Source organism: Lissotriton helveticus, chromosome 5_1 (assembly GCF_964261635.1).
Source record: "Lissotriton helveticus chromosome 5_1, aLisHel1.1, whole genome shotgun sequence".
In the NCBI taxonomy this organism is placed as follows: Eukaryota; Metazoa; Chordata; class Amphibia; order Caudata; family Salamandridae; genus Lissotriton; species Lissotriton helveticus.
This window is the reverse complement of record NC_136065.1, coordinates 1,918,390,571-1,918,534,749: the sequence shown is the minus strand read 5'-3', so window position 1 is coordinate 1,918,534,749 and position 144,179 is coordinate 1,918,390,571.

Sequence of the window (144,179 nt, the reverse complement as noted above, 5' to 3'; positions counted from 1 at the left end):
AAAAACTCTGGCGCGCTGGTGTCGTTTGCCTCATCTCTGGAATCAGGCCCTGCCAAAACAACCGAATCAGAGTCCATTAGTGCCGCTGTGATTGTTGTATGTCCAGGTGCTTCTGCAGCCGTCATATCGAACTCCCCCAATACTTCTCCTGCTGTCCGAATATCACTGCTGCAGAAGGCGTGGGGGCGGCGATAGGAGAGCTTATCCTCTTACTATGTACAGTTTGTCTGACCACTGGATCCTGCGATTCTTGAGCTATGTTCAGGACTTGGGGCAGGACCTTAAAATAAGACCTTAGAGAGGGGGTTATTTGGGCAGCCCTTTTAACTGTATTTTTAGATTTGGCTTTCTTTAATGACTGCTTTGAGAGCTGCTCACTTGGGGTGATGTTATGCCCGGACCCCGCAACTCCTGGGTTGACATATAGATTTTACTGATTCCCCTGCCTCACCTAAGATATCCTCTCCTGGTGTCAACACTGTATCCAGCTCAGGTTCGGGCACCGGCACAGACTCAGGCTCTTCCCCCGGCTCGCGCTCAGTTTCACTGACAGAGTCCTTAATAGAGTCAGTCAACAGGCTTTTCCCCTGCTTCCTGCTCTTCCCCCTTCGCTTCCCAGAGCTCCGCTGGAGACCTCTCTTTTCCCTCGGGGTTCCCCCCCCCCCTTCTCTAGGACCTTCCCGCTCCTCTGAGCCAGTACAGTGGTCTTAATTATGTGTATCTTACTCCTGATTTCCCTCAACATTAGGGCAGACTCAGGACAGGGACTGGGTTTTACTGGTACGTCTTGGGCAGAGCTTACTGCAGTGTCTGGCTCTGTACCATTATCGTTATTTTTATCCAGCCCAGCCCCACGACAACCTGGTACTACTGATCCCCTTGCAACCCCCTTACCGCACCCCTTGAACGCTCCTCCGCAGCTCCACGGCTGTCTCCAGCAAACGGAACGGCACGGGGGGGCGGGACAAGTGCCAAACACATGGGCTGCTCCTGCAATGATGCGCCGTGGTCCGGGCACCAGAAACGCCGAACGCTGACTCAGCCGCAACTTAATCCGGAAAACCGGGGGGCCCAGAGAGCACCTCCACCTGCTGACTTCGCCCGTAGGCTACTGCACCTCACCGCCTCTGCTCCGCGAGCTGACCAGGTATCAGTTCAAAGCATTAAGGGCGCCGGGTCGGGAGTAATGTCGGGACGTGCGTACCGCTCTAACTGGCGGTCGCCACGTTATCCCCACCCATTCAAGGCTGCTCAGGACCATAGATGTGTAGCTCAGTACCTTAGATGTGATGCTCAGTACCGTAGATTTGATGCTCAGCACCGTAGATTTGATACTTGATGCTCAGTACCATTGATTTGATGCTCAGTACCATAGATTTGATGCTCAGTACCATAGATGTGTAGCCTAGTACCTTAGATTTGATGTGCTATACCATAGATTTGATGCTTGAGGCTCATAACCATAGATTCGATGCTCATTGCCATAGATTTGATACTTGATGCTCACTACCATAGATGTGTTGCTCAGTGCCATAGATTTGATACTAAGTACCATAGATTCGATGCTCAGTACCACAGATTTGATGCTCAGTACCATGGATATGATGCTCAGTACCATAGATGTGATGCTCAGTACCATAGATTTGATGCTCAGCACCGTAGATGTGATACTTGATGCTCAGTACCATATATTTGATGCTCAGTACCTTAGATCTGGTGCTCAGTACCATGGATTTGACGCTCAACACTATAGATTTGATGCTCAGTACCATAGATGTGTAGCCTAGTACCTTAGATTTGATGTGCTATACCATAGATTTGATGCTTGAGGCTCATAACCATAGATTCGATGCTCAGTGCCATAGATTAGATACTTGATGCTCATTACCATACATGTGTAGCTCACTACCATAGATGTGATGCCCAGTGCCATAGATTCGATGCTCATTGCCATAGATTTGATACTTGATGCTCACTACCATAGATGTGTTGCTTAGTGCCATAGATTTGATACTAAGTACCATTGATTCGATGCTCAGTACCACAGATTTGATGCTCAGTACCATAGATGTGATGCTCAGTACCATGGATATTATGCTCAGTACCATAGATGTGATGCTCAGTACCATAGATTTGATGCTCATCACCGTAGATTTGATACTTGATGCTCAGTACCATAGATTTGATGCTCAGTACCTTAGATCTGGTGCTCAGTACCATGGATTTCATGCTCAGCACCATATATTTGATGCTCAGTACCATAGATGTGTAGCCTAGTACCTTAGATTTTATGTGCTATACCATAGATTTGATGCTTGAGGCTCATAACCATAGATTCGATGCTCAGTGCCATAGATTAGATACTTGGGGCTAGATGTAGGTAATTCTATTTGACCACTTCTTAAATACCGAATTTTACCGATTTGGTATTTAAGAAGTGGTAAAATAGAGGGGGGGGAGGGGATGTAGGTATTTCTGAATCGGTAAATACCGAATCGTTAAGATTCGGTATTTACCGATTCTGTAAATACCGATTCGGTAATGCCCATTGATTCCTATGGGCATTGAAGCCCATAGGAATCAATGGGCAATACCGAATCGGTATTTACCGATTCGGTAAATACCGATTCCAGCAAGGGTGCAGGGGGTGTCACTTTGACACCCTCTAGCACCCCAAATACAGGCATGTGCGCCATGTGGCACACAGACATGCCCTAAGGGCATGTCTGTCTGTCACATGGCATAGGTGTGCATGCACAGATGTGCATGCACACCTGAATTCGGTATTTTACCACACAATAGGATTGTGTGGTAAAATACCGAATTCTGAAGGCCTGTAGCACTGTAAACAGTGCTACCTACATCTTGGATTTACCGAATCGCTAAAATTACCGATTCGGTATTTTACAGATTCGGTAAATTTTCCGATTCGGTAAATTTACCGAATCTGTAAAATGATGCCCCTACATCACAAATACCCATTTACCGGTCGGTAACGGCCGAAATCGGCCGTTACCGGTCAGTAAATGGCCTCCTACATCTGGCCCTTGATGCTCATTACCATACATGTGTAGCTCACTACCATAGATTTGATGCCCAGTGCCAGATTCGATGCTCATTGCCATAGATTTGATACTTGATGCTCACTACCATAGATTTGTTGCTCAGTGCCATAGATTTGATACTAAGTATCATAGATTCGGTGCTCATTACCACAGATTTGATGCTCAGTACCATAGATTTGATGCTCAGTACCATGGATATGATGCTCAGTACCATAGATTTGATGCTTGATGCTCAGTACCATAGATTTGATGCTCAGTACCGTCAATTTCATATCATAGATTTGATGCTCAGTACCATAAATGTGATGCTCAGTGTCATAGATTTGATACTAGGTTCCATAGATTTGATGCTCAGTGTCATAGATTTGATGCTAAATGCCATAGATTTGATGGTCAGTACCACGGATTTGATGCTCAGTACCCTAGATTACCATAGATTTGATGCTCAGTACCACGGATACGATGCTCAGTACCATAGATGTGATGCTTGATGTTCAGTACCATAGATTTGTAGCTCAGTGCCTTAGATTAAGTGGCCAGGAGTTATCATTCAATGTATAATATTGCCCATTCATGTGTGCATTACCTGTGATGGAATTCATGGTCCCATGTGAATAATAAACTATGCCCTGACCACATTTCAAAATAGGCCAAGCAGTACTGGTTTGGACGGCAAACAAGAGGGTATAAATTGAGACTTGCCCCAGTGCATGATAGCGTAGGACTCTAGACAATAGACACCCAAACCTGTCTGTTTATGATTCAAGATTAATATTTTGGATATACTTTATTGTTTTGTTTGATGTGATATATTGTATTTCGGTTTGTATACGTCTTGTTTCTAAATTAAGAGGCAATACGTATAACCTTTTGTGGAAGTATGTAAAATAGCAAATGTAAAGTGTTCATACCGTTTACATAAAAATTACCAAAAAATGAATGAAACATGATACATTGCATATTCCCACCTATCTAATTATTGAAGATCACTGTTTTGATTATTTCTATTGGTGCGATCAGATTATGTGTACATCTTTGAAGTATTTTTCAAATTAGAACAAGTCAAGTTATTGACGTCTGGAAATTTTTTTTTCGTTTTTTTCGAGTTACATATTATTTGATTGATGTTCTTGAGGGTAATCTCTCAATGAGAAGTATGAATTGATCCCAGCTGCCACTGTCCTCAACTGATAACTCTCCTTACTGACACATATCAGATGTGTTGCTCAGCACCAAAGATTTCATACCATACGTATGATGCTCAGTACCATAGATTCGATGCTCAGTACAATAGATTTGATGCTAGGTACCATAGATTTCATACCATAGGTATGATGCTCAGTACCACAGATTCGATGCTCAGTACAACAAATTTGATGCTATGTACCATAGATTTCATACCAGGTATGATGCTCAGTAACATAGATTCGATGCTCAGTACAATAGATTTGATGCTAGGTACCATAGATTTCATACCATAGGTATGATGCTCAGTACCACAGATTCGATGCTCAGTACAATTGATTTGATGCTAGGTACCATAGATTTGATGCTCAGTACCATAGATTCGATTCTCAGAACCACAGATGTGATACTCAGTACCTTAGATTTGATGCTCAATACCACAGATTTGATGCTCAGTACAATAAATGTGATGCTAGGTACCATAGATTTGATGCTCAGTGCCATAGATTTGATGCTCAGTACCATAAATTCGATTCTCAGTACCACAAATTTTATGCTCAGTACCTTAGATTTGATGCTCAGCACCATAGATTTTATACCATAGGCATGATCCTCAGTACCACGGATTGGATGCTCAGTACAATAGATTTGATGGCAGGTACCATAGATTTAATGCTCAGTACCTTAGATTTGATGCTTAGTACCATAGATTCGATGCTCAGTACAATGGAGCTAATACTCAGTACCATAGATGTAATGCTCTCCATAGTCCACAGACATGGCTGGACATCGCTTAGGGGTCAGGCAGGGAATCTAAGCCTTCAATCATTTTCTCAGAGGGTGGCAGGCTAGTTGATCTGTGGTTTTCCGGACATCTTGATCACATTGGTACATTTTCTGGGCAGTGACCTTTGACATTAGGGAAGCATTGGCAACCCTTGTGATGATCAGCCTGATGACAGACTCAGAATGCTTCGCATGGGACAGCCCCGGCACTTCTCAGAAGCGCTGCTGCGCTCTAATGGAACAGTGCCTGCACTTCTCAGAAGGAAGTCTGCAACTCTGCACAGAGAGGCGGCCAGGCCCTGCTCTTCTGTTTTTCCGTTCCAGAGACTGCCCTTTTATCTCTTAAGTACAACCACAGAGACAGTACAAGTACGAGCAAAATGGTCACGGAGAGGGGGGTTTCCACGAAATCCTTCGATTTGTGTATTATTCTCGGTCTCTCAAGGGAGGCGAGGGAGTGCTCACAATCAGAGATTGATGCCGAAAGTCGTCCAGCTTTCTAAGGGGCACCGTGGAAGCGGTAAAATGGGCACAGGCGGTATTTGCACCTGTTTTAGAACTAATGTCAAGTTAGAGCTGACTGCATAATTTGCCCATGTTCTGTGCGTCCTCTTATCACACATTGAGGCATATTTACAAGCCCCTTTAGCCACCGGAGAGTCACTTTTTTAATGCTCCGGTGGCGTTACGCCATTCTCCGTATTTACATGATTGCGCTAGGCCACCTAAAATGGCTTAACGCCACCTTGTAAATATACCCCTTACCGCCGCAGTCTGCTACGGCAAAGGGGCGTGCAATCGGTGTTGCTGTGGGCGTTTCACGGCAGCGCCCATTGCTTTTTGATTATCCCCGGATTTACAAGGCTGGGGCAGCGCCAAAAACTAAGGCCAGGTAGTACCTGATCTTAGAATGGCGTTTTTTGCTCTTTCTAGGTGTTCTGCGGAATGCAGCTCACTAAGAAAGAGCAAATCCCCATGAATGATTGTTTATATGCAGGAAGGTGTCCCTTCCTGCCCATAAACAATCCCCCGTGCAGCGCGCGCACCATTGAAACATGGCATCAGGGTGCCTGCACCGCTAAGCAGTTTTTTTGTGCTAGGGGAAACACAGGAGGTGCAATATTTTTCCGTTTTAAATATGTCAGAGCACGGCGTTGCTAAAATTGGCACAGCATAGCACTGTACAGGGAAATTTTTTTGTCAATATGCCCCATATTATGATGGTTACTGTGAGTGGAAGCTGGGTAAAATGCTCAAACAAGGGGGGATATTTACAAGAAAATGCTGCAGCACGGTTTTATGCCAAATTTGGCAACGCAGCACTCCGCAATTTTCAAAATGCAGGAATGCACCGTATTTACAAAAATACGGCACGCCCCTGCAATTCCCCTAGTGCTGGCGCTAAAAAAGCTGCCTAGCGCCATCGCAGGCACCATGCTGCCATGTTTCAAAGGTGCCAGTGCTTCAGGGATGATTGTTTATGTGCAGGAAGGAACACAATCACGTACATAAACGATCAATAATGGCATTTGCTCTTTCCATGTGTGCTGCAGAATCCAGCACAAATGGAAAGAGCAAAACATGAGGAGAAATTAATAATTTCTCATTGTATCGCCATTCTAAGACCAGGTATTACCGGGCCTCAGTTTTTGGCGCTGCCCTAGCCATGTAAATCTGGGGCAGTGTCAAAAAGTAAAGGGTGTTGCATTGGAACACACACTGCAACACCCATAGCATGCACCTTTGCCGCTGCAGACTGCAGCGGAAAGATGACTATTTACAAGGTGGCTTTAAGCCACTTAAGTGGCTTAGCGCCACCATGTAAATATGGGGAATGGTGAAATGCCAATGGAGAGTCAGAAAAAGTGATGCTCCAGTGACGTTAGTTGCTTGGAAATATTCCCCACGGAGTGCAAAAGAAACTGAAATGTCAGTGCTATGATTTAATCCCAGTTGTTTGTCCTAATATAAATACCGCGCACACTACACAGAAGCACTTGGGCTTCCATTCTCCGGGTTAAATTCCTCAGCAGTATATACATCTAAACTAAAGTCATAAACAGGACAGCAAAAGCTACATTTCATTATGCAGCACTGCGTCGTCCTCTGCCACGCCAGGCGGATCTCACAGTCAGGCATTAAATTAACAACTCCACATTAATTTAGATCTCAACTGTATCACATAGAGGAGCGCACCACTAGACCTATGTGATATTTTTATTACGCTGGTGAAATCTGCAAAATTCCTGACTTCCTTGAAATTTTCCATTATGCAATTTAGTGTAATTTATTGTGCCCAAGGGCACATCTTGCATTAAAAAAAGTCTCATGAGGTAGGGAGTGGAAAGATGTCTCATCCACAGATGTTTTCTGCTTGAGAAAGTCTGTTGGTATCTCTCAAGACATTTTTAGGGCTCGCGCAGCAGGAGCCTTTTTGAGTGGGGTTCCAAATCGGAACCTGGAATCGCACACGCTCGTGCTTGTGCTTTTCCTTTTGTGCCCCCCTATTGGCCTTTGCGTGCGTGTGTTTTAGCAATAGAGCATGCAAAAGGCCAAAGTCGGGCAGATTGCTCTGCCCACGGTCTATTGGTGTCTATTACACGCACCAAAGGACATGTGGTTTCAATTATTGCGGCCAGACACGGGCATGATAATTGAAAGCACGTCTCGCTGTGGCACGTGCACCACTCGCGAGCTTCTTCTGTTTTGGGATCCATTTCATAGGGAAGCAACTAAATGAAAGAACCGCTGATGCTGAGGTCTTGTGTGCTTCTTGTTTCAAAAATGCTTTGTAAACAAGTCTGCGCTGTTTAATGTCACTTTCAGGCTCATATGCCCTAATCTGTAACTGTAAAAAACATTTAGTGCATTTTTGCCTTAGTGCAGAAACCTCTGTGTGCTTTGGACTTGCTCCATTGCCTAGTTCTGCGTCAGTTTCACGTGTCTACTTACTGAACGTGTTCTAATTTCAGCCCGACCCCGCGCAATGTGTTTAAAGCGCCTCGTCTTCCTTGGCGCTAGATCTGCGCTATACACAAATACTGAGTCAAATGAGTATATTAAATAGGCCTGAAAGTACGTGTGGTAGATTCATGCTGTCAGGTCATGCTGCTCTCCCCCCCCTTGTTTATGTGTTTTAAATGGTTTAACACAAGCACCTACAAGCTGTTTCTTTCGTATGAAGAGGTAACCTGCATTTTTTTTTTTACTCGTTCTCTCCCGTTGGCCCACTGACGGTGAATCCTGGACATTCGGTACGATTTCGGTCGAAGCTTGCGAGGTTTAGTTTTTAATTTGTTAATTTGCGCCACCTACAGTTGGTCTTTGGTAAATACGTTGTTCAGAGCCTTCTAGCTAGCAGCTCATGCTACTACCCCAAAACTTCATCCCAGTACTTATATTTTTTCGGGAAGTCAGCTCTTCACCGCTTCTAGGCCAATTCTCGGTCGAATCTTAACCAGCCACCAGCCCTTCCTGCCTTTCGCTTTTCCACGTTTCTACAAACTGTCATAAGATTGCTTCGGAATTGGATTGGCCCTTTTCACGATGGCAAATGTTCACTCCTCTGTTGTGTAGAATTTGGCCCAAAAGTGCAGCGAGTTTCACTGTCTGCCTCAGTCATGGGGAAGATGGTTGGATTCAAAGGTCTGTAGATTTACACCGACATTTGGCGTATTTTCTTTTTACTTCTCCCCAAAAGTCTACACATAGTCCTGGAAAGCTGAAATACTCCCAGATTTGTAGAACCACTCACTTTGGTAATTATTTAGGCATGCGTAAATGTGAAGGGTTTACATGTATGCAGTGTAAGGAGTAGTTTCTGTCCTGTAACTCCAGTTCTGTAGTAGGGGTATCTCTGTTATAGTCATAATCTAGTGAATAGTCCCGCCCATGTGCGTGGACCACGGCAATCAAAAATAATCTCTTAAATTGTCAGAAAATTGCAGAACTGCAAAGACACTTAAGAGAGAATTTAAAGACAGATAATGCAGCCTATATCCACAGGCTACACTGTCCAGTACTTCAACTAGAAATTCCACCAAAAGAACACACAAATAGCACAGCCTGCCCAGTTTCTTCCATAGAGAAACTTGCCTCTACCAGTAAAAGCCTCTGGAATGATAGAGAGGAAGGCATGGACAGACAAGCCCCATAGGCTGCCATTATGTGGCTTAAATAGGATACTGTGCCTTTAAGAGAACTTTCCAGAACTTCTCCCAGTATCCCAGAATGCACCGCAGGTCCCTCTTACTTTCAGTTCTTTTTGAAGGCGTAACACGCCAGACCTGTAGCATTCCTTACATGAATATCTTTCTCCACCTGGGAGGCGGGAGGGCGCTTATGACTATAACAGAGATACCCCTACTACAGAACTGGAGTTACAGGACAGAAACTACTCCTTCTGTAGTAGGGGATCTCTGTGTATAGTCATAATCTAGTGAATAGAATGGCAAACCCATCCCCACACCAAAGCGGCGGTGGAGAAAAGAGAAATAACACCACTACTGTGCGAACAGATTTCGCAGCGAAGCCTGCCCAACCTGAGCGTCTGCCCTGGCATCCGTGTCCAGGCAGTAATGCTTAGCAAAGGTATGGACCGACTTCCAAGTGGCCGCCTTGCAGATTTCTGCAATAGGAACATTACGGAGCAAAGCAGTCGTGGCAGCTTTGCCCCTGGTGGAATGAGCCTTAGGTTTACCTCCTAAGGTCTTATTAGCTTTTTGGTAACATAGCTGTATGCAGGACACAATCCACCTAGAGATAGACTGCTTAGAGGTCGCAAGACCCGTCCTGACCGATCCATAATTGATAAACAATTGGTCTGACCTACGAATATCTTTGGTTTTATCCAGATAAAATGTCAACACCCTCCTAACATCCAGGGAATACAGGGACCTTTCCGCTGGAGAGGAAGGATTCTGAAAAAACGTAGGCAAAGTTATCGTCTGGTTGACATGAAAATCAGAAATAACCTTGGGAAGAAATTTAGGGTGAGTACGCATAACAACCTTAGCAGCATGAAATAGAGTATAAGGTTCGTCTTGGCAACACAACGCGTGAATTTCACTCACCCTGCGGGCCGATGTAATGGTCACGAGGAACGCCGCCTTCGAGGACAGGTGCTGCAACGAAGCCTTATGAATAGGTTCAAGAGGCTCCTTCATCAATCTGGACAGCACCACATTCAATTCCCATGAAGGCGAAGGAAGCCTGACAGGAGGGAATACTTTCTTCAAGCCTTCCAGAAAATCTGTGATCACAGGGATCTAGAAGAAGGAAGTCTGTGAAGGGTATTTCCTGTAGGCAGTCAAAGCAGCAAGATGAACCTTAATGGAATGAACATTAAGTCCAGACTGCGCCAAATGTAGAAGATGAGGAAGAATGACATCCTCCTTGCACGTCGTAGGGTCATAGTTCTTGGACTGGCACCAGATACAGAACCTCTTCCACTTGTAAGCATAGGAAGTCCGAGTGGAAGGTCGTTTAGACTCCTTCAGTATGTCCATGCTATCTTCTGGCAGATTCAAATGACCATATTGCACTATCTCAGGAGCCATGCCGCCAAACTCAAAGACGAGAGGTTGGGGTGCAACATCTGTCCCCCGAACTTCGTGAGAAGGTCCGGCCTGCACGGCAGCCGTATGTGAGGAAGGAGAGACCAGTGAAGCAGGTCCGTGAACCACCACTGCCTGGGCCATTCCGGAGCAATAAGTATCATCCGCGCCCTGGACCGGGCCAGCTTGATGAGTATTGCCGGAATCAGGGGAATGGGTGGAAAAGCGTACAGAAAGCTGTTCGACCAGTTGATCCATAACGCATTCCCCAGCGTCCCCCGCTGGTAGTACCTGGAGGCGAAGTCTCGGCATTTGCTATTTTCGGCGGTGGCAAACAGATCTACGTCTGGCGTCCCACACCTTGCGAAAATTTCTCCTAGCACTTCGTCGTTTATGACCCATTCGTGGTTTTCCTGGAGCAGTCTGCTCAGTGCGTCCGCCTGAACATTTTGCACACCTGGCAGATGGGTAGCCGTTATCGTCAGTCCTCGGGCCAGAAGCCAATGCCAGATCGTCTGCGCCTCCTGCGACAGGGTGCGCGATCTCGAGCCCCCCTGCTTGTTGAGGTAATACATCGTGGTCGTATTGTCCGTCTGTACAAGCAGAGAGTTGGTCTGAAAGGACAGATAAAAGGCCTTCAGTGCCAAGTGAACAGCTCTGAGTTCCAGGAAATTGATGTGATACGTGGCCTCCATCGGGGACCACGTTCCTTGAATCTGTAGGTCTCCGGAAGTGCGCTCCCCAGCCTTGGAGAGAAGCATCCGTCACGACAGTCTGAGTGGGAATGTCCTTGTGGAAGGGGACCCCTCTGAGGAGATTCTCAGCTGAACACCACCACTTCAGAGACTGAAGAGCATGCAGAGACAGTCGTATCCTGTCGTCCCAAGATCCTTTCCTCTGATCCCACTGGTCCTCCAAGCACTCTTGCAACGGTCTCATGTGCAGTCGTGCGTGTGGCGTTAGGAAGATACAAGAGGCCATCGATCCCAGTAGAGAAGACACCGACCTCACTGTAGTAGATGGAGTGATCATAAAAGCCTGAGCCTTCCGAAGGAGTGATAATCGTCTCTCCTCCGAAGGAGACACGCTTGCTGACAGCGTATTGATGGAGGCTCCCAAGTACTGTATGCACTGGACCGGAGTCGGGACAGACTTGGACATGTTGATGTGCAACCCCAGCTTGTTCAAGAGAACGCACGTCTTCTGGAAGTGTGCTTGAGCTTCCGAGAAGGAGGAGGCCTTGATCAACCAATCGTCCAGGTACGGGTAGACGAACTACTTGTTCTTTCTCAGGTGCGCGGCTACCACCGCCATGCACTTCGAGAATGTTCTCGGCGCAGACTTCAGCCCGAATGGCAGTACTGTGCATTGATAATGATTGGCGCCGACTTGGAATCGCAGGAACTTCCTGTGTTTGTGTGCAATGGGCACATGGAAGTATGCATCTTGTAGGTCTATAGCACATAGCCAGTCTCCCTGTTGCAACTGAGGATAAATCTGATGCAACGACCGCATGCAAAACTTTTCTCTGCGAATCCACTTGTTTGCCTGTGGCAAGTCCAGAATGGGCCTGAACTCGTTCTTGTCCTTCTTGCGAACCAGAAAGAACCGGGAGTACAGACCTCTTCCTCTTTGAGACCGAGGTACGTCTTCTATCGCCCTTTTCCTTAACCGAAGACTGTATCCATTGCAAACAATATTCAGCACCCACTTGTCCTGAGTAATTTTTCTCCACTCTGCCAGAAAAAATTGAACGCTTCCCCCCACCGGAGTGGGTATCGGATGTAGGGGAAGTAAGCGCTCAGGGCCTAGACCCGGCCGGGCCTTTAGTCGCCGTTGCCGACTGCTGGCCACCTCTGCCTCTCTGGCGCTTCTGGAACGGCCTTCGGAACTGCTGCTGTTGTTGCTGCTGCTGCTGTCCCGAAGCCTGGCCACGCCCTCTGCCCTGTCCACTGAACCGTCTCTGGAACGGGCGGTACGATTTCTTGGTATCCTTGGGCTTTTCCAGACCCACCGCCGTGAGCGTTTCGGCCTCCGCCTTCATGCGGGCCATTTCATCATCAGCATGTTTTCCAAACAGGGTTTCGCCAGAGAATGGTAGATTGGCAACCCTTTGTTGTGCGTCAGGTTTTAGTGACATGAGGCAGAGCCAGGCGTGTCTTCGCTGGTTAATCCCATGGCAGAAGCCATGCGCCGCCAGTAAGGAAGAATCGGCTGCAGCACTGATGACCTGATTCGCCACCAGCATCCCCTCATTCAACACCTCCTGGAAATCTTCTCTCTTGTCACGAGGCAGGTGTTCCACAAACTGCTGGAGGGATTCCCAGAGGGCTCGGTCATACCGCCCCAACAAGGCCGTGGCACTCGCAGCCTTCATGGAAGTCGCCGACGTCCCACCGAATCCAGCCATCTAGATTCCTTATCTGGTGGGACTGTGGATGACGGAGTGGTGGCATGCTATTTCCGAGCTGCCGTCACTATCACAGAGTCTGGAGGGGGTTCCACCCTTAGAAAAGCCGGATCCGAGTCAGGAGCCCGGTTTTTTTCTGCAGTCTTGAGGGGAACGCCTTAGTCACTGCCGGGGTGAGGAAAAGGTTCAGGGCAGGCTCCTCCAGCCCCGGCACCAGTGGTAGTAATGGACGAGACAGATGTTTCTGGTGAAGTGTCTCGAAGATCACCGATGTCTTGGGCGTGGGCACCGTCAACGAGATGCCCAATTTCGCTGCACATCTTAGAGGGACATCCTGAAAGGACACCAGATCGTCAACCGGAGACACCCTTGTTTCCGGTGACTCCGACAAAGTCGGAGAATAGTCCCTGGTCCCCGAGGACCTCGTCTGGGAACAAGACCTGCGCCTCCTGTGGCGTCGTCTCGACCTCGTGGACGACCTGTTACGCGATTGTTCCCTCCTCCTGGAGCGAGAGCGCGATCTCCCAGCTCGTGGACGCTCCACAGGCCTCTGCGGAGGCATCTTCCTTGGCCTATCCTGGGGTAGAGGTTTTGGAGTCCCCTTAGGCAGTGTAGGGAGCGGAGGCAGTGACACCGAGCTCGGTGGAGGAACGGGTATCTCCCCGACCGAGGAGCAGGCCCACGTGGCGGAATCGGCGGTGGTGGTTGTCCTGCGGGAGGAAGTGGTGGAAGAGGAGGATTGATGGGAGGATCCTCTCTAGGTAAAGGAGGCGGGGGCGTCTTAGGCCGAGGTGGTGTATAAACCACCGAGTACACCAAGCCCGGTGACTTCTTCGGGGGAGGTGACTGCGAACCAGCCCCTCCAGTTGGTGATCGCCGTCTCCGACGTCCTCCACCAGACCCAGCGTGACTTCTGGCATCAGAAATCCTTCTGCGCCGCTTAGGAGAGCTGGAAAGGCTCAGAGACGCCGACCTCTTTCTTCTTGACGTCGAGCGTCGCTTCTCCGGCGTCGAACGTCGCCTCCGCGACTCCAGCGTCGAACGTCGCCTCCGCAGCGTCGAGTGCTTCTTCCTCGTCGTCGAGCGCCCCTTACGCGACGTCGAACGTGTAGTCCTCGACGATGAGCGTCGACTCCTTCTCGGCGCCGACCGCTTGTCCTAGGTCCTCGACATTGAGGAGCCCCTCGACGTCGACCGGCTGTGTCGCTTTGACGGCGAGCGCCGATGCCTTCTTCTTCGACGTCGATGGGTCGACGCTGACGTCGACGAAGACGCCGTCGACGGTGATCTCGACGGCGGCCTACCCAGGCCTTTCGACGTCGACTTCTCATGCCGTCTCGCCCCGGGGAGATGGGGTCATCCCTCTCGACATCGTCGTCGAAGCAATCGACGTCGACGGAGACCGGGACCGTTTGTTGGGTTTCCTGCCTCTTGGGAGCCCCCCAGAGACCTCAGCAGAGGCAGAGGGAGCCTTCCCAGTCTGCCCAGACCCACCTGCAGCCTGCAGCTGTCTCTCTTCTATGCCTTGAAGCCTAATCTTCAGCCTGTCCCTCAGGGTCCTTGTTGAAAAGGTCTGACAGATGTCACATTCTTCAGGGACATGTGCTTCAGAAAGACAGAGTATGCAGACGTCGTGTGGATCAGTCTTGGCCTTCTTCCTTCCACATGCTGGGCACTTGTCGAATAGAGCAGGCATTTTAGAGCCCTAAAAAGCCTGAACAAATACACAGGAGAGAAGGGAAACACCAAGTATATCAACTGAAAACACTTTTAAAGCCAAAAGTGCACAATATTCCAATAAACCCTTGAAAAAAGGGAGAGCTCAATGCACCAGGGTCCTGTTAGCAGGAGCCGGAAAAAAGAACTAAAAGTAAGAGGGACCTGCTGTGCATTCTGGGATACTGGGAGAAGTTCTGGAAAGTTCTCTTAAAGGCACAGTATCCTATTTAAGCCACATAATGGCAACCTATGGGGCTTGTCTGTCCATGCCTTCCTCTCTATCATTCCAGAGGCTTTTACTGGTAGAGGCAAGTTTCTCTATGGAAGAAACTGGGCAGGCTGTGCTATTTGTGTGTTCTTTTGGTGGAATTTCTAGTTGAAGTTCTGGACAGTGTAGCCTGTGGATATAGGCTGCATTATCTGTCTTTAAATTCTCTCTTAAGTGTCTTTGCAGTTGTGCAATTTTCTGACAATTTAAGAGATTATTTTTGATTGCCGGGGTCCACGCACATGGGCGGGACTATTCACTAGATTATGACTATACACAGAGATCCCCTACTACAGAACCGTTCATCAAAAGGATGTTTGTACTGGGTCTTTACCGCAAAATAGGACGAAAAAAATAAATTTCAAACCCATGTACACTCTCACCCATTAAAAAAATATACATGAATCTGGTCATTCACACAGTTTTTCCTTAAATCGTTTAAAAAACGAAAGTTACATGATAAATATATGGAAGAACTAATTAAATGAATTGGTAGAAAACTGTTGGGCAGTGGCTTAAAGAAACCACAACATGTCAACCCCTGTGACAACAGTTTTTTAATAAAAGATGGCACGTGTATAAACTACTGTAGAAGACCCTTGATAAACTCAGGGTATTTGTTTGAATAACTTAACGTGTATATTTAAGGAGCAGCGTTCACCTTCGAGGATATTTTGACGTTGACATACAGGTGTTCATTGATACCCAACGGTACTCATTTTATCAACCTCGAAAAAGTTAAAGGCTGAGTGGACCCACGGGGATTTGAACCTGTGTCCAGGAGGTCAAACACACATTCCTGCCGTGGATACATTAGTCTACTGAGCCATCGATCCAGCATCAATGTAGCATTTTACTATTCTAACGTCTTAAGTGTTCGTAATTTCCAGTGTTCTTCATGTTTGTGTTGTTGCCAGTACTCTTTCATGATGTTTTTTCTTCAGTTGCTTAAAAATAGATATGGTGAGGGTGCTAAGGTTGAAGGAGGAAAATACAGCAATTGTGACCATTTAGGACAAGTTTAGAGGAGAGCCCCAAGACTAGAGACACTTTATGACACTTGAAAGGAAGGGGTAAGGGTGATGTGAAGTTAAGGACACCCTTCCAAATGTGTGATTAGTGTCCATTCACTTTGGCTACGATTCCAAATTTCCTTTGGGCCATCCGATTCCTTTAAACCTCGTTCCTCTGTGCTGCGTTGTTTTCTTCTCCATAGATAAACATGCTCCATGAAAAGGCCAGAGTGTGATATGGTTTCCAGTTTTCTTATGCTGCAGGCATGCCACTTGCAGTGTTGGTTATGTTCTAGCTTGACAGCCAGGAGAGGGGCTTTGGCTCCGCCCACATGTTGGGAGCCAGGAGTACATGTTTTGATTGGGCAGAAGTTGTGTGGTTCCTTAAACAAGCATTTGCAATGCAATCGGTCTCGTTAATTGAGATGTGTGCTCAGGTAAAACAATAATGCACAATACCAGTTTTTTCCCTTCAAAAGACATAATTTGGCGAATTGTTGATACACTTTTCATGGCATTTCACAAGAAACAAAATATGGGAGTACTCACACCACTAATCAAGACTCCTGTGCAAGTACAGGACCATTTTGAGTCATGTACTTGTACGTTAAAAACCAAACACAAAGAGATGATGGACGGAGCGCTGAAACTTTTCAGACAGTCACCCCAGTCACTATTAGATCTGAGTTGAATCCATCATCATTCATTAGGTCACTTTGTTACCCCAGTTCAGACCCGGCCATATGCAAATCAGTCTTGGCCCTGTTCCTCGTGAGGAAAGTCCAGCCTGAACTGCCAAGCCAGGTCTTCCCTGGACTGAAAACAAGTATCCTGGGACTGGTTTCGGGGTACCTCCCCTCATCAGCCAGGCCAGCTTGAATCCAGTGGCAAAGTGAGCAAGGGGGCCATATCTCGGCAGACCCTGCCAACTTAGGGCAAGCAAAGCAAACACAAGGAGATGATGGACAGAGCGCTGAAACTTTAAATACACTCACCCTCAGTCACTGTTAGATCTGGGTTGAATCTATCATCGTTCTTTAGCTCAATTCACCACCCAAGTTCAGACCCAGCCATATGAAAATCAGTCTTGACCCTGTTCCTCATGGGAACCGTTTAGCCCGAACTGCCAAGCAAGGTCTTCCCTGGACCGGAATCAAGCATCCTGGGGCCAGTTTCGAGGTAACTCCCCTTATCAGCCAGGATAACTTGAATCCAGTGGCAAAGTGAGCAAGGGACCCTCATCTTTATATACCCTGCCAACTTAGGGAAATCAAAGCAAACACAAGGAGATGATGGAAGGAGCAGTTAAACGTTTCAGGCACTCACCCCAGTCACCATTAGATCTGGATTGAATCCATCATGGTTCTTTAGGTCACTTCACCACCCCAGACAGGAATGGCTGTAAAGAAGTGTTGTTTGTTTTAAATACTTTTTTAACGATTATGGACAGCTGGGCAGCTGCTGTGCAAGATAAAAAATAAAATCCAGAGCAGTGGCGGATGTTATGGACAGCTGGGCAGCTGCTGTGCAAGATAAAAAATAAAATCCAGAGCAGTGGCGGATGTTAATTTTACCAGGGACGGGGATGGGTGGGGGCACACATGGACCAAATACACCTCACTCACACCCAGAAACCACTAGAAAAAGCAGTAATGGCAGAAAAACAGCTGCACAGGTGTTATTGTACGTAGTCTACAAGTACAGCACTTAATCTCTATGTCTTACTGCTCCGAGACCATACCTAATAAACAAATCCTGCGCTTATTAATTAATTATATTACCGGTGAAGTCCATTATGGAGTGTGATATATAACAGTGGTGTCTTTAACATACTACAAGATAACATGCCTTTTGTAACAATAAACTAGAAATGTGTGCTCTGGGTCTCTTTTAAAGTGTAACTAATACTATGTTTAAAATATTTGCAATTAATGTGATGGTACTCAATGCTTTATATGCTTAAAGTATGAACTTGATACATATTGTCTGCTATGAGAAACAATTAACTAATACAAAAATAATTTCACCAGAAATTTATAATCTGTAGGAGATGTAATATGTCAGGCAAAATGCATTGGAGGATGCTATATGTTTGTGTATCTGTTTTTGTTACGTGTAGGGGGCCATGATCTGTTTAATGTAACTTTGTAATGTTAATGGGATGTATTTCATGTCATGTCTTATTTATGTGTGTGTTCTTTTTAGTCATTTAAATATATATGTCTATTTTATTGTGCTTTCCGCCCTACAGAAGTCCCATTTTTGGGGATGAAACATGTTGGCTTGGCTAATGTTGAAGTATTACTAAATGATTCAATAAAAGAAAACTTTGGGTGGAAACATAATTTCATGGCTCCTACTTTATTGGATGTTTGAAGGACTGTATTTTACAAGGGACAAGGTTTCTCAAGAAAATGCTTCAATATCAACTTCTTGAACATTCTACAAAAACATTTTGACACTTCTTGAGCACTCCCTTTTTGTACTGGATTTACCTCACCCACACCCATGCAGTCACACACAAACCCTTTAAAAACACTCACTAACACATACACATACATTCATACATACATGCACACACACATGCACCAAACATAAAAACACATACAACTTACCTTAACTGCAGCTCTTCGAGAGGAAAGCCTCGGAGGTCCCAAAGGGATTAGAACTGCTGCCTTCCCTCATGTGCAGCCATGCCAACCTCATCACAGAGTGGAATGGGGTCAGCAGTCTCACGAGGTGTTGCTGATTGACACTCTGGCCTGGGCACTTCAGGGCTTAAAAATGAAGCACCCAGGTCCAAGGCGATCAGTGACGCTCCCCCTCGTCATGAGGGGGAGGGCCTCAAGGCACTTTTGCCAGGCTAAGGAGGTGGCAAAGTTCAGCTCAAACCTCTATGAGCCTGTGCATTTAGTGTATGTCTAGCTCCTGCATGCCTGACCTGAACAAGAAGAGTGTCTGTCAGGCTGACCTTTGTTCTCTACACATGCAAAGAAATATGACAACAACATAATTCCTCTAAGGTCGGCCCCTCATAGTTGTCAGGCAAATCCCTGTTCCACCTTCCTTCGTGTAACATGTGTGGGATTATACCCCATTCAATGGTGGCAACGTCCAGGGAATGCTCACTATTAGCCCGTACTCAAGAGTTACCCTTTGATTCCTAGTCAAAAATGTCTATGGTGCTGCAGCACTGTTAGCAGCGAGTCCCCTGGGACCTAACCTTCACAGTTCATGTCTTACCCACTCTTGCAGAACGGAAGAGTTCAGTGGTGCAGCAGGTGCCCTCAGCATGTGCACCTGCAAGTCCTGCTCTGCTTGGAGAAGACGAGCTGCCTAGAGCCCACGTAGCAGCACCCGGCAGTGCAGGTTCTCTCTCCAAAGTAGGGCTCCAGGAGTTCTCTTAGTTGTTGGAGCGGCTCCCAGCTCACAAAGACACAGTAAGTTGGCTTTACCCAGCAGGGGTCCCAACTGGAGCCAACAACGGTTCGACGTCAGTGGCTGCCCAAATCCTTCAGAAACATTTGTGCCAGCAGCCTCTCCTGGCATATGGGGTTGCCTTGGTACAGAATATTAAGGTGCAGGCTCCTCTGGCACAGGTGCCCCTGCCAAGAAGATTACAATTCGCACCACTTCTCACAGTAGCAATTTTACCAGTTGCCTCCTCTGGCATTCAGGGCTACCCAAGCACGGCAGTATGGGCTGCGCAAGACCCACATGGCTCTCAACACACGCCTCAGATGGGCAACAACCCAATCAGTGCACAGTCGAATCCTCACACCTCGCACAGCGGGGCCTCACAGTAGGGCTCCCCACTTGACGGCGCTCCCTCCAACACTCACATCTTCCTCACAGGACACACTGGTCTTGAGAAGCAGGCAGGCACTGGTGCTCTAGGCTCCAAGGCAGGTGGTCTTGGTTGTCCTGGATGATGTCCCCTCACCCAGCTTGGACCCAGTCCTGGTCACAGGCAGAAGTCTTGCAGAAATTCTTATCGTCACACAGTCTGTCTGGTTGCTTGGCAGATGACCAACTTTTCGGGTCTCAACCTCCCCTTCTTATAGTCCATTTCCAGACACAAAAATGTAATTTAGGTTCAAAGTCTTTGAAGTTTTATGTTGAAGTTCTGCTTCTATTGAAGTGTCCACTTTTCTTTTTCTTCTTTACCCTTGAAAGGATGACGGTCACAGAAGGCATGGCTCCGTAGCTGATTGACCCACAACACAATTCATGGTAGGGACCAGAGTTCAGGAGCTCCGTGAACCCTCAGCATTAGCAGCTACAGCGGGAGTGGAGTTTTTGATGGGCTTCTTCTGTGTGCAACTCAGCAGACAAAAGTTTATAAACAACGTGAAAGGGTGGATGCATGAGTGAGTGAAAGTATGGAGGGATGATGGGTATGTGAGTGAAAGGGTCGATGGGTGAATGAAAGAGTAGATGGGTAAATGGGTGAATGAATGACAAGATGGATGTTAGGATGGATGAATGAGGGAAGGAATGGATGGATGAGTGAAAGAGAGGGTGAATAGCTGGATACAAGGATGGATGGATAAGTGAAAGAATGGATGGATGAGTGAAAGGGGGTGGATGAATGAAAGGGTGGATGGATGGGTGAGTAAAAGGTTGAATGGGTGTATGGATGGGTGGAGTAAGGGTGGATAGATGGGCAAATTTAAAGGGTGGATAGATGGATGAGCAAAATGATTGAGTGAAAGGATTGGTGCTGGTGTGTCACAAACTTCCAATTTTAGCAGCTACAGTGGGCGAAGTTCTTGATGGATGAATGGATGAAAGGGTGGATCGAATGGATGGATGGACGGATTGAAAGGGTGGGTAGATGGATAAGCAAAAGGATGGATGGATAAGTAAAAGGATTGGTACTGGTTTGTCACGAATCCCAGTTTTAGCATCTACAGCAGGATGAAGTCCTCTTCTGTCTGTAACTTGGCAGACAAACGTGAGTGATAGGATGGATGTGGGTGAAAAGGTGGATGAATGGGTGAGTGAAGGTTGGATGGGTAGATGTTAATGTTAATGTTACTGTGATTTATAAAGTGCACAAATACCCCAAGGTGTCTTGGCGCTGAGGACAATAGTGGACCTGCTCTGGCGTCTAGTTCTGGAACAGCCAGGTTTCAATCCTTTTCTGAAGGAGGCGAGGGAGCTCGCACTTCTGAGCTCACTCGGAAGAGAGTTCCAGAGTTTGAAGGTGCCAAAGCAAAAGCTGCGGCCAACCCAAAATGATGTTCAGATTGTGTGCACCCACAGGAGTTTGGCTGCTGAAGAGCGAAGATATCTGGTCGGTTCATACCAGACGGGAAGGTTTTGCAAAAAGATAGGACCTGTGTGGTTTAGTGCTATGTAAGCCAGGCACAGTGCCTTGAATTGTATCCGTTGTGCAACCGGGAGCCAATGCAGACTACGAATCTCTTTGGAAACAGATTTGTACCTGGGGATGTTAGACAGAAACCGTGCAGCTGAATTTTGTACACTCTGAAGCTTTTTTAGGCACTGCTTCTGCATGTTTACAAACAGCTCGTTATAATAATCCAATTTAGATTGAATCAATGATGTAACTATGGTTTTCCTGATGTCTGCAGGAATGAAAGGAAGAATCTTCCTCATTTTCTTGATGAGGAAGTGGGCGGAGGAGACGGTTGCGTTTGTGTGCTGGGTGAGTGAAAGTTTATTGTCAAGCCACACTCCCAGGTTCTTGGCCTTAAACGCTGGTTTTGGTGGCTCTCCCATCTCTGCTGGCCACCACAGATTACCCCAGTTTGGTTGCATGTTGCCAAAGATCAGAATCTCTGTTTTATCAGAGTTAAGTTTAAGACAGTGTGTGCTCATCCATCGATTAATGGCGCACATACAATCTTGTGATTCCCATGCTTATCCCAGCATGCGAGCTTTTTGACACTCTGACGACTTGATTCAAGTGCATGGGGAAGCACATCGTATGGTTCTAGTAGTCACTATACTTATGGTTCCTTCACTTCGGTTACCTTTTGAGTCACATATTCGTGTCACAGTCACCTTTATTTTTCTTGACCTCTGTTATTTTTCTTGACCTCTATTTTTTTGTTGTAGTTCTTTTTTCGGCGTTTTAAACACTGAGGGCAGTCTTACTGAGCACATGCATGATTTTAGGTCGGGTTCTGGTGTACACCCCTCGTTATTCATTTTTTGACCCATTCACTTTCGAGTTGACTTGACTTAGTTGTTTTAATCATGCACATTCAGTTGTATTGTACCGCCTCCTGGAAATATACCAGTGTACCTATTCTTGTCATTTCTATCTAATTACAGACCCCCTGAGGAAGCGCACTTTTGTGCGAAATGCATTGGGGCATTTAATAACTTGTGGATCATTAACACGTCGTTTGAGATTCAATAATGAAAATGAATTAGAAGACGAGAATATTTAATCATATGAATGGAATATGATGATCAACAAATAAATGATTTAAACAAACTCAAACTGGAATGTTCTAAAATTCTCAAATTATATTGGATTAACTATACAGCACTGTTGTGAGTCAAGTGTACTTCAGGTCACTCCTACTCGCCGTAGGATTTCCCGCAGCTATTGTTCTAAGCACCTCACGACCCAGGAGGTGAACACCTGGAGTACCTATAAGATTTGAACATTACGAAAAGTTGACTACCACACACACTTTGGAGTGCAGCGGTTCATATTCGTTTATGTTATAGTTCCCTCTGGTTCATACCGCTTTTGCACCCACGAACCATGTCTTATGCAGATATTGCTGGCCTCACCAGCAATAAGGCTGATACTTTTGAATTTGACTCTAATGACACAGATAGAATATACTCATTAATCCAGGAGCCGGATTATATCGCTTCGAGTACAGGATCTACGCAAGCTAATGTACGCCAACTATTGTTCACAGCTAAACGTGAGATCAATCAACGCCTTCACGCTTCGACACTCATTCGATACCATCGTGTACAGCGCATCCCCAGAGGTTTGCGAATCCCTCTCAAGTCAACCTTGTGCAAGAACAACCCTAGGTTCACTGAGAAATGGTATGGCATACTTAATAAATGCTCACTTGACTTAATTCTTCTGATTGTCGAAGAACTCTCTAAACTTCTAGAGGAACTAGAAAAAGAAGTAAAGCAACTTAAACACGAACTCAGTCAAAAAATCACTCCAGAAGAATTTAGTGCTACTTTGGAAGACATCAATAGTAAGCTAGACACATATATCAAAGAAATTAATGAAAGAAAATTAAGAAAGTTCAAACGTGACACGGTTGACTACAAGCTAGGGGAGGTCTATAATTGGGCCGAAATATACGCGGCCAGGAGACAAAATCGTAATCAACCAAACAGATCGACGGATGGTGAGACATCATCCTCAGAGGATTCCACACGTAGAATGCCTCCACGAGGCAGACCTCGACAAGAAGCTCCATCTGAGAAGACAAGAACTGAACAACCAACTACCTCCAAAACCACCACAGAATCAACTACCACCACTACCGCAGATTCTTTTTTAGATGTTGGTCCCGAACCAACCGACGATCGAGGAGGTTCAAACGTCAGAGACAGCTTACTACCACCAGCGAAGTCGACCAGGAGTCACAGAATTTAGTTGTCAACATTTCTAAATGTCCTTTGAATCAAGTACAAGTACAAGTTTTACAAAAAGGTTTGAATTTTGTTCTCACATACCAAACTAATGAACTGGACATTTCTATCTCATTCTATAAATTTATGAGAACATTACGACTCAGGCACTTTTTTGAAAACATTTGTGTACCTTCCACCACCCCAGATAAAGACACTCTTCTGGGTCTACGCCCTTCCAGTAATTTTATGGCTCCCATCAGCCACAAGGTTCTTGACGTTTTTGAGAAAGCAGTACAACAAGACTTACATTCGTTGTTCGTCACTCCTACTAACAATCGAAGTAATCTAATGTTGAAAGAAAGACAAGCTATCAAACAACTAGCCAGCAATCAATCATTGACTATAAGTAAAGCTGACAAGGGCGGCGCCATTGTCGTTCTGGATTCTACTTATTACCAACAAGGTCTGCATGAACATCTTCACAATTCTGATTTATATATGCCGTTGAGATCAGACCCTACGCAGGCTTTCAAGGATGTACTGACAAAGATTATTGATAAGGCTGTTTCAGCCAATACCATCACTGACAGAGACAAAAGATACCTCATTAAGGATTACCCTCAGGTACCATACATTTATTTAGTACCTAAAATCCATAAGAATTCCAGTCAACCACCATTCAGACCAATTGTGAGCACTACCAACTCTATACATGCCCCAACGGGCACTTACATCGACAAACACTTACAAGCGAGTGTTAAAGGTATGAGTACATTTATCCAGGATACGACTGATTTCTTAAACAAACTACAACAGATTGTAATACCTAATGATCAACCAATTGTCCTATGTACGATTGATGTCAACGCATTATATACCTCAATCCCCCATAATTTGGGTTTGGAAGCTCTTGAGACTGCTCTAGTACAAACTGATAAACCATTGGATCTTCAAGTATTCCTAATGGAATTGATGCAATTTACTTTACATCACAGCTATTTCAAAACACGTGACAATCAATACTATTTGCAACTATCTGGAGTAGCAATGGGTAACTGTGCTGCACCAGCATATGCTAACCTTTTTATGTATTCATTTGAACAACAACACATATTACACAATGCACTCTGGCAACCATACATGTGTGCATACTACAGATATATTGACGATATCTTTCTTGTTTGGCAAGGCTCAGAGACCCAATTTCTTGCTGCAATTAATCACCTCAACACTGTTAATGACAGGATTCAATTTACCCATACTCTAAATAATACTGAAATTGCTTTTCTGGATGTACTAGTAAAATTGTGTGGCAACCAATTTATCACTTCCATTTTTACCAAAGCCACAGACCGCAACAATTACTTGCACCATAAAAGTTTTCACCAACCAAGTTTGAAAAAGCACCTTCCGTATTCTCAACTATTAAGAGCCAAGCGCATCGCTTCTACTGATGATCTATACAACATTAACAGCTCAAGAATTGTTCAAAAATTCCACCAACGTGGATATCCAGAGCATATCACAGCGGCTGCTGAAGATAGAGTAAAGCTCAAGAACCGAGATGAGTTACTGAAACCGAAATTGAAAGTCCAACAGCAAGTGACCCGTAATGTCTTTGTATCCAAATATTCTACAAAATCAAGACAAATAAAAGAGGTTATTCGCAAACACTGGCCTTTACTACAATCAGAAACTGAATTTAATCATATTTTTGAAACACCTCCCATCTTTGCCTACCAACGCACCAAGACCATTCAACAACTTATCAAACAACCTACAGTGACAAAACAAACTACTTTTAAAGGAACTATCCCATGCCACAATTGCAGCCATTGCAACAGTGTAATTCTTGGATCTACCATGATGCACCCTACCCAAGGTACTGTCATCAATCTTCGAGTGAATGCTACATGTGACACGACCAATGTTATCTACATGATAAAATGCCCATGTGGTCTCCCATATGTGGGCAAAACTGAACGAAAAATAAAAATCAGGCTAAATGAACACCGGAGTAACATCCGCACAAAAAATACAAAATCTAATATTGCGGCACACTTCATTCAACAATCCCACAACCCGAGTCAAATACGCTTCCTGATTTTGGAAACAGTAGAGAAACAACCACATATCGACAACAATAAAAAATTACTACAGCGAGAACTACACTGGATATATAGACTGCAGGCAATTCAGCCTAAAGGACTTAATGAGCGTCTTGAATTTGGATGCCATCTATGATTAAGTACTCAATTCTATTATCTGAATGTACTGTATATATTGACCTCCATTTGGCTGTGAAATGAAGATAATTTGTAAATAGTTGCATTCTAGTAGCATGCCCAATTAGGGATGTACCCATAGGTTTGCGTATTTATTGTACTTATCCTTTTATTCTTTTCAGTGTTACATTGTCTTACTCTCATGTTTTGTTCAGACTGATTTTCGTAAATAGCACTTTTTGACCTCACTTTTGACTGTACTGTTAATTTAGTATTCTTTCCACCGTTTTTCATGTCTACCTCTTTATTTTACATTTTTTATTTTTACACATTTCACCTTTCCCATTGCATTACGGGATGTTTACATTCTAGTTAAGATCGATGCATGCTACTTTCTCTTCACAAGCACACCGGGCTATCTTTATACACCTGCACGCCGTTTCGGTCTTTTTTCCATGTTTACCGTCCGACACTCTTTTTCAATGCGCTACTGCGCATGCGTGGCGTCTTCCGGGTTCCTGCTTCGCATGGAGCCGGATCCTCGCCTACACCTCGTTACCTGATGCGGTTCTTTTGAACGTTACATTAACCGGGTAAGCGACCGTTGATCTTGTGATTCCCATGCTTATCCCAGCATGCGAGCTTTTTGACACTCTGACGACTTGATTCAAGTGCATGGGGAAGCACATCGTATGGTTCTAGTAGTCACTATACTTATGGTTCCTTCACTTCGGTTACCTTTTGAGTCACATATTCGTGTCACAGTCACCTTTATTTTTCTTGACCTCTGTTATTTTTCTTGACCTCTATTTTTTTGTTGTAGTTCTTTTTTCGGCGTTTTAAACACTGAGGGCAGTCTTACTGAGCACATGCATGATTTTAGGTCGGGTTCTGGTGTACACCCCTCGTTATTCATTTTTTGACCCATTCACTTTCGAGTTGACTTGACTTAGTTGTTTTAATCATGCACATTCAGTTGTATTGTACCGCCTCCTGGAAATATACCAGTGTACCTATTCTTGTCATTTCTATCTAATTACAGACCCCCTGAGGAAGCGCACTTTTGTGCGAAATGCATTGGGGCATTTAATAACTTGTGGATCATTAACACGTCGTTTGAGATTCAATAATGAAAATGAATTAGAAGACGAGAATATTTAATCATATGAATGGAATATGATGATCAACAAATAAATGATTTAAACAAACTCAAACTGGAATGTTCTAAAATTCTCAAATTATATTGGATTAACTATACAGCACTGTTGTGAGTCAAGTGTACTTCAGGTCACTCCTACTCGCCGTAGGATTTCCCGCAGCACATACAATTCTGAAATTGCTGAGTAGGGGGGACCTGATTTTTATATGCTGCCACCACAATCTGGGTGTCGTCAGCGTAAGACGTGAGATTGAAACCAAAGTTCCGGATTTAGGGGGCCAGTTCAGATACATATACATTAAATAACGACGGGCTCAGGGAGGAGCACTGTGGCACTCCGCAAGGGAGGGTATTAGGCTCACAATGATACTCATCGACCAAAACTGTTAACCTCCTATCCTTGAGAAAGGAGGACAGTAGGGCAAGTGCAGTGCCCCTGACCCCCTAGACTCTCGAGCCGCTGATGCAAGAGAGGATGATCAACGGTATCAAAGGCGGCTGACAGATCGCGGAGTATTAGAGCAGCCGTACCTCCTCGATCAATCACCGCTCTGATCTCCTCTGTAGCCTTAATGAGTGCCGTTTCAGTACTATGTTCTTGGCGGAAGCCAAACTGTGATTGATCCAGCAAGTTGTTTTCGCAAATGAATTGAGTGAGTTGGATATTCATAAGTTTGTCGATTATTTTAGCAGGCAATGGTAATCGGGCTATAGGACGGTAGTTATTTGGGTCGGAAGTGTCCAGAGTGGGTTTTCTTAACAGTGAAAGGATGGAAATGTCTTTCCACATGGATGGAAAGTTGCCAGAAATAAACATTGAATTGAAAATTTCTGTTAGCCCAGGACTCACCAGGTCTGCGATTTCTTTCAGAAATGCTGGCGGGCAAGGGTCGAAAGGAGACCCTGACTTTGCTTCGTAAATGTATTTTGCCACAGTTTCCGAAGAGATAGGCGAGAAACTAAGCAAAGTATTATACCCTGGTCATGGGTAGGCGGTTTGGTGGTCGGGGAGTGAGCTGGTGTGTCCTCAAATTTTTTAAAAATGTTCAGCACTTTGGTTTTAAAAGCAGCTGCAATGTCATCACAAGCCTTTTGATTGCCCTTAACCCCTGTGGTCTTGGGAGTGGCGAGTTTGTTCACTACTGTAAAGAGTGCTTTAGAGGAGTGTTTAGCTTCCTCAATCTGTTTGGTAAAATGGTCCCTCTTTTCTGATATCAGTAGGTTTTTTTACTGTAACAAGGCTGTTTTGTAAATTCTCTTCTCAGTTGAATGATAATTTGCACGCCAACACCTTTCCAATTGACGATATTTTTGTTTTTCTTTCCGTAAAGTGTCGAAAAACCAGGGGGCTGAAGGGGTCACCCTATTCCCTGTGTTTTTTTTATAGGTACTGAGGCCTTGAAAGCATCATTTAGCCAATCTGTATATTTGGTGACTGTTAAGTCCGGGTGACCGTGTAACTGTGGGCGGGAGATCTCAAAATAGGTGCGAGGATCTTTTTATCCATTTTACCCCATTCTCTTCTGGTCGCGGCTGGGGTCTTGGAGGTCCGACCAGGTCCAAAGGTGGTGATCGGGAGGTCAAATTTAATGAGTGAGTGATCTGACCATGTCAGAGGCAGGGTTTCTGTGCAGGTGAGACCTTGAGATGATGTAAAGATACCATCTAGTGTATGTCCCGCCTCGTGAGTAGAGGTCTGTACCAATTGCGTAAGACTGATTGCCCCCAGGGTATCTATCAGTGCCTCTGTCTCCCTATTGCCCCTATCTTCGAGATAGAAATTGAAATCTCCAAGGATAGTACAGTCATTATTTTGGAGGGTGGGTTCTAGAACGCTGTCTAGGTTTGAGGTGAATGTACTGGAGCTAGGAGGCCGATACAGTAGGATGCCTCTGAATGTCTGCCTTGGGCTAAGCTCAATGGCAAAGTGAAGAGCCTTGTAGAAAGGCATGGAGGTGGAGTGAAATCTAGCTGGGAGATGTTCCCTCAGAATGATTGCAACTCCGCCTCCTCATTTTAGTGGTCTATCGACCCTGAATACCCGATATCCGGACGGAGTAGCGGTAACAAAGTCAGGGTCGGAGGCAACGTCTGCCCAGGTTTCTGTCATACAAAGTATATCTAGATTGCAGTCTGAGATTGAATGTGCTATCTTGTATTTGTGTTTTTCCAAAGATCTGACATTTACAAGGCCCCCATGAAGTATAGCATTCTCTGTGTTTATGGGAGAATTGCCACTCTCAGATCTTTGGACAGACTGGAGTTGATGAATGAAATGAATGAATGAAAGGATGAATGAGTGAGTGTATAAACGGATCGATGAATGAAAGGGAGGGTGGGTGGATGGGTGGGTGCATGGATGGATAGATGGATGGATAAAATGGTGGATGGATGGATAAAAGAAAGAATGTATGGGTGAAAGGGAGGGTGGATGGATGGGTGGATTGATGGATGAAAGGATGGATGTTTGAGTGAGTGAAAGGATGGGTGAAAAGGTGGATGGATGGGTGAGTGAAGGATGGATGGATGGGAATATGAATGAATGCATGAAAGGATGAATTAGTGAATGGATAGATGGATGAGTGAAAGGGAGGGTTGATAGATGGATGAAAGGATGGATGGATGGTTGAAAGGAAGGATGGATGATAGATGGATAAAATGGTGGATGGATGGAAGACAGAAAGAATGGATGAATGGGTGAAAGGGAGGATGGGTGCGTGAAAGGGCGAGTGAAAAGATAGATGAGATGAGTGAAAGAGAGGATGGACAGATGGATGGGGTAGGGGTGGATGGATGAGAGAAAGGATGGCTGGATGAGTGAAAGGATGTATTGAAGAGAGAAAGGACGGATGAGTAAAAAATGGATAGATTAATGAAAAGGTGAATGGATAGCAGGATGGATAAAAGGGTGGATAGATGGATGAGTGAAAGAATGGATGGCTGAGTGAAAGGGAGGGTGGATGGGTGGATGAAAAGATGAGTGAAAGCCTGTATGGATGAGTGAAAGTCAGGGTGAATTCATGCACAGATGAGTGAAAGCGTGAATGAATGAGTGACCGGGTTAAAGGATGGATGGATGAGAAGATGTATGGGTGGAAGGGTGGATGGATTAGTGAAAGGGTGGATGGCTGCGTGAAATGGTGGATGAATGAGTAAAAGGGAAGATGGATGGAGTGACAGGGTGGACAGATGGATGAATGAGCAAAAGGATAGATGGATGAATTACTGAAAGGATGAGTTAAAGGGAGAATGGATAGATGGATAGATGAAAGGGTGGATGGATAGATAGGTATGATTCATAGATTTGGAGATTGATGGATCGGTTTGGCTATGGATGGGCGAACGGGCAGAATGGTGAAAGACTGAATGATGGATGAAAGAATTAATGGATGACAGAATGCAAAGGTGAAATGGTAGATATCAGCAGGAGGATGAATGGATGGATATTTGGATGAAAGTGGTGGTATTTTACTTTTCTGACTACTCCCTTGCCAGAGTTCACAAATGGATGTCAGCCACAGTTATATGTGCATCAAAAGGTTACTCTTTATGATTCTCTTACCAGCCCCCATCTCCTTTACTGAGATGTGTTCAGGCCCCTTCCTTGTGATCTATCACTGAATCAAAGATGAATCTTTTGAACTGTATAGGGCGGGTTTCTTCCATTTTTCCTCCTGTGTGTATCATCCAACTCATAGGAATGCAGCAATACACAAATCTGTCTAGGGTATTCTGATACTCCTCCTTTCTTCACGAGGCAGGTGGGGCTTCCCAAAATGGAGCTCTGGGTCCTCCATGTAATGTACCAATGCAGGCACACTTACTCGGTGTGCATTTACAGCACACTTACTGTCCAGCAGTGTTACCTCCATGGATTGGACTATTACAAGTAACCAAAGTGTAATTACATACATTCAACTGCATGCTCTGTTCAGCACTGAAGCTGATCTATACTGTCTCAGTGTGTGCTATTTGCAAACACATACTGCGAGCACACATACCCACTATGTGCCAGCTTCACAACACTTCACCCTTCATGTATAGTACTTCATGCAAGCACACATACACCCAGCACATGCTTCCATCGTGCATGCACTACACAGCACTACATCTTTCATGTCATGTATTCCTCACATATAGTTAAACAATAAAGAGAGTAAGGGATACATTCACAAAGGTGAACGGAGAGTACTCCTAGTCCCCTGGGTTCCAATATCAAAAAAAACATAAGAGGAGTACCATCAGAAACTGCTTGGTGAAAACAGTCTGAGTGGGATGACTACAAAAAGAAAAGAGTCCTTCTTTTATAAAAAACCCTCACTCACCAACCTGGTTGGTGACATGCTTCATCATCGGGGTCCACCCTGATAGCCGAATGCCATCAGGGTGTGCTGCGACACCTGGATTACAGTGGAGCTCCAGGTGTCGCAGCACACCCTGATGGCATTCGGCTATCAGGGTGGACCCCGATGATGAAGCATGTCACCAACCAGGTTGGTGAGTGAGGGGTTTTTATAAAAGAAGGACTCTTTTCTTTTTGTAGTCATCCCACTCAGACTGTTTTCACCAAGCAGTTTCTGATGGTACTCCTCTTATGTTTTTTTGATGTATTCCTCGCAGGCATACATACACTCAGCACATTAACTAATCCCTCATGTACTACACAGTACTGCTCTATCTCTATACTGTACCCTTCTCAGGTACACATACATCCAGTCACTACTCTGCACTATGCAGCACTCCACATCTACCTGATTTAGTCCCAGTGTTAGTTAAACCCACAGCAGTGGAACTTTTAAAAAGGCGAGAGCCTGTAGGCCTCACTCTAGTGACACAGGATAAAAAGGTCCTGGTCTCCACTACTGATCATTAAAGGTATGTTGCCACCACCACGCTTGCACTGCTTAACTCTTGGTGAATGTTACACTACAATGGGGAAACCCAAAACTCCACTGGATCTGGGTCAATAGCGGTACAGTACAAGGTGGTCACAGTGGATGAACCATCAAATCAATCACAGCATTCATAAAGAACTATGCAGACATTTTTTGAAAATTCAAGTATATTTATATCAGCATTTAAGTCTTGCGAATGAACTATCAATGTGTAAATAGGTGCTCCAAAGGGGGGGGACGGGAAGTGCTCTTGTGAGGGTTTAATGATGTGAAACAGGGGTGTTTGTACAATATTAACAATGCGCTTTAAAAGTAGTCCTGTCCAGTTGCCTAATTGACTTAGAAACTTTGAAAATACAGTCAGAAAGTAGACACTGTAAAACAATTGCTGTTATCTATGCCGTAAATGAGAAACCAGTACAGGTACAAAATGACAGTTGACGTTTCGACCCCATAGACAAACGGAGGTGCATTGGGTCCTTAAAAAGGGGTCTTCATCAGGACAAGGGGAGCCACCTTAAATCCACTTCAAAAGTAGGTGGAAGAAAGACACATCAATGAGCCTGTGGCTCCTATGGCAGAAAGATTCAAGCATCAGCACCGTCCCTTTAAAGGTATTCGTGGGTATACACGGATGAATCCAACCATGTGTGAGGCATCGATATATGTGACTGTAAGCATCAGTGGCGGAGTAAATCCAAAGACCTCTGAAAACGTGGACCAATCCAGATGTGTGGCCTGACGCAAGACTTAAATGCTGATATAAATATAACTTTATGGGTGCTGTGATTAATTTCATGGTTCATCCACTGTGACTACCTTGTTCTAACTCTTGGTAAAGGCGGTAGTCTTCTACCACTATGAGGGTAGCACTTTGGGCACCCCTCATGATCCCACAAAACCAAAATTCATGAGAGAGGACCTCATCATTGCCCACATCCATGATCCGTGTTTGCATATGACAAAAAATCAGTGTTGGAGATCCAGACAACAGTACAGGTAGGCCACAAGGCAGGGGTACTCCTCTCTATGCAGAGGACTTTTCCATCCCAATACGCTGCAAAAGTGTGAAAGTTATTAGAGGAAATCAAATTTTAAAAGTGCACTACAGTGTGCAAATGTTCACACACACTTAAAGCATTACAATAATAAGATTGATTAATAAGGCAAGACGTCCCTCAGCACTGTTTCTACAGATGCCTTTAAGTTTCCAGAATTCTGCCATCCATTTACACTCCCACTATTGTTTTCAGAATATTTTTTGACACTTTTATTTGCTTTGAATTTTTTATAGTTTTAAATCTCCTTATATAAATTTTCATTGTACATTTTACATGTCCATTCTTTAAATCTGGCGTTAACCAAGACCTTTACATTTTACTAAAATTATATATATAATAAGCTTACTCATAGGGTTTTTCAGACAGTCCTTTACATACATTGGTATGTTGAGTCATTCACATTTTTCATCTGCTCACTTAAGTATACTACATGAGCTAACATTACTGTGAGTGAGGCATTCTGCTCTTTTGCAAGTAGTACATCCACACACCAAGTAGCTCACTTCAGTGTCTGGCACTATGGTGCAATAAGTCCTCTTTATAGCCAAAACAATATTTAGATCCCAACACCAGAACTACTGGGTTTGTCAAATTATTGTGTCACCATTAACGGATGCAAAACTGGTTAGGCTCTGAAGCAATATACGCTGGTCCATGTGAGGCACATTTTGAGCCATCAGCTTAGTGCTATTCATGCTAAAGGGCGCCCGTGCAGCTGACCAGGCTGCAAGAGCTGCAATGCAGATTGTCTGAGTAACAGTCTTAATTAGATCTCAAACGAAGATTGACACAGATATATTAACAGCCATAAATGCAACCAAGCGCCTTGTCCCCTTATCATAAAATAGACCTCATTGATCCTGATATTGGGCCGTTCTTGCCGCTTATCCCATTTCTAGCAATGTTTAATTATGTTTGCTTGCCTGCCGACTGGTCTTGTGTCGCTTATTTTGTTTTTTGATCGTCTTTGACTTGTGGCCGGCCGGATTGGTTGTAGGCCTGCATATGTTTATCCTAATGATGCAAATAAAGGTCTTCAAAAAAAAAAAAATAAATAAAATAAATGCAACCAAGCAAGCTAGGAAACCTCTGGCAGGGGTTTCCTTCAAATACTCCTACACCCTTGACTCAGATAACATTCCAGTAGTCAACTAACTAGGAGCGTGAGGCAGAGTAATACCTAATAATCTGTCTAGATTAGAATTAATAAAAGAAGAACTTGAAGGGCTAGGCTCTGCACATGCAGGAATAAATGCAACCCCAGCAATGCTAATGGTGGCCTAATCTATATAAACATCCTAGGGACTATGTTAGACAATGTGATATTTGTCAGCAAATTAAACCCTCAACTGTAAAAAGACCCCTGTCAACCCCATCATGATTTCAAATATTCCCTCCCAGTTGATTTATTTGGTCCACATCGGTCCCTAAAATTCAGCTAATCAATATAAATACATATTGGTTGCTATTGATTCATACTCTCAATTCCGATGGATTTGGCCACAGAGAAATGCAAACGCTTCAGCAGTCATTAAAGGTTTGCGGTGCCTGATGTCAATGGGGGCAGCTCATTCATTTCACTCGGATAATGGTACTGTGTTTTCCTACACGGCTTACAGGGATTTAATGTCTGCTCTGGTAGTTTTTCGGAAATTTAGCAACTCGTTTAAAGAGGAATTGAATTGTGTTTTAGAGAGGGCCAATGGCATATGTACATAAGCTTTGACTGCTGGTGTGTTAAGTTCAGGTCTTAGTTGGTATCATAATCTGTATTAAGTTCAGAGAGCACTGAATAACGAGCCTAGATGAGTATTGGGACGAGGCACTCCATACGAGTTTCTCTTTGGAGTTCCTATGTGTGTGCCTGGCTTAGATAATTCTGGGACAGTGGCTGATGATGATAAATTTGACAAGAGGTAACGTTTAATGTTTTACAGAGTATCCAAAAGGTCAGAGACATGCTGTCAAACGCAAAACACTCTGATGCCGTCACTTACGAAGAGAAGATCATTACTGCTGCTGGCGGGAGGGTTCCCAAAGTTGGGCACTTAGAGCCAGGTGTAGGTAAATCTCATTTACCGATTCTTAAATACCGAATTTTACCGATTCGGTATTCATGAATCGGTAAATGAGATGTAGATAAAAAAATCGGTATTTTTTACCGAATCGGTAAAATTTGGAATCAGACTTTCGGAATTTACCGAATCGGTATTTACCGAATCAGTATTTCCCATTCATTCCTATGGGCCAAAAGGCCCATAGGAATGAATGGGAAATACCGAATCGGTAAATACCGATTCGGTAAATTCCGAATCGGAAAGCAAGCAAAAGTGAAACTTAAGAAAACAGCCAATCAGGTGCTATCACCCTCCTCCTCCCTACCAGGAAGAGGCTACACAGGCAGCTGCAACTAATTAGAAGGTTCTGGAGAGGCAGTTGGAGCAGAGAGACTGGGAGCAGCAGCAGAAAGAGTTTGTGCAGTTTAAAACCTGTAAAATGGCAACCTGCAAAGACACAGAGCAGACAGAGAGGAAGAGAACGCTGAAATTCAGCAGCATGGAGCTACAGGTCCTTGTGGAGGAGGTGGGAAAGGTGCACCACAAACTGTTTAGCAGGCAGTCCCTCACTGTGGCTGAATCTGCCAAAAGGAAGATTTGGCATGAAATACTTAACAAAGTGAATGCTGTGGGAGTGACCACCAGAGTCACAGAGGATTTGAAAAAGAGGTTCTATGACCTGAGGAGCCTCACAAAAAAAAATGGCAGACCACCACAAGCAGGCATCGCAAACTGGTGGAGGAAAGAACACAGCACCCCCCCTCACTGACCTGGAGGAGATGGTGGCCTCAACCTTAGAGCCAGAAAGCGTCTGCGGACTGGGAGAAGTGGACAGCTCAGCCAAAGCTGCAAGTACAAAAGGTAAGATGCATGCACAGCAATCCCCCTCACACCCTCATCCTTCCCTCACCCCTTGAAGCTAAGTGACCCCAGTCCCGGTGTGCCAGCACCAAACAGTAGCAATGCATCATGGTACATGTAGTCAGTTAATGAAAGACCATGTCATACAGCACAGCAACCACCAAGTTAGGCAAATGATTGCAGACATAATGAAGGGCAGGCAACATGTACATTGTGCAATTTGAAAAGATTTAATTGTAGTGGCTGTGAGACATTTGCGCTTAGCTGATATACGCTCATATGTCCACAGGTCACACATCCAGAAGGCAGTCACAGGAGACTGAAGGCACGGCACCCGAGAGGGATGAAAGTCAGGAGCCAGGTCCCAGTGCATCACAGGACACAGGTGTACCGAGTAGCCAGCCACCTTCCCAAGACCCCGAAATCACTCAAGATTTGCAGGCATCCCCACGACGTTCACGGTCCCCTCTGTTAATGTCTTCACGAGATATGCCAGCATCACTGGATGTAGAAACACCTGCAGCACAACCAAGCAGGAGGCATGTCGTTCCCCCACTGATAGAAATGGAGACAGCTGCCGGTGAAATGGAGGTGGAAGACACACACACCTTGCCTGGAGATGATATCTCTGCCACACTGCAGTCCAGCGCAGAGGTTGTCCGTAGTAGCACAAGACGCCGCAGAGTACAAGGAAGGAGTGTAGGTGCACGTGGGGAGGGGTCCAGTGTGTTCCAAGGCCTGGAGGGGAGCATGGTTAAGATCCAGAGGATGCAGGGAAAGGCCATCATGTCCTGTCAACGCCAAATGCGCAACCTGAATAGCAATATGGAAGAAATTGGAAAGGGCATCAGGGAACTGATGTAAGTGAACAAGAGCATGGCTACAGGGATACATGAAATGACACAATCGGTGCAGCTAATGTGCACCAAACTGGACACAGAAATAGCATCAAGGCGCAGGGAGAAGCAGCGTGCACAGCAACACAACAAAGCAATTCACCGCCTGGCCACAGCCACATCCCTGCTATACAGGCGAAGCATAAACAGTCAGGAGGTCTTGATGCAAAACAGCAATGAGGTGACAAGGGGCATAGCCGGAATGACCGGTGCTCTTGAGGCGCTAATAAATGCTCAAACAGCACAAACTGCTGCTATTGATGTGCCAGAGAGTGAAGGGAGCACAAGTAGGAGCAGCATGGCAAGCCCCCTTGTTGTAGAGACAAGGAGGAGCAGCAGGCGACAAGGTGAAGCTACAGCCCAAACGCCCAGCGAACACAGTGAGCCACATACATCTGGCAGTGCTAAGCGTGGATGCAAATGAACAGTTAATATTATGGGGTAGTGACCCTGGACATACAATTTTGAAAGTTCAAAGTTTGTGTTGCACATTTGTGCCTTGGATACCTGCGTAGTGAGAACATTAAACTACGTTGGGTGCATACTCCACATGTCTGTGTCTGTTTACTTACTGTGAGCATTGCAGTTAAATGCTTTCTGGTGCACTTTTGTTCTTTAAAATACCAATGTCATTACAAAATTATACTAGTGTTCTAGCATTCTACATATGTCTTTGTCTCATTACTTACTCAGAAATAGTTGCGTGTAATATCCTCACGTCTGTATCTGCCATCGCTTGGTGTTGACACTCCAGCAGGTTGTGGTTCAGGCACAGCAACCTCGTCGTCATGATCCTCAAAGTCTGACAACTCCACCTCTGTGCCCTTCTTCACAGCAAGGTTGTGCAACATGGCACAGGCAGCAATGATTTTACAGCAGGTGATGGGGGTATCCTGCCGGGCACCTCCACTCTTATGCAGGCACCTGAACCTGCTCTTCCATATACCAAAGGTACGCTCCACAATATTTCTTGTGCTCTTGTGGGCCCTGTTATATCTCCTTTGGCTGGGTGTTGAGGGGTTGAGGTAGGGGGTGAGGATGAAGGAGCGGAGTGCATATGCACTGTCTCCTAAAAGGAAATGGGAATACATTACTCACATGCATACATGTACTTCTTTCTGCAATAGGTATTAATGGGGTCACACACTGTGTCTTACCTAGCAGGTATCCTTCACCAAATTCCCCTGCTGTCAGCCGTGCATAGATACCGCTGTTTTGAAATATGAAGGAGTCGTGGGTACTCCCAGGAAATTTTGCCACAAGGTCAGTGATGGCGCTCTTGGCATTGCAGATCACCTGCACATTGATGGTGTGGGTGGACTTTCTATTCCTATATATGTATTCGGTGGCAGCAGGGGGACAAATGGGAATGTGGGTGCCATCAATGCAGCCAATGATATTGGGGAAACGCGCCATCAGATAAAAGTCAGATTTTGTTTGGAGCAGTTCAGCATGGTATGCAGGGAAAGATATATAATGGTCCATCCTCCTTAACATGGCGTCAAGGAATTTGTGGAAAAAGCGTGACAGGCTGCTCTGGGTCACCCCACCTACAGCAGCAACCACACTCTGGTAGCTCCCAGACGTAAGCAGGTGTATGCTGCACAGCACCTGCACGTGGGGTGGAATGGCGTGTGCCCTTGGGGTAGTGTGCTCCAACAGTGGTTGGAGGTCCCTGATGAGGTCCAAGATGGTGTCTGGGTCCAACCTGTACCTCTGGAGTATCTCTGCCTCTGTGAGCATGAACAAGGTGATCCTCTGTCTGTAGACCTGCTCCTGTCTCTGCCATTCCCTCTCTCCTTCCTCCTGTAGCCGTAGCCGTCTCGCAATGACATAGAATGCCGCCATTGTGAAAAAAGTATTGCATTTTGGGTCCTTTTTTATAGGCTGCACCTGGTTACCACCTGATTTCAATCCATGGTAAATACAGACTCTTAAATACCGAATTTCAAGCAAATTCGGTATTTAAGAGCTTACCTACATCTCAATATTCAATTTTACCACTTCTTATTTACCGATTCGGTATATTTACCGATTCGGTAAATTTACCGATTCGCAAACCGTTGCGATTCGGTAAAATTACAGATTCGGTAAATTTTCCGATTCGGAATGTTTACCGATTCGGTAACTTTACCGATTCGGACGGTTTTCTGTCCCCTACATCCCAAATGCTCAATACCGGTCGGTATTGGGCTACCTACATCTGGCCCTTAGTGCAGGAGACAATCTACGACAAACAAGCTTTAGAACCATCCTACTGACCACCCGTGAATGTTATTGGGGTAAAAGGCAACAGAACTGTTATCCTGCCGCCTCTGCCTGGATTAAGAAGAAACAGACAGGTGGCTGTCGACCACATTAAAAACCACTATGTGGCCAGTCATCTACAGCCGGCCATAGCTGACACCAGGAAGGATTCAGAGTAGTGCCTCCCAGCCTCTCCCTGCTCTGAATACCATACCCCCTCAACTAACCATTAAGATTTCTAGCTTTACTTCCTGGCCCTTGATATTTTAGCTTAATACTCTATGCAGAACACTGAGTGCGACAAACACAGCTGATGCTGCTGAAATGATGTCATTGCATGGTATACTATAAAATACCACCTGATGCCACGCCATTTGAAGTGGTACCTTTTCAAGAGTTCAGAGAGACCAACCATGCCGAAAATGTCTCTGGATATTTCTCAGAAGACTTTTCAACAGGGGTGGGCAGTAAACTCCGCTCCACCAGTAGAGTTTCCAGAGTTTTGCTACTCTACACTCTGCTTGGAACACAGAGTTTGGTAAAAACTCTGTCTACCACTGCGAGCAGAGTATACTGTCATGCAGTGCCCACCCCTAGCTGTGACGTTAAACCCAGTGGTTTAGTCAATTCGGAAGCCAAGCTTGTCTGCCTAGTTTCAACTGGAAGGGCCACAAGAGCGGAGGGGCTGTGCTACGCATGTGCGTTGCATTGGCTAATGTTGAAACGAGAAGTGGTTCTTAGCGTGAGGTTTTGAGAGGAAGGTAATACAGCTGTCTATGGACCTAAGGAGCAAGATGTCGGGTGTTGTTCTGCTGGCCACTTTAATGGCTGGTCTTTCCTCAGGGTCCTGCAGGAAGCCAACCTTGCACTGTGTCCTGGCATGAGCAAGGATGACCCAAAGGGACACCGTGGTGCATCTCTATGCTGTACGGTAAGAGGGAAGTCTTGTGTGTCTGGGCTTGCCCCGAAGCGGTCGCTCACCCACGCTCCCACGCTTGCTGCCTGATTGTGTGCCTCATTGCTACCTGCTACCCTGCTGGACCCGTGATCGAGCGTACTCGCACAGCGCCTGGTATCGTAGCCGCAAAGCGCTATTAGTGCCCTTCCTGCGCCGCATTGCCAATTTAATAATAACATAGCCTGCTTGTTGGGAATTCGAAATTGTACAAGCTGATTGCTTTCTGTGCAATTTGGCGCTGCATTGTTTGATCTAATTGCCGTAGCCTGATATTGTTTTGATTGCCGGTCCTCGGCTGTGCCCCGTTTCGCTTTCTGTTTCGGAAGCCATTTTGTTGTTGTTGTCCACTCCTGGCCCGTGTCTCCTCCCCGCTCCCGCCTCCCAGCTGACCCTCCCTCGCCCCGCCCCCTCCACTATCCATATATGACAGATGCTTTTGCGCGCAGCGTTCACGCGCAGCGGGCGCGCCCTATGCGCGCCGAAGGTGCGCCAAAGGTAAGCCCGTCTGCGCCTGGACCGCGCCCAGCGCCAGACCCCCTGTCCCCCGCAAACCGCACTCCTCCCGCATAACGTATGACGCCGCCACCCTCTTAGCCCTTAACCCCGGACGCACACCACAATGCTACGAAGCTGCCCCAGGACGCAGCCACGGTCCCTTCGCCTGCCACTCCTGCAAGTTCGCATGCATCAAGACCCACACCAAATGCACGACCTCCAAACACAGCTCCGACTCTAACCACCTGAAATGCATCCTGCTAAACACCCGCTCGGTCCACAGACACGCCACAGAACTCTGGGACCTACTCGACACTCCGTCACCGGACATCGCCTTCCTTACAGAAACCTGGATGAACGCATCATCAGCACCCGACATCGCCATAGCCATCCCGGACGCGTACAAGATCATCCGAAAAGACCGTACCAACCAAACAGGAGGAGGCATTGCCATCGTTCATAAGAACACCATCAAAATCACGACCAGCTTCGACGACTACCTTGCAACCGCCGAACACCTCCACTTCCAGATCCACACCGACCCCAGGACCACACTTAGAGGCACCCTCGTCTACAGACCACCAGGAACTCGTAAACAATTCTGCGAAGACATCACTGACTTCATCAGCCCACATGCCCTCCCCTCCGAGAACTACATTCTACTGGGAGACTTCAACTTCCACCTGGAAAAGAAAAACGACTGCAACGCCACCACCCTTCTGGACAACCTGGCCAATCTCGGACTCAAACAACTTGTTGACACCCCCACCCACTTAGCCGGACACACGCTCAACCCTATCTTCACCTCCAGCAAACACATCTCCTTCAATCATACCACAGCTCTCCATTGGACGGACCACAGCTGTGTTCACTTCAGCTACAAAACTACCACGACTCACAACCCCCCACAACCTATTCTTCGAAGAAACTGGAACAAAATCACCACCGACCAACTCATCACATCGCTCAACCAAAACCCTCCAGCCCTCTCATCAGACCCAAACGAAGCTGCCACCAAACTCAAACAATGGATCACTCACAGCGCTGACGAATTAGCACCCCTAAAAAACCACCAGATCAAACAAGGTAGCAAAAAGGCCCCCTGGTTCAACGATGACCTAAAGAATTCCAAGAAACTATGCCGTACTCTCGAAAAAACATGGAGAAAAAACCCAACCACTGACAACCTGACCACCTTCAAGAACGCCACCCGCAAACACCACCAATTGATCCGATCCACCAAGAAATCAGCTTTCAAGGATCGACTCGACAATAACGCCCACAACAGCAAGGAACCATTCAACATCGTCAAAGAATTTACCAATCCCACCGCAGCCTCAAACGACATTACTCCCTCCCAAGACCTCTGCGACTCGTTATCCTCTTTCTTCTACAACAAAATCGCCGACATACATAACAGCTTTAAGAACATTTCGAAAGAACAGCCCACCTCACCCACCTCCAAAACCAAACCGCTCTCCAACAACCTTAACGCCTGGAACCCAATCACCACTGAAGACACCATCCGCCTAATGAACTCCATCCGTTCAGGCTCGCCAACCGACCCCTGTCCCCACCACATCTTCAACAAAGCAGACTCCATCATCGCACCCCATCTCCGTGACGTCATCAACTGCTCCTTCAACTCTGCTACCTTCCCAGAAAGCTGGAAACACGCCGATCTCACTGCCCTCCTGAAGAAGCCCACAGCTGACCCCTCTGAACTTAAGAACTACCGCCCCATTTCCCTCCTCCCTTTCCCTGCCAAAGTCATTGAGAAAACCGTCAATAGCCAGCTCGCCGCCTTCCTTGAATCCAACAACTCCCTCGACCCCTCACAGTCCGGCTTTCGAGCCAAACACAGCACCGAAACCGCCCTCATTGCAGCGACAGATGACATTCGAACGCTACTGGACAACGGAGAAACAGCTGCCCACATCCTACTCGACCTCTCTGCCGCCTTCGACACAGTCTGTCACAGCACCCTCATACAATGCCTCAGCAACGTCGGAATACAAGGAAAAGCCTTGGACTGGATCATCTCGTTCCTCGCCGGGAGAACCCAGAGAGTCCGTCTCCCCCCATTCAAATCAGAGGCCACTGAAATCATCTGCGGAGTCCCACAAGGATCATCACTCAGTCCCACCCTCTTCAACGTTTACATGAGTCCCCTCGCATCCATCGTGCGACAACACAACCTCAACATCATCTCCTACGCTGACGACACCCAGCTGATCCTTTCCCTCACCAAAGACCCTAACACCGCCAAAACAAATCTTCATGAAGGCATAAAAGAAGTAGCCGAATGGATGAAAAACAGCCGCCTAAAACTTAACTCAGACAAAACGGAAGTTCTCATCCTAGGATCTTCACCCTCTGCCTGGGACGACTCATGGTGGCCATCGGCCCTGGGCACGGCACCCACACCCACAGACCACGCACGCAACCTGGGCTTCATCCTAGACTCCTCCCTCTCGATGACCAGACAAGTTAACGCCGTCTCATCCTCTTGCTTCAACGTACTCCGTATGCTCAAAAAAATCTTCCGTTGGATCCCCACCGAAACAAGAAAGACGATCACCCACGCACTGGTCACTAGCCGACTGGACTATGGAAACACCCTCTACGCCGGAACCACAGCCAAATTACAGAAAAAACTGCAACGCATCCAAAATGCATCGGCCAGACTCATATTGGACATCCCTCGCCAAGCTCACATTACCGGCCACCTGAAAGACCTCCACTGGCTTCCCGTCAACAAGAGAATAACGTTCCGTCTCCTCACCCACGCTCACAAGGCCCTCTACAAACTAGGACCCGAATGCCTCAACACACAACTGTCCTTCTACACACCCTCCCGCCAACTAAGATCCTCCAACCAAGCGCTTGCCGCAATTCCGCGCATCCACAGATCCACCATGGGAGGAAGATCTTTCTCCTACCTGGCGGCCAAGACCTGGAACTCTCTCCCCACTCACCTCCGCCTCACACAGAACCACATTTCCTTCAGAAAGGGACTTAAAACCTGGCTATTCGATAAATAATGCACCCCCTCCCTCAAGCGCCTTGAGACCCTATGGGTGAGTAGTGCGCTATACAAATTTCCGAACTTGAACGTGTAGAGAGGCAATTAGCTCTTTGTAGACTTAATATTACAACCACAACAATAAATTCTAGCATGCCCAAGAAAATATGTCCCCATCAGCCCGTCCACAGACACCGTAACAGAGCAGCAGATGTGAGCTTCATCTCTGCTGACTCTGGACATCCCATTCACTGCAAGGAAGTGTCAGAGAAGACCGGAAGTCACATATTGGAAGCTGATTAAATGTGGCAACTCTGCCCTGAGACAGCAAATAGTGAGCCAGAGAACCCCTGAACCCAAGGCTCCTTCCTACCAGCAAAGCCTTTGGATGGAATGTATTGACAAGCCTTCAGCCATGGGTATTTACTGTGTACTATAATATATATGTTATTCTGACATACATACTCTTATATATACTCCAGTGAAGCATAGGGAGCACTGTGGGGATTACACATGTGTGCACTGTTTTAAAGCATCTTATTAGAGACAATGATATACATTTTATTTGATGACCCGACTGTTGCATTACTTCCCCAAAATAACCTTACAAGAATCAAATTCAAAATGCAGAGTTGCTTTAAACAAGCACATGCATTGAGGTAAAGTATGTATCACCTAGCCATTAAACATCTATTCAAGTATAAGTGTCACCTTTCACCTTTCACTGGTGCCACCCCCCAACACACAAAAAAGCCTGTTTTATTCACTGTTCGTATTCAAAGAGTAATTATGGTACCTTATTACTAAAGTACTATTTCGCATACTTGATGCCACTCTAACTATACAATACAATACATGCTTCCACCCCGTTTTGTAACACATGCTATGAAGCAAAGGGCCGGAAGTCCCTTTTGAGGATTTTTCTCGGTTCCACATAAGAAGACGTAAAAAATGTCATGCACCACTCTCCTTGAACTGAGGGAAGGTCTTAGCAGTGTTGTGTGGAGGTTACCTGAAAAGAGCCATTACATGTCTGAGTCACACTGCTTTTATAAGACTGTATTATTATTTACGAGCCTAGGAGCTCAAGCACCATCCAGTTTAGGTCTGAAAGTAACCTAATCTATTATCACTATGGCCAAAACAATACAATTGTATGTAATGCTGCCATCTTGCGGCTAAGGTGGGGCGTGCACTAGAGATTTCAGCAGTTCACTGCATCATTTAACAAGCATTTGCAATGCAATAGGGCTCGCATTAGTAAAGTTAGAGGTATTAGTATTGTAAATGCCAATTTTTTTTATTTATGTTTTTGTTTTGAAAATAGCGAAATTAATAACTTTGTCATTTACAATGCCAATAGTGTTAACTTTTGCAAACGTGACACCTATTGCATTTGTAATGCAATATGTGTTGTATTTACATGACTTAGATGTATTAATATTAAAAATAACAATGGGTTGTATTTTTTTCAATATTTAATACTTAAATAAAAGTTATTGTAATTTATAATCGCAATAGCTTAAACTTTTGCAAATAACTTTTTGGAAGATTATGTTTAGTGTATTTTATTGTGATGAAAATACAAGAACAGAAGTGAAATATTGACTTTTTTTGTGACATTTGTAATGAAGTTTGAAACATTGAGAGAACATATTTGAATCCGTTGTTGTTGAATGGTTGCACAGATTGATGCTGTGGTGGCTCTGAATGATGTTATGGCGGCGACGAGTGATGCTGTGGTGTTCAGTGATGCTCTGGTAGCGCATAGTGATGTTGTGGTGCCCCTGAGTGATGCTGTGGGGATGCGATGGATAGTGAGGGCAATAGATAGATAGAGGGAGGGCGAATGATAGATAGAGGGAGGGCGAGAGATAGAGGCCGGGTGAGAGATAGAGGCAGGGCAAGAGGGCGAGGGATGGAGTGTGGGCGAGGGATGGAGTGTGGGCGAGGGATGGAGTGTGGGCGAGGGATGGAATGTGGGCTGGGGGAGGGATGGAGTGTGGGGCAGGGGAGGGATGGAGTGTGGGGCGAGGGAGGGATGGAGTGTGGGGCGGGGAGGGATGGAGTGTGGGGAGGGATGGAGTGTGGGGCGGGGAGGGATGGAGTGTGGGGCGGGGAGGGATGGATGGAGTCGGGTGAATGGATGGATGGAGTGCGGGGATGGATGGATGGAGTGCGGGGATGGATGGATGGAGTGCGGGGATGGATGGATGGAGTGGGGGGGGGATGGATGGATGGATGGATGGATGGAGTGGGGGGATGGATGGATGGATGGAGTGGGGGATGGATGGATGGAGTGGGGGGATGGATGGATGGAGTGGGGGGATGGATGGATGGAGTGGGGGGATGGATGGATGGAGTGGGGGGATGGATAGATGGAGTGGGGGGACGGATGGATGGATGGAGTGGGGGGATGGATGGATGGATGGAGTGGGATGGATGGATGTATGGAGTGGGGGGATGGATGGATGGAGTGGGGGGATGGATGGATGGAGTGGGGGGATGGATGGAGTGGGATGGATGGAGATGGATGGACGGAAAGGGTGGAAGGATGGATGGAGTGGGGGGATGGATGGATGGAGTGGGGGGATGGATGGATGGGTGGATGGATGGAGTGGGGGGATGGATGGAGTGGGGGGATGGATGGATGGATGGATGGAGTGGGGGGATGGATGGATGGAGTGGGGGGATGGATGGATGGAGTGGGGGGATGGATGGATGGATGGATGGAGTGGGGGGATGGATGGAGTGGGGGGATGGATGGAGTGGGGGGTGGATGGAGTGGGATGGATGGATGGAGTGGGATGGATGGATGGATGGATGGAGTGGGATGGATGGATGGATGGATGGATGGAGTGGGGGGATAGATGGATGGGGGGACGCATGGAGATGGATGGATGGAGATGGATGGATGGATGGAGTGGGGGGATGGATGGATGGGGATGGATGGATGGAGTGGGACGGATGGATGGTTGGAGTGGGATGGATGGATGGAGTGGGGGGATGGATGGATGGAGTGGGGGGAATGGATGGATGGAGTGGGGGATGGATGGATGGAGGGGATGGAGGGATGGAGGGGATGGATGGATGGAGTGGGGGGATGGATGGAGTGGGGGGATGGATGGATGGAGTGGGGGATGGATGGATGGATGGATGGAGTGGGGGTATGGATGGATGGATGGAGTGGGATGGATGGATGGAGGGGATGGATGGATGGATGGATGGATGGATGGATGGATGGAGGGGATGGATGGATGGATGGAGGGGAGGGATGGATGGATGGATGGATGGATGGAGGGGATGGATGGATGGATGGGATGGATGGATGGATGGATGGATGGAGAGGGATGGATGGATGGAGTGGGATGGATTGATGGATGGAGTGGGGGGATGGATGGATAGATGGAGTGGGGGGATGTATGGATGGAGTGGGATGGATGGATGGATGGAGTGGGGGGATGGATGGAGTGGGGGGATGGATGGATGGAAGGAGTGGGGGGACGGATGGATGGATGGAGTGGGGGGTGGATGGATGGAGTGGGGGGATGGATGGATAAGGTGGGGAGATGGATGGATGGATGGAGTGGGGGGATGGATGGATGGATGGAGTGGGGGGATGGATGGATGGATGGAGTGGGGGAGCCGAAGGCAAGAAAAAAAGTACAATCAGGGAAGCAGAAGGCAAGAAAACGAGGTCAATCAGGGGAGCAGAAGGCAAGACAAGAAAAAACAAGATGTTGAGCCTACCCCGAGATACCGACCTTGTTCCCAGCACTAAATCAGCAGCTTTGGCTTTTACACAACAGCCCCTCCTTTAATTGATTTCCACAACAGCAAATTGTAAACATATTTTAAAAATAAATAAATACATTTATTAAATGCACCTTTGCGAGTTTAAAAATACCCATACAGCAGCACCATTTTGTCGAAAGTAATGTTTTATTATCACAAAGGGTAACATTGTTTTTAAGCTTATTGTAATGTATTCATACTTAATTTATCAGAAAAAGAAGGGGGGGGGGTTGAGCCAATCAGTCTGGACTAGCATGATAGGTTTGAATCGTTTCTCGAAGTGTTGGGAAAGGAGACAGTGATGGGATAATAAAGTGCAAATTAGGCTCCTAGCAAAGATCGTTGTCTTTACTGCAGTGGCAGACGTGGAACACATAGGGCCCGATGTAGGTAAATTAGATTTACAGATTCATAAATACCGAATTTTACCGATTCGGTATTCATAAATCGGTAAATCTAATGTAGGTAATTATTCTGTAACAAATACCGAATCGGTAAAATTACCGATTTGACAAGGGGGACAGGGTGTCACTTTGACACCCTGTTGCACCCCTGTTTCTGGCTTGTGTGCCATGTGACACACATACATGCCCTTAGGGCATGTATGTGTGTCACATGGCACAGGTGTACATTCACAGATGTGCATGTACACTAGAATTCGTTATTTACCATGCAATAGTATTACATGGTAAATAACTAATCGGTAATGGCCTGTGGCACTGTTTTCAGTGCCACCTACATCTGTATTTACCGATTCGGTATTTTACAGAATCGGTAAATTTACCGAATCGCACCTTTGCGAGTTTAAAAATACCCATACAGCAGCACCATTTTGTCGAAAGTAATGTTTTATTATCACAAAGGGTAACATTGTTTTTAAGCTTATTGTAATGTATTCATACTTAATTTATCAGAAAAAGAAGGGGGGGGGGGTTGAGCCAATCAGTCTGGACTAGCATGATAGGTTTGAATCGTTTCTCGAAGTGTTGGGAAAGGAGACAGTGATGGGATAATAAAGTGCAAATTAGGCTCCTAGCAAAGATCGTTGTCTTTACTGCAGTGGCAGACGTGGAAAACATAGGGCCCGATGTAGGTAAATTAGATTTACAGATTCATAAATACCGAATTTTACCGATTCGGTATTCATGAATCGGTAAATCTAATGTAGGTAATTATTCTGTAACAAATACCGAATCGGTAAAATTACCGATTTGACAAGGGGGACAGGGTGTCACTTTGACACCCTGTTGCACCCCTGTTTCTGGCTTGTGTGCCATGTGACACACATACATGCCCTTAGGGCATGTATGTGTGTCACATGGCACAGGTGTACATTCACAGATGTGCATGTACACTAGAATTCGTTATTTACCATGCAATAGTATTACATGGTAAATAACTAATCGGTAATGGCCTGTGGCACTGTTTTCAGTGCCACCTACATCTGTATTTACCGATTCGGTATTTTATAGAATCGGTAAATTTACCGAATCGGTAAATATACCGATTCTGTATATTTTAAGGCCCCTACATCTCCATCAGCAAATACCGGTCGGTAACGGCCGAAATCGGCCGTTACCGACCGGTATTTGCCGACCTACCTCTGGCCCATAGTGAATTAAGTTGCCTTTAATAGCAGGATCTCAAATTTCCCACAAAGTCTAAACTGCCAAGCTGTGTAGAGAGCACAGTGCGTAATAGAGCCAGGGGAAACAAATAAACGAGTAGTCTGTCTATTCAAGCCCACAGGAGTACAGGATGAAGAAAAGCTTGTGAAGCCATTTAGCAGCCGAGGCACAAGGTGAGTGATGCCCATCTGGAGCTGCTTCCGCCTCCATGATGTGCTGTGATTTTACAAGCAGCAGAAATGAGACACAATTAGAGGACCTAAAAAAGCGATAGACTCAGTAGAAGCATCCTGTGCACATTGCACTAAAGAAAATAATATTAAAAACATGTTTATGTGGTGGTGTTAAACATAAGACACAGTTACGAAAAGCAGCAAAGAAAAGGGATCGAGGCTTAAGATGCCTGCACTGGTATCAACAAGAACATCGCCGAACGAAGCTTTTAGGGGCGGGGGAGCGGATCCGTTTGAAGCTCGGCCTCGCGGTCGTGAAAGAAGTGTGAAACAGCAGGGATTAATTAAATGTAATTAGCGCGCGCTGGGGTGAATGCCTGAGGCCGAGCTGCCTGATGCAAGGCGGCTGGGAAGCAAATGGCAAGCTCGTGCATGAGCACATGCACTCCTGGAAATCCGCCCAATAGTTTGTCGGCTTATTTTGCCTCCTATACTCTCGTCCTATTATCCCTTGCGGGATTAAAAGGACGAGCCCTAAAAATTTGCGTGGCATTTTCGGGGCTTGAGTCGTTAGTTACTTAAGATGTGAAACTCCACGGAATCTCACTGAGTTTTTTTGTTACTCCGCCGAATTCTGTAGAGTAGAACTCTGTGAGATCGATCCACCCCACGCATCTGTCGATCCTTGCACCATGGTGCGCCGTATTGTAAATATGGCACATCCATGCTGGCGCAAGGGTTTCTCATGGTGTCGCAGGGAAAGTGACGTATCTCTACAGATGCGTCACTTTCTTGTAGATCTGCCCCTATGAGTTTTGGTGATTTGAACAAACTACTGTTTGTTCTCTTCCAAAAAGTTTATCATCTGCAGATAGCCCGGGCTACTTCAGAGTTTCAGTGGCTGTTAGACTCCCAATACCCGGCCCATTTTGCATATGTCATTCAAATGATATTTAATTCATCTGGTGGTGTGCATCTTTTTAAGAACATTGGCTCTGGTCTAGTGACTGGATCTAAACAGTGGCGACTGCCAGCAATGGGGAGTGGTGGGGTGGGCAAACCACCGCTGCTCAGGACGTGACTCTGCCCTCGTCTGCCATCCTTGCACTGCAGAGCTTGCCCACCCTCCACGGGGGCACTGAAACTCTGTTAGTCATCAGCCATGCTGAGGAGCCCTGGCAGCTCCTTCGGTGCACCGCTCCATTGCTCCTCAATACTAGCAACCTGTAGACTTCTCCTGCTGTACAGTAAACTGTCAGCGAGAACCTCACTTGAATAACTGCCACTGTACCCTTTTCATGAGCTACTCCTGACTGTGCATTGCACCCCTGCCTCATGCTATGTCCACACTTCATATGCACTGCACAGACTTATACACTCTATGCCAGACTCTCAACCTGTCAGAGGAGCAGCCACTAATAATTGAACTTCAGTTCTAAATGCATTGAAGCTTTGTATAATATCCTGAAAACATATTAGCAGCAACTTTCAGGCCCTCGTTCACCGAGCTGCGGGAACTCCTATACCATGCACAATTTCCTAATCCCAAATGCATTGCACTCTTTCGGTGCGAAGTCTAGTTTGCCCATTACCTTTAAAACGACCTCAAAATGTCAAGTGTGATTCAAGGGGCTAATTCGAGAACCATTATCATATAGTAAGCGCACATACTCATTGTGCTTCCGCATCTATGTAATGCTCTCTCCCCACTAATCTATGAAATGGTCCAAGCCTCGTGTTATGTTATGTTACGGAGATTTATATAGCGCATAGCTGCCCCAGCAAAGGGGTATCCCAGCGCTAACTGGCAGGAATTGGGAGGCTACAGAATGAAGGCAGATCTAAGTCAAAGGGTGAGTATTAATGGCCTTGCGAACATCTAGGTAGTTGTCCATGCTGTGGATGTGCACAGGGAGAGAATTCCAAAGTTTAGCAGCCAAGGTGAGGAAGGAACGTCCTCCTGTGCGCACCTTCCTCACCTGATGAACAAATGACAGTCAGAAACAAAATACATTTATTTGCATGCAGGGCAGTTTACATACATACACAAACAAAATGCATCAACACAAAAAGAAAATAATTCACATACCTGCCTCCACGTCCTCGCTCTGGTCCTGATTATCTTCTCTCCTCCAGCAGGGACCCAGCCAACTCCCTTAACGAATCCAGGCACTGTTTTCATGCAATGAGAGCAGCACCAGGATTGGATGGAGCAGGCTGGCTGGATGCTCCTGCAGGCCCTGTAGGTCTGAGCTTGGTCTCCAACCAGCTGTCTAAGATCACTGAGTGGAGAGCTTCAAAGACTGCATGCCACTTTGGCTGGTGCAAAACAGCCGGCCAAAATAACTTGCGCACTTTGGAGCATACAGCCAGTCACCGCTTCTGTGCTCTTATGGCAATCGGCAGCAGAGGGCACTCCCCTCATGTCTCTGGGCCTGGGTCCAGGCTGGCTGCTGAAGTGCACACGTCAGAAAAATTAAATGGCAATGAATTAAATCTTTTCATTGCCATTTTATTTTTTCTCTGCGGTTCGCAGTGAGGGGGGGGCGCTGCTTTCCTGCCCTCGAGAAGAAACTGCCGCTGAATTTAAAGCAGTATTTTGACTGATACCGCCATTGTAATTTCTTCAGTCTTCTTGGAGGATTTCTCATCATAAGACTGCTAATCATCTTTCTCCTGTTCTGCCAAGGAAATCAACAACATGGAGTACCCATATCTAACTGAATAAAGTATCAGAGAGACTCTAGCACGTCACATTGGACATATGCTTGACTATCCCAACTCAGTGAGCATTGGATGTTCTCTTTTTGCAAAAGTGAATGCCATGCAACTAAAACCTGTTTTTCTGGTGAATAAGCTGTCCGACAATCATTTCCTTGGACTTACATCTGGAGAAGCCTCCAGTGTTTTACCTTGATATGGAAAGAATCATTCAACCACTCAATGAGCACCAGAGACAATGCCAAGTGATGCACCTGTCCCCTATCCAGGCCGCTACCTATGACAGCAGTATCACCAGTGGCATTTTTCGATGCACCTCCTGACGAATGCCTTGACTCTGTTATTCTTCTAGCCCCCTGGAGAAGAGCCAAAACAGTCAGTTGCTGATCCTTCTAACACACAGACTATTGACCAAGGAAATGCTCTGTATGGTTTTCGTAGTGATCACACGTATGCTACATGTGCACCTGACAATGTTAACATGTCCTCTGATGAGGAATGAACTCCACAGGTAAGTCGACCAACGAATCCCGACATGCTTTTCCCATATGTACCACAATGCCTGTACAAACTATGGACTGAAAAGAAAACCTTTTTTCTTTCTTAATAGACTCTTTTTTTAATTTTTATTTTTTTTAATTTATGTTTTCACAGCAAATAGCATATTAAAAAAACAAAATTCATATACATTTACAACTACTTTGTTACTGCAGAAACAAATCAATAATGAGCAGTTCAATAATAATACTTTCTTAATAGACTCACCTAATGTTAGCTTTTATTACTGCACATTTTTAGTCTGGCCTACTTTTCATGATCACTGGTTTGTTTATTTGCCAACATGCATAAAACTCTTTAGAGAGAATGCATTCATTAACCATCTGTAACTATACAAGGCTAATAAATATTCCTGCTTTGCTGTGTGAACCAAACACTGTCACATATATGTTATCCTATCTTCTATATCTACAATGTATTAATGATTTTTATTTTATGCTACAATTTCACGGTAAACATTATCTATATATGTATTTTAAGTCAAAATGTTTTAGATAATAATAATTTGACAGCATGGATGTTTCTACATTTTAGTTGAATCCCTATTGGCCAGACACGTCCTTATGATGTCACATTCGAACGTATAAGCTGGGGATGACATAAAGTCTCTAAGGTCCGACTCCATCCTTTGTACGCCCCGGCCCCATCTTGGTCCATGGAGGTCACCATCTTTCACAGGTACACAATGGACACTACCATATTCCCTGATTAATGCAGAAACGTTGTCATATCTGCCTTTCAACACCCTGTGCTCACTCCTTAAAACATGGTAATATTTCCATATCCCCAAGTACCATATTTAATTTGGCTATAAGCCCTGAGTACAGTGGCACCACATGAACCCAGCGCCTGCAAGTTAAATGCTACTAGTGGGACTGCAGCACTGCCACCCAATTAAATATCCCTATAAAAACGTCTAAGGCCTGCCATTGCTGAGCCTCTCTGTGCCGTTTTAAACTGCCATGTCAGCCTGGCAAAATAAACCCTTTGCCAGGCTCAGACCTTCCTTTTTATTATATATGTCACCCTTATGGTAGACCCTGGACAGCCCAGTGGGCAGGGTGCAGTGTATTTAGAATGCGGGACATGAACATTTATGTTTTACATGCCCTGGTAGCGAAAAATAACTTACATTATTTGTTCTTCACTACTGCAAGGTCAATCTCTACCACAGGATAACATTGGCATTGCCATATTACATTTTATAAGTGTAATTTACAAATGAATGTAAGGAGATAGCCAGTCCATAGCTGGGGTCTCTGGAGAGGTAATTTAAAATGCTAATTGATGGTGAAGTCAGATTTTAAATTATAATCCTGAAAATGCAATAAATCAGAAAGTTGTTAAACAAGGGAAAAGAGCCTGGACCTTACTTTATTTGTGAATGTGATTTGGATTCACATTATGGTCAAACACATTGCTTTTTGTTTGAACCGGTATTTTATTTATACCTTTTTATTTAAGAGAATTTTGTTTTTTGCTGTTTATTCAAACATGAAAAAGACAAGGGTCTAATTATATCCAAATTCCATACTAGAAGCTTCTCCCACTTTCCAGACCCAGGGCACCAGTGCATAAAATGAGGACCTCAGACACCATCACTTCAGTACACTTCTGGACCTATGGATACTCTGCCGGGAAGAAGGACCACTGTGCTGCTACAAGAGCTACCACTATGATGGACAGCTGCTCTACAAAAAATTGCTGTCTTGCTGTGCAGACCTGTTGCTTGCTGTCCTCTTGCCTTGGGACAACTCCACCTTGAGACCTGGACTACAGAGTGACTCAGAGGGCTAGTCTGCTGGCCTCCTGATCTAAGCCTTGAGGGCATAACAGGCTCCCCAACAACTCCTGGGCCTGTATTCACTGAGTTCCTGGCCCACAAGAGGTGCCTCTCAGGTCCTGGACCCTTGGTGTGGCTCTTGAACTCTTAAATTCAAGTTGTTGTGCTCTTCGTGACTGCGAATGAGCCCGTTTGCACCAGGACTACGTCGCTCGCACCGAAATCGGCGCGACCTGCCTCAAGTCTGTTTCTACGCGAAGCAACATCATCAGCCCACGTGGAACTGCCAACGTGAAGCTCTAGCCCACCCATCCTCGATGCCCGGCCTGCTCTTCCTCCTGGAGACCCTCTCCAACACGAACAGGACTCATAGCACAAACGTTGAGAAGGTACACTCTTAGCTGGACTAATCTGGGACTGTATGCGATCTACGCTCTATCGCAGTCGGCCTGAACCTTTACTTTGAACTGGTCCAGCATGAACAGACATCCCTGGTTGGTGCTTTATGCTTTTTGGTGCTAAATTGCAGTGTATTCTTTTAAAATTAATAATTCCGGATCTACTGACTGGATTTTTGTCATGTTGCTCTTGTTTTCTTTATTAAATTAAGTTCAATTTTTCTAACATGGTGTGGGATCTTTTCGGGTGGTGTTTTCACTGTTTGGTGTGTTTCACAAATACTTTACACATTGCCACTAAGTTAAGCCTGACTGAGGGGGTGGAGGGTGAGAACAGGTTAATTTGGGGTTTGCTTGTGCCTTACCCTGACTAGGACTATGGTTGCTGCTTGGCCAGGGCTCACATCCCAGTCAACCAGTAACCCTAATTTTAACAATTTGTATTCGCCATGCACACATTTACACACAGCATACAGAAAAATATGCAAATGTGCTTAGTCTATGCAGGCATCGCAACAGTAATAGACTTCCATGCACTCATTTATTAAAATTGATCAACACATTCAGGTACCTAGGCACACATTCATCACACAAGTAGGGAACTATGCAAATAAAACTACATGTTAATTCATCCATGTATATGCAAAAATGAAAGAGGCGACCATAGAGGCATTTAGCGCTGCGAGGCCTCAGGGTAGTTACGCGCTATACAAACGCAATTTTTCATTTCATTTCATTTACTACTCACTTAGGGACACGCACGAGCCCTCACACAGCTGCCAAGTGGCCACACTTTCGCCAGTTCTGGGTTTTTGCTCAAAAATATTTCTAAAGCTACCATTTTGTTTATACACACTTAAAGTAGTGCAAGTAAAACGGAAAGTCACAGAATTCACGCTTTTTTTTTTTTTTTAGCAAAAAGACAAAGCCAGCTGAAAGGTGTCACGAAGTGTATGGGGCATTTTTGAGCTATCCAGATATGTTTTAATGCTGTGAAACGTGTATTCAAGGTGAGTGTTAGAGTGATGGTTCCTCACGTGATGAAAGGGGGTTTGTACTGTGCCCTTGACAGGGAACTCTGCGTCCGGAAGGGGTTCCAAGGTAGCAAATCCCCCAAAGTCGATATGGACAAAGTGCAGACTAAAAATCCAGAGAAAGTGAATCGCGCCTGCCTGGGTGAATCAAACTCTCGGTGTGGGCGTCGGCGGGCCGCTGCATCCGAGATTTGTGGTCTAGACTAGCTATAGTGAAAGTGCACGTGGGCTGCGCGAGCGGATGAACAGTGCACCTCCCATGCGTCGGTGCTGCCTCGGGGAGGCCGCTTCTCACGGCAAAAGGCCTCAAACGCATGAGACTTTCTTGCAGAAGGCATCTTCATAGGGCTGACAGCAGGCTGGCGATGTCCCTTCCGCACGCGATACTCTTTGGGATTTCAGTCTTCGGCCTGCATATTTTTGTGGTGAAGAAGTAAGTCTGCGGCAAGTCAAGTCAAGGCAGCTAAATCTATTAGTTGCATTGGTACAAAACTCTGCAGGACTAGGACAATGTTGTAAAAACCAATGCAGGGACATCTTGAGGATTTTGGAAGCCAAACATGCTTGAAGACACATGGTGCGTGTTACTTTTTCTTACAAACCAATGCAAATACCAACTTGCCTTGGTTTGTAAATCCAAGAAAGGATTTTGTGGTGGGTTTGCAAAAATAATGCACACAGCACACGGCAAAAAAAACGACCCCGCCTGCTGCAAATGTAAATCTGTGTGCCAAATCATGATAGAATTATTTGTGGCGAATATTTTGACCGCTGTAGTCCTTGGTCTCACACTGGTAGCACTTCAATTTGGTCAGAATTAACACCAAACCAGATCTGCTTCATGTTTTGAACTTCAATAAGCGAGCCTGTCCCAGATATTCATCATTCCTCTCATAGTCATCGCTGAAAGGTAGAAGCAGTCATGTGTCATCACACTTCTGCGCCTCAAGAAGCCAGCACGTCACATGTATGTGCACACTCCCCGTTTCTCATAACCTAGGAGGATCTGTTGGAGAGAAAGCCCTCAAACCATTTGGGAGAAGCTGAGGTGACCCCTGCTGCCTGCTGGAGAGGAGGCAGAAAGGCTTGTGTGATTTATCACGTCAAAAGGCGCAGAGAGGCCCAAAAGTGTTACTAAACATCTATTGTATCCCTCCCTTTACTCCTACCTGTGCAAAGCCGAGCCTCCAGGTCATGTATCACATTATGCTGCTCTAGATTTGAAGAAACCTGCTGAAATATAACTTTGTGAAAAATCTTCACAAAAAGGGGGTTTCAGCAATTAGCCTCAGGGGGCCTTATTTATGAGGCCTGGCGACACCCCTGCGCCGCCATTGTGTAACTTTTTGTTACGCACCGGGGGCGTAAAAAATATGCCATATTGCGCCCTATTTACAAAGTGACTCGTCTAAGCAGACGCGTCACTTTGTAAAGCACTACGCTACATTATCCCTGCATCAGGTACAATGTATGAGGAGTGGGCGTTCACACTTAAAAAGCCTTATAGAAGTGGTGCTGTGAAATCTATCAGTTTTCACTGCGTCACTTCTAGGGCGCCACTGTGTCAAAATCTCATGCCTGCCTCACAGCAGGCATAAGACTGACGCAGGCCCTTTCACATGGGTCTTCCCCCATGTGAAAGGCCACATTGCTGGAGTTGCGACACACTCCAGTGCCTACAGATACGTCAGAAATACTAACGTATCTGTAACTCCTTGCAACATGATGCGTCATACAGTAAATATGACGCATCCATCATGTCGCAAGGAGAATGCAGTGAAAACTGCTGCATCACTGTTTTCACGCAGCGATGCAACAGTTTTCATAAATAAGGCCTTAAGTGTCCAGGCCCTTGGAGTGTGTCTCTAAACATACCAGGCCCATGGAGTGTGGGCCAAACATATTTTAGGGGCCAATATTCAGAACAGTTTTGAATTTGTGATCCAATTTGTGCTTTTTTGTACCCTCTTTGTCCAGGTTACTCACAGTGCACAGGGCACACAGGGCCAAATTTCTAAATGTGTTTACATCTAATATTTACGGAACGTGACGTGCATTTTCAATATTGTAACATAGCAGCAAATCAATACTATTATTTCAAATGATCTAGGTCACCCCTTCCCATTTCTTCTATGTAAAGTCCTGATTTGCTCTAAAAATCTTTAAATTTTTTTATGGCTGTTGTATGAAACATCAACTTAGCATTTCTCTGCAAAATGTCTTTAGTAGACTTCCACAGATCACCCACATTGAAAATAAATTGAAGGACAATAGTATTTAAAACAATTTGTTGAAGAATTATTCAAGGTCATCAGGGTAAAACTGTATACAAAACAGAGGTGGCTCTATCGGGGTCCTTTGAAGGGCTGGGGCCCTGGGCCAGAGCCCACTTTGTCCATGCCTTAAAACTTCTCTGACTTAATCTAGTCTCTTTGAATTTTTGAGAGGCCAGCAGAGCCTGATCATAGGACCAAGAAAGTCTGGCTGAGGCATACAATGTGATCTGAGAGATCATTGAGATGGACCAACTTGATACGTTGCATTCCATATTATGACCAAAACATGATATTTTACTCTGTCCACAATTGGGAGCCTCTGAGAACTATGGAGTGTCGGGCTATGTTATGCCAAAGTTTATCCCCTGAGACTGCCCTTAGAGAGGTGTTTTTTTAATGTTTTGGAGCCTGGTAAGGGGTAATGGGGGCAGCAGCGGTCTAGTCTAGCTCGAGTAATCACCAGTGTGATTAGTATGCCAACTTTCTGATATGTAGCATTTTCAGAATTGTAATCGCTAGTGTCGCTCTGGTGTTCTCAGATACGAATGGCTGTAGTGGTAAGTGCAAGTATTAGCACTTCAAGCTTCCTCTGCCACGCCATCGCACTGAGGTTATGGTGGGCAGGGAGGGAGTGAGTCTGAGAATAGGCCTCACTGGGGGGCAGGTGTTGCTCTGGCTGTTGGGCCATCTTCACTTTACATGGGCCAGGCTTGTGGACATTCTCATCTCGCCCCCCTCCCCTGTGGTGCCTGGCCTAGGTCCATCACATTCAGGCCATGTTGGGCAGGTGAGGGTCAGAGTATGAATGAGTCTTGCTGGGGGGGGGCAGGTGGTTATGTGGCCTGGAGCAGCAGCAGCTCTGTGCTTTTCTTGACACCTCCCCTGCCAGGCCATCAACAGGACGTTATGGGGTACTGGGGAAAGGCTAAGTAAGAGAAACTGTCTCAGCCTCGCTGGGGCCAGGTGCAACTTCTGTCACCTTGGCCCTCAACTCTTCAGGCCTTCGGGGAGGGGGTTGTGTGTATTCGCAGAGGCCTTGCTTTGAGGCAACTTGCCCAGAGAAAAAAATAGAGAGGATGTGGCTTTTGGCCCAAAACTTTCAACTTTTGAACTTGGGAAATAGATTTGGGTCCCAGCCCCAGCTTAACATCCTTTGATTCTGGGCATATCATTTAGTCTCCCAGGGCCTCTGGTAAAAATGTATTTGATTTTGTGTAGTGTAACTGGTGCTCATGTAACTTGCTCTAATGCAGTGATACTCAAAGTACGGCCAGTCCCCTGGTCAAGAGCAGCACTGGGATAATATTTAGGTGACTCAGCTCTAACATAAAAAATATGTTAAATAAACCGCCAAGCATTTATTTAAAGATTAATTGAAATTAAAGAAAGGAAGTAACTAGGGTGTCCTAAACCACTACGCTTTAGGAACACCTTAATTTGTAAAAACATCTGATGGGGGAGGAGCTTGCCAGCAACCAAGATGGTCGCTTGAGGCCCAAGCTCCGTCATGCACAGCTAAATATCCTGCAATATCCTTAAACAGAGCAAGTATACACGTACCCCACTCCTTCTCTGGACGGCAAAAATAGCTGGGGCGCCGGCGACCCCAAAATTGCAGAGGTTTGACGTCCCGGGGTCAGGACGCGAGGCGGTGAAGTTCCGCGCGCTGGCAGGCCGAAAAGCCGCAGTCCCCAGTAGAACATAGACCCGAGCGACGTGAGCAGACGTGCGGTCACAGAGAGTGCGGTCGCCTCGGAGGTCCGAGAGAAAAAACGAAGCCCTGATCGGGACCTCCCTGACGAAGTCGGAAGGTGAGGAGAGGGCGCCGCGACTCGGAGGGGGAGAATCCCGTCTCCGCCCGCGCCCTTGAGGTCCCGCGTGACTGGAAGAGGAACACGCCGCTTTCGTGGGGCCATTTGCAGGGGCAGGGCCCAGCGCAGTGGCAGAGCTGATGCCGGCGCGATATGATGCCAGGAGCCTGGAGGGGAGGCACGACTAGAGGCCCACAGAAAAAGAGCCACAGGGACACTGGGCGCGCCCCTCGCCGAGGTGGATACAGCGATATGGCCTGAGAACCATCGGCGGAGACCGCGAGTGTTCGGCAGCATTGGAGGGCAGACGAGGAGGCCATAGATCCCTGACGCAGCCACCTGGCTGCGGGACCTGGCCACACTAACGGGAGCAGAACTATAGTGGTCCTAGTCTGGCATATGGATACATACTGAGTACACCCCAACGCAGGAGCGCAACGGTAGCCCCGCACAGACCAGCAGAGAGCGAGGAGTGCAGGACGGCGATAACGCTGGGTGACCGGACATACCCGCTACAGCGTGGCCCCGGTGGGGTACAGAGACCATTTTCCTGAGTGGGATATATCGAGCCGGACTGGGCTGGAACACAAAAGCAACGCTAGGAGCAGTAAGGCAACTGGAAGGCGCTCTAAGCCAGGTTAGCGGTGACATTTGCGGGCCTCCGCTTAAGATCGGTGGAGTGGCCGAGACTGAGGTGGGTCGCCCGGACACTGGAGAAACATCCCCGGTGAGACAATACGCGTGCATCCGCCGCCGGGTGGCGGGCAAGCCCTTGCGATGGGCAAAGGGGACAAAACCCAAAGTAAACTTCCCTTCACGCAGAGAAGATTGCAGCTGCAAAGCCCACCCTCGGAGCACAGGGAAATCACGCGGCCGGAAGAGGACCAGGCGGCTGGTTCAGATATCAAGAGCATGCTGCTTTCCATGGAACAAAGTCTTCAGTCCAGCATCTCTGCGCTAGGCACCAAGATGGACGCTATGACGTACAGGATGGACCGCATGGCTGAACGCCTGGACAAACATGCTGAGAAACACGACATGGATGAGAGGAGGATGATGGAAGTGGAAGAGGCGCAGACAGAGTTAGATGCGGCGCACAAGAAGATGGAGAGGCTGATGCAGAACCTACAAGACAAGACGGAGGATTTAGGAGCACGCTTGCGACGTAGTGACCTTCGCATAACGGGCCTGCCGGAGATCATGCAAACTGGCACAATGGAGCTCTTCGTGGAGAAGCTTCTCACCACCCTCCCAGGGGAGGGAGTGTTCTCGGCGATGTTTGTTGTGGAACGGGCACACAGAACCCTGGGCCCACGCCCGCACCCGGGAGCGCCTCCCCGCCCAATTATTGCTAAACTACTCAACTACCGGGACAGGGACACCGCCCTCAGGCTGGCTAGAGCCAAAACAACACTTCAATAGGAAGGGTCGGCAATATCACTATACCCGGACTTCACTGCGAAAGTGCAAGAGGCGCGCAAACACTTCATCCCACATAAGAAGCGCCTCAGAGAACTGGGCCTGGATTATGCGATGCTGTACCCTGCCAAACTGCGTGTCAATAGGCAGGGGCACTCGCATATATTCACAGACCCAAAAGAACTGCAGCAAGCAATGAAGCGATGGACGAGGGAGCAGAGAAATGGCAACGCGGAAGCGCCGGAAGATGGAGAAAACAGCCATCTAGACGACCAGGAATGACCGAGCAACCTGAACTTTATAGAAGGCCGGACTGAGGGGGAGAGAGCTCCGGCTGCTAGAATATCATGCCCAGCTGAGAGGATATAGTCGGCTGCTTGGACCACTCTACGGACAGAAGACGTCTGGCAGATAAGTAGAGGAAGGAGTAGAGGGAGGTGGCGATAGATCAGATATCTGACTGGCATCTGCGAATAAACTGAAGCTGACCACGCTGTCCCATATCGAACTGAGTGGGCATGAGGGGGAGTACAGAGACAGCGGAGGAGGGAGGGGGGAGGTGAAGATCTTATTGGGTAAGAATGCGGAAATGTTATGAAGATCTGATCATACTTAAGACTGTGCATGGCGGAGGGAGGAAAGGGGCCTGACAAAGTGATTTGAGAACATTGAGGGTAATAGGCTGCTAGGCGACCTTGGTCCCTGCGCGCAATGCACTGTTGAAGTTTTAGTTATCGAGTTGGGGGTTTGGATTTGGGGTGGGGCGGGTGGGATGGGAATCTGCAAGGCCAGGTTGTGGGGGGTCTGCTGTCGGAGGGGGGTGGAGGGACTGGGGAGGCTATGGGAACAATGTTGTACGTTCTGTCTGCTCTTGCTGCCTACGCTAGCCTTGAAATATCTGCTGACATTCACCGAACTACCCTACTGCTAAGATGACTAGTACAAACAGAGTAACTGCAGAGGGGGAGGCCGTGACACTCAGAGCATTAACATGGAATGTAAGAGGTCTGAATGATCATCGTAAACTCAGAAAGGTTTTGAATTATTTGCAGCGACACAACGTGGATTTGGCACTCATACAGGAAACGCACCTCCCGCTCACAAGTAAAATGCTTCTTAGTAGGGGGCTGGTGGGCAACATCATGGTAGCAGGTTTCACGACACATTCCAGGGGAGTATTGACATGGGTAAATCCCAAATCGAAATTAACATTGTCTTTACTGAGAGCGGACCCGGAAGGCCGATATCTAATATCGAGATGCACGGGGAAGGGATATGAACTCATAGTGGTTAACGTTTACGGTCCTAATTACGACTACCCGGACTTTTATGATATCCTTGCTCAGTACTGCTGAGCATATACCACTGCACAAATGCTTTGGGGGGGAGACTTAAACCTGGTGATAGACCCCGGAGCTAGACAGGTCTTCAGGCCCTCCGCGTAGACCCTCTGCAGCTGCATTGAAAATTCAGACGGAGCTCATAACACTAGCCCTAGTGGATGTGTGGAGAAGCAGGCACACAACGAGGGGGGGGTACACACATTATTCGGCCTACCACGACATACACACCAGAATTGACTACTGGTTGGCATCATCCTCAGTTACGAGATACATCAAGGCCTGCGCTGTGCTAACGCGCACCCTCTCTGACCACTCACCGCTTCTTTTGGTACTGGAGACACCAGTGAAAAGAATTCCGCCTTTCACGTGGCGCTTTCCCCCGTACTCCTTACTAGACGAACACTTTAGGGGTGAGCTAGCCGAAGAGATTGATAAGTTTTTCGAAACTAACATAGGGTCGGTTGATAGCTTCCAAACCGTATGGGAAGCGTTTAAAGTGTACATCCGGGTCATAGCTATGTCCAAACACTCGAGTGTACTCAAGTCTATACGCCAGAGGTTGCTGCACTTAGAGAAGCAGCTCACCGAGTTGGAGAGGCGACAGCTCGGTGGCTCAGATACCAACGTGACAGAGGAAATCAAGACCCTCATTGTAGAATACAATGAAGAAGCAGATAGGGAAGTTCAGCACATGGGGAAGTACGCGACCGCCCGGACGTACGGTGAGGGAGAGCGTCCTGGCTCCCTCCTAGCCAGGATACTGAAAAATAACAGACGCACTCAGGGTATATCGGAGCTGGAGACGGCAGCCGGTATACTACTCACGGAGGAGGCTGAGATAGTAGATGAGTTCAGGAGTTACTATTCAGGACTTTACACTTCTAGGACTGAGAATATCGAGGATGACATAGACGACTATCTGGGCCAAAAACAGTTGCCTTTTCTAACGAATACCTACCGGGAATTCTTGATGCAGCCCATACATAAGGATGAGATATCGGAGGCGTTGGCGAGTATGCGTACGGACAGTGCCCCCGGGGAGGATGGGCTCACTGTGAGCTTTTCTAAAGCGTTTAAAGACAAGCTGATTCCACACTTATCCACACTATTTGACGATGTCTGTGTTGAGGGCAGTATGCCACGATCTATGAGGGAAGCGTTGATTGTGACCATTCTTAAACCAGGCAAACCCCCGAATGCATGTGGCTCCTACAGGCCGTTGTCCTTACTGAATGTCGATGCCAAGCTGTACGCCAAGGTATTGGCGACACGATTGGCGTTACTGGCATCAGAGTTGGTGGCACCGGAACAAGCGGGGTTTATTCCCAACAGGAACCTCACCTTTTTAATATTAGAACCGTATTGGGAACTATGCAGCATGTCAGACAAGACACGAAGGCCATAGCTATCTTCCTTGACATGGAAAAGGCCTTCGACTCAGTGGAGTGGCCCTTTATGTTGCGTGTTCTACGAAGGCTGGGACTGGGCGAACCGTTCTTGCAAATGATAGGGGCGCTATATCACCGCCCTACGGCTAGACTTCGCATAGGCGACCGGGTCTCGGACTCCTTCAAGATTAGCAAGGGCACTAGACAGGGCTGCCCGCTTTCGCCACTACTCTATGCGCTGGTGGCTGAGCCGCTGGCATGCGCCCTCAGGGAGTATCATAGTAACAAAGGTATAAACTTCCCAACGTACAAAATTGTCATATCGACATACGCGGATGACACATCGCTGTATGTCCGCGACCCAGAGACGAGCCTATCCTCGGTACTGAGGGAGGTAGTACGCTATGGTGCACTTTCCGGCCTCAGGATAAATTGGTCTAAATCGGTGGGATTTCCGTTGACCCCAATGACAGAACAATTTGACATGGAATACCTGCTGCAATGGTCGACGGAACCGGTTAGGTACCTGGGGGTTATGCTCCATACTGACCCGGAAATTCTCGTACGCGAAAACTATGGTGTTGCGTATAGCAAGCTAGAAGACGACGTGGAGGCGTGGTGCAAACTGCCGCTGTCCTTGATGGGACGTATAGCCATTATGAAAATGGTGGTTCTACCCAGATTCTTATTCCTATTTAACAACATACCGATAGTGCTGTTGAAGACCTTCTTCAAAAACATGACGCAGCTACTGATTAGACTCGCCTGGGGGGGCAAACAGCCTAGGGTGAAATGGACAATACTTACGCTCCCGTACAAGTTGGGGGGACTGAGCGCTCCAGACATGGAACGGTACTACAGAGTGGCACAAGCGGCCCATTTGCACACGTGGATTCACTGAAATGCGAAAATACCACATGTGCGCAGGGAACGACTTTTTGCGGATCCGACTCCGCTTCCTGCCACGGTATTTAAACCGGTGGGCCGCAGAATTGGCATATTGGACTCGATTACGACCACTAACCGTGCATGGCACGCGCTGCTGCAAGCGCAGGACAGCGTATTACTGTACTCTCCTCTTATGCCTATTGAATGGACATTATGGCTGGCACCTATGGCGGAGAAGGGAGTAGTTCGAGCGTTGCGTACGGTGGGCATCATCACTGCGGGAGACTTGTTCTCAAATGGCACAGCGAAAACATGGGAGCAGACCGTGCCGGTACCCGGTGAGGCCCCGCTACTCATTCGATTTCAATATCATAGGATTCGCAGCGCATTACTGGACCTCTTGGGCCCGGACTTGGCGTAACCGCCGGAGGTGCCGGAACTCACCTATGTTATCAAAACTTCCTCCGACTATAAATTAGTCACAAATCTATATAGAAAGAACAGTGCGCACAGGGAACAGCAGTACTCGAAATCTAGGATAGCCTGGCAGAGAGACCTACAGATTACAATAGATGACGGCATGTGGAAATACTGCTGTGGAGTACCAGGAAACTGTCATTAAATGGCAGACACAGACTAATTCATTTCAAATATCTCCAACGAGTGTATTACACTCTGGAGAGGCAGCATAGATACGGCCTTAGACAAACGGCTGAATGGGAACGATGCCATGAACCGATTGCAGACTTCATGCACCTGTCGTGGTGGTGCCCGGGAATCCGCAAATTCTGGGACGGTATATTCACTGAAATGAGCTCGATTTTGGAAATGGAGCTGCCCGCCGATCCCGCTCTAGCACTTCTAGGTCACTCCAGGGGCCTGCCTGTCGCGGTGAGACAACTAGCAGATATGGGCATGCTGATGGCCAGACGTGTTGTTGCAATGTGTTGGATGAGAGGGCCACTGCCAACCACGAAAAGATGGGCACATGACATGCTGTACTGCTGCACGCAGTCAGAATGCTACAGCGAGCTACGCCCTCCCACGAGTCGCCCAAAGAATTTCTGGGGCCTATATCAGGATCATCTGAGAGCAACGAACACAGAGGAAGATGTACATGCAGACGAAGTCGGGGGACGGGAACTCCTACACGAGGACGACTCGGTAGGCAGAATGTAACGGACACGCAGTCCAGACGCACATAGAGAGAACGGAAGGGAGCCTGGACGAAGGGTGGCACAGTGGACCTGGTTAGATGGTGACACAACCTGGCATAGCACAGGAAGGGGAACTCAGGACCTCATAACGGTGGGAGAACGGATCTGTGGTAGTCCAACTGCATACGCAATGGGTCGGGATCAACACTGAGTAAAGGACCACTTTAGGTAGGCTGGAGCAAATGGCAGAGCGTAGATTAGAGTAAGAGTTGATTCAGGGTGGGGGGGATGGCAATGAGGTAGGGGAGGGGGGCAGTTTGGGGTTTGTTTAGATAGGAGTCTTCTCAGGAAACACAGGACTGTACACACTGGCTGAGTAGCCCTAGAAGCTCGCATAGTGAGGAGAAGGTAATCTTACTACATTCGGGGTTGGGCGAACAGGGTGAAATAGTGATGCCAGACACTCCTGATTGTGCATACATGACCTCTGTTGAATGTGCCGCCAGACCTCCGGGGTGTCGGCTATTTGGCTGTGTATAATAAGACTGAAAGAGCAGCTCCGCTGCTAAGTTCGCTGCCGGCCCCCGGGTTGTAGGCTGCAAGCTGTGTATGACATTATAAAGAATAATAAAGGTTTTCAAAAAATAAAAATAAATAAAAATGTATAAAAACATCTTGCAATACAAGTATGATAAAGACTGTTAATAATTCATTAACATGCAGAACCAGTTCACCTTAGTACATCATATTATCAATGCATTGAGAAGTATTTTTTTTTAAGTGATAGTTTTCATGCATGGATTGAGAAACATTCATTCTTCCCTAGATTCTGATAACAAAACCAATAGTTAACGAAGAGGCAAGTCAGTTGTCATGTGCACCTTTAGGGGGCTGGGGTTTTTATTATACATGAACAACATACAGTTTGTCATATCAAACATTGGAGAAGGCTTTGTACAGCACACATCCTGAAGTCATGTATTTTGAAGTCCTTATTTGCTAATGAACAAAAAGGAGGGAAAGTGAAATAAAATAATTACCTAGGCTCACACAGTGTGGTTAAGCAGAGAATCGGGGATTAATTCCAAGTTTTTGGCTGCACATTGTGCAATTCAGACATTAGATTTATCCGCCTAGCTTCCCTTACAGCCATCTTACCACAAACCTCTCCCCAAACTCCGAATGACACCTAGCTGGTATCAATGCGGCCCTCGGTCCCATTACAGACCAAATTTGTGGCCCCTGGGAAAATGTTTGTGAGTACCCGTTCTCTAATGCCATTGGGCCAAGTTCATCCTATATTAAACTATATAGGCATGACCATTCATTGTACAAGGGTAGGGGGGGCCAGATAGCCTGTCAACTATGCTGGCCTGTGGTGGCAAGGTCGTGATTGGTGAGCAGTAAATTTAAGGTCCTTAGAGGGCGGCGCCATTCTTGAACGGGGTCGCCCAAGGGGAGGGACAAGAGGTCTCTACTAGACCTCCAAGGGCAGTTACAGCCTGTTGGCTACATGGGTGCGGGGGAGAGGGGGGAGTCACGCTTCCTCTAGGCTGGTTGGCCACCCCGCACGTGCACAATGATACCAGCAAACGGCGCAGAGATGCAAGGGCCCCCTTTAATGGAGTTAATAGAGCTTATGGGGGTAACCGGGGGGGAGAAGTACCCTCACGGTAAACGGGCCCTTGCGCATGCGCATTTCGACGAAAGGGCATGGGTAATAGGGCGTACGGGGGTAACCGGGGGGGGAGAAGTACCCTCACGGTAAACGGGCCCTCTGCGCATGCGCACTCTGACAGGAGGGTGTGGTTTAAGTGATAAGGATCTGACACCAGTTAGTGACCTTGCCGTAGGCCCAAATAGGATACGCAGAAAAGTAATTATTGTATAATTATGATTGATACGTTAGGTTCGGATAGGAAATACCTTGTACTAGAATTATGTTAAGGTTAGCCATCTGATATCTGTATATATCAATTGTAATCAAATGTCATGGAACGTTTTCTGCGTAATTGTGTAAATATTGTTTATTTCAATTTTTTGATTTATTTTTATGTTTTAATAAATACGGCTGGGGGTTGTACGACCCCGCCTCCAAAGAAATCCCTCTCATGTCCTTTTAATAATGTTTGTTAACAGAAGGGAGGGGGTCCTCCGGCAGTCCCTGGCCATTAAGAAAGGCGGGCCGGCATCGGCCCCGCCGCAAGTATGGCGGGCGCAACGGCCCCCACCCGTTCTCTGTGGTGGGGCACGCCACTTCGCGTCACCATGAGGCAGCGGGCGCGCCTCAACATTGAGGGTAACCCGGGTCCCCTAAAGACCCGGAAGGGATCGAATCACTTCCGGGTCACTGTGTGACAAAGACCAGGCCGGTTAGGTGTGTCGTACAAATATGTTTTGTTCCTTAGAACTTTATCCCATTTACAGGTCATTAATCGTCGTATTTATTGCTATTCCTTGGTCAGGCGGTAAGGTCATGATTGGTGAGCAGTAAATTTAAGGTCCTTAGAGGGCGGGGCCATTCTTGAATGGGGTTGCCCAAGGGGAGGGACAATTGATCTCTCCTAGAACTCCAGGGGTAGTTACAGCCTGTTGGCTACATGAGTGCGGGGGAGAGGGGAGTCACGCTTCCTCTAGGCTGGCTTGTCACCCCACACACGCACAATGACGCCAGTAAACGGAGAAGAGATGCAAGGGCCCCCTTTCATGGAGTTAATAGAGTGTACGGGGGGTAACGGGGGGAGGGGGGTACCCTCACGGTAAACGGGCCCTCTGTGCATGCGCACTATGACAAAAGGGCGTGGTTAATAGAGCCCACGGGGTAACCGGGGGGGGATGTACCCTCACGGTAAACGGGCCCTCTGCGCATGCGCACTCCGACAGCAGGGCGGGGTTTAAGTGATAAGGATCTGACACCAGTTAGTGACCTTGCCGTAGGCCCAAATAGGATACGTAGAAAATTGATTATTATATAATTATGATTGATACTTTAGATTCGGATAAGAAATACCTTGTACTAGAATTATGTTAAGGTTAGCCATCTGGTATCTGTATATATCAATTGTAATCAAATGTCATGGAACGTTTTCTGCGTAATTGTGTAAATATTGTTTATTTCAAATTTATTTTTTATTTTTATGTTTTATTAAATACGGCCGGGGGTTGTACAACCCCCGTCTCCAAAGAAATCCCTCTCATGTCCTTTTAATAATGTTTGTTAACGGAAGGGAGGGGGGTCCTTCGGCAGTCCCTGGCCATATGGCGAATCCCATTACAAACACTCATCCATGGAGTATTCCCATTAGAAACTCACTTCCAGCAAACTCCCACATGCACCCATGTGTATGCATTCATCAGAAGGGTGGAGAGATGCAGGGCGAGAGTAGAGAAGGCTGAAGACATACAGTGAAATATAACGTTTGGGGGATGGACGGTAAGTGGAGAGATATAAAAAATAAAAGGATACAGAAGTACACTCTTGAGAAATTAAGAAGGAAGAGGTAATGAACAAATACGACAAAGAGCTGTGGTGAGGAGAAAGCAGCAGATGACAGAGGGAAGAGCATTGGACGAGATGAGGATAAACAAGGGAGAGTTTGGGAGTCTGCGAGACAGACACAGAAGACAGTCTAAAGACAGTGATGCGTCTTTGCTATTGGCCACACGCCCAGGCCACCATCCCAACCAGGCCAGTGAGGCCAGACGGAGGAAATGTCTCGCCTCAGGAGGCACCTGCGGGTACGGGGCCGTTTTCGCTGCTGGTACAGTTGTTACCTCAACTTCCTCAATCGAAAACTAGGTTAAAGGACTCCAGCAGGCTTCTTTTGTTTTATCTCTTTCCATCTCTCGCCTCGGTCTCATTTTTTCTTCACATTTGCAGCCCCCACACACACACACACACACACACACACACACATCCGGCCGCTGCCCACTGTCGTTGTAGTTATGTATCTCGAACCTGTCATTACTCCCACTTAACCGGCTTTCTCTTACAGAGCTCGACAGGCGCGTGCCAAACAAAAAAAACACCCTAATGAGCGATTACGACAAAAATCGAATAACTGGCACTATTAAAGACATACGTAAATTGTCAATATATCAGTATATTTCTCATTTCTGCTTTGATTTGTCTCTCTTATCAACAGAAATCGGTGGTATATTTCGCTCATGATAAGGTCACAAGTGAACTGTCCTCTTCATCTCTGCAGCAAGTACATGATTTTGAGCTCTTTCTTTAACTCCCACTTGTCTGAGATACGTCTCTGCCTTAAGATGCTTTAAGAACATCCACACTCGCATATGCATTTATTTGTTTTGTATATTGCCTACATGTATGGAATTGCCTGTAATCTACACTTTGTATTTTATCACTCATGTCTTATAACTACTCTGTGTTGAATTTTTTTTAAAATTGTTGATACTGCACATGTACTTTTATGGTTTGAATCAAAACCGAATAAAGTCTCTTTACTTACTTACTACTATTGCCTACATGTTGCTATGGTAACCTATATTGTTAGTAAGAGTAAGAAGGAATAGAGGAAGAAAACGGCAGGTGCACTGGAGTATGCCATGATAAGTGGTACGAATATGTATTTATTTATTCATGGCAGCATTATATCGAACAAATTTAACCAAAATGGGTACCATAGAGCTGTACATAAAATAGTTTCAATACGTAAGCACTTTTAGGTTGGTAAAATTATAGTTTCTAAGTTTATGGCAGATAATCAAGCAAGAAAGGAAGTTTGTTAAACAAGATTCTACAGCTGAACGAGTCTTATGTGGGTGCCTTAGATGTGAACGGTAGGTTAACTTTAAGCCGCTTCCATGTCTAGTCACACACTAGTCTTAATTGTTGGTTAGGGCATTGTAAGGAGTCGGGGCTAGAAACTGGAAAGTCAATGATGACCTGAGGCGAGGAAGGTGAATACCTGGAGTAAGAGAGCTCAAGTCAATAGCAGTTGAGAGTGAGCTCATGAGAGGTGGCCATATTTCCTTTCAACATGGCCGCCGCCCATTAATAGTTCTATTTCTATATACGCTCTATTTCTATTCTATAGTTTATCAGTCTAGTTGAAGTGAACCAGAGTAGGATATGAAACACAAGACACCAAGTAGCTTCAGCCGCTTTTTGAAATAGCGCCAGCTTTCTCCAGGGCAGAGATACATTTTTACAGCCCATGAGACTCAGGGTTGACCCAGAGAGAGGCTCCCTTCCAACAGCATCTCTGGCTCCCTGAACTGATCCCTTCCTTTGCTTCATAGCACTCCATGGAAATGGTGGAGTGCTCCTCCAGAGATTCACATGAGTTGTCGGTAATAGAAGGACAACCTGTACTGTCGGAAAGGGTACAGAAGCACGGCATCCAGGCCGTACATCTGAGGGCTCCACTGAGCGGAGCACATGACCCCCTACTCCAACCTTTGTTCCTTTTGTGAAGCGCTCTGACGCCTTCGGGTAAAGTCCGCGCTATATAAAAACGCATAAATAAAATAAAATAAAAAAACCTGGACTGCACCACAACATCTTCGGAACCCCTGCAGACCGTTAGCAGCAGGCGGGAGCGGGGCAGACGAGCATCAGATCAGAGGCATTCAGATTCCCATGTACCTCCTAAGCTATCTATAACACCACCACCACCATTTAGGTAGGAATAGTAAATCTATATTCCCCTATATGCACTTACCTTTTGATATTTTGTCACCCATACTCTCACCACGATATTGTTATTCCACAACATTATAGGGGTGGGGGTGATATACAGACGTACAATCCTTCTGCTAATGGAAATCTCATAAGAAGAGAATGACATCTCCAGCCCCTACCCTTGGAAACTCTGCAGCAATGATTGTAGGTGACCAAATTATTGTAAACAGTGGTGCCTTGGTTATCATATTGCCTTCGTCTTGGGGTACAATAACCTCTCTGGAACATTGCTTTTGAGACCACAACATTAATATTATATTGCTGGAAAAGTATGTTTATAGATGAGAATCTGCTTAGGTGTGGGTAAAGCCGTGTAGTTTATTTCGGAAAAATACATGAACATGATGCTTTCAAAATGAAATGTGGTTTATGGGTATATCGCAAGCCATTTTTTAAGTGAGCACGTACCTCGTGTGAAAAAATCTTGTTGAATAATGGCAGGAGACTGGATCTAGGAGAAAATGTCTCCTTGCACAACGTTTGGTCATACAGGTCTCCCTGATGGTGTGGTGGCCCTATAAACACAGGTAAACCATACTTACTGTACTACCTGTTTTTTTAATCGTTTTCCAGATTGAATTTTCATTTAACTTGGTGTCCCTAAGGGACCATTGGGCTGGGGTGTAGCTTCGGAGGGTGTTTGAGGTGTGAGACCCTCCTAAAAGATATATTTCGTAGTAAATAGTTGGGAACAGGTGCTTCCAGTCGGTGTGATGAGGGTCTGTAGGATTTCACCTAGGATTTTCTTTTTCATATATATATATAGAGATATATAGATATTACCTACTGGCGGTCGCCAGTAGGTATATATAGTTAGGATTTTTTCTCTATGGGATTTTTGAAAATTCTATGTCAAATAACTTTGGCGTTTGTGGACGGAATTGGCTGAAATTTTCAGGAAAATGGCACATTTTGTTTCTGAGCAGCCCCTGAAAATTGGGGGGGGTTCGTCCAGGGGGGGTCGAGAAAAAAGGGGGGTCCCAAAACGTGTTTTTAACATTGAGTTTGCCATAGGGCGGTTGGCCTCACTTTTAGCCCGAACGGCTGAATGGATTTGCACGAAACTTGGCAAAATTGTAGGGACTGGTAGCCCGATGTGCCTTTTGTAGGTCTCAATATATGTGCTACAGTGGATTTTGAGAAATTAACGTTTAAAAAAAGATATATATCTGTAACAGCGGACCGGGCAGCGCTCCAGTACGCGTACTTTTCGCGCAACGGAGCTTTGTGAAGCGAAGCTGATTGGTTCTCCGGCGTCTGTAAACATTCCAAACAGTCCGTAGCGGCCGCCATCTTGTCTCTCGGTAGGATCGAGAGACAAGAGGAGGCCAAAGCGAAGGGGCAAATGACCATAAGGGGGCATAGTAGATCCTCGCTGACCCCCTAGGTTTGATGTGGAGGTTTTAAAAGGGCCCCGCGGGGCAAAAAAAAAATAAAATAATAATAATCGAACGGCTGAATGGATTTGCACGAAACTTGGTAAAATATTAGGGACTGGTAGCCCGATGTGCCTTTGCTAGGTCTCAATATGTGTGCTCCAGTGGATTTTGAGAAATTAACGTTCAAAAAAAGATATATATCTGTAACAGCGCTCCGCTTCGCGTACTTTTCGCGTTACGGAGCTTTGCGAAGCTGATTGGTTCTCCGGCGTCTGTCAACATTCCAAACAGTCCGTAGCGGCCGCCATCTTGTCTCTCGGTAGGATTGAGAGACAAGAGGAGGCCAAAGCGAAGGGGGAAATGACCATAAGGGGGCATAGTAGATCCTTCCTGACCTCTTAGGTTTGATGTACCATTTTGCCAAGTTTGGTGTAATTCCGTTCAGCCATTCAGGCTGTAGACGTATGTAAATGTCCTATGGAAAATTGCATGGGGAAAACACATTTGAAAGTGTTGAAATTTAGAACCAATTAAAATGTTACTTTGGTTTTGTATTTGTGTGTGATGAAAGTTAATTGGTTATGTATATATGTCAAATGAGAGGAAACCACAGCCATTTTGTGATACTACTGTCTGAGGTACATTTATGAGGAATTTTTGGTGGTGAATTTCTGGTGTTTGATTTACACAGTACTAACACTTCTCCTACTTTTAAAAAGGTGAGTTGTTAATTTGTAAGGGGAACTATGTTGTACACTTGAAGATAATTTGAAAAATGTTTTCTGTTATTTATTTGCAGTCCTTCTGTTATACTAAATACTTGATAAAGTTAGTTTTATATTATGTATTACTAAAAACGATAAATGAAAGTGATTATTTTTTTCTGCAATTTACAGCAAGCAATTTCAAAATAAAATGGCTCACAATGAAGAGACCGTGGAAATTTCTTTTGAATTGTCCACTACATTGATTGAAATTGAGAGCACCAATAATGAAATATTGTCACAAGGAGGAGATGACTTGTATGATTCCATTAGATTGATTGAAATGGACAGCACCAATAATGAAATATTGTCACAAGGAGATGACTTGAATGATTCCACTACATTGATTGAAATTGAGAGCACCAATAATGAAATATTGTCACAAGGAGGAGATGGCTTGTATGATTCCATTAGATTGATTGAAATGGACAGCACCAATAATGAAATATTGTCACAAGGAGGAGATGACTTGAATGATTCCACTACATTGATTGAAATTGACAGCACCAATAATGAAATATTGTCACAAGGAGGAGATGACTTGAATGATTTTTTTGATCAATCTGTTGATGGCGAATTTATCGAATGTTTGGAGACCATAGAGTTACAAGAATCATCATTGCAGACTTTTCATGAGGAAATTGCTGATGAGGACATGTTACTAGTTCTTTCAAATTTAGAAAATTCTGAAGAATAAATTTATATTTAGAAATCAAAAATTGTTTGAGACATTATTCATTTTTATTTTTAATTTATGAGGTTGTAGCGAAGTGATTGTAGTATAAAATGAGACTTATAGTATAGAGTGCAACATTTTTATGTTACATGGTAAGTTTACTCATATTTACTTCCCTTCTGCCACTATATTATCTCCAATGTGTATTTGACATCTCTTCTTCATCTCCGGCCTCCTTTCTCTCACTGTGTGTCTCCGATGCATCTTATCGCTGCTATTTTGTGTAATTACAGAAGAGAGTAAAATAAAATAGTTCGGAACGTGAAAAGGGGGCAAAGTAGAGTACCCCTCACCCCCTAGGCCTTTTTAGGCGGTCCCAAAAGGATCAGTTTCTGCTTTCCTGAGAGATTATGGTATGAGTTCCATATACCACAATAATTTGCATTACAACATGCAAGATATCTATCTCCTATTACCAACTTTGAGATATTCGCGCTAAGCGCGAATATCTCCAAAAAGTAACACCTGCCCTGAGCAGTTCTTAGCCATGTTATCCAATGGGAGGTGGATAACATGGCTAAGAGCATTAGCTCGGTAATGCATGAATATCGCTGACTTTTTAGCGATATTCATGCATTGCGGACGTTTATTATCGCATTTGCGATAAACCTTGATAATAGCAAGGTTTATCTTCGATAATTTCTGACGATGCTTAGCGGTAAAAAATTCGTTGCTAAGCATCGTTAGGGATAAATATCGCTTAACTTTGGTAATATGCACCAACGTCTGTTAACGTTCGATTCGAAGGAAATGAGGAAGTGTTGAAAAACATTGTCTGCGCCATCTTGCCTTTTTTGAAATGCCACACTTTTGTCGTGCACGGCAGCCATTTTAGATGCCTTGACCAGACCCACTCTCTGCACGCTGTCGATTCGTAGCATGGCTCCCCACCCTCGCAAGCATCTTCCCCAGGCACTGGTCACCCCCGCTCTCTGTCTTATGCATCGGCAATAAACCTCCCCCCATCTGCGCTGCTCTTCCCTGAAAATCACACTCTGTGCCCGCCCGACACCTCCCTTTCGCCCTATTCACTACCGCACCCTCTGACACTCCTCTTCCTCTGTGTCCGATTGTCCAGGCTATCACCTAGCCCTGCAGATGTAGTTTATGGCCCCAGCTGTAAAGAATCACCCCTCTTCAAAGGAGTTATAGTAGATCAAGGCCCACACCCGATGAGATCCGTCACACCACACGTGTTCCTACTATCTGAAAACCATCCTGTATTGTGATTGGGGAGGGGACCGAGCCTGAAGCGGAAGATTCCAGGAATGACTCTTTGTACATCAAAGTTTTTACAATTATGTGTCACATTAAAAATATATAGCACTCCAACAAAGTAGTAGGAATATAAAACTTTAATAACATATAAATATATACAACAAAACAAAAACAGTAAAAACATTTAAACAACGACGAGACCGTGGCAATTTCTTTTGAATTCCTGATGAGGACATGTTACTAGTTCTTTCAAATTATGAAAATTCAGAAGATGTTGCCTGGGGGTGGGTCGTCAGTAGCAGTCTGTTGTGCGAATAGTTCCAAGGCAGCAGAACGCGCTGAAATCTAGATGGCACGAAAGTGATGTCTAGTAAGTTGCCGCCCAGCAAATAACGGCGTGGGGCGCCGCGGGGGTGAGTGAGTCCAGTAGGCACCACAGCTATTCTTACCGGCATTGCAGAATTACTGCTGGGGACAATGCCTGTGCTGTAGCAGGGTCACAGCAGAAACAAAAAGGATTCTGTTGAAGATGTTGTTGGTTTTCAATTTGAATACAGTTCTGGTGTCAACTGCTATGCTAATGTAGTGGTTAATGTTTTGTTTTCTCTAGAAAATGTAAAAGAGGGGGAGGCAGTCCAAAGTTCAGTTAAAAGGGCAAAGGAAAGGATCGGTGGTTTGAACTATCAGTCAAAAAGGGGAGGGGGTGCAACAATTTTTCCTACCGGGTCACACTGTGCTTTCACCGGAACTGAGGTCTGCAGGATTCTAGTAATTCAAAGTGAGGCTGGCGCCAGCATGGGAGCGCCGACGTCCCGCGGATACAGTTTCGTCACTCCACGGGCGATCATGGCAGTCATTCCCCATCGGGGGTCGGAGACTCCCGCGGCTCCTCTAGAATCTTCAAGGTCGTGGAGGACTACGGTGGTGGAGTCAACCAGTGACCGGGCCATTTCTTTATGCTGGGCCCGCTCTTGCCAGGTCGACCGCCATTTTGAGAGTTCGGTAGCTACTGGCGATCGCGGGGTCAAATGAGCGGACGGGCTCCACCCTGCCGGGCGAGACGTTGCAGCATGGCCACAGTAGAAGAACCCTTTTCCGGGCGCCTGGAGCGCTGAGGGTGCAGCTGGGAAGCCTCCACCTGGGGAGGCGGGAGAGGCCTGTTCGCACCGTCTCTCCCTCCCAGTGCACCCCACGGCGTCTCGCTTGAGATTTGTTATGGCCGGACCAGGCGATGAGGACGAGGGGGGGGGGGTCGGAGGCATGTGCAAGACATCCCCCCCCCAGTGTTGTCGCAGCCATTATTCAAGAAAGAAGAAGTGTCCCGTCCGTCTTCGGGCCGGGCTTCCGGTAGATGTCGGCCGGACGCCCCTGGCTCTGGCCCCATGAACGGGTTTCTTGGTTTATCGGCTGCAGCCAGATCCCGTCGGCCTCGGCCCCCCGACCGTTGGTGGCCGGACCGGAAGAGCATGTGGCGGGACTACCTGAAACTGTCAGGGGCCACCGCGGCCGGACTGGGAGAGAGAGGGGAGGGTCGAGGAGACATTCCCCCCCCTGCAACTGTTCAGCGTTGTAAAGGCAATCCCCTGGCCGGGTCCCGCTGGCCTCGGCCTCTCCTCCGGCTACACCCTACGTTAGGATCTCCTGGCCGAGGCGTGGCAGCAGGACCCGCCTTATATGGGCTGCTCCCGGCTGGGCGTAGCCGCAACCCTGCCCCACCTTGGAAGTTTCCAGAGTGGGGGCGGATGTTCTACTGACTTGCATTTTCCCTAGTCTATCGATTTTTTTGGCGTGGCAGGCGGTGGGACAGCGAGGGGTGATTTGGTTTCTCTTACTGTTTTTCTGGTCTCTCACCACTGGCATATTTTAACGTTTTCTTGTTTCTAGGACATTAATAGGTTTTATCATTACGTTATGTTATCTTTTCTTTGTTCGTTGTTTAATAAAAGTTCATGTTCATCAGTGGCCTACTGATTTTCGTTTTCCTATTCTTTTCTTTCCAGGTTGTTTCATGCTAAAGTTTCTGTTAACAGGATACAGTGATCACTTCGTTATTATTGCATATGTCCTTTTCACTAGGGGTGCTCTCTGGTCGGGCCAGATGATGTATCTCTAGTAAATGGTCCGGGTGAAACAGGTGCATCAATCAGTGGGGAGTAGATAGGCATGACAGATTACAACGGGGGAGAAAGGTCCGCATTACGTACCCTTTCACTATTTGCAAAGATTTTCCTACGTATATTTGCAAACAGGGAATACCTCCAAAAAGAACCAATTCCCAAACAGTCAATGTTTGGGGAAACAATCAATCAATGAGGAACGAAATAGGCACGACGTGTTAATGGTTTGCGTTACCTACCCTTCACTATCTGCAAAGGGAGAGAGAATATTCCTATTCTTCCTCGTTTGCAGGCAGAGAAGATTCTTAAGAGAATCAACTTCGAACAATTCAATGCTCGATTCAAACAATCAACAAGGGGTACTGTGAACACAAATGAACGCCGCTTATGTACATACACATTGGTATTATCAACAGGTTGTTCCTAATGTTTCTATTTTAGGGAGGTCAAAAAGAGATCCCATTAGTGGCCTACTGATTTTGCTCGATTCCTTTTGTTTTTTTACACGATTTTTCGCTATCTGCAAAGACTAAACAGAGTATTGCGACTCTGTGCTTGTTTGTAAATAGAGAATGAACCAAAGAGAACAATCAATCAAATGGAGAGAGAAGCAGGCACGACGGATTACAACGGGGGCAAAGGCCTGCGTTAACTACCCTTCACTATCTGCAAAGAGAGAGTACTCCTAATAGAAATGAGGGGTGGGGGCAGCATTCAAAGCAGATCAGTGTGCATAAACACGAAAATGTTTTTACTTACCACGTACTTGACATTCGACAGCTTATGATATTTGCTATTAAAAAACCATTGAAATTCACTGAAAAAACCATAGGTTATAGACCATATATAGTTAGGAATTAGCATTTACAAAACCTTGAAAATTCACTGAAAAAACCATAGGTTATAGACCATATATAGTTAGGAATTAGCATTTAAAAAACCTTATTTTACTCACACAAAACCATTGAAATTCCATATATAGTTAGTTGCACTAACTATATATCGCGCACCCGCAATCCACTGCTGATCATGTCACATATTACATCATTCATGACATGGTCAGTGACATCACTGATGACATCACTGATGACATCTCAAATGACATCACTGATGACATCACTGATGACGTCTCATTTGACATCATTCTTGTGCTAATACGATAAACCTCTTCAGACTCTAATATAACCTTAGATACACTCAGTGTATACAGACACTCACACACTGCCACTCATCCATGGAGTTACTCACACACCCAGTCAGTCATGCAAAGAAACAATCTCACCTCCATTTCTTCAACTATACAGTTATACACACCTTACTTATTGAAACATATACTAACACATATTTACTCTCTTATACAATCCCTGATACAAGTTCACAATGATCGATACAACCACTCACTCATTCAGTGGCTCTCATGCACAGTTATTTATATATGCCAACTCTCACATGTACTGTGTTTTACATATGTACTTACTATGACATGTAGCATTGAGATATCCATTCACTCATCAATACACTCATGCACACAGTCAACTGCCCATGTAGCTGTTTCCACATGCACTCTTGAACTCATACACCTAGTGAATAAACTGCTCACACATCTATGCACAGAGTCACACACCTTCCAGCCACCCCCACACAAACTCAATCTCCCATAGAAATACTTGGGCAACCAATTAATAACACATATAGCCTCTCGTATAGCTAATGATCAACACATGCAGCAGTTTACATCACAACAGACATAATGATGCACAAATTAAGACAGTTTAGTCACTAACCCATGCATTCAGTGAGACACATTTAATCACTCACTCATACAGTCAGTCACGCACCTACTAAATCCTTCATCCAGACACTTATACATCCACTCATTCTTCAATATCTAAGACATATTTTAACTTTACAGAAACATACAGTCACTGGATGTTGTCATCAGTGATGTCATCAGTGATGTCATTTGAGATGTCATCAGTGATGTCATCAGTGATGTCACTGACCATGTCATGAATGATGTAATATGTGACATGATCAGCAGTGGATTGCGGGTGCGCGATATATAGTTAGTGCAACTAACTATATATGGAATTTCAATGGTTTTGTGTGAGTAAAATAAGGTTTTTTAAATGCTAATTCCTAACTATATATGGTCTATAACCTATGGTTTTTTCAGTGAATATATATATATATATATATATATATATATATACACACACACATACACTGACAGACTCTCTCTCGCTCTCTCTTTGAAGTTCTTAAAAAATGTTGGATATTTTACAAAATATTTTAAGTACTGCTAACCAATCTGCACTATTGTTCATTTCGACATTCCCTAAGCCCCCCTCATGTCCTGTTTTTCAGGTAATGTATGTTGAGAAGATATTCAGGGTAATTGTTAGAAAATCTATAGCTTACTGCAGTGTGTACATTTGGCACCACTGGCGGTTTACAGCCTTGCCGCTCTCTCGCATATCATTATTGTGAAACCCTACCATGTAAGAACATCAGTGATTTATATAAAGTATGGTCTTTTGAGCAAAGGTAATAAAAAGATCCCGCCCCCCCCCCCCAAAAAAAATCTAAAGCTCACCACCTCCCATGTTACTGACCTAGCTACACCCCTGCCGTTGTGCTCCCCCATGTGCTCTGAATAAAAGGTGACCTTTAGCAGTAGGCAAGTCATGAAGGGCGTGCTCCAAATTACACAGTCTGGTATTAAGTCTCTGCATTCACAGTAACTGACCACAAAGTCACAGATACCTTACTTACCTCTTCTTTATTGCCTGTGCCCTTGTTGTTACATCTGTTCATATATTTCTGTAGGAGCCTCTCTCCACCCAGGCTCTCCCTGCGCCATCCTTGATGGGAATGCCCTGCTACTCGCTCACACTTCATGTAAAGTACTGTGGAACTCACATGGGGTCCTAGTGTTTCCATGACATGACACAGTTCTACACAGCCCACCTGTGCTCAACAGCAGTGTGTTGTTCCTGGTGGCGTACCATAATGGAGATCTCCAGAGTGGGCGTCTTCTGGTTCGTGTGATACTGTATTCGATCAATCAATCAGGATTTATAAAGCGCAGATAATCACCCACGAGGGTATCCAGGCACTGGGAGCCAGGCTGATCAGGTGGCATCAGTTGAATAGCCAGGTCGACTCCCTTATCCTTGAGTTCAAGATACTACCTAAAATTCAGGAAACACCTGGAAACCAAACTTTGCAGTGCAGCATTCAACAAGGACTATGTGGCAAGGTATCTCTAGGCGCATGTGCCAAATGCTATTCAGTACCATTCTTGAAAATTCAGGCCTTGTGAAAGCTACAAAACCTCTGGCGTCAGGACTCTGTCCAAAATAAAACAGAAAGATTACTCCATAATTTGGGACCAGAGTATAGTACCTCTTCCCTTCTATCAGACTATGTTTTGCATTAAAAGGCTGCAGGAAACACATCCATGGTGACCTTAGCCATTGAGTAGTAAGGAGTTTCCCGAGTAGATAATCTGGCACTGGCCCTAAAAGGGTTTTGTGTACAAGTCAGAGCATTTAAATTCCATTCTGCCCTCCACGTTTAACCTCTGATGTTTTTTTTTTTATTTCAACATCTTTTTATTAAGTCTCAGTTTGAGACACACATAAGAAAAGGGTCACATTGACACAGCGATAAGCCTACAACCCTCATGGGGCCGGCCGCGTGCAGGAACTCATGGTGCGAACTCTGTGTGGGTCGACATCTCCAATCACCTATGCCGATCTGCACGTCAAAATCATCAAGATCCCCTCCAGTCATTCAGGAAGGGGGCTAAAAAAGCGCTGTCCAGCACACTCCAGTGATACCCCGCCTTATATATCTTCCCGCGAGGCGGGCAAGCACAAACATACCAAACAGAAACAAATAACCGGCCCAAGGGGCCCAACATTCAACCAAAGGCCTAGTAGAAGGCAGTCAAAAGAGGAGAGCAGAGGTTATAGGGAGCTGAGAGGAAGAGCAGAGGAAGAGCAGAGGGAGTTAGGGGGGATAAGCACAGCAGCGAGGGGGTTACAGGTTGCGAGGGGTAAAGGGGAGCACCGCATCTTCCACCAATTGCAATGCTCGCAGCGCTGGGGGCAAATTCCTAGCAAATTCGCTCTTGCAGAGATAGGCCACTAGTGGCCGCCAAACCTTTTCAAAGCGGGTCGTGCGAGACTGCAGCCTAGCCGAGAGCAATTCCATAGTGATGACGTGCCACAGCCTGCCGAACCACACAGCTAGAGGGGGGGCCTCCACCTTCTTCCAATACAGAGCAATAAGTTGTCTGGCGGCACCCAACATTTGCATCGCTAAGGTCCAGTCACTGCGGGTCAGGGCCAGCAAGTCAACAGGTTTGAGTCCCAGCAGTATTGTGCTAGCAGCATCAGGCAGAGGAAATCCCAGCACCCCCCGAATGTGGCTCAACACCTCCTTCCAAAAGATAGCGATCACAGGGCAGGTCCACCAAATGTGCATGAAGTCGCCCGGCACATGATGGCATCTCCAACAACCGGGCGGTACAGAGGGAAACATCCTGTGTAGGCGTTGAGGCGTATAATACCACTGCGTCATTACTTTGTACGCGTTTTCTTGTTGCGGCACACTGCGATACACCTTAGGAACATCCCTCCAGAGGCGGGTCCACTGCGCATGATCAATATCAGCACCTAGAGTCTCCTGCCAGTGTCGCTGATACGGGTGAGCAGGGGGAGTAAGAGGATGCTGCAGAATCTGATACATTTTTGAAATAAGGCCCTTCGTGCCCGCACCAGAGCGGGCCAGTCTCTCGAACGGGGTGAAGGCCCGAGTGGCCCCAGGGTATATCGCATCCGACAGGGCCCAGTGACGCAACTGCAGAAACTGCAATTCAGCCTCCGGGGGAAGATGGAACTCCTCCCGACAGTGGGCAAAGGACTTAATGGAGCCTCCGTCAAAGAGATCCGTAAGGACTTTGCAGTCTTCTCGTGTCCACCTGCGAAAGGCGGGAGTGTGGTTAGCCGGTGGGAACCATGGATTATCCTCTATGGGGGTGTGCGGTGAGGGGAAAGTCGTCAGGCCTTTCCGCACCGCCACCTTGTCCCACACGTCCAGGACCGTCCTTGTGGGGACTGCCAAATAAGCACTAGGGGACCGTCCCGCCCTATGGGTCCAAGCAAGGTTCCAGATCGTGCGACCCGTGACCGCTCGGTCTAGATGCAGCCACCCCTTCTCACTCCGTCTAATACCCCACTCGATTACAAACCGCAAGTGAGCGGCCCAATAATAGTTCACCAGATTCGGACATCCCAGCCCTCCACGATCTCGCGGGGCCATAAGGAGTGACTGAGAGAAGCGAGGTCTCTTGCCCCCCCAGATGAATTTAGTACAGTCCCTTTGCAAGGCTCTAATCTTCGGCAGAGGGATAGGTGTAGGAAGGCATTGGAACAGATAGAGTATTTTAGGCAATATAGTCATTTTGATCGCGTTCAATCTACCCAGCCAAGAGGGGATTAGAGGTTTCCACCGTTGTAGATCAGTGAGAACGGATTTGCGACATTCCGCCCAATTGAGCGCCGACCAGTCCTCCAAAGAGGGAGTCAGGGAGAGGCCGAGGTATCGGATATGTTGGTCCGTCCACCGGTAGGGGCACAGCACTTCCAGGGGAGGAACATCGGTCTGGGGGATCGTGAGATTAAGCACCCACGACTTATCGTGATTAATTTTCTTCGCTTTCGAAGGAGCAGAGCACCTCATGAAGCGCCGGCAAGGACTGTCGCGGTTCCGTCAGAGTGAGGATGAGGTCGTCTGCGTACAACGCCACTTTATGAGTTTGCCCCCCCATCTGAACACCGCAGATGTCCGGGTTTCGCCTGATCAGGTCCACCAGTGGTTCAATCGCCAGGGCGAACAGCAATGGCGATAGAGGGCAGCCTTGCCTCGTCCCTCTGCCAATGGCAAACGGTCCCGTCAACCTCCCGTTCACCCTGACCCTCGCCCTCGGCTCTGCATAAGGTGCCATGATCCTGGCAACCATCCTTGGGCCGAGTCCTATCCTACAGAGGACCGCTCGGAGGAACCCCCAATCCACGCGGTCAAACGCTTTCTCAGCGTCTAACGACAGGAGGCACGCCGGGATGTGCCAGTGACGCACCTTCCCTACCAAATGTGCCAGTCTCCGCACATTGTCTGCCCCTTGACGGCCCCGGATGAAGCCCACCTGGTCAGGGTCAACTAGGTCCGGCATGTGGGGATCAAGTCTCTTAGCCAGCACCTTCGTGTAAATTTTAAAATCAGTATTAAGCAGCGCAATCGGGCGGTAGGACGAGCAAAGCGCCGGATCTTTCCCGGGCTTAGGGACTAGAGCTATTTCCGCCATTCCCATGTCCGGAGAGGGGCCCTGGCCACCATCGAAGGAAGCAAAGAGTCTGAGGAGATAAGGACCTAGCTGATCCTGGAATAGGCGGTAAAAGGAGAGCGGTAAGCCGTCAGGGCCCGGCGTCTTCCCCAAGTGCAGATCTTTGATGGCCTCAGTCACCTCGGCAAGCGTAAGTGGCTCCTCTAACTTTTCCGCCGCTTCGGAATGCAAGCGCGTCCCGCCATAGTGCTCCAGAACCTCCTCTGGCGGGGTAGCGCCAGTCGGTGCCGCCGTGTACAAGGAGGCGTAATAGTCTTGGAACGCCTTCATTTTAGCCTCCATCGCCGTTGCTCGAGACCCGTCAGGGAGCATCACGTTCGCTATGTGGGATCTGGCCGCCTTGACCCTCAGTCGCCTCGCCAGAAGCTTCCCCACCTTGTCCCCCCCGTCGAAATGCATGCGCTTTAGTGCCAAGAGGGATTTCTCCGCCCGGTTCGCACGTAGCATGCGCAATTGCCCCCGCAGGTTCGCTAGGCGTCTCCGCGTCTTCAGAGTGGATTCCACTTGATTCTGCGCCTCTGCCCCCCACAAGTCCGCTACCAGGCCCTCCTCCACTGCCCTCCGCTCACGCGCTCTCGCAATCTCGAGGGAGGTGATGTGACCCCGGATTGTAGCCTTGAAGGCGTCCCACACCACCGGGAACGGCGTTTCCGGCAGATCGTTGAACTCAAAGTAGGAGGTGATGGCCGCGCGGATGTCGTCAACCGCCGCTGTATCTCTGAGGAGGTATGGGGGCAGATGCCACTTACTTTCCCTAGGGGGTCCACTCCGCAGATCTCTGAGGTTCAACTCCACATGCGCATGGTCCGAGATGGATATGTCCGACATTTCCACATCCAACACATCACAAATCAGGTCATGCGAGACGAACAAACGATCGATGCGGGAATAAGAGCGATGAGCACTAGAATAAAAAGAGTAGTCCCTTTTGTCGGGGGAGAAGTAGCGCCATGCGTCAAAGAGACCTAAATCGCCTATCTGTTTGCGCAGCGCCGAGGACATCGCCCCCGCCCCATGAAAGGAGCCCGCACTCCGGTCCATCGTAGGGCACCATACCAGGTTAAGGTCGCCCCCTAAAATAATCGAGGGTCCACCCCGAAGGACATGAGCACTCAAAAGATCCCGAAGGAAGCGATCCTGTGCCAGGTTGGGTGCATACACATTGCATAACGTAAGACGGCGGGAGCCCACCTCGACCGAAACCTTGAGGAAGCGACCGTCACCACCCCGGAAGAGCTTGTCAGAACCCCGCCTGATGCCAGCTTTGCACAGAACCGCCACCCCAGCCGTTTTCGTATCTGCTGCAGCCCAGAATTGGAGGGGGTATCTAGGGTGTGCCATGCGCCTTGTATCTGCCTGGAGAAGGTGGGTCTCCTGCATGAAAATGATGTCCGGGTCATGCTGCAGGAAGTAATGCCAGAGCTGTTGGCGCTTATTAGGGGAATTAAGGCCTTTAACATTGAGCGATAAAATCTTAAGGGGTCTGGCTATATCACTCGCCATCTTGGGGGTCTCTAAGGATAGTACGCAAAGCTTCGCGCAGCAGAGCACCCACCAGCTCAGAGTCCCACCCAGAGGGCCCACCCCCGCTCCCCGCAACAACCCCATCCCCAGCCCCCCATAGCAGACAGAGAGAGGAAGGAAAGATAGAAAAAAGAGGAAAAAGAAAGTCAAATGAGAAAGCCAAATTGTCAGCAGTCTGAAGGGTTGACGGCCTAGGCCGTAAAGACGTGGCCAACTGGGCCAAAGTACACTGTCTCCAGAGTAGGGCATCGTACACCCAGGGGTTTGAATGTCCATCTGGATGTCACTACCAGGGGACAGTCTCGGTGGGACATGACTGGCCGGGAACACTAGAAGGTATGGAGCCCCCACCTTCCTAGGCCCAGCACAAGGAGATCAGGAGTCTAATCAACCTCCCACCCGCCTCACCGCCATCCCCGCCCCCCGGAGGGGTATAAGAGAACAGTACCTCAAGCAGGGAGACATAGGTATGCTGTCTATCTCACGATGTGGAGGACCGTCCCGTAGGGGAGCGGTCTGCACGGTCCATCTCCGACTCCTCCAGCGCTCTAATGTGGGCGATGACCTCTTGCCTGGCTTGGCTCGTCGTTGGCACGTCAACAGGCGTCGCACGTTGTCTCCTCGGCACCGTGGTCCAGTCCGGGGTAAGCTGTGTCCTCTTGCTCGGAGGACGCCTGGAGGGGCTCCCCGGAGGAGAGCCTGCAATGTTGAGGAGTCGTGCCACCTCATCGTAGGATCGCAAGGATTTGCGCTTACCCTCCCATTGAAAGATAAGTGCAAAGGGATGGCCCCATTGGTACGAGATATTCAGGGACCGCAGTTTCTCCGTCACTGGGCGGAAAGCGCGTCGCCGCTTCAGGGTGTTGGGCGCCAAATCCTGAAAGAGCTGAATCTTGTGGCCCTTGTATTGCAAGTCCGGCTTGTCCCTAGCACGCTTCCAAATCTCCTCCTTCTCCACAAAGAAATGCACCCGCGTGATGATGTCCGGGAGAAGCCCCGATCTCCCCGCAGGCGCCGCCACTCGATGAGCCCGGTCCAGCGTGGGAGGTGACACATCTTCATCGCCCCGCACCTCGTGGAGGAGTTGCGCCACAAAGTCCATCACGTCCTCCCCTTCTTCTCCGAGCGGCACGCCGCGGATGCGGAGGTTGTTCCGTCGTCCCCGATTCTCCAAATCCTCCTGCTTGATTTGGAGTTCAATGTTCTGTTGTTCCAAGGCCGTTAAGCGCTGCCACAGATGTTCCTGGTCCTCGGTGCGCGTGTCCGCCGTCCTCTCCAGGCTGTCCACACGGTCCCCCAATTCCGTGACTTCCTTCCGGAGTTCCGTGACACACGAGTGGACCTCCGACCTCAGGGATCCGATCTCAGTCTTAAGTTCGGTCATGAAGGCGGCCATGAACGCTTGTGTGACCGGGGGGGGAGTCCGCCATCTCCGCAGATGGGCCACCACTGGCCGCCGGCGCTCCTACCTTGCCCCACATGGCCGTCACCGGGTTTCCCTTGGGGGTCGGCGCTGGTTCCGCCTTGCTGTTTCTGTTCGTGCGCGTCATCCTCCGCGCGGTCCACAGGGTGTCTCCCAGGCCGCGTCAGGGCCCTCGCTCGATGTAGGCTGCCCGGATGAAAGCACAAAACACAAAGGGGGGTGATGGGGAGCACCAGCGCAAAATCACAGCGCACTCCGGGGCCCTGGCCTCGTAACGGTACACCCTGCAGTAGCGAGCACCCAGCACACACCCCACGTAGCGGAGCAGGCAGTCCAGGGATCTCTAGGCCACAGCGCCTCCGCTCTCACTGCGCGGCCAGTCAGGTATAGGAGCAGGTCCGCTCGTCTCCAGTGGGGGCCACTAGTCCCCTAGAGGGGGTCAGCACCAGAGAGTGTCACACACAATTGCCCCAGGCCTGCACTCACCCCCAAGGAAGGGCCGCTGTGTTTTCGCGCTGTTACGGCGTTTCCCCGCAGGCTGGCGTCGTCCGCTCTCCAAAGCGCCCCAGGGGCACCGTCTGCCGCAGCTCGCCGCTCCGGCCGTCCTCTCTGCCTCCTGCCGCGGCTCCGCAGGGCCGGTCACTCTTAGCAGCCCGTGTTGTAAATTAGTGAAGGGGAGGCTAGCAGTGCCTCCGATACTCGCTGGGGCCAGATACCGGGTCCAGCAGCCTCCCAGCTCTACTCCGCAGCGCGGGAAACGGGGCGCTCCGGACCCAGAAGCCGCTCCGGGGCCTCGCTCCAGCCACCCTGCCACACCGCCGCTGCCACAGGTAAGGGCGTCGCTAGGTTTCAATGTGTGAGGGGCGGGGGTCACTCTAGCCAGCGGCCGCCGACTGCCCCAGGGTCCGCCAAGCTCCGCCGCAGACCGCCTCCGCAGCGGACACAAGATGGCGGGCGGTCCGATCGGGTCTATTCGCAGCAGGCCGGCTGCTCAGTCCTGCCGGCGATCAGGCGGAGCACGGAGATCTCGCACCCAGATACTCCGCTCAGCTGGTCAGGGGCACCAGGGAGGTGTGTGGCGGGTCCGGACCCCTGAAATCCGCACAAATAGCCTATGATGGGCCCAACGGCGGTGGGAGCTCCGCAGTCACATCGCCGGTCAAGCCACGCCAACCTCTGATGTTTTGCACAAGCATTCAGGCTATGGTGCCACCTTTCTCATGAGTGCTGTCCCAGACTTCTAAGGTAGCTAGCAAAACCCCAAGCAAATTGACACTGCATGGTTTTCTCAGAGAAATTGTGTTATCTTGTGGCGCACCCTGGTGTGTAATTATGTGTGACAATCCACTAAGACTACCAAAGTGTCCAATGAAGATTGTAGATTTGGGTCTACCGGCAGTGGCGGGGGGAGAAGGGGGGCGGGGGGGTACCATGGGCAATAATGATCTTCTTTGGTTGTAGGAAGCATCTGCACTTGGCTACTCTGACCCTTGGGCCCCGGTATCCCTGGACTGACTGCACTACTGATAGCTAAGCCGTGTCTATAGGGTGATATATGAACTCACTGCCGTAGCCGTGCTGTGGCATCTGTCTCCTTACAAACGCTACAGAGGGTAAGCTGGTGCTGCGTCAGTGCCACACAATGCTCAAATCAGGAATTTGTCTTATTTTGTAAGCCATTCTATTTTGGCCAAAGCATTCCTTTGACATGCTATTCGTGATTGGTTGAGCACAGTGTGATAGGCCTCAGACACCCTTTGCCAGTGTCCAAAAGAACTATACATTTACAGGGAATAAATAACGCCTTGGGTTAGATATCCCTAGGTAGGAGCCAGATCATAGAAATGTGATTTCCACTTCCTCCATTTGCTAAATTCCCTCACACAGGAAACCAGCAGCCGCCCAGCCTTTAATCTCCCACAAGGAAGAGCCAACACCTTGGCAGGCTAGTCCAGCAGCGTACCTCCACTGTTGTCCTTCCCCCTGGCTGCTCCCAAATGTCTTAGAGAGAAAGATGTCGCTATCACCTGTGGTGAGAGCGCTCCTCTTATCCACACAATAAAAATGAGGTTCGAGTGTATGCCACTGTGGCATGAATACTTGTGAGTGCGTATTTATCCCACAGAGAGTATGTGTGAACGACACAGATGTCTTTTCTTGCTGTTTAAATATTTTGACTAGTACTGAAGACCAGACCGGAAGTGGGTCACACTAGAATCACTTCTCTTCCTAGAATTCTGAAGTTAATTAATTGTACATAATTTCACATGTAGTTTAAGGTTGCAGCTTGATGAACAAGTAACTTACCTTCAGTAATGCCTTGACTGGTAGAGACTCTGTCTAACCACAGATTGCTCAGCTTATGACTGGATCTAGAAACCTTTGCTAGCAATTGCCTTGCATTTCGGAAGGTGGTGTCATGGGGCTTTAAGTTGGGCCTTTTCTGCCCCCGATGACTCATGGGGTACCATGTATGTGCCACCTCCACACATTTCTTTCTGATCTCTGTCTGCATCCATGGATGCGGAACCTTGAAATCAGAAAATGGCAGTGTTCACGCTTTCAGATGTGGGATCTTATTAATGGACTGTATAAGATCATTACAGAGAGGAGAGTAGGAAGGAGAGTGGGTCAGTGAGGAATCTGTGGCTAGATAGAGGGCCTAATTTAGATCTCAGCGGATGGGTTGCTACGGCACAACAGTGATGGATATCCTTCATGCCGAAATCTAAAACCCATTATTTCCTATGAGATTTATATTTCGATCTAGATCAGGTCCAGAGTCTCTACCAAAAAAAACATTACTGAAGGTAAGTAACTTGTACTTTTGAAACAGACTTCTAACCGAAGATTCCTCATCTTGTGAATAGATATCAAAGCAGTACCACCCTTGGTGGTGGTTATGTGGAATAACAGAGACCGGGAAGTCCTGTAAGACAGATGAGGGGAAATGCATATGCCCCCGGACCTGACTGTCCAGGCAGCAGTACTTCATGAACATGTGAAGGACACCCATGTAGGAGCCTGGAAAAAGCCTAGAATTGGCATAGTCATAGTCATAGTCATAGTCATAGGTTCTTGTATAGCGCACGATTCACCAAAAAAGTCTCAAGGTGCATACTGCACAATTGGGCAGTAATAGCAAACTTCACTCGGGTGGAATAATAGCACAATTCTTCTGGGGTTGGTAATTAGGCAGTCCATAGCAACCCTTGATGCATAACATAATCCATGGTGAGATGGTTCTCTTTTGCACCGCTTTGCTCTTTTTTGCGGCAGAGAAACCAATGAATAGCTGGTTATCTTGTTGGTATTCTCTGGTCCAGTCAATATAAAAACTAAGGGTCCTCATGGGATCTAGACAATGGAGACATTCTTCTTTTTTGGAGGGATGGGGGCAGTGCATAACAAGTCAGCAAGGTGATGGAATGCCCTACATCAAAGGGATTGACTACCTTTGGCAAGAATACTGCCTTTGTCCAGAGGACCAGGTTGGCTGGGAAGATGAAGTTTATGGCAGTGCCACAGACAAAGGCTTAAGTTTGCTGACTCGCCTTGCAGAGGTAATGGCAATAAGAAATGCCATCTTGATGGTTAAGTTATGGCAAGGGTAGCTGTGCATTAACTTGAAAGGAGTGACGATTAAGAAAGTGAGAACCAAATAAAGGTACTGCAGCATTACAAATGGTGATGGTGGAAACTGTCGGGTCAGACCCTTAAAAAAAATTACATCGCGTCCGGTGACTTGTAGAGGGAGGACAGATCGGGCAAAAATAAAAAGACCAAGAGGTAGTAAGGTACTAAAGTAAGACAAAACAGAACAGAACATCAGACCATTGTGCATTCAAGGCCTGAATTTTGTGAGAGTAATGTAAGACAACAGACTTCTCCCAACGTCCTACACAACGTGTTTTGGTAGAGAGACATCTGGCTGCCAGAATGACTCCTACCACTTAAGGCGGAAAATCGAGGGTCAACAACTGTCGCTATTCAATCTCCAAGCATGGTAGGTTGTGCAAACTTGGGTGCAAGACCCTCCCTTGCTGTTGCATTTGGAGATCCTCCTGAAGGGGCAACTGGATTGGAGAATTTCTGAGTACCACACTCTTCACCCAGTCTGTGATAACTACGATGATTTAGGCCTGGTCTAATGTGATCTTTTTCTGCACTCTGGGCAACAAAGTCAGGGACTGAAAGGAGTGCAGGAATCCCGAGTCTTAGTTCAGACAAAAAGCATTGCTGAGGTTTTGACACTTAATGTTCTCTGCAGTGCCAAATAAGTCCAGCCAGGGTTCTCCCTGTTGTTGGATGATGCCCTGAGCCACCTCTGAGTGCAACTGCTATTCATGATCCACTCAGCAACATCGACCAAGTTTGTCTGCCTTGGTATCTAGAGATCCTGTTTGGCAATCAGGGTAATGCCCTGTGTGTTCAGACACTTCCAAAGATATAAAGCCGCATGGCATAGTACACCCACAACCCCATTCCGCCCTGTTTGTTGCAGTAGTACATTACAGTTGTGTTGTCTACGAGAACCTGTACCCACTCCTCTGTTATGGTCAGGAGGAACGCCTTCAGTGCCTAGCAAATCACTCTCATCTCCAGCATGTTGATGTGGAGACTAGCTTCCACCGCAGACCAGAGTCCTCTGATCTCCACATCTCTCGGATGCCCCCCTATTCAGTAGCAATGCATCCATCACAACTCTTAGCTCTGGGTGATGGGTAGAAAAAGGAGTCTGCCATTGGTCCAATTGCGGTCAGGCAGCCACCTCTGCAGATCTCTGAGTCTGGTTCTGGTCTGTTTCTGGTCTGTTGTGTTGAACCCACTGAGACTTCAGTTCCCACTGCAGAGCCTGCATATTCCACCTGGCATGTTCCACATGCAGGATGCAGCAGGGCAAGGGGACTAGAAGCTGCAGAGCCACTCTCACTGAGACCCAGGTCAAGAGTTGAAACATCGTGATCATAGCCCAAATATCCTTGTTTCATTTTGGGGAGGGAAAGGCTCTGAAAAGCCTCAGTGGCCAGGGTAGCTCTATGAAGGGACGACATTCTGAAGGAGTCAGGAGTGACTTTGGCACACTGCTGGAAAAACCCACCTATGTCAGCAGGTCGACCACTGTCAGAAAGTGTCTTCCGACTACTTGAAACAAGACCACCTTCAGTAGCGATTCGTTGATGTATAGGAAAGTTGTCATTGCCAACCTCAGCAGATGGGCTGCAACCAACACGATCACCTTCATGAACACCCGACGGGCACTAGTATGGCCTAAGTGGAGCAAGGTGAACTGAAAGTGCTCCCTGCCTACCTGAAGCCGCTGTGGTTTTGCAGAAGTTGCAAGGAGGGGCAGGGGCAGGGGCTGGTGTTGGGTTAGGTCTATAGAGCTCTCTTTCAACCTTTCTAATAACAAGCGCACCTTTTCTCTGAACAGCCTAGAGCCATAAAAGGCCATGTTCATGATGGACTGTTGAACGTCCGATGAGAGACCCCATGACCACTACAGACTCCTTCCAAACCTATTCCTATCTCTAGAGATAGATAGAGAGAGCAAAATCTGGGAAGAAGAGCATTCTGAGGTGATGCAAAAAATTAAGGCATGGAGTCCTGAACCTCAACAAGATCACTAGAAAGAGAAAGGGACAAAAGCACAAATTCACAGAAGTTAGAAAAAGCTGCCTCAATTTCTCTGCTTGCCAATTCAATGTCCCTGGTAGATATAGTGCTCAGAGAAAGGAGATTTTATTCTGACCCGGTCCCTATCAGCTCTGCCAAGTTGGCTAACATCGGAACCCTGTTAATGCCTAGATGATGTCTGAACAAGCATGTGACCTGAATTTCTATTAGTACCCAGACAGCCTAGTTATGAATACATGGGGCAAAGCACAGAAGGAATTTGTAAACCACCACTTTCCTTCAGTTAGCTGAGACGTCCTTCTTTCTGTACTGAGGGTGCTCCAAGATACCCCAGTTGGGGTGATTCTAATGTGTTTTCAAATTAAATCATTAAATCATTAATTCATTCATTCAACTCCCCCCTTCTTCACCTTCCCTGCGCTGACATCTCCCTCAAAGCGGTAGCACACCGACACTGCTTGCATCTGTCATCGGAACCAGATGTCGGGAAAGAGCAAGTATACCCCCCTCGACGATTGCATTGATCCAACCAACAGTGGAGAGTTTGAGAAGCTGTAAGAGAGACAAGGAGCATCAACTTGTAATTCTACCTCTTTGGATTCCAATGATACAACAGATAATCCACTAGGGAATAAAGATGAAGACAAACTGAAAGAACAAGAGGGAGAGAGGAGGATCTGTCCACTTGGGCTCTCAAACAGTTTCTGGCAGGGGCATCAGAGACCTGAAGAACATTGCTTAAATGAAACATGGTTCATTCTGTCTCTGAAAGGGGAAACACACTACCCTTAAGTCTGTGCAAAGAAGGAGCCCCTATGAAATACTTGCACTGGCTACAGGCAATACTTGTCCTTCTTCAGAACAAATCTGTGACTTCTTAGGGTTTTGCAAACATACTGGATGAGCAGGGTCATCGGCTTGGATGGCAGAAGGCAGGGGGAGAAAGCTAAGGGTGGAGGCAGCAAGCCGACTATGCCCTGCAGGCGGAAGGGGCAGTAGCAGCACAACAGACTGTGCAGGCCAAGCAAGAGGGGCAGTGGTTGTTCAATAGACCATCGATGGCAGGTGGGAGGGCGTAGGGGCATGCACATGGACAACAGAGGGCATGGGGCCGCAAACTAACCAAGCACGGTAGGCAAGAGGGCAGGGGTAGCACAACGGACCACGCAGTGCAGGGGTTAGGTGGTAGAGGAATGGGCTCAGACAGTGGAGAGCAGGGGAGGGGGCAGGGACAACTAGCTAACCATGGGGGACAGAAGCAGGAGACAGGGCACAGACTCAGATGCCAAGGAGGAGGGGGGCACAGACAGCAAGTTGACCACAGAGGAAATCCTGTATGGGCAGAGGTAGCACAACGGACCAAGGAGGGAAGGAGGGAGTGGGAAGAGGCATGTACATAGAAACAAAGGGCAAGGATGAGGAGGGGCAGGGCAGGGCACGTGGGCTAGTGCACGCAGATGTTAAACTGAGGGCAGGCAGAATGGGACAGGGGCAACAATCTGACCACAGAGAGCAGCCAAGCATGGGTAGGGTCAGAACAATAGACCTTAGAGGGCAGGGGAGAGGGGCAGGGTCATGCACATGGAGATCGGAGGACAAGGGTTGGGAAAAAGGGGTATAATGCTTAATTTGAGCCGGTGGTTTCTGGTGCTCGGCACCAGCACTTAATTGTCATCACCTCACTCATGACACACTGCCACATGGTGGCGCTACTCATCTAATTTAGAGATCAGCAGAACAACAATTGTTCATAGATACAATATACAATACAAATTATTAATAGCTGCCTCACAAGCCATTCCTTTAGCTTTGGGGACCTGGAATAATTCGAACTGTCGTACTTGCATGTGAGAGAGATGGTTAGCAGTTGTTTTGATACCGTCATTGGAAGCAATGACGTGGCAATGGGTGGTGCAAGCTACAGTGGTCTCTCGTCAGGGTCCTGCCACTTTTTCCTTCACCCTGTGACCTCAAACATGCTACAAAAATGTACCGACTAGCAGTACAAAAGGCAGAGCAAATGTGCTGTAGATGAAGCTTACTGAATACCTTTCAGTGTGATAAGTGTAGGATGAAGAAAAGGTTGGCGGTGATATCCTTATCTTGTTATCCGAGAGTAGCCCACAAGTACCTGGCCTGGAATCTGCACCATGGTATCCGCCACTAGTTGATTTTATTCAGTATGAATTCGCTTCAGGTAAATGATTTATTACCAAATTGGTCATCTTCTGTGGAAACGGGGAAAGAATGTAACATGTGTAAATTTGGGATTCTGGCCCTTAACCATGTTCTCTTTGTCTGTCCAGCGCCATTTGCTGTTACAGCCAATGTTTTTACAGAATAATGTTAAAACTATAGTGGCAGCACGTGAGTTTCTCTTTAATCTAAAGAATGAAATAATATGTACAAAAATATTCAAATTTGTTAAGGAGATTTTGAATTTCTACTAACACTCTCAAGAATGCTGCTATACTAGGGGTGGAAATGTATTCAACTGCCTATCTTGTAGTAACTCGTACATAATGACTTCTGCTAAGGTGGGGTGGGAGTTCCTCTTGGAAACCCAAGTGGGATTAAAACTATATATATGTTTTTTTATCTTAGGCCCTTGTAATTTAACATGGATTTTGTTTTGGACCTAGGTGTAGACTCTCGCTAAGACTCTTTATTTATTATAAATTCTTGGGGTCATTTGCACATAATCTTTGCTGCTATGATGGGGAAGAATGATTATTTGATGTAGCTATGGAGCACTTCAACCTAATTGTAATTTTGTTAATTTTTTCATGTTTTATTAAATGTTTTTATTCATAGAAGTTGTTAATTGTAATGAAATGTATGGATACATTTAACTGGATTTAGGACTGTAGGTTGACTAAGGGGCAGATATTTCCTCTTGTTCATTATGTAGCACTTTAGTATATAATATTTAGTACTATATTTTAGTGTGAGATTATTGGATATTAAGTGGAATATTTGTTTTAAAAGTTTTTTCCCTCAGCCTTTTCAAACTATGTACAGTATATGTATTTAAATGATTGCCATGTAAAGGTTTAAGTGTACATATTCTCTATTAGTATTAAGATGTAATGTGATTCTCTTTTAGTGTGATTTGTTTTAACTTTTTCTGGAGCTCATTTGAGATCCAAATCTTAATATAGAATTAATTGATAAGTGTACTCTCACAATCACTGGATGAAGTCATCAGTTATGTAATCAATTGTATTTTAGAACATGTCATGAGTGATGAAATTTGTGAAATCATATGTGAGGTTATAAGTAGCGCATGGCAGGTGTACAAGTTATAGTTTCATATTTCGCCATACTAATTCACCACTAATCCTTTATGGGCTCCGGAGTAGCATGCTACTCGGCGAAAATAGAGCTTTAACACCCCATCAGGGGTAAAAAGCGCTATATAAATGCTAACCTTTTTCCCTCTTCTATCCCTCTGCTATCCTGGTGAATCCAAATAACTGACTAACCTATCCACCACTAAAATTATTTTCATTTTTCACTATACTAACTCAAAACTAATCCTTTATGTGTTCCGGAGACTCACCTGAAAAAGCGATTTGACGCCTCGTCAGGGGTAGTAAGCGCTATATAAATGCAAATTCAATACAATACAATTTGTTACTTCGTTCAACTTTAGCTGATGAATCAGGGTTGGCTTTAAGGAGGTGCGACCCTTGCTGCAGCACCGGGCACCAGCCTTAGAGGGCGCCATTTGTGTTCTAACCAAAAATTGGAATGGTGTCCATCTTTCATTCCCATTGTCTTCAGAGCAATATGTACTTTCAGTTTCGCTTTGCGTTTCTATGAAACTTTAATGTGCAGTTGAAATAATGATGGCATGCTAATGTTATCAGCATGAACGTTACGGTGCACTCGTATGCCTGCTGTCCCTGTGAAGTGGTACCTAGTTATCCGCGGACGCAACAGGCCATACACAGCAACCACCAGTGGGATCTGTGCACCTTTCTAGAGAAGAGCAAGGTGCAAGAATCCTAGATTTGTTTAGGAATCATTCTTTATTAACGGTAACAGCTAGCACTGAAAGCAGGCATTAGCGGGTTAAACAAATGAAAACATACTACAAGTTCAACTAATTGAGAGACTGTTTTCAACTGACTGCGACGCGGTCCCTCGAGAAGAGCCGATGCGTGTGATTTTAACCTTCAGGGAGAGTTGCTTGAGATACAATTTTAAAGAAATCTTAAAAAATGACTTGGCAAAGACTGAGACTCATGGAATGGTTCTCAATAGGCACATTTCTATGCACTATGGTTCAGAAGAGGAGGTAGGCTAAGAGAAATGTATGAGATTTAAAACATGCGCTGATCGAGTTGCAGCGGAGGCACAATTGTGAGACATTACTTGACATATTAACAGCCAATTCTGTGGGCAATAATTTCAGGTACTATTTCTTTCAGATAATGTTAATGCACCCGAGAAACAATAGTGAGTGTGAATGGGTTGCTTCCAATTTAATGAAGATGGGCAAACCAGGAAATGTTTAGAGCTGAGGGGCATATTATCAAGACAGATGATACAATTATCGCCGTTTTAGCGGCAGAAAACTGCCGCTAAAACGGCGATAATGGGCTTAATAGTATGCTCTATGGAATTCCAATTGATGCCCATGTTAGATGTCCTTCACATTTAACATGGGTTTCAATTGGAATTACATAGAGCATATTATCAAGCCCATTCTCGCCGTTTTAGCAGCAGTTTTCTGCCGCTAAAAGGGCGGTAATTTTATCGTCTGTCTTGATAATATTCCCCCTAATTCGTAAATATGTAAAAATACGATGAAGAGTGTTTGCAACAAAAAATTGACTATTTCTCTAATGCTTTTGTTTTATTCTAGTGCATTAGTTTATATCAGTATAATGACATTTGTCAAAAAGTAACTTATTTTTAAACATTAGCTTTTCGAGAACTGGAATAACCTTACAACTCTGCTATGACATAAGAGATATTATTTGTCATGTGCAGTTTATACATCGACAGTAATGTATTTGCAACAACATTGTTGACTACTAAATCACATGAAAGTGATTTTCTTTTTAATTTTGTAAGTACATTTTTTCTGGGGCTCTCTCAGATTTGGAGCTTACTTAAAATGAGACACAGTAAATTAAAATGGTTTTCATAAGAGCACACAATTTGTTTAAATAGGGAAACTTGTTACAGTAGGCCTACGAGTGAGGTGACCACGCACTCAGACGTCGGCATTTGTATGCCTTACTGTGTAGAAAGGCAACGCATTGTATTCACCTGTAAAATTATAAGTACTAGGTGCAAGTTGTTATGGGCAGCTTAAGTGAAAACACCGTAGGAATTGGTCAATGATATGTTGCTGCTTCCAAAACATGTGCTACTGAGCAGGTGGTAGAGAGGGAATCCATGAAGAACAGTGTTGGAGTGGGGGTACAAACAAACATTGTTGCACCGGGTGCCATCTACTCTAAAGCTAGCCCTGTGGTGAATTTCAGTGGTTTTTGAGTATAAAATGTTTTGTTTAACTGACATTTTCACCTAACTATAACGTCACTTTAACCTTTGGGGTATTCTGTCAATTTCAGAGATTTTGTTATTGTAAATTAAGGTATTTATGCAATATCTGACTATAATGTCACTTTAACCTTTGTTTTCTTTCAAGCTTTTTAATAATATAAAGTAAAATATAGTTATTGTTGAGGCTAGGTCATCCCTCACGGGCACCCGACCCCCGCGGGTGCCCGACCCTCCACCTTGCAAAGCATAGGGTTGGCCACAGATCCTGGTCTGCGCAAAGGAACATCCACCCCACTCTTTTTCTTCTAAATTGCTTTTCAATCCTGCTTGACTCTCCTAGGAATAAGGGAAGGTGTACATGCAAATTCCTCACAGGATTGTGGTAGTCCAAATTTGTATTTTCCAGTTTGCCTCGGAGGGGTCCTTATGAGACACCCACACAAGGACGAGGGGCTCAGGATACTCCTACCTACCCTGTCCCCTTAGTATTTTTTCATTTTCAGAACATGGGAGCGAGCCTCCGTGTGGCGGCGGCAACATTTCTCCTCATGGTGCGCCCAGCCAATCGCAGTGCTAGCTGCTGCAGGAATGTGGCAGACGACAGGAAAAACAAGCATTTACAATGCAACGGTTTCGCCTTTGTAAAAGTTAGAGCTATTGGCATTGTAAATGACAATTTTTTTTATTTATGTGTTGGTTTTGAAAACCTATAAATAAATGGCATTGTCATTTACAATGCCAATAGCTTAATCTCTCGCAAATGCGAGACCTATTGCATTTGCATCCACACGCACACACACAGAGAGCCGCACACACACAGAGAGCCACACACACACAGCCACCGACACATAGAGCCACCTACAAAAAAAGCTAGCCACACAAACAGAGCCCCAACACACACAGAGCCCCAACACACACAGAGCAGAAAATAAGTTGAGGACTGTGCACCAACGCTCTGTAATGAGTACACATTTGCAGGCAGCTGCACACTGTAAAGAAAGCTTTTGAATTAAAAAATGACCAGCTAAAGAGCGCACACAAAGTCGTTGACACAAATACATGCATTAAGAGACACAATGCCATTAAAGGATCGCCTTGTGCAGTAACTGACACAGACACATGCAGTGTCCAGACTTTGGCCCTCATCATGAGAGTGGCAGAAACACGGATGCAGTATTCCTGCACCTAGAATTATTGTTACTGTGGATACCAGTGTCATTTCCAGATGTGGGAGTACCACTGCATTTCGAAAGAGACTCTGAGTGGATCAGGCTCACGGACAGCGGGAGGGGGGCAGGCAGGCACACGGACAGCGGGAGCGGGGCGGGCAGGCACACGGACAGCGGGAGGGGGGCGGGCAGGCACACGGACAGCGGGAGGGTGATCAGGAAACAGCCAGCGGGACAGGGACAAGACGGACAGTGAACACAAACATCGGTGGTAAAAAAAAAAAAAGTACACGCCCACAGTGGCCACGTCTTCATGACGTTGTGGAGAGGGAAAGAATCGGCGGGAACGCCCACCAATCGCCTCGGGAAATGACGGACAGTTCTCTCTTCCAATGGCTGGCCTCCATTTATGGAGCTAGCCAATGGCAGAGAGAGGCTGAACTAAAGCACACAGTGTAAGACATAAGATTTCGCCCTGGGCGGAGCACTGGGAGCACTGCTTTGCAGTGCTCTCGCCAGGTCGAAACCTAAAAACTAGGTGCCAGGTTTTTCAACAGGAAAAGGGCAGAGATCTTTACTTGATCGTCTTTATGGTTCCCAAGTGCACAGGCGGTTCAGGAGATTTCAAATTGGTCATGGTTCTCCAAAAGAGAATCAAGTAGATCGGGAAGATCCCATTCAAGGTGGAGATGCTTCAAAGGATAATTTATTTGATTACATAAGGTTAGTTCTGGATTACCTTAGATCTAATGGATGTGAATCTCACATTCCTATCTCATGAGATCATCAAAGATTCCTGAGATTCTGCCTTATGAGAAAGCATTTTCAGGTTCATGTACTGACGTTTGGCATTGGATGTGTCCCCCTGTTGTTCACAAAAAAGATGTGCTATGTTATTGTCCATGTTAATTAAGGGTCTTGAAACTCACCCATGATTGTAATCTACTGCTACGCTACATGCATCACGCGGCTGGCCCAACAAGGGTTGTAGGCGACATGCTGTGTACAAGCTGTTCCGCTAGGCCTCCCCAAAATCCCTTGAGACTCTTTTGAATTGCGCGGCCGGCCCTGCATAGGGTTTTGGGCCTTGCACTGTCTGCACCTAGGCCCTCCCTTTGTTATCTATATGGTAGGATATAATTAGGACTCCCGGTTTTATGGTATTTATTTTTGGGATATTTCCGTCTGTATTTATCCATATTTATATTTTGTCAACATTAACTGTATTTATCCATATTTATTATGGGTTTTGTGAAAAAATAAAGCTGAAACTGATATAATTCCACATTTATTTAACCAAGAAAGGTGCAGTCATGCTTGAACGCCTGCCAGGTTTCAGTGATATGAACACCCGCAGAAGAGAAATAAATGTACTTATATGAAAATATGCACATTTCAGTATCAGTCTTGTGTATATCTACTGCTGTTTAAGCATCTTTACTAAAATTTATTTTTTTGTTTTTTGTCTTCCTTACCTATCAATCCACAGTGTTTGGCTTGGCAGTCATGGTAAGGTGTATTTAGAATCACTCAAAAAATACCTAATTTCCTTTTTTATCCACATCTAAAAATAAATACAGACAAGAAAATAAACGGCTTTCTGTTTGTATTTTTCTGTAAAAATCATTAAAAACGGAAAACAGGGAACCTTAGATATAAACTTATAGCAGCCGATATTGTAGGGGGGTTTGCCTTTACTTCCTGTTCTTTCTCCTATTGTAAGGGGGAGACTCACCTCAAAAATAATGACTGTGATGAGGATGGCTACGGATGATGAACTGTATCGGTAAGAAGCCAGGGCCAGGGCTTTAAGTGGGCTGGGTCTCACAGGTGCTGAGCACCGGCAGTTTTTTTAAAGGGGGCCTCGAAACGGGTCTATATCGGGCTCTGTTTTGTGCCCGGGCACAGGTGGTCCGTGTTTTCCCCGGCTTCAGTGACAGCTGTCACATCGATGTGCGCTGCTCACACTGCTCACTTATCACTAGTGGAGAAGTTACGGCATGACGTCATGCGAGGTGAGCCTTGTAGGAGAAGGGAAATCCTTTAAAGAGAGTCATTTCCTCTCTGGATTTCCCTTCTCTTTTTGAAACTCAGGAGCAGCAACATTGTCGTGGTGTCACCAGGGCTTTAAGTAGAAGCTTTTTCAATATTATATACAAGCCATAGTTGCTGCTTATTTATCTTATGCAACTAACAACCATTGACAAAGCCAATAGTCCTGACGTGCTGTAGGTTCGATGTTACTTGTATTATATATCTAGATGCAATGACATAAACAGAAAAATACAAGTCGGGTGGCACACTATGCTAGGCACAGATTTTTATCTTAGTATTTTCAAGCCATGCCCTCAATTACATTGGCCACACCCCCTTGAGAGATTCACCCCCCCCCAGTTTTTTCATCCCACTTAAAGCCCTACCCAGGGCAATACTAATTCACCTAAATTGCAGTGATTTCTGCTTAAATTTAGTTTTAAAAAAATTCCCTTTGAACACAGCTGGCCAGCCCAAATCCCAGATTGCAGTGACTTCGTGTTTATACATCGAGATGTCATTGTTTGTTCCCACAGCCGTCATGTGGTCCCATTTCATGCGTGGCCTCTTCAGCCGGTGCTGCCTTTTTAGCCAAAACCACTTTGCTTGCACGGGGCCAACTGGTAATTATGCGGATTGGGCGCACAAAGGGCCCTTGGGTATAACTGCCCCCTGGAAGGGCAGATAGTACGGCTGGTATTGATCCTGGAGGGTGGGGGGGGGGGAGTTATCTGCCTCCCAATCCTTTGTACGCCTTCGGCAATCCTAAAACCCAGATTTGCATCGGTTTCCTTAATCCTCAAGTCTGGATTACGGCATCCGAGTTTGCGCGTCTCCGCTCCCCTCCGCCACCTCTTTATCAAAGATGTTTATCCCTCAGCCCATCTTTGGGGAACAAAGTCTCGCTTTAAATGACATCGATATGTGAAGTGCCTTCATCTGGGATTTTCCAGGCGCTGTAGACAGAAGAGGGGCTCAGCAGAGGATTCTCTGGGGGAGTCAAGATGCATACAAACAGGGGCACTGTTTTTAGGTCCAATAACACCTATTGCTTCAGAGCACTGAAACCATCACGTGTGCAGTGTATACATGATGATTATTATGGGCCACGCGCGTGATGTGAACGTTGCCCCCAGGGCACTGCACTCAGGCAGGCTCAATGCACAGATAATCACCATCTTATCTGCATCGCTGTCAAGTGTTTCCGTGTCGCATCGGACACTTCTGGCTTTTTAGCTAATAACGCTTTGCATTGTGGGACGTGTAGTGTTATTTTAAAGATTACAAGTAGATATTTAGATATCACTGCATTCAATACTCCGCTGGATAAAAGGCCAGGACTGGCGGAAGGTGTCAGACGTGACATGGACCCTCTTGGCGCTATGTGAGGATGCTAACAGCAGAGGTAGCCTCAAACAGGGCGCTATCCTCTACAAACACGACACCAGGGTGGACCATCTCTACAGACACGATCCTACCCTGAGGTCTCACACTGGACTGTCCGCTGTCACACACAAGCAGATTGTCCAGCCCTGCTTCATGGCGCTTTTTAGCAAGGCCATTCCCGCCGGCAGGCACACGGACAGCGGTAGGGGGGCGGGCAGGCTCACGGACAGCGGGAGGGGGGCGGGCAGGCTCGCGGACAGCGGGAGGGGGGCGGGCAGGCTCGCGGGAGGGGGGCGGGCAGGCTCACGGACAGCGGGAGGGGGGCGGACAGGCTCACGGACAGCGGGAGGGGGGAGGGCAGGCACACGGACAGCGGGAGCGGGGCGGGCAGGCACACGGACAGCGGGAGGGGGGCGGGCAGGCACACGGACAGCGGGAGGGTGATCAGGAAACAGCCAGCGGGACAGGGACAAGACGGACAATGAACACAAACATCGGTGGTAAAAAAAAAAGTACACGCCCACAGTGGCCACGTCTTCATGACGTTGTGGAGAGGGAAAGAATCGGCGGGAACGCCCAGCAATCGCCTCGGAAAATGACGGACAGTTCTCTCTTCCAATGGCTAGCCTCCATTTATGGAGCTAGCCAATGGAAGAGAGAGGCTGAACTAAAGCACACAGTGTAAGACATAAGATTTCGCCCTGGGCGGAGCACTGCTTTACAGTGCTTTCGCCAGGTCGAAAACTAAAAAGTCTCTTCGCCCAATCAGATACTTCTATTATTTGAAGTTATGTTCCCAGCAACTCGATCAAACACAAAGTCACAAACGCAAAGTCAGGACTCTGAGACGTCAGGCTCCTGAACTACAGAACACTTTGAACCCCATTTTGAGGGCAGAGTCCTACCATATGCATTTCAGATAGGACGTAAGGATCCTCACTGCCGCTTGAACCCCCCACCCCATGAGTTTGACCGGGGCACTGACACTACTTACTATGCCAGCGTAGCCCATTTGACCCGAGCATGCGAACCCACCCTTAAACACTCGCCTGCATGCCTTTGTTATTGCACGTGCATTGCTCAGGGCGCTGAGCATACCTACTCCGCCAGCTCACCCTTACAACTCACGTTAGCCACCTGTAACCCAGTACCCCACCGCATGCAACCGTGCAGATACCCCCGCAAACCCATCCTTATCATCTTGGTGCTGGTAATACTCACCCTTACCCACACTCTCACCATATTTCCTTACAATTGTCACTATATCAGTACTTGTTGCCAGTGCTATTTGCTGATGCAAACGAGTGCGCTTTTTCTCCAGTGACTTGTATAAGCGGGACCTGTTGTCTTTGCCAATGCTTGTTGCATGTGGTCAATGCAAATATCCACGCAACACATGCACCAACAGAATGTTCCAAGCATAAGGACATGTGCTTAAGCTACAACGCAGACTTTGGTAACTGACTCCTACGCTCGAATCCCCAAAGCCTCCAGCGCTCGCTTATCGCTTCCACGCTCCGGACCTACGCACGCTGCACTGTTTTCCAGATGTGCCGCAATTACTGTTAAGAGGCACTCGTGCACTTAAATAATGTGCCTGAGGCGCGACGGTGCGAGTGAGCTCCCATTCCAAGTGCAACTAAACCCAGACTTAATAGCAAAACGAACCTGCCCTGACGAATGCCCTGGACCATTTATTGGCCAGTATTTCAGAAACATGTTGGCGCTGTGAGGGTCTCAAGACCATCATATCCTGCTTTGCACCTCATATATAAATTCTCTTACACTGTGCCCATCCACCCCACTAATAAAGGGATACCTTGGGTGTAGATTAGACATTTTTATCTACACCTAGATTCCCCCCCCCCCTGGACATCCCAATATACAAAGATCTTCCAGGAATACAGTTGAGCCCATCCTAGCTTATAGGAACCAGTATGAACCCGATGATGCATGCCACTGCTAGAGTGTGTGAGGGTTATACAGAAAAAAGGATACATTTTCCTTTCTCCCATCTCGTGCTGAGGTGGTGCCTATCCGTGAAGCGCACCTTTTATATTTGAGGCAGAGGGACACCACCTTTTGCTTTAGTGACTTTAGTTTCATGAGAACGTTTCACTTCTCTACCTTTGTGTAACATAAAGGCCTCACTTACTGTCTAGCAGGTTGTACTGCTGACCTCCCTTACAATGGTTTGAGGGAGTGTTAGAAATGGGGGTCTCTAGTTGGCAAGGGCTTGCACCTTTGTCCAAGTAGGGACCCTTCTTCCTAGTCAGGATAATGTATTGCGACTTATATAGCGCACGTATCACCCGAAGGTATCAAGGCGCTTGCTTAGGGAACCCGTCCTGGTATTCCCCTGTGAGATACCCCGGCAGGGTATCCACAAGGTGAAAGCCAGGCATCCCGCCGCGAGGGGCCGTAGTGGAGATTAAGCAAGCTAGATAAGAGAGTTACACTCCTAAAATAACCCCTGCTCATCCTTTTGGTAGGTTAGCACGAGCAGTCAGGCTTATCTACAAAAGGACACCACACCAGTTTAGAAAAATATCCAATATTTTTATATACCAAAACGATAAAAATCCACAATACAGTACTTAAATATCTTCAGTTGTCAAAATAACATTGAAACACAGTTCCTTGATGTCGATAGCTCCGTCCGGGGCTATCACAGCATCATGACCAAACAAATCCAAACAGTTCTGGCTGACCGCGGCGTCGCGGGCCAGCCACTGTGTCGGGAAGACCCGTAAACAGTAGCTTTCAGAGATGCAGGGCGCCGATGACCTCTCGTTGAGCTTCCGAAAACACAGCGTCCTCAGGCGTCTGTTCCAGAGGTCGGTGCAGGAGTCGTCGGGGCCCTCGTAGACACACGCGTTGCAGATCTAACTCCTCTCTCGTGAAGTCAGGAGCACTGGCGTCGTCAGGCGTCGCGTGCAGCGGTACGAGGTGCAGCGTGGGGTGCCCTCATGTTGCGGTGCGAGCAGCGGCTCGTGGCGGCATCAGATGGCGTCATCGGTGAGACCAGGGTCGCAGTGTGAGATGAAGGCGGTGCTCGTCACGGTGCTGGCAGGTCACGGCCATCAGCTGACGAACTGGAGTCGAGGGCACCGGCGTCGGTAGGCAAAGGCTGCGGTGCGGGATGAGGGCGGTGCGTCGTGTAACTTTACGAGCGGTGCCCTCGAATCACTGTGCAAGCAGTGGCGTCGAGTCCAGCATGGAGCGATGTTGTCGGGGATACCACGCCGTCATCGTGAAGTGAGGCGTACAGAGTGCGGTTCCCACAGGTTGCGGTGCGAGCAGTGGCTCGGTGGCGGCGTCAGCAGGCATCGTCGCTGAGACCTGGGTTGCGTTGCAGCGGTGCCCTCTGCGGTGCCTTCAGAACACAGAGTCGGCAGTGACATCGTAGGCAATGTCAAGTTTGAAGTCTTTGCTGTTCCTGAGACTTCTCGAACAGGGGGCAAGCTCTACCTCAAGCCCTTGGAAAAACTCACAAAAGTAGAATGCAGAAAGTTCAGTCCAGTCCTTTCATGCCCAAGACAAAAGCAGCCACTGCAGGCCAACACAGCAAAGCACACAGCAAAGTTGTAGTCCCTCCTCACAGCTCCGGCTCTTCTTCTTGGCAGTCTTCTTGATCCCCAAAGAGTTCTAAAGTCTTGGGGTCTGGGCCCCAATATTTATACCAGCAATTCCTTTGTCCTCTGAAGGCAGAGGGTGCTGTACCTAGTCCAAACCAGTTCTGATTAGTCTTGGAGCACTTTGTTTACAAGACTCCTGCTTTTTCTTTGACAGTGTCGGTCAGGGACATCAGACGCACCACAGGAGGTGGAGCCAGCATTGTGGGAGGCAGGCACAGCCCTATTCAGACTCGGGTGCTACTCCTCCCATCCATCTATGTGCAGCTATTCAGCCCTGTTCTGACTGACTATGTCTCCTGGAGTCTCCCCCAGCCCCTATCACTCACCAACCAGACAGACAATACACAACCTTGCAGAGGCAGGCTGCATGGTTAGGCAAAAAAATACCTACTTTCTAAAAGTGTTATTTTCAAACACAGAATGTTAAAACCAACTTCAATAAAAGATGTATTTTATCACTCTGAGTTCAGGCATACTAAACTCGAATTTCTACCATGTTCCCTAAGTCAGTTAGGATTATAGGATGTTATAATCAAGCTGCCCACTCCGGCCTATGGGGAACAGATAGCCTCGCAATAGTGAAAATCGAAGTAGGCTGTGATTCCCTATCAGGACATGCCACACACACCAGGGCATGTCCTACCTTTCACAAACAATGCACCCTGCCCATGGGGGTACCCTGGGCCTACCTTTGGGTTGACTCACATGGAGAAAGGGGAAGGTTTAGGTACTGGCAAGTGTGTGCACTTGCCAAGTCAACAAGGCAGCCCCAGGCATCATACAGGCATTGCAAAGGCAGGCCAGAGTTACTCTTTACGGGCTGTTTGCCAGTGCTGCAGCCCACCAACAACATTTGATTTATAGGCCCTAGCACTCGCAGTGCACTTTAGTAGGGACTGACACATAAATCAAATAAGCCAATCATGGAAATACCAATCCATAACACATTTTTCAACAGGACCACTTGCACTTTACCACTGATCAGCAGTGAGGAAAGTGCGCAGAATCATTACACCAGCAAAAACAGAGTCAAAACCTGGAGGTCAGAAAGTAAAAACTCAGGGGAAACACTACAAAAGATGCCAAATCTAACGGGGAGTACTAGACAGACCAGCCCGTTAAACTTGGCTGCAGTGCAGTGGGCACTTTGGCCATGTTGCAAAACTGCTGGGCACCATGCCAAAGTTGGATTGCCCGGAGGTGTGCAGTACCTCTGGCGAAACTGCAAAAGGAGCAAACGGTCTGATGTGGATGGCAAGGTGGGGCAGATAGTCCAGGGTGCGTGCTCTGACCATGCTCTCCTTGGGTCTCAGCTCGAAATTCGAGTCTGCCAGCAGGCAGGTGGCGTTCCCTGACCTGAGCGGCAAACTGGTAGATGAAAATACTTGTTTGTCAAAGGCTTAATCTCATTTGTACTCTGGTGGAGTAGTTGAGAATGTGTTGGGAATGGTCTTGCTTGAGGACGCCTGCACCACCAAACCTTCAGGTGAGGGCTGCTGAGATAGAAAAGTGGGATCACCCAGTTGAAAGTGATGGAGCCACACAGTTTGGCAGCTGACTGGTAGACTAGAGCAAAGTTTGGCTCAGGCCCCAATGAGGTGACTGTTAAAGCCTTGTTAAACGGAAGGAAAACTTGTGTCAATACAATAGTCTTTTCCTCGAAGGTGGGAAGGGGGAGGCTTTAGCAGCCATACCCATGACCATGGCGTAGTAAGCGGACTACGCTGTGGCTGGTCCAGGGGGTGAGAGAAGGCCAGTTTCTGGGGAGGTATCAAGACCACTAACATCCTGCAAAACTTCAGACCAATTGTCATCTGAGTAGGGCTGAGAAAACTCATCACCCACCACAATGTCAGAGTCCACGCCAAAAGGCTATACTAGTGGTTCCCAATCTGTGCGCTGCGCACCCCGGTGCGCCGTCAAAACCATCCAAGGGCACCGCGCACTAATCACACAGTTTGTGAATTTGGAAACCACTGGACCGTGAAAGACGTTCCTCTCCTCCGAGGACCATGTTGGTGCGGTCCTCTTTTTATGTCTCTGACCGCAAGCGTGTTGAACAAGCTCACAGTAATTCTAAACTGAAGTTTTCAGGTGTTGGAGGCCCCGGGGCTCGAGTGTGGGGATAGATCAGCAGTTGGGGCCGGGGTATGCTCAGATGCGGGCCTGAAAGAGAACAGTGAGCTCAGACAGAAACAGTATCTGGTAGGAGGGGCCCCCGCTCAGGTGAAGGGCTGGGAGAGAGTCCTCGAGGCGTATGGGACGTGCAGAAGGGACGAGGGAAGAGGAGCGCGGCTGTCACGCGTACAGGTGAGGGATCGAGGCGAGGGGCCGAAGGTGTCCACCTGCCTCCTGGCCTCTCTGTGCAGGGAGTGCTGCAGCAGGCAGTCCTTCCTGGTGACTCAATAGTTTCCTGGGACAGGGAGCAAGGGCCCCTCCCCAGAGCCCCATTAGAGGAACCTCTGACATTTTCGTCTCAGACTTCCTGGAGTAGGTGTGTGACAAGGAGGGTGGGCAGGGCTTTTTGCAGGTACATTTTTCCCGGAGCGGCAGTAAGGAAGGAGGAGTAGAGAGAAAGAAGGTGGAGGGGAAAGGGTAGCTAGAGTAGAGAGGTTGAGAAGACAAAAGAGGGGAAGAGGCGAGACAAACAGGGAATATTGTGAATGAGTGGCGAAAAGTGAGGGGGCGGAGACAGGTAACAATAAGAGTTAAAAAAGGACGTGCGAGATGAAACAGGTGAGTGGAGACAGACACGCACTGGAAGGAAAAAGAGAGGAAGGACGGAGATGATAACAAGCACTGGCGTTGCCAATAGGTCTCGCAATAGGAAAGTTGGAGCTATTACAATTGCAAATAACAATGCCTTTTATTTTTGTTTTCATTTTAAAAACATAAAGGGCTTTGTCATTTACAAAACCAATAGCTCCAACTTTCCTACTGCGATACCTATTGGCAACGCCAGTGCTTGTTATTGTATGTGTGTCTGTTGTCTCCGAGTGTGCGCGTGTGGGTGTGTGCACATCAAGGCCGTGGAGGGTGCTGCAGACGGCTGTCTGCCCACAAGGGCTGTGTGTTTGCGTGACTCTAGGGTCGTGCGGGTTCAAGCTCTGCCGCCTTCATGAAACCGGTCCGGACCGGAGCCGCTGCTGGAGTGTGGGGGCATTCAGCAGGGCAAGGGGAGGAGGGTCACAAGGGACCTCTAATCCAAGAGCGTAGCTTCAAAAGAAGTGTGGCTACTTTTAGAAGAAGTGGCATTTACCATAACAAACATGCTGCGCGGCCATGAAAGAGACACAGCTGTGTGAAATTGAAAGTGACGGCCGTGAAACGCTCTGTGGTGGGGGAGGGGCAGTTGTGAGAGGTGACGAAAGGCAGGAAAAGCAAAGCAGAGCAAATATTAGCGCGAGTGATTAAATAATGATTATCGCCACAGAAATTCAGACGTGTAAGTAGGGGTTATTAAAAATCGGAAATGTTGATCCATGACTAATCAGGTCGTGCTCCACTGGCAGTAATACTATTTACAATGGTACATTTACACATGTAGATTTAATCATGCCTCTGTCTTGCCTAAGGATTTTGTATCTGAGCTGGGTGGCCGTGGTAATATCAGGAGCAGAAGTGGGGTTAAATAGGTTTCTGTGAGGAACAGGAGGTCTGGTGGGAGGTTATGATGGAGCTCCAAGGCATGTGTTGCGTAGGAAGCAACGGCTAGGAGAGAGAGATGGTGATAGGAGGGTTCTAATGTTTGCAGTGTGACTTAGCTGGATGGTGCTGGTGGACCAGAGGTTCACGCACAGGGCACGGAAGAGGTGCAAATAGGTAGACACCGGCTTGGCTTTGGCATGCCAGCTGCGAGTCCACACAGCAGCTGCCATGAAAACCTGTCTAGGAAGGGGGGGGGGAGGGGTTAGCGGGAGATAGGTATTGCTCTAGGCGCTCAGGAGGAGCACAGTGGCGGAAAACGTGGCACGTAAGCAGTGGCGGGGAGAGAGCAGGGCGCAGAAGGGGGCTGAAAAGATGAGCATAGGGGACAGAAGGGGGCTGCAAAGCCTATTGGAATCCCTAGAGAGAGGGGCTACGAGCAGAGAAAGGGAACATGCCGCGCGGCCGTGAAAGAGACACTGCCGTGTGAAAGTGACAGCAGTGAAACGCTCTGTGGTGGGGAAAACACAGTAAGTCAGTATGCACTTTTTTTATATCAATGTATTACGAAGCAACAGTGTCTATTTTAGGTGATAAATAAAGTAACCTCGCTCATGACATGGAGGTAACAGGCCTCGGTCTGCGCTGGTGCCAGTTCAAACCACTAATTACTCGCAAATGCGCACTGTGCCGGAATGTCAAGAAAGGTCCGAAAAAGACTCTCGCACTTAGTAGTTTGTTCAGCCAAGTATTTAATGGCGTGGGCCTAAACTATTTCTCTGTTCATGTGGTGCTGAAAAATAACTGGAAGATAGGAGAAATAAATAGCAAAAACGGCCGCAAAACTAGCGCTCTGATAGCGCGCAGTCGTCTAAATGAGACCCGAGCGAGTAGAAAAACCGCATGCGAGTAAGTGACATAACGACCATAGACACCAACAACTGTATAAGTACGTCTGAATGAAAGGCAGGCAAATAGAAAAAACGCATGCGTGTTAGTAGCAAGGCATCTAAAAAAACGTGTACAATGCGGTAGTCAAATACACACTATCTGAAACAAGGAGGAATGCAGAGCAGCCGGGAAACTGAAAGTACGGCCGGCCTGCGGCCGGCCATGAATAATTAGGGGAGGAGAAGCCCTTTGGGAAACTGAAAGTACGGCCGGCCGCAGGCCGGCCATGAATAATTAGGGGAGGAGAAGCCCTTTGATGTGCTGTGCGGCCGGGAATGCGCGTGCTTGTTTGCTCACGTGATTCACGTGAACTCTAAGAAAACCGCAGCGCAAGAAGCCCTTGGTTTGACGAGGATTTCGAGCACTTGAATTCTCGCTCCCTCAATGCGCTTGCGCGCATTGTAGGTCACGAGACCTAAAAAGTGAATGTGTACAGGAAAAAAAGAAAGGGATGGAAAGAGTGGAGAGTGATACACGGAAAAGGGGCATATGCTAGAGGAAAGGGGAAGAAAGAAAAGACACAGGGGAAGAGAGCAGGTGTGTGGGTTGCAAGAAGTACCATGTACTAGTAACTAGTCCCAAAATCCAACATAGTTTCACTATTCTGGGTGAAAAAATGTTTTAGTACACCCCTTTGTTTTTAGAATGACATGAATATTAGCACATGAGCAGTGTAAAGTCTCATTTGCACTTTAAAGTCCATCTTCATAGTTCTGCCTAGGCCTTAATATCTTACAAGAGATAAATGCAGAAATTAGAGTTCTTTTTTTTTCATAATGCTTTCAAGTGATCTGCATTCCGTCCATTATCTGTGTGCCTTTTGCTTTCTCGCCCTAAGTGCGCTGAGTATGCCCAGACGTGGGTCCCGGGCTCACTGTCACGCTGGATTCAAGCTAGCCAGGGTGATGTCCCAAAGCCGGTCCCAGGATGCTTCTTTCTGGTCCAGGGAAGACCTGGCATGGCATGTCGGGCTGGACTGTTCCTATGAGGCGCAGGGTCAAGACTGATTTGCATATGGCTGGGTCTAACCTGGGGTGGCATGGTGAGCAAAAGAACAATGGATTTAACCCAGATCTCTTTGACTGGGGGTGAATGTTTGATTTCCTCTGCATTCCATCCATCATCTGTGTTTGATGCAGAACAGGATGAGTATTCTGAGGCACAGACAAAAGTACAGAAAACAAGCATTTGCAATGCAATAGGTCTCGCATTAGGAAAGTTTGAGCTATTGGTATTGTAAATGGCAAAGTTTTTATTTATGTTTTTTTTTTAAATAGCTAAATTAATAGCTTTGTCATTTACAATGCCAATAGTTATAACTTTCGCAAATGTGATACCTATAGCATTTGTAATGCAATATGTTTTGTATTTACATGACTTAGATGTATTGATATTACAAATAACAATGGCGTTTAATTTTTTTAAATAACTAATACTTAAATAAAAGTTATTGTAATTTATAATGGCAATAGCTTAAACTTTTCTAAAGAACTTTTGTGAAATTATGTTCAGTGTATTTTGTTGTGACGAAAATCCAAGAACAGAAGTGAAATATTCACAGCCAGGCAAACTCTCTTTCCTTCGGAGCAGGCAGAATGCTTTCTTGCTTCTAGGGGTATGCAGACCCAAAGTTCTCCAGCAAGTTGAACTGACTGCAGATGTGCCCTCACTTCTGGTAGACTGGCTGTCATGCAGGCACCAGTTCTCGATCACAGCAGCACTTCAAGTACTCTGCGGAGCACTTCCTTCCTTGGTCAAAAAGAATTTGTAACAAGGGGTGTGGTTTGGGACCTACCTTTATACTGATTTTCTGGACCGCGGATGCTGATCTTCCCCATTTAAAGTCCAGGAATAAGTCTGGAGTGGTTCCTTTTCACGTTTCATTTTCTGGTTGTAGTACAGAGAACACTTTGTGCAATCTGATAGCTCTCTCAACAGGTAGTGATGATGTTGGCTCCAAGCAGGAGTATGCAATAACATGTGCAAAATGAAGGGTAACCAATCTGCGCTGGGCTGCCATCAGTCTTTCTTACATAGTACTCGGGGAGAGGACAAAATGGCGGGGACTGCCTACAAACATCCCTACCCTCACAGAACTTGCTAGTTCATCTACATTATCTTGCCATCAACCGAATGACCGAGTATAAAGGGTCCTCACAGAATTTACAAGGTAGCCCTGTCTCTATTCTCCCACACTTCAGTGTCTGGGACCCCTCTCTTAAGTTCCAGGAATACAGCCAATGCACTTTGACTGTCTGGGAAAGCTGAACTCCATCCTCCAGCCTGTACCATGTCAAACAAGGGGTAATCCAAAATGGATCCCACTGGTCTCAGCAATCATACTCTAACCATAACACGAAGTCTTGATGACATCCATATCTCACAAACACACACACACACACACACATATAAACACACACAGATATAAACACAAACACACATATCTACACACACACTTGACACGCACATGGGGTTTCAGCACACGAGTCTGAGTATTACACATATGTGGAACTTTACAAAATGTGGCTAGTAGGGACAGCACTCCTTATGAATTTAGAAATGTCTCTTCACTGCTATAACCTAGCACAATCTGTAAGCTAACACCTCTGGTTCATGTCACCAATCCAGGACATGATCAGTCAAGACAGAGGGCACGTTTGCTATGCTACTCCAGGCCGCTGAAAAGGTTCTGGACCTACAAGACATCACAAACAGATCTAGGCCTCCGCACCCGCAACAGATTAGTGTGTTAGCTGGCCCAAAGAAAAGTTTGGACACCATTTCACGCCCAGCTGGGTTTCTCTGGAATGGGTTACACACCAGTTTACAATGCAAAGGACATTTCCACTGCACCAAATTGTGATACTGTGTATATACTGCCTTTAATCTAGACTTTCACACCGCTTTCTTTAATCTAGACCTTCTCTACTAAACCAAGATACTCCAAAGTGTTGGAGGCCAAAAGTCTTTTGCAGATAGAGTACACATGGCACTGGTTAGTAGGAACAGTCACACCTGTGATATTACTAAGTCGCCCCTGCAGCAATAACGACGGGAAATGTTTAGTGTATACACTTGCAGAGGTGCAAAGAGCACCAGTGGACAACCTACTACTCAACAGATGCTCCAGGTTAACTACTGTACGCCTGGACATTCAAATAAGCTGGAGATTTCCAAGAATGAGGCCGTGCCCCTTTGCAGAAATATAAATTCATGCTTACATCTATACAACAGAAATCATATAACCAACAATATAACCAACAAACAAATGGCAACACAAAAAACGCATTTAATCACTCTCCAACAGTACATTCGTTTGTAAATCGCATAGATTGACAAAAGCCAGACAGGATGACTTTGTCAATCGCGTTTTTTTTATTTTTCATTTCCTAGGACAGCAGGAGCAGTCTCGTGATCTAAACATGACAATACCAGATATCCGTCTGTGTTTCACATAAGCAGTCGGGTGCAGAATATAGGTTTTCAAGAAAGGCCAATAAAAGGTTGAAAACAAAAAGCTTTTTCTACTTGCAGTTTCTTTAATATAAACTATGCTTTGTTTCATTTTCGTACAGGCAGTCAGAAATGTTACATACTGCATAAATAGATATTGTCGAGTGAAAACTCTTCCAGCGTCTGCAACCCTGCCTGTCAGAAAGTAATTTCTGTAAACCCACATTTTCTCAGATGTCTCTTTGTTCCCGTAAGAAAGGCTCATTTTAAGATGAATGCTCCGTATTTACAAATTTCCATCTGTGGTCTTAGGCAGCAAGCGCTACCAGGCTCCATTATATCACCATGGAAGGAGGAGTTCAGAAAACTATACTTCCTGGACAGACACTTGACATACATACTAAGCTCACAGTACCATGAGGTACTGTTCACCAACAGTCCAACCATTAAGACTTGGAGGAAGTGTGTTATTCTAGATGGCGCTCTAAAGACCTAATTTTTGCACCGCTTGTAGTTCGCAGACATCTCCTTTTGGAAATATATGTAGGCAAACAACACAAATTACTTGACGATTCCTTTATGTGTAAGCTAACAGGGTTACGACGCACTCATCTAGATAGTCAAATAACGTTGCGCTACTAACAAGTTAATTTTAAACAAAACTGTCAGGGGATGTCAGTTTCTCCGGTGCAAAAATGTACTTCTGACCAACATCTAGTAGAGAATACAAGACTAACATTTCAACATTAAAAAAAAAAAAGAAAACGTTACTGAATTCATTTTTTCCAAACATGTAGGCTGAGACAGGGGAGCATTAGTTGTCATTAAATTCCGCAACAGCTTGACACAATTAAAATCCTCACAGCAACATATGATGTGCAAAAAAATAATCGGTATAAAGGAAACGCAAATCAGGAGAAGCAATTAAAAACAAACGCACATGGGTAGGTCTCCATGGTTTCAACGTTAACATTTTCGTAAAACAATCCTCCCTTTAACATGTTTTGCTTCTCTGTCCCATTTTTTTTATCACCATCACTAAACCATCCAGTCTTCATGGCACCTAATAAATTCAATATGCCAATAACGCTCTAACTGGTATTCAGCACATTTCTTGAAGATGTAATACACATTAAAATATGCCCAGTCACCAGGCAGATTGGACACTTATTTAAAACACGTTCCACTTAATTGTGTAAATATAGAAGTCAAGCACACAAAATCATGTAGCGACTGTAAAGAAGCATATTGTACACCAACAGGGAAAACTATTTTGAAACGTTAACACCACATGGGTGTAAGAAACAATGTACCTATACTAAAAGCAGGGCATACCAGGATTATATTTAAAAAGTTAATTTCAGTCATTACCCTCCTGCCCACTGAAAATGATGGTTTTTCCAACAAACCACTATAGGGGACACTAGACATGGGGACACTAGACAAGGGGAGAGTAGACAAAACAAGACCCACATTCACGCTTACCAAAACAATGACACCCCCCCCCCCCCCAAAATTAATAAAGAAAAGAGCAACCGGACACAAGATCAGGCAGTGGTTAGAGAGGTGCCAACACAAGCAAGAGACAATAGTCTGTCAGAAGCAGATGGGCTTGTAAAAACCTGAGCTAAACTCGTGGGTCCAGTGAAAACCATACTGCAAAAATATCTTACTATGCCGGAGTCGTTTTTCCCCCTTTCGAGTACCGCCGGCCTGCGACCAGGAAGTCAGGCAGGCCGGCGCGACAACCGGAAACAGGAAGTAGGAGGGCGGGAGCCTACCCCGCCTCCCACGGAAGAGCCGCGATTGTTTGGAGCACTGGAGCAGGCAGGAGCCTACCCTGCGCCCCGGTGCCGAAGGAGGGAGGAAGAGTCCTGCTGCCGGGCCCTGCAGCTGAGGAGAGCCGCCGCTCCAAGGAAGCCGGTGAGTGGGTTGCTGAGCTGCGGGGGCGGGGCCTGTGTGTGCGCGCGCGCGTGCGGCGGGGGGGGGGCTATGTATGTGTGTGTGTGCGTGTGTGTATGTGTCTTGGAGTGCGTGTGTGTGTGACTGTGGAGGGGGAGGGGGGGTGAGCGAGTGTCTGTCTGTATGCGCGCGCATGTGCACGGCGCTGGACAGAACGTGCGCGTTCGCGCACACAAATCCAGGGAAAAAGCTCGTAACACCCTCTTGTCCGTCCTTCCCCCGTAACAGACAACATTAGGTCTCCAGCTGGACACCTGCATCCTTTGGATGCAGTTTACCAGCTCGACCTAATAAAGGGCACAAGGAGAAGCTGGAGCTGCAAGCAAATTTCACTTTCTTTTTAAATATCATGTCTATGGCTAGCGTCCACCTTTATTCCATTTATTGTTCCGGCCATGCCTGACTAGAGAACCCTGCACTACAAATCACTTAATCCATCTGTCTAATATGGGGATTATAAAAAAAGTTAACGTTTATTTTAATAAGGGTGTATTTATGACTGCCAGCAAAAGTAATAAAGTCATAGGCATAATTTAAATGAACTCCAAACCAGTTTAATGTCTAAATTACACTGGTTTGTAGTTCACACTCTGCTACAAGTGCCAGTTAAGTGCTCCCTGGTACTTTACGCCTTCTGGGTGCAGAGGTGGTGGCCCCCACTCGGTCTCATTTTGAAGAGTATTGCAGGTTTCCTCAGCTTGTCTCCAGTCTTGGTCAAGCTATTCCAATCCCCTTTAATTTGTTCATGGAAAGAGATGTGCTGCTCTTTATAACCCTTTAACCCCTTCCATGCTGATGACGAACCCCAGCCGTCACGCTCCACGGTGCTCGTGTGCTGATGACGGCTGGGGTTCGTCACGGCCCCGCCCTGTTCTTTTGTTTACCGCACAGCGGCGGAATCGGCCCAGCATGGAAGGGGTTAAGGACTGTTCAGTGAACCTAAATCAAAACATTGCAGTCACGATTGTGCACTTTCTGGGACTACCCACTCCTGAGGCCGGGCTTATATCTCCAACCCTAAAATAAAATTGTAACATAGTGGGGAGCCGCGGCAGACGGCTAATAGGTCAAGGGAGCTGTGGGTTGGAAAAGTTTGGGAACCACTGGGCTATACAATGGAGGTGGCAGAACAAGGAGAGAAAGTTGCGCCTCAATTGTTGTCAGACACAGCATCAAGCAAGGTCAAACCGGCGCTATATCAGAATGGGATAGTAGTATGGGTAGCTCCTTGTCTGGCATCAATGGGTTCCATACCAGCATAGAAGTCCCAGGGATTGGTATGGACCATGACTTGGGTGGTGGGGTCTGGACTGGGGCCATAGCCATCATAACAGACAGTCCAGCAGGCACTGAGGGCGAACACACTGGCTGCAGTCCAGGTTGAGGGCTTCTAGGATCCTTGGGCCTTACGGCACAACAGAGGAAGTGGGCAAGTAGCTGAAAAATGGCTGGGCGGAACTCTCCGATCTGTGGCAGATGGCTCTGAAAGTTAGGTTGTGATGGAAGCAGTAGAAGGTATGGACTCGGAGGTAGGCAGACTACAGGAGTGCGATCCAGATCTATTCTGCCACACCCTGCAGCTGCTTAGGCGAATGAGAGTGGCAAGAGGGGGTCCGAGTCCTGCTTTAATTTCTTATATTTCTTTTTTTGATTTACTGGACGACTTGGATCACGATGAAGACAGGCCTCACAAGTGGCTTTGGAGACTCCTGGAGCAGGAATGGGACCAGGACCGAACCTTGAACTTGGACAGTGAGTTAGAGCAGTCTTAACAAGGAGCCTTCTTATGCTTGGTGATGTAAAGTATGCCTTGCAGTCCGTGATGTCTCTTGGGTTCACTGAAGCACAGCCCATGCAGGTTTGGGAGTTGATACAAAAGGGGGTGGTGATGGATGGAGCATCTGAACCAATCAAACACTCACACCCAGTCAAAAGATCTGGGTTTAATCCATCACCGTTCTTTAGCCCACTCTGCCACCCCAGTTCAGACATGGCTATATGCAAATCAGTCTGACCCTGTGCCTCATGGGAACAGTCCAGCCCTGTAGGAAGGTGGATATCTGACTATGGTTACCCCCAACTTTTTGCCTAGTGTTTTGCTGGTTTTTTACTTAGTTGGCCTGGGATCCTGCTATTCAGGACCCCAGGCTTCCTGTTCTCTCTCTAAATTGACATCCATGTACTTTAGGTGCAATTACCAATTGGTATTGGGACACCTTATCAGCCCCTGTACAGTGTACCATAGGTACCCAGGGCATAGGTGAACCCAAGACCTACCAGGGGCTGAAGCATGTATTATGCCACCCCTGGCTGGCCATCTAAACAGACACAACTGGCTGGTAAGACAGCTGGGGCAAGGTGGTGTAATCACCCTTTGCTGTAGATATAGTATACCTATATCTAACCCAAAAATGGACACATATATTCCTATCAGTCACTACTATGGCAGGCCTTATCAATCCTGAAGGCAGAGTGCTTGGAATTATGTGAAATGGTGCTCTAGCATGAGCTGAGCCTGTCTGCAGCTTGCGGAACCAAGTCCTAATAGCTGTTCCATGATAACGCTATACCATATACTCTTAAGTGCATTATAATCCTCGCGGTTGAATGCTAACTTTGGTATAGCATTATCAAAACATGTCGAATAAGGTGTCATACGAATTGGAATACTACCCCCTCGCCAGTTCTGGCGACGGGGGTAGCATTCCACCCTTCTAGAGGGACACGGCATGTATGTAACTGTGAACCCCGATTAAAGTTAACTCGAGCCTTGGCATCACAAAATGGATGCTGCCACCACAGACACAAGTCTGACCTCCTGCTGCTGGGAGTCCTTTCAGCGAGGGAGGCTCGGACAAAGGGCTTCCTGCCTTGGGAGGTGCTAGCACCACCCCAGACAGGATTTTGTGTATTGGGTAGGACAGGCCTGAAAAGAATGAGACAAGCCTGGGGCACACAAGGTGTCCTGTGCATACACTGGTTCAAACCAGTTGCTGGGGCATCCCTGCCCCAGCTCTGGCGCGAAACCAGACAAAGGATAGGGGGTGTAACCACCCCCTTCCTGGTCCCACCCATAGGAGGGACCTAGTCGTAGTACAGCCCCCTTTAGCAGGATAAAGGTAGGAGCTGGTCCCATTCCAAATTAGATTATCCTGAACAACTTTACAAGAAGAAACTCTGGACTTCGACATTCTGCTCCACAGAAGACTGAAGAATCTCCCTTGTGGGCAAGGAGTGTCCACCCTGCAACTGCAGGCACCATCAAGCATCCAGCGGCTTCACTTTGTCGTCTTCCCTCGAGGATCCAGACTTCAGAGCCAGACGAGACCCGGATTCCCAGACCTCTCCGACCTCAACTCACATCTGTAGCACAGCTGGGATCCTCGGAAGCTTGTTTCCGGTCCAGGGAAGGCATGGCTTGGCAGTTCAGGCTGGACTGTTCCCATGAGGCACAGGGTCAGACTGATTTGCATATAGCCATGTCTGAACTGGGGTGGCAGAGTGGGCTAAAGAACGGTGATGGATTAAACCCAGATCTTTTGACTGGGTGTGAGTGTTTGATTGGTTCAGATGCTCCGTCCATTACCACCCCCTTTTTTACCGAGATCTGTGGGTGCGACGAGACACGTGGGACCGGCCATCTTGGAGAAACTGCACCTCGCTTCCAGCACGACTCCCGAGGTAAACTCGACCAAGTGCTTTGGGGATTGAGAAGCCCCAGCCCCGAGCAGCTCCTGCACCGAAGATCAGCCCTCCAGCATCCACAAGATCTGCGTGGGGCCCTTCTGCCTGTTTGCTGCTCGACGCGTTGTCTGGTCACTTGCCGGCTGGCTAGTGACCTCCTAGACGACGACCTTTGAAAACTACACTTCTGGTCTGGTTGCTCCAGACTGGCCCTTGCTCCCTTCCAAAAGAGGAGCACCCCGAACCCTCCAGGTCCACTCCAGACGCCGTTTCCACTCACCGCGTGGGTTGCCTTTGCCAAGGCCTATTGACTCCAAATCCGGATCCGACACCGCCGACAGCGAGAGCCTGCATGGGACAGCTTGTGCCTCCATCCTGGTCGCCGAAGACACCTCCTGGTCCACGTGGCTGCAGAGACAAGCGTCCACTCTTCACCTGATCGCGACGACGACATCTGGTTCCTTCCTGGTTCCACTCCAGTCACTGGCTAGTGACTTTGAACATTGTCCCCTCTGCTTTCAGGTCTTCAGCATCCCTGATCCGCCCTTGGATCGCACCGGTCATCTTCCTCCTGATCGCCTGCAGCATCTTTTCTTTAGACTTCAACGCAGAAACCCGACACGACTTCGCACCTATGCACCCGCAGCCCGTGGGTGAGGTAACAAGAGCATTTCGGTGCTCAAGGGTAGATTAACTCTCCTAGTGTCCAGATTCACAGTCGTTTTAGTCCTAACCAGTCAGGATTGTCCGTACTCACCTTTTTCTTGAACTGTACTGTCCATAGACGTTGTTACGCATCCCGCGTGTGAGTTCACACTCTGCACCCGCGTCCCGTGGGCCTCCTAATACTTACCTAAAGTTAGGATAGCATAGTCCCAGCGATCCTACAGCCTCTCGATAGCTCCATTCCTTCTATCGATTTCCTTATACCATTTACTTAGTATATGGTTTGCCGTGCCCCTAGGGCACCATTGTAATTTTGTGCAACTTATCGTATTTTCCCTAAGAGATTGTCATGTGCTTAGCCCTCTGATCGCATAAAGAGTTCAGAGGTGTTTTGTTATTAATAAATATATTGTTTATTTTCATAACAACCTGTGTGGTGTCCTTTCATCTGGTATTCAAGGGGTTATATGTGGTAAAACAGCTGGCTTCACATGCCAAAAGAGTTTAGCCTAAGACTGCTTTGTCCATGCTACCATTAGGATAGCTGGTCTATAAGGTTGACTTACAACCAATCACCATAAGGGTTGTTTGGACTGATACAAGGTGATCACTAGAACTAGTGAGCATCATATATCAGGCCAACTTCTCACAAGCCCGAACTGCCAAGCCATGCCTTCCCTGGACCGGAAACAAGCTTCCGAGGACCGGTTTCTGGCATTACAGCCGTCTTCAGCCCGGCTTGCTTGAATCCAGTGGCAAAGTGAGCAAGGGACTCACGTCTGAGCATACCCTGCCACACTTATGGTGGCCAAAAGCGGTACAAAAGGGGGTGGTGATGGACGGAGCATCTGAACCAAGCAAACACTCACACCCAGTCAAAAGATCTGGGTTTAATCCATCACCGTTCTTTAGCCCACTCTGCCACCCCAGTTCAGACATGGCTATATGCAAATCAGTCTGACCCTGTGCCTCATGGGAACAGTCCAGCCGGAACTGCCAAGCCATGCCTTCCCGTGACCGGAAACAATCTTCCGAGGACCGGTTTCTGGCATTACAGCAGTCTTCAGGCTGGCTTGCTTGAATCCAGTGGCACAGTGAGCAAGGGACTCACGTCTGAGTTGAGGCACGATTCCAGACACCACAGGCACACCTGAAGGGGATCTTTCCTAGACATTTCCTTATGACAGTCCTTACAGGGTTTAAAACCTGTCCTTATAATGGGAGACATCCCCTGCACACTTGCAAATTTGAAAAAAATGTAGGTAAAGTGTCTCTGAGATACGAGAGGGAGCTCCGGATCCACATCAGGAGAAGCAGAAAGAAATGAACTGATGTTAACACATAGGAGTGGTGCCTATGTAGGCTCTGCACATCATTTCTAGAGTGGAATGGCATTGGTGTGGAGCCGCACAGCATCACATACCTGTGTGCAGAGGTACTGCTGAAAATTTTCTAGATCCAATCTGATGCTTGGAAAATATTCAGAAGGTGAGAAATCTGTAGCTAGAAGTCTCTATCGGAAGAGTAAAGTTTGAAGTCTAAAGATAGATTACAAATGATAACGACTTCTGGAAGTGTGGCCTGATGGTAAATGTCTAAATTCTAGTAGAGCTTCCCTCAGGATGCCTGAAATCCTGTTCTAAACTCTGTATTTTGATTTTTGTAACTAGAGTTACATTTGTGAAAGCCAAAAACAGATTGTAAGACACTCCAAGTCTGTCTGTGATTCTGATAATTTGAGCAGTAAAACTAAGTGATGCTGTCCTACCATAGGGACATCTTAAAGATGTTGGGGGCCCTGGGCCAAACGTATTTTGGGGGCCCCTGTTCGGAATAGCTTTGAATTTATGATTCAGTTTCAGCTCTTTCATGCTCTCTTTGGCCAGGTCTCTGACAGTGCACAGGTATACTCATCCAAATTATAAATGTGTTTACATCTAATATTCAGGGATAGTGATGTGTGTTTTCAATATTGTAACACAGTAGCAGCTCACAATATTACTGCAAATAATCTCTGTTACACCCTCCCATTTTTCATATGTGGAGTCCTGATGTGATATTAAAGAAACTTTTTGAATGGATATTGCATGAAACACAAACACATTTCTCTGCGAAATGTCCATAACAGACTCTCATACATCACCCACATTAAAAAAAATATAAAGGAAAACGATATTTAAAACAATCAGCTTAAGTATTAGTCGAAGTCATCAGGATAAGACTCTGCAGAACAGAGCTGGCTCTATCAGGGGCGCCCTGAAAGGCTGGGGCCCGGGCCAGAGCCCACTTTGCCCATGCCTCAAAACGTCTCTGTTCTTGGCCACAGCTGAAGCTTCCTTGCAAGTGGTGGCTCTGACTAAGAAGAAAATATGACTTATCCTGTAAGCATCTGTTTGTGGCATGTAGTGCTGTATATTCACATGCTCTGAATGCTTCTGCCATCTAGTGTTGGGCTTGGACTTGTGCAACTAGTTTTTCTTCAAAGAAGTCTTTCGAGTCACAATGTATAGTGACTTCTTTAACTGGTAATGCGCATGGTGATCGCCTCCATTGATAGATTGTTCTCTGCACGGCGGGTAAGAATGAATATGGAGCAAGGAAGAGCAGAAGAGGATGATGACCATGCAAAAGAAAAAGAAAGTCATCAGCAACAACCCAAGGCTTCTAGGGAGGAGGTTGGGCATCTGAATGTACAGCACTACATGGCATGAACAGATGTTTACAGGGTAAACAACCTTTTATATTTGTGGCATGTGTAGCTGTAGATATACATGCTGTACATAGACTGTAAAGAAGGTTCTCCCTTAAGCGATGGCTTAGCTGGAGGATGTTGCAGAGGACTGAAAAAGTATATGTAATACAGTTTGGCCAATGTTTGCTTGCTTGCATGCTAAAAAATGCACACAAGAGCTGCTTACTGAATGTGTGTGGAAAGGACTAAGTAGCTGCTTAAAATATGTCAGCTATGGTAATGTTACTAAGGAAAGCCATAGAGGCCATCTTTTTGCAGGTAGAGTGGGAGCTGGGGGTGTCAGGTAATGGCCTTGCTTTGGCGCAGCAAGTCTGAATGCACTTGATGAGCCACCTGGCTATGCCTGCTTTGGAGAGATCATGGTCTTTGTGTGGTTTAGTGAAAGTGTTGTGTCTTGCAGAAACATTTTGTCATATCAATGTAGTACCAGAGGGCTCTTTTGACATCTAGTGTGTGAAGAGCCCTCTCTGCTTCAGAGTCTGGGAAGAATACGGAGAGTTCAAGGTGGAAGGAGGATATCACCTTAGGTAGAACTTCTGGGCTAGTCCTAAGGACAACTTTCATTGTGCACCTGGAAAAAAGTTCCAGGGGAGGGAAAGATGTTGACGATCACTCCTGAGAGATGCTATGGCATCTAGGAACGCAACCTTCCAAGAGAGAAACTGGAGAGGGCAAGAATGAAGGGACTTAAACAGAGGGCCCCTTAGTCGAGTTAGGACAAAGTTGATCTTCCAGACAGGGGTGGGGGTCCCCGTGTGGAATAACTCATAAAGGCTTTGAAGACTGGGACTCTGAACAATGAAGATTATTCCCTATTTTAAAGGTAAGTTGCAGTTAAGTGGAGACGGAAGGACGTGTAGGCTAGGCCTGACGTTTGCGGATGAAGCAGGTAACAAACTATGTCTTAGACTACTGGGTTCAATATATTTGGGAAGGCAGTAATGGACAATCCTTTTCCATTTTGGTCACACAGCAAGCACATGTGGTGGACATACATTCAGGAGGCAGATTCAGATAGCCAACCTCTAAAACTTCAGGAGCCCGAATGCAAGAATGAGCTGCCTGGTGTTCAGATGCCTGATGGAGGCTGGTTCAGATTTACAGGTTCTGGCAGGTTGGGCAGCCATTCAAGGGGATCTAGGACAAGTTGAGAAGGGTGGTGATTCAGGACTGTCTGTCCCACAGTGGTTGCCACCTGGATGAACGTGAGAGAAGTTTTCCTAAACTTCCGCACCATGAATGAAGTATAGGCAAATATCATTTACCAGTTAATCCAGGGTGCATTGCTGTGGGTGTGGGAACCTGGGGGCAAATCTCAGGCATTTGGTGTTTTCTGCTGTGTCAAAGACCTCTACGTCGGGGAACCTCCAACCACAGAAGTAGGACTTGAGGGTGTAGTTCCCAATTGAGGACTTGTTGCCTCATCTTTCTGAGCAGTCCTGACAAGTTGTTGTCTACTCCCAGTAGGTACTCTGCCACTAGATGGATTTTGTGGTGGAGTGTCCACCGTCAAGTGACCTATGCTACTGCTGTTGTGTGGGTGCCGCTTTGTTTCTGAAGGTAATAAATGGCTGTGCCAATGAGCAGAAGATGGCTTTGACAGCCAACTGGATGGCTCGTAGCTCTATGTAGTTGTAAGAAAACAGGCCATTTTTTGGGAGGCCTCAACAAGTAATGAGTCCATAATTACCCCTTCACTGGCAACCAAGCTCCCCATTGTAGTGCTGACTCTCTCAGGGTAGCAAAGCAAAGCAGTCCAAGTCCTACTCAGGGGAGGCAGTGTGGGCTAGTAATCATCATTCACTGGCACGCAATAATAGCATTCATTAAATGATTTCCAGTCTGTGCTATTTCTTAGAAAAGGCAAAGTAAATTTACGCAGTAATGCACAACTATACATAAGACTGGTGGAAACACTTTTGATAGCATTACACTTGACCCCTAAAGTGTCATGACTCCAAAACCCACAGCACCCCCTCCCATACAATGTAGTACATAACCATATAGGAGAGTGTCCCTTTAAATCATGTCATTATGACTGCATGTAAAGGCCAGATTCACGTGCCCTATTGCTTCACCCTATCACTGACTTCAGTAATCATAATCCACCTGCAATGTCTATAATTAATAGGATTGTAACCATTTACAATTAGTACAATTAAAAAAGCATTGCAATTGGGGAGAGGGGTTGGCCGAACGGCTAAGGCGCTCGACCTCAGACCTGGGGATCTGGGTTCGAGTCTCGGTAACGACGCCAAAAAACCTCCTGTGATTCTAGGCAAATCACTTAATCTCCCCGTGCCTAAAATGAAAGTGTGTGTCCTCGTGTAACGTAACTGGTGCTATGTAAAGCGCTCTGATACCTGATTCGGTTCGGGTCTAGTTTGCGCTATATAAAACTCTGAGAAAAAAAAAAACAATTTAGGAAAAATCATTACTGTCAGCAACCCATTTGAATAAAGCATAAAACATGTGTCTTTCTTGAACCACCTTAAACCACAAACGTGTAGCCATAAAAACAACCAATAGATGTTGTAGCACTCCCAAGTTTTCGAACAAAAGTTTCAGCCTTAAGACTGTTTAACTTTAGCGGAGAGAGCCAGGGGGTCATAATTTCTTTAGGAGTGGGCAGAATTTTTAATTCCACCAATGGAATTGGAGGAATTTAGTAATCCACACCACTCTTGTAACGCGGAATTACTAATAAATTCCGCTGCTTTGCTCAGCTGGCAGATTAATCAGCACTGCGAACTTTCCCCTTCTCTTTGCTTTCCCCCGCAGCTTCTGAAGCACATAGTGGAGAAGACATCACGTCTTTTCACGCTATGTGCTCCACCACGCGAGTCTTGTCTTCGACTGTCAGGTGCCTTCTGACAGTGATGAGTTTTTGGATACCGAGGCAGTAGCCACATTACTCCACATTCATTTGGAGTTTTTTAGGCGCTGTTTCAATTTTCTTATTGTTGTGTGACACTTTGTCACAGTTGAAATTGGTTCACAAGGGCAGCACTGTGATGAGCCGCGGGTAGCGGTCAAGTGGGTTTGCAGAAATTTCAGCAAGTTTCATCCCAGAGTCTTGTCCTTGTCAAGATGCCTTCTGGCCAGTGTTCCCAGGAACGTGCGCGCCTGGGCGGGCGCGCACGTCTAATCCCCCGAGCGCGCAGTGCTGCCTGTGGAGCGCGCACCCACAGCACTTCTCAGAAGAGCATTCGCGCCGCCGCTTTTAGAACAGCAGCGGTGCGAAAAATATTAATTTCCGGCTTGCCGAGGCTCCTGCACTTACTACTGTTTTACCTTCTTAAAGGAGCACAGCTGGGGGCTGTTTGAGGACCATTGTGAAAATATTCCTGTTAATTGTAGCACCGTCAGCGCTGCAATTAACATAAATATTTTCACAATGGCCCTCAATCAGCTCTCAGCCGCGCTGCTTTAAGAGAAGACCTGCAGCAAGCCCAAAAGAACGACGTGTAAAGCACACATGGTGCTTTTAGGCTTGCTGCACACCTTATGTTAATAGAGCGCGGCAGATTGTGTGCCTTTTAAAAAGTTTTCATGTTAAATGTAGCCCCGTGCATTAGTATGTCTGGATCTGCAATTAACATGAAAACTTTCCAAAAGGCATGCAATCTGCAGTTATCTACCACGAACACCTTTTCCAAAATAATGTAATAAACAACCACATGGTCTCTAGAATGTAACATCTGCTCCCGGTTGGTAATAGTTCATGTTGGAAAAAAAAATATTTAACTTACATTTCTAAATACAAACTACTAACTACGGAGTTCCTTATCCAGAGAAATATCTGTTTTCAGGAAGGATATGAAACAAATCTGCATAATTGAGAGACAAGAATGCAGTGTTTCAGGGTTGCTCCCGCAAAAATGGCTAAATCTTCAGAGAAAAAAAGCGTTTGGGAAACGGGCACATCTAACTGCGAGGCCCTCCAGAGATGTGACATGGCGCCTTCCCTGTTCTCAGGGGGCAGCTCTCTGGGCTTGTTTGTTTCTGTTTTCAGCTCAGAGGCAGAAGTTTGACCGGGATTGAGACAGGATGCTAATCAAAAGGAGACCCCCAGCAGTTTGAAATCCTCTGTTACTCAATGCATTTTCCGTTTAATTTTCAGAGAGAGATGAACTTCCGTGCTTTCTAACTGGTAGCACGATTAAATAATTTAGCAACAATACAAATATTTTAGCAACCTTCCGTCGAGTTAAGAATGCCCAACGAAACTAATGTATGTAAGAGTTCATTGCACTCTATCTGTTATCCCTCATAAACTAGAAATGGCTGCATTTTTACCCAAAGAAGAAAGCATGACTGAACTCCTCACAAAATAGGGTTTAAAAAATTGCAGCACTCAAATAAAACAACGTGCATCTACATTCACCGTGCAAATTCAGTGCAAGCCATGAACCTGGAACATTACCTTCTAAAGAAAAGTCCAGCAGGACGTACTCGTACGCACAATCCGTCTTTGTTTCCACCTGGGCTCTCTTCAGTGTAGAAAGATTTTTCCAGGGCTGCTGTCCTCCGGGTCATGCCCTATCAAACAGGCCTCCTCCGTTCCAATACCTAGGGGCCATATGTATCAACATACCCTTTTGCGATTTCTTAGTAGCGAATATTAAGGAATCGCTATTTAGAAATCGCAAAATGGTATGTATGTAGAAAATCGCTTTTTTTTTAGCGATTCCTTAAAATTCCTTAATTGCGATTAGCAAATTGCTAATCGCAAGTAAGGAATAATTTCCCATTCATTCTATGGGCCAGGAGGCCCATAGGAATGAATGTGAAATTATTCTCAATTTGCGATTCGCAATTTGCTAATCGCAAATTGAGAATAATTGCAAGGGTGCAGGGGTGTCTCAAGAACACCCTGCTGTACCCCTGAAAATGACATGTGTGCGCATATGGCGCACATACATGCCCGCATGTATGAGCATCACATGGCACCTTTACAAATTGCATAAAGTGCATTTGTTACAGAAATCGCAAAATACCACCAACTACAAGTTGGTGGTAATTTGCGAATCCTTAAGGGCATTTTGGAATTTTTTTTGCATCATACATTGCATTTAAGGAATCGCAAAATATGCGATTCCTTAAATGCAATCGCAAAATAAGGAATGGCAAATTTTGCGATTCCTTATTTTGCACCCAAATTCTTTCATACATACCATTTTGCGAAAATGGGTTTTTCGGCGTTTGCGAACCCATTTGGCCTTAATACATATGGCCCTAGGTCATTTATCTGAACAATCAAGCAGGAACTCCAGTGTCAGAACCCCTGTCACTGCACCCACACACAAGGTTGAGTTCTTGGCGCACATTGCCGTGGCTGGTGCGCACAGAGCCTCACACTGCCGCACACAGAGGAAAGAAATTTGAGGGAACATTGCTTCTGGCGGTGATAAGTTTTGGATGCTTGCCGAGGCGGTTGCCTTCTGGCAGTGATGAGTTTTGGATGCTCCACCCCATGCCTTAGATCGACCTTTAAACATGACGTTATGGCACGAGGCTGCTACCCTCCGCTTACTTATCGCTGATAGGACAGAAGTATACGGACGTCACTTTGGGCTAGCTAGCTCCACCCTCTCCACACTTCTGAAGAGGCGACGGGAACGGATAAACTTGAGCCTGGACACTTTGGGATGCTGCTGCGGGGGAAGGGCCCGAGCGAGGTGAGGATTGACCCAGTGTGCTTTACACAGTGAATCAGAGTCCTTTCGCAAAGAGTGATTCCTTTGCGTGTGTAGAGTCCTCACTGTGGCTCCTGTGAACTCCGACCGGTGCGCGCGCAGTGATTTGTGGAACCTGCGCGCACTGTCCTGGTGGCCTCTGGGCACCTTCACTGTGCTAAAAGTGCGCCATTGTCAGGGGTGGGAGGGCGTGGGGTCTGAACGCCCGTGATGGAGCTATTGTCCTGTAACCTCTGGGGGTGCGGGGTCATTCTAGTTCCCAGAGAATCCGGTCAGGAGTCCAGCCCTTGTCTGGTTCAGGAGGGAGCTCTATCCACAAATGCACTTCGCGTTGCTCCCCACTTCTGGCGCTGCGTGATTGTGTTCAGATTGTTTGGATTATATCTGCACCCAGCAGTTTCTTTAGTTATTCCATATGCAGTGGTGTAATGCACAATTCCCCGCCCCATGCAAAATAAGAAGAGGGGTAGGATCTCTGCTGATCGTCATCTTCCTGCACCTGGCGATGGCGAGTACCTATTCCCAAGGAAGGTGGTGGGCAGTGCAGCAGCTGTTTCAGATGGTGGACGTGAGTAAGTTCCCTTCCGCCCCAGGTTGATGTGTTTTTCACTGACCCGGACAGAGCTGGACTCACCTATCGAGGCTTATGTGGAGATTCCTTGACAGGCCCGTGCCTCTGGAGCACCAACAAATACTGGTGTATGCGGTCACACAGCAGGCTATACATTGAGATTGCTAGAGAAACCACTGCTCCTGAGATGCCCCTAGCGTCGGGAGTCGGGACAAAGTAAGTCAGATACGTCAGACTTTATGCAGAGATTTCATACAAGCCAGTTAACCTGAGGGTTAGGGGGCAGGGCTAAGGTCAGCGGCAAGTGAGATAGAGACTAGCATGTGACTTTGCCCCAAAAGCCTTTCAGAGGCACAGCCTGACCTATGGCAGCCTCTGCCCATCCAGCAGTGAGCGGTCTGGAACCCTCTGCATAGGCCCACGGTCTGCTCAGCTGTATTTGGGTTGATTTCCTAGTATTCATACATGTTCTCTGATGCAGACAAGTGTTTTCAGACGTCTCTGAGGCCATGCTTGGGCAGAAAAGCAACCAGTTTCCACTACAGCCTGTGTCTTATAAAAAGGGAAAAAACATGGGATGTGCTAGGTGGTTTTCGGGCATACCATCGCCGAACAACATGTGCAACATGTGACTGCACTGCACACTACTTGCAAAACAGAGCTCTCCTCTATAACATGTCCTTACAAGCAGCACACAACAGGCACTCGCTGCAGAGACCAGGGACTGGAGATGGACAGAACTCCGCGGAATCTCACAGAGTTTTTATGCAACTGCAGAATTACGTAGAGTAGAACTCCACAAGTTCCGCCCACCCCTAAATTTCTTAAATCCCTCAACCTTTTTAAAAGTTTCTTTGGGGGGAGCTGCACACCTGCAGCCCTACACAGTCTCCTTTTGTTGGTGGTTGGGCGCATGCTGTCCACAGAATACTTTGGGTTATGTCAGCCCACAAGACACTATGGGACGAGCTCTCCCACGAGTTTAGATCTTCATTAGGCGGTTCAGCGTCAAGCCTTTGATGCTGCTGCATGGCTTCCTTTTGAATTTCTTCTCATTTTTTTGTTGGAGTGCCCGTTCCCACCTGTGGACCCTGCATGGCCTCATTTCGTGGGGCAGCTCAGGGAGTCCACCCCCGGATGGGATTCTCCTCTGCTGGCACAGGAGCCGGCAGCATGTTTCTCCCCTGCCTGCTCCATCCTGGCAGGGTGTTTGTTGTGGCCGTCCCACACCCCTCAGACGCAGGGGCGACTCAACTACCAATTGGGGGCAAAGGGGGACGAAAGTCTTCTTGTTCCTCATGGCCCAGAGATGAGCCCTCACTGTTTGCGGGGGAAGCGACAGCACATCCCCCACCATTCCAGTTATGGGATTCCAGGACCCTCTTCTCTTTGTTGGGGAGGGGGCGGGGTGGTGCATAGCCACTTCCCCTGTACTTTTTTCAGTCAGGGGTCCAAAGACGGGGTCCTGGGCCCAGATATATACAAACTGGACCGAGGGTCGACATCCACGGGCTTCCAGAGGGTGCGGGGCTAGACAAAAGCATACAATGACTACTCAGATTGTTGATTTAGAGGGAGGACCACCCTGCAATTTACACGCTCGTCGAAGGAAGCTGTGGCAAGCAGACTATGGCGTCTTGCACACAGAGGCAGTCTGGGGCTTTTGGCTTATGTCTCTTTACGGCAGACTCGGAAGAGCAAAGAGTGCATCGGAGGCTGGGTGTGGAGAGTGACAGTAATTAAAACAAGCAGCCATGTTGGTGGGGGCCGATGGCTCAAAACAAAGCGGGAGGATTGGGGGATGGCAAGCCACACCATGAAATCCTCTTACTAAAGTCATACAAAGTAACTAGATAAGAGCAAGACTTACAGGTCTGTTTAACAGTGCTCTCTGAGCAAGTGAGAAAATATGAGCGCTCCTAGTGAGGGAGCGCTCGAGTAGGAAACATAGAAAACTAGGTGAATGAAGCGCCAGGCAGTGCGAGCCCGGCGAGGACTAGAGCTGAGCGCAGTGAAGCAAGGAGCGGCGAACGAAAGTGAAAGCGCACCGGCAAGGCGACCGGGAGCAGGCTAACAAGGGAAACCGTCCAATTAATGTGTAGGAGAATTATGCCCAAATACATTTATTGAACTATTTATTTTCAATTTGTAGGCAAAGTTATTGCCCACAATGGGGGCATCCTGGCTTTAAAGTACGACGGTCAAAGGGAATACCGCGAACTAAAGTGAAAGCGCGCCAGCAAGGTGACCATTGGAAGGCTAACAAATAATGTAATGCAAGGCGTTTTTGTAAAGCGCGTGGTTACCAGAAGGCATCCCAGCGCTGCGAAAGAGTCAGACTCGAGAGGGGAGAGGATACAGGGGATCATTAAGGGAAGAGGAAGGTTTTCAGAGTCTTCCAGAAGCTCATATGGCCAGGTTCCGCACGTAGTTTCAGTGGGAAGGAGTTCCATAGCGAGGCCGCGTTCACAGAGAAGCGGCGGCCTCCTGTGCGTGCTTTCTTGACTCTTGGCACTGTCGCCAGGAACCCCTTGTCGGAACGCAGGGTCTATTATGTTTGTAGGGCATGACTAGGCTTCTCATAATCAAGGGTCCTTTGCCTTGCAGGAGTTTGTGGGTAATGCATAGGGATTTGAACATGATCCTTTCCCGTACGGGGAGCCAGTGGAGCGATTTAAGAGCAGGTTTAGCTGGAGTCCTAGGGGAGATGCCCATTAAGAGCCTAGCTGCGGCATTTTGGATTTGTTGAAGCTTATTGATGGTGGCTTCAGGGGCTCCTAAGAAAATCGCGTTACTGAAATCTAGTCTGGAGAGAACTAGACCTTGTATCAATAGCTTCCTAGAATGATGCGGGAGTAGAGGAAGGATTTTCCGGGCAGACCTGAGTAGACCGAAGCAGGTGCCTGCTGTCTTTTTCGCTTGTGTTTTGAGCGAAAGGTCCTGCTCCAGCCAGACCCCTAAGCTTTTGATTTCTTTTTTTGGGGTGGGTGGGTCCCCTAAACAGGCAGACCAGATGGAAGAGGGCATTGAGGCCGACTTTGGCCTAGAAACATGATTTCCGTTTTTGACCCGTTTAACTTAAGTGAGGAGTCACACATCCAGGCATATATCTTCGTCAGGCATAGATGGAAACTGTAAGGGCATTGATCGAGTTGGGAGAGTGAGACGACCAGTTGAGTGTCGTCGGCGTAACTTACTATTTTGATCCCAAACGGGGCAACCACGTCCTCCAGGGGGGCCATGTACACATTGAACAATGTGGGGCTTAAGGATGAGCCCGGCGGCACCCCACACTGGAGGGGTATTAAGGCAGATCGTGAGTTGCCTTCCCAGACTTGAAAGGTGCGGTTGGAAAGAAAAGATGTTAACCAGGTCAGGGCGGACCCTCGTATTCCTGCCTCGGCCAGGCGCTGAATAAGGATACGGTGATTCACCGTATCGAAGGCTGCACTAAGGTCCAGGAGGATCACTGCCACTGATCCTCCTGAATCCAGAATGCGCCTTGCTTCCTCGATGACAGAGAGGAGGGCCGTATCAGTGCCCTGGCCTGGGCGGAATCCGGTTTGGGAGTTACGCAGCCGATCATTGGACTCCAGAAAGTGGGAAAGTTGGTAGTTCACCACTTTTTCTGTGATCTTGCTGAGTCCAGGGAGTAATAAAATGGGTCTGAAATTAGCAAGCTCGAGAGGGTCGAGGTGCGGTTTCTTTAGAAGGGCCTTCACAATAGCCCCTTTCCAACTGGGCGGGACAATGCCCTGGGAAAGAGAGATGTTGATAAGTTCCGTTGCCGGAGTGGCGATGGTAGTGGCTATCTGTTTAAGGAACCACAAAGGGACTGGGTCGCTAGGGGGAGCCGCTTTTGATGCCGGATAAGATTTTGAGAAATTCCTCTACGGAAACAGGATTAAAGGCATTGAGCTGGGGGTCCGTGTCCGGGGGCAGATTTCCAGTAAAGGCAGGGCTCTCCATTTGGGGTAGGGTGGATACAATATTTAAAATTTTTTGGTCAAAGTAAATGGCTAGTTTATTACACTTGGCCCCTGTTGGATCTTGGGATAACGGGGGGTCAGGGATCTTCAGAAGTTCTTTGACGATCTGATATGTTTCTCTCGTAGAGTTGGAAGAGTTTTTAATTTTCTGATCATAGAATGCAATTTTGGCGTTTCTGAGGGCAACTTTATACGCTCTAATCGCGTCGCGATAGATGTCTTTGTTTGCAGTATCCCAGTTTTTTCTCCAAATGCGCTCGAGCTTCTTACAGCCTTTCCTTAGAATTCTGAGCTCAGGAGTATACCAGGGGGCAGAGCCAGCTCTGGCAGGCTTTTTCCGCAGATTTTTTTTTGGTAGGACTGAGTCCAGTGAGCTCGTAAGCCAGTTTTTAAAATTGGTGTCAGCTACCACGGGATCCTGAACAAGGGGAGGGGAGGAACATTCAAGCGTACGAGTCCAGTTCTCCACCGAGAGTTTCGACCACGTCCTTTTACAATTAGATGTACTGAGCATTTGTGATGTTTTAAACTCGGCCTGCCAGGTAAAAGTAATAAGAAAATGGTCTGAACAAGGGAGGGGACAGGGGGGGTGGCCTGAAGTGACCGGATGTCAGTGAGTACCGGGTCAAGAAGGTGGCCTTTATTATGTGTGGCACCTGTGTTTACAAGATGGATCTCATATGATGTGAGATCAAGGAGAAGGTCAGTTGCCACTTTGTCTGAAGGGTCATTAAAATGGAGATTAAAATCACCTAGGATGGTGAAATTGGGAGAGGAGGAGGCCAAAACGGTAACAGTTTCCAGGAGAGAACTAGTAAAGTGGCTGAGGTTCCCTGGAGGGCGATAGACTAAGAGGCCTGTGAAGGACATGGAAGGAGATAGTTGAAATTGGAAGTGGCAGTTTTCGGAATCCGAAATGCCACCGTCCTTCGTCCTTCCAATCAAATGGTCTTTATACAGTATGGCCAAACCACCCCCTTTACCAGAGGGTCTGATCTGCGAATGGATGAGATACCCTTGGGGGAGAGCACGAACAATGTCGGCCTTGGAGTTGGAGGTTAACCATGTTTCAGTGAGAAACAAGATGTCTAGGTTGTGGTCCTGTAACAGAAAGTTAATCTCCAAAGAGTGCTTGGGAAGGGACCTACAATTCAACAGGGCCATGCGTAGGTTAGTGGTGGCTGGAGGGTTAGTCCGTGGTCCCCGTGGGTCTGGACTGCAGAGATCGCAGTGCGTATAAGTATCCTCTTGCTTAAGCATATAGCGACAGCGTGTATTCCTTAGGGGTCTCAGTAAGAGGAGGTCACTCCGGGAATAAGAGATGAGGCCTTCGGCTGAAATGGGCATAGGTTCTCGCCCTGAGCCCGGCAGTGCCCGGACGGGGCCAGACGGGCTTGCCTCTGGTGCGCCATCGGCGCGCCCGCCCGCTGTGCGGACGGGAAGTGGGATTCATTTTATAGTGCTCGGGCCCTAAATCGTCCTTTGCACTAGAGCGCTGTCCTGCCCCTCACACAAGATGGCGCCTGGGGAGGAGAGGAGTGTGATTCTATCGAGCCCGTAAATAGGCTCGAGGAAGAAGGCAGGGGTCCCAAGAGGGGAGCAAGTACTGAGGTAAATGCGTTTTTAAAAAGGGGGTTGTAAGTGCACAGAAGGGCTTGAGGTGATTTGTTAAAAAGCGGCAAAAATCAAAAGTTAACAGCAACAGTACAAATAAAACGCCTAGCTCCCGGCTTCCGCCTCAGGAGTACTAAGACTATCAGTTTACAAGTTAACAAGTGCGCGCGAGTCCCTAATTACAAACATATGGCCAAATGAAAACAGCTGTTTTCAGGCACTCATGCTTGTGCTGGCATTCACCTTGCGGGAGTGTGCAGTGGTGCGCGGGCCATCTGTTTTCAATTAGCTTGCGTGCTGCTGCTCGCTCCCACAAGGTGGATGCCAGCACAAGAACAAGTGCTTGAAAAGAGCTGACCAATTTCTTACGGTCATCTCCTACAGCAACGCATGCGCGCTGCCTAGGCGAGACTTAAAAAAATCAACCAAACAATGATGACCAAAACAAACCAGCGGACCCTCTCAAGCTGGTGACTAAACCTAAACACTCAGCTAAACGACTGGACCTGTGCAGGGCCGCGAATGGGAGCACTCAGGCCAGCGACGGGTCTGCTTTATGGCGACCGACGCCACGTCGAACTGTCCCGTGCCCGCACGAGCAGTGTCCCTGCATTGTGGTGATTGTGGTACCACCCCCCGCCTCCCCCCCGCCAGATGAGTCCACCCAGCACTGGCTGCTGCTGTAGTGTGAGCCCTGTGCTCACTCTCGGCTTCCTCTCTGTGCAATGCTCTCTGTATTTCTGGTAAACAGTAAAAGCTCCTGAACTCCTGCACTCCGCCCTCCTCAGGCTTCAACTGACTCTCAGGCCGAAGGACAGAGGACGCGATATAGCACCCTGAAACCCCAGAGACCAAAGAGTAGCGCAACTTTGCTCAAGAAGGAGAGGAAGGAGCGCAGCGCTGAGTGATCATTCATTGCTTGGCCTCTGGATGACACTTCAGCGCGAGATCGATTTAGCAGAGTGGACGCGACTCTGGGATCGAGAGTTGGGGTTCCCTGCGGATTAGTGGACAAGGGAAAGAATGTTGATGCAATGCTTTTGCCCATGCCTCTACATATGTGTTTTTATGCCTAGGAGGTTGTTTGCCCTAGGAGGTTGTTTGTCCTAGAAGAGTAATGTTAGTGAGGTCATGGTGCCCTGCGTAATATTTACCTAAGGTGTTTTAGGATTGCGTAGGTGGTGTTTACCTGTTACCAGTGAGTACTGGTTGTGTGCTACATGTGCTAATTTTGGTACTACAGTTATGATATGTTCTACGTGCTAGTTCTAAAAGTGATCACTCCTGACAGCGGTCCAGGTGGCCTTGTCCCATGTAAATAATCCCCTCTACATTCTGCCCGTGCCCATTGGCACCTTGTAAAGTATATGTTTATTATCTAATGTTTGTGGTATAATACAAAGACTATTTTTTATATATACCCTTGTGTGGAGTATCCTTTGTGGTGGGACCTGGGTGTTGTTGCTTTACACATCGCCTCTGAGATAAGCCTAACTGCTCGTGCCAAGCTACCAAGGGGGGTGAGCAGAGGTTATCTTGGCGGGTAACTTCCTTGCCCCGACTAGAGTGGTGGTTTTTGCCTGGCTTTGGCGCAAGCCTCAGCCAACCAGAAATTCCCATTTCTAACAGTTGTTATTGTGAAATTGATGTTTGACTCCATTGCATAGGGTGAATTTGCCCGAATAGCAATTTTGAAACCTTTTTCATAGTATAGGAAACAAAGGCAATACCTGTCAAGTGCCCAGTTATCACGTATAACACCTGAAGGCAGTCCTGCCTTTTTAGCAGTGACTCATCGCGGATCGTGGTCTACTGACCAGACCCCCACTCCGCAGCTTGAACACCGGACTCAGACGGTGCTTTGACCTCTACTACGGTCCTGGACCGGTAACCGGGCAGCGGATCTCCTGACCCTGCTGCCGCATTTCGCTTGCCTTCCTTTCACTCCAGAAACGGGGCAGTGGATCCCTTGACCCTGCTCCCATTAATTACCAATTGTACTTGCTTTACATCCCGGACAGGACGGGGACCCGTTCCTGCCTCCTCCCCTGACTCCAGTATCTCCCGGACCATCCCTCATTCGCCGTGCTTTAAGGGGCTCCGTAACTGGCACATGTTCCCCCATCACTGACGTAATCCGGCAACCCGGTCCTGATGAAGATCCTAAATCTATAGGATCGAAACGCCGTCGACCCACTATACAACGCAACTCATTGCACATTATCTACTTTGGTTCCCTAAATACTTACCAATACCAACTCACTAAAGAGGAACCAACAAATCTTGTATATACTGTGTTTTTCATTTTTGTTGTCAATTTGCGTCCCTCGCTGTATTCACCCTTATGTCACTTGCGCCGACACCGTTCGTCTCACTATCACGTAGCACACTAAGCCCCCTTGGGTTCAATCAATCAATCAATCAATTTGTAAAGCGTGCTACTCACCCGTGAGGGTCTCAAGGCGCTGAAGGGAGGGGTCGGAGGTGGGGGGTGCCGCTACTGCTCGAATAGCCAGGTCTTGAGGTGTTTCCTGAAGGTGAGATGGTCCTGAGTCAGTCGTAGGTGTGCGGGGAGGGAGTTCCATGTCTTGGCTGCCAGGTAGGAGAACGATCTTCCTCCGGTGGTGGTTCTGCGAATCCGAGGGACGGTGGCAAGGCTGGTGGAGCGGAGCTGGCAGGTGGGAGTGTAGAACGACAGGCAGTTGTTGAGGTATTCGGGGCCCGTGTTGTGGAGCGCTTTGTGTGCGTGGGTGAGCAGCCTGAACGTGATCCTCTTGCCGACGGGGAGCCAGTGCAGGTTTCTCAGGTGGGCAGATATGTGGCTGTGGCGAGGGATGTCGAGGATGAGTCGTGCGGAGGCGTTCTGTATGCGTTGAAGGCGTTTCTGAAGTTTGGCTGTGGTTCGTACGTACAGGGCGTTTCCGTAGTCCAGTCGGCTGGTGACGAGGGCCTGGGTGACCGTCTTTCTGGTTTCGTTGGGGATCCACCGGAAGATCTTTCGGAGCATGCGCAGGGTGTTGAAACATGAGGACGAGACTGCATTGACTTGCTTGGTCATCGTGAGGGAGGAGTCCAGGATGAATCCCAGGTTGCGTGGTATCGGTGCGGTGCCCAGCGTCGTGGGCCACCAGGAGTCGTCCCAGGCAGATGGGGATTGTCCGAGGATGAGGACTTCCGTCTTGTCCAAGTTGAGCTTCAGACGGCTGAGCTTCATCCATTCTGCGACATCTTTCATTCCGTCCTGGAAGTTGGCTTTGGCGTTGAGGTGGTCTTTGTGGTGAGGGAGAGTATCAGTTGGGTGTCGTCGGTGTAAGAGATGATGTTGATGTTGATGTTGTGTTTGCGTGCGATGGCGGCGAGGGGGCTCATGTAGATGTTGAAGAGGGTAGGGCTGAGTGAGGAGCCCTGGGGTACGCCGCAGATGATCTTGGAGGCCTCGGAGCGGAAGGGTGGGAGGCGGACTCTCTGGGTTCTGTCGGAGAGGAACGATGTGATCCAGTCCAGGGCCTTTCCTTGGATCCCAGTGTTGTAGAGGCGGGTTATTAGGGTGCGGTGGCAGACGGTATCAAAGGCTGCCGAGAGGTCGAGGAGGATGAGGGCGGCTGTCTCTCCGTTGTCCATCAGGGTCCTGATGTCATCGGTGGCTGCGATGAGGGCGGTCTCGGTGCTGTGGTTGGCTCGGAATCCGGACTGGGATGTGTCGAGCGAGTTGTTTTCTTCGGGGAATGCTGTCAGCTGTTTGTTGACTGTCTTCTCGATGACTTTAGCCGGGAAGGGGAGGAGAGAGATGGGGCGGAAGTTCTTGAGGTCTTTGGGGTCCGATGTTGGTTTCTTCAGTAGGCCGTTGATTTCTGCGTGTTTCCAGCTTTCAGGGACTGTGATAAACGTGAGGGAGTTGTTAATGACGTTCCGGAGGTGGGGTGCGATGATGATGTCGGCTTTGTTGAAGATATGATGAGGACATGGGTCGGAGGGGTGCCGGAGTGGATGCTGTTCATGACGCGGGTGGTGTCTTCGGTGCTGATGGGGGTCCATGCGTTGAGGCTGGAGGTGGGGGTCGTTGGTTTGGTGGTTGGGGGCGGGGTCTGGGGTCCGAAGCTGTCGTGTATGTCTGTGATCTTGCGGTGGAATAATGTGGCGAGGGAGTTGCAGAGGTCTTGTGACGGTGAGATGTCGTTGTTGCTGGCGCTGGGATTGGAGAGCTCTTTGACTATGCTGAAGAGTTCCTTGCTGTTGTGGGCGTTGTTGTCCAGCCGCTCTTTGAATGATGTCCTTTTGGTGGTGCGGATCATCTGGTGGTATTCGCGGGTGGCGTTCTTGAGGGCTGTCATGTTTTCTTGTGTCCACTTGTGGCGTCAGGCTTTTTCGAGGGTTCTGCACGATTTGTTTGCGATTTTGAGGGCGTCTGTGAACCATGTGGTTTTTCTGTTGCTAGTCTTGCCTGGGGGATTCTTCAGAGGGGCGAGGTCGTCGGCGCAGTTGGTGATCCACTGTGCGAGGTTGTACGCTGCGTCGTTGGTGTCGGCAGGTGGGTTCTGGCTCAGCGATGCGGTCAGTTGGTCTGTGGTGACTTTGCTCCAGCATCTGCGGGGGATCTGTGGTGTCTGGTGGTGGGAGGTGGTCTTTTTGAAGGTGAAGTGGATGCCGCTGTGGTCGGTCCAGTGTAGTCCGGAGGAGTGGCTGAAGGAGACGTGGTTGCTGGCGGAAAAGATGGAGTCGAGTGTGTGGCCGGCGAGGTGGGTGGGCGTGTCCACCAGTTGCTTGAGTCCGAGGTTGGCGAGGTTGTCGAGCAGGGTGGTGGTGTTGCTGTCGTTGTTTTTCTCCAGGTGGAAGTTCAGGTCCACTAGGAGGATGTACTCTGGAGAGGCTAGGGCGTGCGTGCTGATGAAGTCGGCGATGGTCTCGCTGAATTGTATTCGTGGGCCCGGGGGTCGGTAGATGAGGGTTCCTCTGAGGGTGGTCTGGGGGTCGGTGTGGATCTGGAAGTGTAGGTGTTCGGCGGCGGTGAGTGTCTCTTCGGCATTGGTCGTGATGCTGATGGTGTTCCTATAGATGATGGCGACTCCTCCTCCGTTTTTGTTGACGCGGTCCTTCCGGGTGATTTTGTAGCCGTCCGGGATGGCTATGGCGATGTCGGGGGCCGAGGAGGCGTTCATCCAGGTTTCCGTGAGGAAGGCAACGTCTGGAGCTGTTGTGTCGAGGAGTTCCCAGAGTTCGACGGCGTGTTTGTGGACAGAGCGGGTGTTGAGCAGGATGCACTTGAGGTGGTTGTCGTTGTCATTGCTGTGTATGGTGGGTGGGGTGCAGGTACGGAGGCAGGTGAATTTGCAGGCTTGGCAGGTGAAGGGTCCATGGGTGCGCTTCGGGGTGGCTTGGTAGCAGGCGGTTGGTCGTCCGGTGTTGAGTGCGTTGAGGGCGGCGGAGTCGTATCTCAGTCGGGCAGCTTGGCTTCGGCGGGGCCCTGGGGTTCTGGCGTGGGCGCGGTCCAGGCGCGGATGGGCGCAGACAGGCTTGCCTTTGGCACGCCCGCTGCGCGCCGTCACGCAGTGGCCTCCATTAAGAAGGGGCGAGGGAGGAGCAGGTGGGAGGGGGAGCAGGGGTCCAATGAGGCGCGGGGTGGCGGGGCCGCAGGAGAGGCGGGAGAAAAAACGGTAGGAAAGTAGAGGCAGCAAGGGGGCAGCAAGGGTGGTGCTGGCGCGGTGGGGGAGCGACCTGGCCTGTCACCAGGGTCGAGGTTCGCTCCCTTAGTGCGCAGCGCCCTCCCTTAAGAAGGGGTGAGGGCGGGAGGAGCAGGTGGGAGGGGGAGCGGGGTCCAATCAGGCGCGGGGGGCGGGGCCGCAGGGGAGGCAGCGGGAGGCGGGAGAAAAACGGCAAGAAAGTAGAGGCATCAAGGGGGCAGCAAGGGTGGTGCTGGCGCGGTGGGGGAGCGACCTGGCCTGTAATCAGGGGAGAGGTTGCCTTACGCCTTATATGCCTCCAGTGCTGTTATCGTAAATTGTTCTGACGATAGTTTTTGTTTAAACATGTCCTTAAATTTATGATGCTATATGCACTTCCAAACTATTTGAAGTTTCGAGTCTCTCTTCCTTCCCAGTTCTCTTGGACTGTCTTGTACATGCCATTGTTTCTGATGTTTTAAATGTATCCAATTGAGATATTGTTGTTTTTAAAATTTTTAGCAACCAGCACAGTGTATGCTGTGGTTTTTGAGTCTGTACTTGCGATAGAAACAAAACTAAACGTCGCATAATGCAACGTGTTGTTTGACCATGGAGGTGGGGGACCCAACAAATTAACAGAGAGAGGCGCGCCACAGCCGTATCAAGGGTCTGGCTTGACTCTAACAGCCCGTGCACGAGTCAAGCCATAAACATTTTTAAATCGTGCAACATACTCCATGGCAAAAATCTTATAAAGTCTTGTCAGAATTCAAAAAAACAACATTTCTTAAAAACTCGACACCGGTCTGTACAGCAGTTAATTTCCCACAAGTGCAGATGAAGTAATGCAAACGTTTGCTTTTTCACTTTATATGGATTATTTTCCACGTGAAGAAATACTTCAGAAATAGAGAAAGTAATGCATGGCATACACAAGCCTCTGCTTTTTGTTCAGTGTGTGCTTTTCAAATGTCATTCTTTGAGTGCATTGATTTCTCTCTTAGCACAGGGCGTGCAAGCGAACACGTAGCAGTCGGTGAACGTGGCTTGGTGTTCTGAGTTTGTGTAATAGTTGCAGATCTCCAGGGAATGCAGACCCTGGCACTTATTAAAGCAAGGCAGCTGGACGGACCAGAATGCCGCCCCAGCCCCGAGTCCGTCCCCGGGCCTGCCGCGTGGCAGGATGCCCTGGACAGGGCCCGGGGAGGTGGCTCCTGCACCTCCGGGCCTGGGGGCCCCCTTACTGGCTCCAGGGGTTACGCCGGCCCTGGGCCCCGTCCCCCGGCCTGCCAGCACTGCCAAAGGCCCGGGAGGTGGTTCCGTTGTGCCTGGGGAGCCTCCCCTTGCTTGGCTGGTTCCTGGTGCTCCGGCCAGGGCCCCCCGATGGCCCCGGGGAGGGTGGCCTCCCCACCCGGGGCTCCGTCCTGGGTCCTTCCGCGTGGCAGGGTGCCCAGGCCGGGGTCCGGAGGGCCCGGGGAGGCTCCCCCTATGGCTCAATCCGAAACGGACGGGGCTTAGAGTGACAGGCAGAGCTCTTCTCCAATGACTGGCCGCCGTTTAGGAAGCCAGCCAATGGAGAAGAGCTGGCTCGTTTACCTCCCTACTCTAGAAACATAAAATCTCGGCAGCGAGACTGCGCAAGCGCAGCCCACGCAGGCCGAGACCTAAAAATGAGCTATTTGTTTAAAAAATCCCAAAATCGTGGTAAAAAATGATGGGTTTTTTTTTCCAGATCTGTATGTTCTTGAAAGCTGCAAAGATGGTGACTTTAGCCCAGCAAACTGTTAGCTGATTCCATTTTTATTGGGGGAAAATACACTTTTAACCAGAGCACTTTTTTCCTACTTTTCTAAAAAAAAAAATTTTTTTTTTTTTAAATCTAGCCATATTTTGCTTGTGTCTGGCCCCTACCCAGGAAGAATCCATGAACCCTGGGTTCCTTTAGAATCCACAGGATTCCATCATCGCACTCCACCTCCGGAACATCATTAACAACTCCCTCGCGTCCGCCACCTTTCCGGAGAGCTGGAAGCACGCAGAGATCAGAGCCCTCCTGAAAAAACCCACCGCCCACCCCACGGACCTCAAGAACTTCCGCCCCATCTCGCTCCTCCCCTTACCCGCAAAAGTCATCGAGAAGACGTCAACATACAGCTGACCACTTTCCTCGAAACAAACGGCTCCCTCGACTCATCGCAGTCCGGCTTCCGAGCGAACCACAGCACCGAAACCACCCTCATCGCAGCAACCGATGACACCAGGACCATGCTTGACAACAGGGAAACTGCCGCCCTCATCCTCCTCGACCTATCGGCCGCATTCGATACAGTCTGCCACTGCACCCTAACGACCCGCCTCCACCACGCCGGGATCCAAGAAAAGGCCCTGGACTAGATCACCTCCTTCCTCTCCAACAGAACTCAGAGAGTCCGCCTCCCGCCCTTCCGCGCCGCGGCCACCAAGATCTGCGGCGTACCCCAAGGCTCCTCGCTCAGCCCTACCCTCTTCAATGTCTACATGAGTCCCCTCGCGGCCATCGCACGCAAACACGGCCTCAACATCATCTCCTACGCAGACGACACCCAGCTTATCCTCTCCCTCACCAACGACCCCGCCACTGCCAAAGCCAGCCTCCAGGAAGGAATGAAGGACGTCGCGGAATGGATGAAGCTCAGCCGTCTGAAACTGAACTCAGACAAGACTGAGGTCCTCATCCTCGGACCATCCCCCTCTGCCTGGGACGACTCCTGGTGGCCCCCGGCTCTGGGAACCGCCCCCAAGCCCACAGACCACGCACGCAACCTGGGATTCATCCTTGACTCCTCCATCACGATGACCAAGCAAGTCAACGCCGTTACTTCTTCCTGCTTCAACACCCTTCGCATGCTCCGCAAGATCTTCCGCTGGATCCCCACCAGAACCAGGAAGGCGGTCACACAGGCCCTTGTCACCAGCCGTCTCTACTACGGGAACGCCCTCTACGCTGGTACCACAGCCAAACTACAGAAAAGACTT